The sequence below is a fragment of the Lutra lutra genome, chromosome 14 (assembly GCF_902655055.1).
Source record: "Lutra lutra chromosome 14, mLutLut1.2, whole genome shotgun sequence".
In the NCBI taxonomy this organism is placed as follows: Eukaryota; Metazoa; Chordata; class Mammalia; order Carnivora; family Mustelidae; genus Lutra; species Lutra lutra.
The window spans coordinates 56,096,246-56,218,141 of record NC_062291.1 but is presented as its reverse complement, the minus strand read 5'-3'; the positions used below and the strand labels follow the sequence as shown (position 1 = coordinate 56,218,141).

At 45.5% G+C, this 121,896-nt stretch overlaps 2 protein-coding genes, 1 long non-coding RNA gene and 1 pseudogene across 5 annotated transcripts; 3 read left to right on the top strand and 1 right to left on the bottom strand.

Annotated features, from left to right (window-relative positions):
• Nucleotides 1-9,755: 9,755 nt before the first annotated feature.
• Nucleotides 9,756-56,743, top strand: PDLIM1 (PDZ and LIM domain 1). 2 transcript variants are annotated; one of them, XM_047702498.1, is made up of 7 exons: nt 9,762-9,964; nt 27,322-27,473; nt 29,572-29,656; nt 34,155-34,354; nt 48,747-48,898; nt 55,718-55,835; nt 56,245-56,743. In XM_047702498.1, the coding sequence occupies exons 1-7, from the start codon at nt 9,869-9,871 to the stop codon at nt 56,429-56,431; spliced, it is 990 nt and encodes a 329-aa protein (XP_047558454.1). In that variant the 5' UTR covers nt 9,762-9,868; the 3' UTR covers nt 56,432-56,743. The 2 variants fall into 2 exon arrangements, with proteins under 2 accessions (XP_047558455.1, XP_047558454.1); XM_047702499.1 differs by lacking the exons at nt 55,718-55,835; nt 56,245-56,743 and adding an exon at nt 49,710-53,346 and having other exon boundaries at nt 9,756-9,964.
• Nucleotides 11,977-13,095, bottom strand: LOC125084741 (uncharacterized). The gene is made up of 3 exons (XR_007122688.1): nt 13,003-13,095; nt 12,829-12,912; nt 11,977-12,276 (listed from the first exon to the last, which is right to left on the bottom strand). It is a non-coding gene; the product is annotated as an uncharacterized LOC125084741 (long non-coding RNA).
• Nucleotides 56,744-58,960: 2,217 nt separating the features above from the next.
• On the top strand, nt 58,961-70,094 carry LOC125084399 (succinate dehydrogenase cytochrome b560 subunit, mitochondrial-like; annotated as a pseudogene).
• Nucleotides 70,095-81,113: 11,019 nt separating this feature from the next.
• Nucleotides 81,114-108,919, top strand: LOC125085077 (cytochrome P450 2C21). 2 transcript variants are annotated; one of them, XM_047703224.1, is made up of 9 exons: nt 81,114-81,326; nt 84,169-84,331; nt 85,711-85,860; nt 89,186-89,346; nt 90,730-90,906; nt 91,772-91,913; nt 95,867-96,054; nt 99,955-100,096; nt 108,401-108,919. In XM_047703224.1, exons 1-9 carry the CDS (start codon nt 81,159-81,161, stop codon nt 108,580-108,582), a joined length of 1,473 nt encoding a protein of 490 aa, XP_047559180.1. In that variant the 5' UTR covers nt 81,114-81,158; the 3' UTR covers nt 108,583-108,919. The 2 variants fall into 2 exon arrangements, with proteins under 2 accessions (XP_047559180.1, XP_047559182.1); XM_047703226.1 differs by lacking the exon at nt 90,730-90,906.
• Nucleotides 108,920-121,896: the final 12,977 nt, after the last annotated feature.

The following is a 121,896-nucleotide window of genomic DNA, read 5'->3' as shown; positions in this document are numbered from 1 at the left end:
TGCTAGTTCCTCCGCCTGGAATGCACTTCCCCCAGAGAGCTGCATACTCACTCACCTGTTCGGGGCTTGGCTCAGATAGCTTTCCTGAAGAAGTCCTCCCTCATCACTTTTATTAACATTTGCAACACATGTTTACTTTTCTCCACAGAATGTAACACTATCTGTCACTCTATATGATTTCCTTTTAAAGAAAACATTTTATTTGGAGATCAGTTCAAGATCACAGAAAAGTTTGGGGCACCTGGGTGGCTCAGTGGGTTAAGCCGCTGCCTTTGGCTCAGGTCATGGTCTCGGGGTCCTGGGATCGAGCCCTGCATCCCCCGAATCCAGCTCTCTGCTCCGCGGGGAGTCTGCTCCCCCACCCCCACCGCCGCCTGCTACTCTGCCTACTTGTGATCTCTCTCTCTCTCTGTGTCAAATAAATAAAATCTTAAAAAAAATTTTTTTTAAATCACAAAAAAGCTCTAAGCATAAGGACAATACAAAGAACACCCATACATCCTTCACGCTGATTTACCTGTTGTTAATATTTTATCCCATTTGCACCCTTCCTCCCTTCACACACACACACAAGCACGCGTTCACACACACATAATTTTTCCTGAACCTTTTGAGAACAAGTTGCATACCTTTACCCCTAAAAGCTTCAGTGTGCGTTTCCTAAAGGTAGGCTATTCTGTTACATAACCGTAATCTACTTCTCCATCCGTGAATTGAACATTGATAAGCTCCCACCCACATTAATTTTTCTCCTCTAGTACAGGGGAGTGTCCTCCCAGATACACTGCATTGAGATGGTCTGACTCTTCATTCTCCTTTAATCTGGAATATTTCTATAAACTTTGCCTTCTATGACATTACCATTTTTGAAGAACATAGTCCCTCCCCCATCTCTTTAGATTTCAGAAGGGGTGGTCTGATGTTTCCTGGTGATTAGTCAGGTTACTCTTCTCTGGCCAACACGTTACATAAGCAATATTGTGTCCTTCTCAGGGTTCTATATTTCAGCCACACACAGGGTACTTTTGCTCCTCACCAGTGATGTTAATTTTGCCTTCTGGCAAGGTAGTTTTCGATTTTGCCACATATTGTTATTTTTTCCTTTGCATCTGATGAGCAATCTGTGGGAAGATACACCCAGGGCCACCTGGGTGGCTCAGTCCATTAAACGTTTGACACTTGGTTTCAGCTCAGATCATGATCTCAGGGTCGTGGGATCGAGCCCCGTGTTGGGCAACATGCTCAGTGCAGAATCTGCTTGCAAGACTCTCCCTCCTTCCCCCTCCCTCCCCCTCCGGCCCTTCCTCCCCTCCCATGCTTTCTCTTTCTCTCTCAAAGGAATACATAAATCTTAAAAAAAAAAAAGAAAAAAAAAATCATGCAAACATCCTGCTTCTCATCATACTCTCACTCTCGGATTTTGCCTTCAACAATGACTCGTGCCCAAATTAATCTTTACTACGATAGCTGCAAAATGATGATTTTCAAACTCTGGTACTCCTTCTACATTTACTAGTTGGGAATCAAAGTTCTACTGTAAGCAAGAACCTTTCCTTCCCCTTCCTTCCTTCCTTCCTGACTGCCTGCCTCTGTCCGTCTGTCTAATCTCTCTAGCTAGCCATCTGTTTACTCTGTGGACTTTTAGATTCTTATTTTTCCCAATAGGCTAGAATTCCTTATTATTTTAATAAGTCGCCCCAGATTTGGCCAAGGAGAGCCCTTTTCACAGGCTTCTGTGCCTGCCACTTCCTCAAGCCCTTTCTTACTTTTCTACATAACAAGCTATCCCAGGCTAATCTTGTAGCTCTCCTGCTATAGCTCTAGAACTTCTTTGAAAGTCTTGGATTCTTTTTGTGGTCTTTAGAAACCCAGATCAGGATACCAGGTGTACTCATCGCTCTGGAGTATCTTTGTTTGTGGGGGCTTTTGGCGGGAAAACATACGCATGCAAATACACAGACACATACAAATACTTACTTAAATACGTGCACACCTACCTAAACATACCTACACGAAGCATACCACATAGTTTACTTATTTTATTTGTCCCTTACACTAAACTGTAAGCTTCCCAAGGGAGAAAATCTGTGGCTGTTTGGTTTGCTGTTGATCTTCTAGCGCATAGAACAGTGTGGGAAGCGTTTGATAAATAGCTGTTGATGAAAGAGAAGAAAGAAGCCAAGAAAGAAAGAAAGAAAGAACGAAAGAAAGAAAGAAACCAAGCTATATGACTTGCCAAATCGTTACAGCTGACACATGGCAGAATCCTCTTTTCGTGGTGCTTCCAGGACCCAAAGTAGGAGCTAAACGTCCGGCTAGGAGAGCAGCTATTTTCATTTTCTCACCTTAATTTTTTCCTGAGCTCTTTTGCCTCCAGACCTCTGTAGGTTGTATCTGCCCTCCATGCACTCTGGGATTTATAACCTTAGGCAGTGAGCAGGTGAGAGGTGAAGGCAGAGGCTAGGTGGCCCAGTTTGGGAGTAGAAGACTTCTAGGTCACTGCACCCGGTAGTGACGGCTGGGAACTCTCCTCAGCCTGGAATGTGGCCTAACACAGGGAGTAGAGGGACAGAGGGTGACATTATCATTGCTTGCTGGCCCCCTGCTCTGTTCTTACACAGCACCACCCCTGAGACTGCCCAGGGAATGAACACATGGAAGTAGAAAGTCAGAGGTTATGGAAGAGAAGATGGACACATAGGGGGTTGTGGGGACCCAGCAGGGAGGAAGCCACCAACTAGGAGGCCTAGCGTCATGGAAACTGGCTCTACCACCCCGTCTGTCCTCAAATGCTATAAATAGTTAGTTTCAGTATCAGCCCCTGCCAGACCAGGCCACAGCACAGGCCAGCCCCGAGAGGAAATGGATTTGGGGGAGGATATCACACATGCAGAGAGAGAGAGAAAGAGAATGGTTGGAATGAGATGAGGCTGAGGAAATGCCTTTGCCTGTCCCCACTGCACATCACATCACATCACTGGCATTCAGAGCCCTCCCCACAGAATTTTCCAGCCTGCCTGTCATCCAGTAATGTCACTCCAGCAGACCATCTCCCGCCCCTCCTACTACGTCATCCCGTTGCTACCACTTGGTATGGCCTCTGTGCTTCCATATGTACTCATTTTTTTTTAACGATTTTGTTTATTTATTTGCTAGAGAGAGAGGAGGGAGAGAGCACAAGCAGGGGAAGTGGTAAGCAGAGGGAGAAGCAGGCTCCCTGCTGAGCAAGAAGCCTAATGCAGGACTCGATCCCAAGGCCCTGGGATCATGACCTGAGCAGAAGGCAGCTGCTTAACCGACTGAGCCACCCAGGGGTCCCTGTGCTCATACTTCTTTTTTTTTTTTTTAAGATTTTATTTATTTATTTGACAGACAGAGATCACAAGTAGGCAGAGAGGCAGGCAGAGAGAGAGAGAGGTGGAAGCAGGCTCCCTGCAGAGCAGAGAGCCCGATGTGGGGCTCAATCCCAGGACACTGGGATCATGACCTGAGCCGAAGGCAGAGGCTTTAACTGACTGAGCCACCCAGGCGTCCCTGTGCTCATACTTCTAAAGCTTGTTGCAGATTTCATTTCCTCCAAGGAGGAAGTCCAAAAACTCATTCCTGAGGGATCTGGTCTAGTTGAGCTTCTGGCACCCAGGCTATGGGTCTCCTTGCCAGTGAAGCAGGGAGATCTGTCCCTTGGAGGCTCCATGAATTCTGGGTCTGAGGGGTCTTTCTAGGATTCTAGGAACCTCTGGCTAACCTCGTGCCCCTCCCTCTTCCATTACAAAGCCCTGCAGACCCTACCACTCCTCAGCTTCCCCAGCCCAGACTCTGCCCTGTTACTTCATTTCTGAGTGACTTTAAAAAAAGTCTCTCTCTCTCTCTTTTTAAGATTTTGTTTATTTATTTGACAGAGATCACAAGTAGACAGAGAAAGGCAGGTAGAGAGAGAGGGGGAAGCAGGCTCCCCACTGAGCAGAGAGCCCGTTGTGGGGCTCCATCCCAGGACCCTGGGATCATGACTTGAGCCGAAGGCAGAGGCTTTAACCCACTGAGCCACCCAGGTGCCCCTTTAGGAAAGTCTTTTAACCTCTCTGGGCCTGTTGCAGTTTGGGTTCCCTGGTCCCAGGGACAGAATGCAGTGTGCAGGATATTTCTCAAGAAGGGCCCTTGGGTTCAGTATCTGTGCAAGGGAGTGGAGGCGAAACCGGGGTGAACAGGGTGTAGGAGCTGCCATATAGACCTGACAGGCTCAATCTATCCCACAGGGAGCTCTGGGGCCAAAATGATCCAACAGACCAGATCCAATGTTCCACCTCGGGCCAAAATGTCACTTCAAAATGACACAGGCGGCCTGCGGCTGGGCATGCCCTTGGACAAGGCTACTCTTCGCAGGGGACAAGTCCTTGAAGGGGCTGGAAGCCTAAGGCTGTCCAACTCTCGCAGCCGAAATGACAAGTCCTTCCCTGAAGGGGATCCAGGCGGTGGTTCATTGCTTCTGCTTCCTCCTGTAGTAACTGCATCGTGACATTTCACTGGGCTCTGGTCCTGATGAAATGCAACGATGTTTGTCAAGTTCTAGCACACACTCTGACTCACAGTCACAATGTAGTAATGAGGACAATGCTTATTGTCTGGGTGTTGGGCTAGGGTCCATTGGGTAACTCTGACTCAAGCCACCTTTCATCCTCTTTGTGGGAGGGGGCTGAGGGGTGGCTCCGGGGGAGCTAAAGACTCAAATTAAGACTTTTGACATTTCTCTAGATGAGGTTACCTGTAAAGCCACAGAAATACAATAACAGCAATGAAATATGTTTATCACACAACTTTAAATTCAGGTCCCATTAACAGATAAATTACGTTATTAATCCATTCATTATCTGGTGAACAACACTATTACAGGACATTGTCTTTTTGTCAACTTCTTCAATATAAACGGTTAATATGAATCCCCTATCTGTGATCCAGTTTTGGAATTTCCTCTTCTTTTAATATGCAGAGATGTTTGAGAAATGGTAGCGGTCCAGGCCTCTCTCTGCCTTTGGTAACTTTTGTGCTACCTCTCAAGCGAGCCAGGAGGCAGGTAGACAATGTAGCAGCTTATCTACCCTGCGCGGGGCCAACCTGGACCACAGCTCAGCACACCTGTCCACACCCTCACCAGCCCGCAGAGGGCTGCGCCGAGGGCCAATGCTTAGGTGTCCTTCTGGCCCCGGGCGCCACGGAGCATGCTCTGTGCAGAGCGGACTCCGAGAGGCGCCCAATCCCAAGCGGCCACTTCAGGATTTCCTTCGCGGCTGGAGCAGGAAGTGGGAGAAAAGCGAGGATTAGGAGCCCGTTTGCAGTCCGGTCCCTGGCACAGTCGCGGCCACCTCCCCTAGGCCGGTTCGGCTCTGTCCAGGAGCTCCGCGGGGACGAGCGGTGCGTGGGATCCTAGTAAAGGGCCCGCTGACCCGCGGAGCAGGGCTGGGGATTAAAAGGGACTGTACTGGTGGGACGGGGACAGATGCCTTTGTTTTTCAAGCCCGTGAACATGGGTTTCGGTTCTTTTTAAAGAAAAGAGAAGCAAGTCGCTGGGATGTGATTTGAATAGGGCGCCCAGGCAGTTGCGTCCCTGTTTGGGGACTTGGGGGCCCCAGTGTCCCTGCGCGTCTGGCCGGGGCGACATCAGAGCTTCGGCTCTCTCTTGCCCCAGGGCAGAGCCGGCCTCAGATCTCCGCGTAGGCGTGGTGTCTGGGAGTCGCCCACTCGCCTCTCGCCTCTCCTTTGGCAAGAAACAGCCCCGGGGGAGGGGTCAAGGCGGCAATCTCCAGGAAGGGGAGCCTTGCAGTCCCCTGGCCAAGTACAGAACTTGTCCTGGAGATTAAATAAGACCTATGTCAAGCCTAGCACAGTCCTAGACTCCCAGTCCTTTAAAAAAAAAACAAAAAACGGAGCTTTTCCAGGAAGCCCAGAGTCCCCAGATAGCGGCTCTCGAGGGTCCTAGTGGTGGCACCCTGGGTGGGGGTTGCTAGGTCCGCAGAAGCCAGCCCTGGGGGAACCCATCAGCAGTTGCCTTCTAACCTTTCCACATTGTGAAATGGAAAGCTGGGAAGGCCCACTGTCCCTCCTGATACCCTGGACCACTCTTTCCTACCCTCTTTGCTCCCATTTCTCCTGAATTCTCCTGCAACGCCCCCCCCCCCGCCCCCCACCACTCCCTCCCCATATTTGATGGAGGCTGTTTCGGTCAACAAACTTTTATGGATTACACAAATAATAATAACAACAAGGCAACTGAATTTCAGAGAGATTGCTTAAGGCGGTTCACCTAGGACTGGGCAGGAGTCTGAGGGTCTGAGGAAACTGGAGAGTACAGATAAATAAGTAATAGTGTTTAAGATAAGACAAGGTTGCTTGTGTTTGAGGTCAGAGCTGTCAGTCCGCCAGGGGGCCATTTTCTGAATACAAGCTATGTGCCCAGCTCAGAGCTCCTTCCGCGGGACAGGAAGAGAGATCAAAAAGATAGAAGATGAGGTCCCTAGCCCTCACAACAAAACTAGCATTTAGTCTCCATCTAAGGACTTCGATTTTTATTTTGAAAACTACATCATCATTAGAGGAAGTGATCTTTTAAACATTTCCCTAGTTCCATTCCCCAATACAAGTTAGTTTTTGTACTTTCTCTTAAGTTTTAACAACAGGTAGATGTGTGTTTTATTTTTTAAGATAACATTTACCAATAATTTTGTTTATACATCATAATATTGGGTTTACACAGAATTTTGCAGACTCTTTTACGTATTCTTTTTTTTTTTTTTAAGATTTTATTTATTTATTTGACAGACAGATATCACAAGTAGGCAGAGAGACAGGCAGAGAGAGAAGGGGATGCAGGCTCCCCGCGGAGCAGAGAGCCCGATGTGGGGCTTCATCCCAGGACCCTGGGATCATGACCTGAGCCTAAGGCAGAGGCTTTAACCCACTGAGCCACCCAGGCGCCCTTATTTTACGTATTTTGAAAGCACATTCCCCTGCCTGCTCCTAGTCTTCTCTGTTCTCATTTTCATGCTGTATACTATTCCCTCATGACCACACCATATTTAGCCACTTTTCTGTTATTGCTTGATTCCAGTTTTTTTGTCATTATAAATAATGTGCCTATAAATATCTTTGTACATATAGCTTTTTTCTTCTTTTAAGTTATGTTCTTGGAATCGGTGCCCAGAAAAGGGATGACTGGGTCAGAGGATTGACTGTTTTATAACTCCTGCTATGGAAAGCCAGACTGCAACTAAGAACATTTAACAGCTTAAATGAAGCAACCCAAGCCCTCTCAGAAGTACTAGTGCCCTATTATATAGAACAAGCCCTTATTGGCACCCACAATATACCATGTTCCTGCTAGCTGGACACTTGGGTATGGGGAGAGGCAGCCCCGCCCTTGGGGAGCACAGAAGCGGTGACTTTTTTTTTTTAAGATTTTATTTATTTATTTGACAGACAGAGATCACAAGTAGACAGAGAGGCAGGCAGAGAGAAAGGAGAAAGCAGGCTCCCCGTAGAGCAGAGAGCCCAATGTGGGGCTCGATCCCAGGACCCTGGGATCATGACCTGAGCCGAAGGCAGAGGTTTTAACCCACTGAGCCACCCAGGCGCCCCACCTGTTTTTTTTTTGTTTGTTTGTTTGTTTTAGTATTTTATTAATTTACTTGAGAGAGAGACAGTAAAAGAGAGCATGAGAGGGGAGAAGGTCAGAGGGAGAAGCAGACTCCTCTTGGATCTGGGAGCCCAATGTGGGACTCGATCCCAGGACTTCAGGATCATGACTGGAGCCGAAGGCAGTTGCTTAACCAACTGAGCCACCCAGGAGCCCAGAAGTGGTGACTTTTCAACCTTTTTCTTTCCTCCTAGGACACAAAATATTCCAAACTGTTCCACAACGAAGGGCAGACTCAGAATTGAGCGATTCCCCCAAATTCTGGAGGGACTCGGAACACTAACATGTTTTCTAATCAACAGAATCTAATCAAAAAGGACGTACTTTTGGCTTTGATGAAGCAGGTGGTTGGTTCCTGGCTGTACCCCCACTCCTTTTTCTCAGATTCAGGAATATTAGATGCAAGGGAGGGAGAGGCTTGTGTGGATAACATAAATCCACTTTGTTTTCTAAAAACGAGCAAACCCTTCCCAGACATATGCATTTGTGCTGTGACACAATTGGACAAGTAAGGTGATCCGTTTGTGTGTAAATCTGGGCAGAGCACTCCTCAGTCCCTGTGCCAGGATCACAAGGAGACAGAGCTCTGCTTTTAACAAATGCATTGAGCTTGTGCTCTGTGTCAAGCACTGTGTGGTGGCCCAGGTGCCAGTATGAGTGAGTGCCGAGAAATCTATGAAGAGCCTAGACCCCAGAGAGGGTGTGTGGGTATCAGTGTGGCCAATATATTTTGTTTGTTAGATACTAATGTGCCAGGCACTGTTCTAGGCACTGGGATACATACAGCAGTTATCAAAACAGTGAAATACTGCTGCCCTCACGGAACAGATGCTTAGGGGTGGGGATGGGACAAACAATGAGTAAAATATTAAGTATGTCACAGGGTGATAAATGCAGTGGAGAAAAATAATGTAGGGAAGGTGAGAGGGCAGTCTAGAGAGGTTTCAGATAGAGTGCTTAGAAATGGCCTCACTGGTATGATATCTAAACAAAGAGAAAGCCATGGATGGCTGGGAGAGGAGCATTCCAGACAGAGGCCCTACCTCGAGGCCCTGAGGCATGAGCCAGGAGTCAGGCCAGTATTGGATGGGGGGCAGTAGGAGGATATGAGGTCAGAGAGGGACTTGGGCCATTCTGTGGGTGGCCCAATAAGCATCATATGGACTTCAGCTTTACTCGGAGAGGAGTGGAGACCCAGGGGACAGCAGGGGACAGCCCAGGGGACTCGTCTGGTCTAGCATGGAGAATGCACTTAGGGGCCAGGATAGCAGGGAGCCCAGGTACAAGGCCGGTAGCAAACTGGGAACCCCAGGTTTTGTCCTCAACCCAGGGGTCTTTCCGTGCTCTTAGCTCTTGGCCCATCCCGGACTTGAGGTCTGATCTGTTGGAAAGGTGAGAACCTACCGCGAAGTCCATCCTAGAAGACAGGTTCGTAGAAAGTTTTTAAAGTCCCATTCCAACACCGTTTGAAGGTCTCGTTAGCATTACAAAAGTCCCAGTAGGAGCTTCTCCTGCGCGGGGAGCCCGGACAGGGGTACAGTTACATCACTGACCAGCTGTATGGCCTCGGGCAAGTCTTCTAACTAGGGCTGGCTCAGTTACTTCATCTGTAAAATGGGACTAAACGCCCTGACCGCTACATCGCATCAAATGAGATCATTCGAAAGCACCTTTTAAACATCATTATCTTTTACAAGCGGCAGCCGTGAAAATGCAGTTGACCTCAGAGGGCTGAGTTAGCAGGGCACTTCCAAACTCGTTTCCGAGAGCGCCGAGCCGTGCTTTGTCTACGCGGCGGAGTGCTGGAACCTGCTGGGCTCTCACCTAGCACCCACGACCCGGCTGGGAACGCCGGCGACCGGCGCGGGGGAAGGCGGCGGGCGGCAGACGGTGCACTGGGGCCGGGCTGCGGAGACCCCGGGCTCCTCCAGCTTCCGCCCCTGACCCGCCCCCTGTGCGGGCGCGCGGGGCGGGGAGAGGCCGCGGGCCGGCGGGAGGTCGGGCGGGGCAGGCGGGGCTGGCGGGGCGGCGCGGCCGGGGCGGAGCCGCCCCCGCCCCCGCGCGCTCCCTCCTCCCGCCAGCCCCAGGCTCCCCGGGCTCGCGCCGCGCGCTCTTTCTCCAACAGCGGCGGGGGAGCACAGCGCACCGCGTTCTGCTCTGTCTGTCCCTGCGGGTCGCTTCGCCATGACCACCCAGCAGATAGTCCTTCAGGGCCCGGGACCGTGGGGCTTCCGCCTCGTGGGGGGCAAGGACTTCGAGCAACCCCTGGCCATTTCCCGGGTAAGAGCGGTCGGGACGCGCAGGAGCGGGGCGCACCCGGGCTGGGGAGCGGCGTGCCAGGAGGCGATTTGGGGGGCCAGGGCCCCGCAGGCGCTGCGGGAGACGGCCGTTAGGGAGCCCGGGCCGGAACTGGAAGGGCTGGGCGCATCCAGGTGCGCCTTGCGCCGAGCGATCCCCGTGCGTTTCGGGCCTGCAGCCTCTTCCCCGCCGCGGCGCTCCGGGGCGAGGTGAGCGGGCGGCGGCCAGGCGCGCACTCCCGGTGTCCGCGCGCGAAAGAGGGAGCAGTTTTCGCACGTTCGCTACAGAAGCGCGGCCCGGCGCGTGGACCGCTTTGTCACCCCGCGAGGGCGTGAGGGTCCCCGCAGGTCTCGCACGCTGGCAGGCATCACTTCCCGGTTCTTCACGAGTCTCCGAGGGGCATAAAGTAGTTTTGGAAGCAGCTGGAAAGACCTGGAAGAGGGGTGGAGTCGGTGGCAAGTTTCCCCGGTGCAGGTGTGATGAATTGCCCAAACAACTAGTTTTCCATTCTTTGGACTTAATCCACGGTCAGGTCTCCCCTCCTTCATACGTTTCGGAGAAAAGGGCTGATTTTTTAAACGAATAAGGCCAAATGATCCCTCTTGGACATTCCTCTTCTCCTGCGGAAGGTGACCACGGCATATTTCTGCCTGGCGTTCCCAGATTATCAACCGAACAGCCGCCTTTCCCCAAGGATACTGGGTGGGGAGGGGTTCCTACTTTGCGAGGCAGCCGTGGAGGGGGGTGGCGGGGAGAGTGTTGCTTGAAAACTTTTTGGACGGGTCTCCTTTCTTTGGGAAGGCCCAGGTTCAATCGGAGACTACCAGGCCGGTTGCCCCCAACTAAAGCAGACACCCCAGGGAGACTCAGACTCAGGGTTTGGAGGCCCAGGCTTTGGTCATCTCGTCTAGACTAACTGTAATGTCCCCGTGGGAGTTGCCTTATTCACTGCCTGCACCTAGAAGGCGGCCAATAAATATTTTCCAACTTAATGAAAAGGGGGAGCACAAAGCATTCTCTGGGGTCCACGCCCTGCCTAGAGGCCTGGTGTTCCATTTTGGGGGCCATCTGCTTGCTGAAGCTGACCCTAAACTTGCCTCCTCAGCCATCTGAACATCTCTTTGTTCTTAGTGAGGAGGAGGGAGAGAGAAGGGGACCATCCCTGTGGCATTTTGTTTTGTTTTTGTGTTTTTTACTGAAATCCCCACCTCCAGGAACTGAAGGAATATGGTGGGAGGTGCGGGAGGCAAAGTACTGGGAGCCTCTGCGTGGCTTCTCGGCTAGCCACAGTCCTAGCCACATTTCCTTCCAGGTGGGTCTAGCCCAGTGGGGAGGTCTTCTCTGATCATCCCATCAAAGCAAAGGGGGCGGTGTCTCAGTTCGTGGGCCCTGTTCCCTGTTTCTTCCACCTGCTGTCCTGAGGGGACTTCTTGGATTCTTCCGCAGGTACATGCTGTCTTCCTACTTACCCGCCGAATTCCTCAAGTGTAGGTACTGTGCCTTCCCCAGGCCTGGCACACAGCTGAACCTGGCCGTCCCCAGTAAATGTTTGCAGGCTTATTAATAAATGCTTGTCTAGGGAAGGCACATTTAGACTCCCTTACCTCATAGTCCATTTGTCCTTGCTCTTTGTGTCTATAATTAACCTGTCAGCCCTTTCCACTTCTGAATTTATATATGACACGAAACCCTTTTTTAAAGAAGTGGAAGATATATGGCCGATCTGTTAAAAGGGCAGTTACCGCCCATCATTTTAACTGCTTTAAAAAGTCAGTGCAAGTGGCACTGTGCAGGAATGACAATGTAGCGTGGAACCCACAAGACTACATTCACTGGTTTGTACCTTAAATATATTTCTTCATTGCACTATGAGCGATATAATGTTTAATGAGCATGTACTGTGCAATGCTGTAGGGTCCCAGATATGAGAGGACAGACCTCTGTTTTCAAGGTGCTCATGGTCTAGGGAGAGAAGCTAATCTTTATAATGCCCTTGGCAGTTGCTTTTATTGAAAAGTGAAAGTGACTCAGAGTTGGTGACATTCTCGTGTTCAGGGTGGTTCACTTGTTTCTTCTCATTTCTATGTGGAAAGAACGTGTCACCTCATGGGGTTGGGAAAATGGTCATTAAGGGGCCTGCGGGGGTCGTCAAGATCTGATGGGGGTCTGGTTTCTGCTTCTGACTTGAGCTGGTACCTGGGGGTGAGCTTTCTGCTGTCTGAGGCTTCCTCCTCTGTCTCTGCCATGGGGATAACCCCAGGCACAGGTGGAGAGTTAAGGAACATCAGAGTGCTCTGGAAACAGTGAACAGGAGTGGGGAGGTATGAGCAGTGACAGACATACACACCCTCCGGTTGGTAAGTGTGCTACATTTATCAGTTTGGGCAGATACACTTTACTAGTATGGTTTTATATATGTAGACTATGAGTCTCCACACCAAAGCAAACATAAAAGTTACAGGAGGAGAGGAGTGCCTTTCGTTTAATTTAATTTCGTTTAATTAATGTTTGCTTTCTCTTGCGTTAATTATTCTGATATTGGCTCTATTCTTTCTTTAAACTGCTAAAGCTCCCAAGTCTAACTATAGTCTTGTGTACTTGAAATTGTTTCTTTTTCTTTTTTGAAATAAGAGAGTCAAAAAATATAGATGCAAAGCAAATAATTATAAATACCTGTACAGTGCCCCCAGCCAGGTCAAGAACTAGAACACTACCAGCACCCCAGTAATAAATAGAATAAGCACACCAGACGTAACCCAGTCCTGACTTACGATGAGCAACTCCCTGTTTTTCTTTATAGTTTTACTCCCTAAATGTGCATCCTGAACACCATGGCTTCATCTTACCTGTTTCCGGGCAGAATCCTACAGATCCTGTGTTGTGTGTGTGAGAAGAGCTGCTTTCACGCCTCATTGTTCTCGTGTGTGCTACTGTGATAAAATTTCAATCCAGGTTTTCAGCTTTAAATGGACATAAACCAACTTTCTTCCTTTTCCCAGTTTCTCACTTAAGGCCCCTACCTCGGACTCCCTGGTGATCTAACCACACGCATTTGCCTCTGTCCCCTGAGATTTTGTTCTCTGTCACTTCTTGCTCCAAAGCTACAGTTGTCCATCTCCTTGCGGTTGTTTCCCTGCCCCGCCATATCAATGTCTTATTTCCTCTAGTTGCTTTCAAGGGAAGCCTTCAGAGAATCCACACCCAGGCCAAAATTGCTGCTCAATTTATGTTGACTGTTTTTCTCTCCCAGCAACTGACAAAAGACAGGAAGGGGTGGGGCCAGAGATAAGGGGGTGCTCTTGCTGGGAGGAGCTGTCATTTGCCTCTTGAGTAAGCCTTTGCCAAGAGCAGTGTGGTTTTATGGGGAATGCTGTACCCTTTGCTTGGGCATCCTAAGGGAAGCTTAATAATGGATACCTTGTCGCCAGAGGGCCTTTTCTGATTTTGAAGAGCGTTATTTTCAGACTGAAGTAGATTTATGTCCTATCCTAAAGGTGGAAAGAGCAGGGGTGCGTGTCAGATTGTGAAAGGCAAATGTCCATAAAGCCTCATTCCGCATTAATAGCCCTTGCCCTGCTCTCCCTCACCTGGGAAATATTAGCTGCTCCAGCTGATCGTGGTTGATCTACAGCAAAAGGAGGAAGAGGGTCCATCAAAGGGAATAGCACTTAAGTGCTTCCAGTCTTTTTTTTTTTTTTTTTTTTTTTTTTGAAGTCCTCTCTACGCCCAGTGTGGGTGCTCCTGGAACAGCACATGAGTGAATGGTTGAGCCTACTGGCCTGAAATCCACCAGGCTGTGTGGGGACCTCTGACCAGATATTCCCCCCCAACCAGCCTCCTAAATGCCAGGGTTGGTCTTGGAGGAGGAGAGGGGAGAAGAATGTCTTTCAGGGATTGTTGCAAGGCAGATGACCAAGAGGAGATTATCACCTAACTGCCAAGGTCACACTCTCCTCAGCTGATCAGGACCCGGAAAAGCAGCGGACAGTCACTCATGCCGGGAGCAGGCTGGGGACTGGCTTCCAAGCTGTGCCTGTTCCCCACGCCATCCCCTTGCTCTCTGGAGAGGAAAGCCTGTATTCTTTGCCTTTTACAGAGAAGCTCCAGTGCCTGTAGGTTAGGTAATTTGTTTGAATTTACATAGTTTTTCATGGACTGAACCACTTCCTTTTAAAGGAAAGGGTAGAAATTGGGTAAAAACGAGGAAACGTGGCTAGGGCAGAAAATTAATTTTTTAAAGGATGATTGGACTTCAGTGTGTGTCCATGGAAATCCTGGGGAAGCTGCTAGAATATCTGTGGGGTGCCTGGTAAGGGGTCCAGGGCGGGGACTCAAGCTGAGCTCTGCTCCAGTCCCCAGCACCACAGTGGGGGAGCCCTGGGCAAGGTGCACACCTTCTCTAGGGGCCGCTTTTCTGTAAAGATAAAATAATAAACAATCAGACCCACTGGTCTTGTACCCTTTGAATATGAGAGCCTACTCTCTGTTGTAAAAAGTGTTCCAGCATTGGACATAAGGCATTGGTTGTACCTTCAACTGTGAGTTGATTAAGAAAATGTATTCTGAATTCAAAAATGTTTTTAGATGAATTTGTGTTATGTTATTCATCTATGAATATCTGTGTTGAGATGACTTCTGTTAATCATAGGAGCCTCAGTTTACACTGGAAAGATTGTGCGAGATATATTTATTTGACCAGCTTGCAATAATGACCACAGTTAAAATGTATATAGGACATTTTAAATGCCAGGCACTGTTCTGTGTGCTTAATATATTCCCACAGTCATCCTTACACGTATCTTGTGAGGCAGATCTAATTAAGACACCCATTTTGCAGTTGAGGAAACTGAGGATGGAAGTGTTCAGTACTTGGCCTGCTTCTTACAAGTGATGGAGCTAGAATTTGACCCTCCTGGCTTCAAAGCCCGTGACCTTGATCTCTTTTTCAAAATAACTACTTTAATAGCAGCTGACATTTCTTGAACGCTCACTCTGGGCTCCATGTGCTCTTGCCTTGTCTTCTGTGCTCCCCAAAACCCATGACACAGATACACAGGACACTCAGTCAGTAAATTGCAGAGCTGGGATTAGAAGTGAGACAGCCTGGATCCCAGGCCAGCTTTAACCACTCTCTTCTGCCTCTTAATCACCCATGATTGTCAGTATTTTATTGGTGGTGATCATGGCACACAGCTCACCTCCGAGAAGTGCTAATGGTAGTACAGGGATGATAGGATGGGTAGGGGGGACCCTCTTGGGTTCCTCACCCCGGAGCCCGCTGAGCCCGCTGTACCCGTGAGCGTTGGCTGTGGGGGCCCTCCAGCTGCTTTGTGGCTTCCGCCCGAGAGCTCCTGGAGCTCAGAGCATCCCAGGGAGCAGCTCCTCCCCTCCCTATTCCCCTGCAAAGCCAGAAGGCCCCGCCTGTGAAAATTGACAGTCCTGCTGTGGGATTCCATGCCCCCCCCCCCCCCCCCCCAGGACAGTGGAGAGCAGAAGTGCAGAGGATTTGGTGGGTTAGAGAGAAGCCTGCCAGTTTGGGTCGGAGGGAATTTGGGGGCAGTTTTTGGATCAAACGAAGATGACTAGGGATAGACGGATGCAACTTACCTAGCCGGTGATGGGCCTGGAAAGTGGCAGCCAAGTCAAGGCCAAAATGAAATGGACCCATGAACTCGGAAAGGAAAAGGAGGTAATTTCCATGTGGCACTTAACACCCTGTGTGATTGTTGACCCTTCCGTTAGACTTAGCTCGGGTCAACTACAATGCTCATCCGTAACTGAGGCCTGCCGTGCCCTTTCATGATGTAGGACACTGCTTTCTTGCCGCAGACATTAAAATGATTTCCCAAAGGAGCACGGGTTCTTGACCAAGGACTCAGGACCCGATTTTTATGGCTATGACTACTCATCTGTCACGTGAGACAATAAGGACATAGGTATGACCTATGGAAGATAAAGATGTCTGAAAGGCATACACGTGGACCAAATTCAGATGGTACCTCAGTGATTTATACCCATTTCTTTTTAAAACAAATTATAAAAAATACTCATGGTTCTAAAGCTGAACGTACCCATATCCTACGACCAACAATTCCGCTAGTTAAATACGCCACGGAAATATGTCCGTATGGGCACCCAAAGGCATGTCAAGAGTTTCCAGAGCCGCACTATTCACAGTAGCCCCAAACTTAGATGATTTCTGTGTGTAACAACAATAGAATGCATAAATGGATGGCAGGGTAGGTACAGGCTACAGGACAGCAACAGGAATTGCAGCTGTGCACAACAACACGAATGAGACGAACGCACACTGTGTTGAGAGAAAGAAGCCGGATGTAAAAAGGTAAATACAGTGGGATTCCAGTTGTATAAAATTAATCAGGCAAAATTAACCCATGTGTTAGAGGTCAGGGTCAGAGCTTCGTGAAGGGAAGGAGGCAGAAGGGGCCTTTGGAAGCTCAGTTGTGTTTCTTCATCGAGTGCTGGGTTCGTGGGTGTTCTCCCTGTGTGAGGATCTGGCCCGCTGTGGATTTAGATCTTGTGCAGTTTTCTGTGTGCGTGTTGTACTTCAATTAAGACTTTCCATAAAAACTCTCACGCATGTTACAAAAAAATCAAATAACAGAAACGTGGAAGGCGTAAGGCAAGAAGTTCCCCAGTCCTCCTTCTCAGAGGTCAACACTGCCAACAGTTTGAAACTTTTTAGACTTTTTTCCATTCATGTAACTTTTTTTAAAAGATTTTTTAAAAGATTTATTTATTTATTTGACAGACAGAGGCTTAACCCACTGAGCCACCCGGGCACCCCTGTAACATTTCTAATACTGAAGTACCATATCATAGTAACTTACATGTCACGTAGACGTCATCGTTTTGTACTTTTTGCCTCTTTTGTACTGCAGCAAATCAAGAGTTAAACATCGAGGAGTGCCTGGGTGCCTCAGTCGTTAAGCAGCTGCCTTCGGGTCAGGTCATGATCCCAGGGTCCTGGGATCGAGCCCTGCATAGGGCAGGGCTCCCTGCTGGACGGGAAGCCTGCTTCTCCCTCTCCCTTCTGCCCTGGCTTGTGTTCCCTCTCTCAATGTCTCTCTCTCCCTGTCAAACAAACAAATAAAAAATATCAAATCTTGAGGAAAAAAAAAAGCAGCTTAGGAAAAAAAGACGTCTTGATGTCCCGCAGTCTCAGAATCCGCCCGCTCTGGGTTCCCACTTGGTCTTGTCCATTCCTTAGCCCAGTGTCAGCACCCTCACTTGTAGGGTGGGGATAATGGTGCTTGTCTTCAAAGGTTGTGGGGAGGATTAGGAGGATGTACAGAGAGAGCCTAGTGCTACAGCCACCACCTGGAAGGCATCAGGTTGTGGTGGGGCCGTTAAAAAAAATCCCGGTGGTGATCTGTGCATTGAGTGCCGATTACAGGTCAGACACTGTTCTAAATTCTTGACACTCCTGATGTCACTCACTCTTCCCCGCAACCTAATGAGGTTAATGCTGTCATCAATTTCATTTGATAAGTGAACTGAGGTATAGAGAGCAACTCGGCCAAGGTTACATGTTTAGTCAATGGTTAGGCTTTGAGTTATAGGTGGTAATTATTGAAGTGATTTAAAAACACACAGCAGAGGGTGGGGGTTGTGCCCAGCTGGCTTAGTCAGTAAAGCCTGTGACTCTTCATCTTCGGGTTGTGAGTTTGAGCCCCATGCTGGGTGCAGGGATTCCTTAAAAATCTTAAAAAAATAAAAAATTAAAAAAAAAACAACACATGGGGTTCCTAAGGGCTTGTTTGAGAGATTCAGTGATTTCTTTTTTTTTTTTTTTAAGATTTTATTTATTTGACAGAGATCACAAGCAGGCAGAGAGGTAGGCAGAGAGAGAGGAGGAAGCAGGCTCCCTGCTGAGCAGAGAACCCGATGTGGGGCTCAATCCGAAGACCCTGAGATCATGACCGAAGGCAAGGGCTTAACCCACTGAGCCACCCAGGCACCCCAATTCAGTGATTTCTTGACAAATGAGGGTTTTGTTTTTTTTTAATTCACTTTTAACTATATTCCTACCTAAGAAGTGATGTGTGGTCTTTCACACTAGGAGAGCTGTCCCTTGGAACTGCCATCCCTTAGTGTGAGTAGCTTCCTTTTACACTGAGTGGGAAGCAAAGCTGGATTAGGTCACTGCTGTTATAGAGGAACCAAGAACATTTTGAAACCTTCTTGGCGATTTTCAGGCGAACCTGTATAAGCTCATATAGTTGCTGTGGCTATATAATGTAGCTTCAAAAAACAAATTGAGTCAGAAATCTGACTCAAGAGACTTCAAATTCCACATCTAAATGGCATACTGCAGGGGTAGGTGCTGCTCTGTTGCCCAGCTCAGAATCTTCTAAATTTATACTCTTACTTTGATACAGCCATTAAATCAATGGAGGTTGACCCTGAAGACACATGGCATTGAGATTGAACTTGAATTCCAACTTACCTTATACCAGCCTTGTTTTATATAAATGCTGAATTAGATCATTATTTATGCTATCTCTCCTACTTGTAAGAAGAACTTAAGGCGATTTACCACATATATTTACAGTATTTCAACACAAAAACACACATAATAAGATTTTTTTAAAATTGGAACATAGTAAAGGAAAGAGATGTGCCAGGACCTTTAAATCAGGTGGTTTCTGTAAATGCACACCACGTTGAGTTGTAAGGGGTCTGGCCACGGCAAAATAGCACCATGGTGAGTGATTTAACATCTGGAATGAAATTACTTTTACAGTATGCAATTTGCATGTCATCTACAAAGATATTGACCAACATAATAGGTGCCACACATATATGTACACTTTTTTTTTCACTCTGTTTCAGTAAGAGATAGAGAAATACTATTCTAATGGATGTTCTTTCAAGGGCCTTCTGTATCTCTTAATAGAAATGTAAGCCCTTGAGGTTGTTTCTGGAGGAGCTAAGATTTTAGACTCTAAGTATTTTTGCTTACCTTATAACTTCATTCAGGGAGAGAGAGCTTCAGGGGAAGGAGTAGTCAACCTTCTTGATGTTTCCACACCTGGTGAGCATCAGCATTTTCTGGGAAGCTTTACAAAATTATAGATTCCTGGGATCTGTGTAGAACCTCTTCAGCAGGTCTGAGGTGGAGTGTGGAGATCTATTTATATATATATATTTTTAAAGATTTTATTTATTTATTTGACAGAAATCACAAGTAAGCAGAGAGGCAGGCAGAGAGAGAGGAGGAAGCAGGCTCCCCGCTGAGCAGAAAGCCCGATGTGGGGCTCGAACCCAGGACCTGGGATCATGACCTGAGCCGAAGGCAGCGGCTTAACCCACTGAGCCACCCAGGCGCCCCAGATCTATTTATATTTTTAAAAACCCCAGGGGAGGGCGCCTGGGTGGCCCAGTTGTTAAGCGTTTGCCTTCTCAGGTAATGATCCCGGGTCCTGGGATCAGCCCAGCGTTGGACTCCCTGCTCAGCAGGAAGCCTGCTTCTTCCTCTCCCACTGGCCTTGCTTATATTCCCTCTCTTGCTGTCTCTCTCTTTCTGTGTCAAATAAATAAATAAAAATCTTTAAAAAACTAAAACAAAAAGCCCAGGGGGATCTGATGACTGACCTGCTTGGGAACAGTTGCCTCATCCTTGCAAATATCAGAGTTCTCCTGAGTTACTGGTGATCTGGGTCCATTTCTGGCCTGAAGCATGGATGCCAGTTCCAAGGGGGCAAGGTTAACAGTGTTCTCTGGACGTTCAGGAAATTGCCCTGTATTCCTGTCCACAGGTAACAGCACCTTCTGAATACAGACAGTTTTCCCCTTAGGGGAAAAAAGGCTCTGCACTGCGTCAAAACTGTTAAACTGTTGGACAGATATTTGGTGAAAATTCCCTCTCTGTCAAAAGGGTTATAATTCAGGTTTTTTTTTTTTTTAAATTTAATTTATTTATTTGACAGAGAGATATAGTGAGAGAGGGAACACAAGCAGCGGGAGTGGGAGAGGGAGAAGCAGCCTTCCCGCTGAGCAGGGAGCCCATCATGGGGCTTGATCCCAGGACCGTGGGATGATGACCCTGGGATAATGACAGACACTTAACGACTGAGCCACACAGGCGCTCCGAGCTGTGCATTTTCTGATGATCGATGGCGACTGGTAGGGCAACGTTCCTGTGTCCAGGGCCCTTGAGCACAGTGGGGGCTGTGCCAAATGGAGAGAGAGCTGATGTCTTATTTAAGAGGGTGGGGATCCTCAGCCTGTGCTGATTGTTTAGGTCCAGAATTGCTGGATTTTTCACAAGAAGCTGCGAATGTAAGCGTTCGTGTGAAATTTACCAGCATGTAAATATTGGCAAGTTTTCCATCGTTTGTCACAGTACAGTCTTTTTTTTTTTTAAGATTTTATTTATTTATTTGACAGAGAGAGATCACAAGTAGGTAGAGAGAGAGAGAGAAGCAGGCTCCATACTGAGCAGAGAGCCCGATGTGGGGCTCAATCCCAGGACCCCGAGATCATGACCTGAGCCGAAAGCAGAGGCTTAACCCACTGAGCCACCCAGGTGCCCCTCAAAGTATAGTCTTTTTATTTTTATTTATTTATTTATTTATTTATTTATTTATTTATTTATTTTTTAAGATTTTATTTATTTATTTGACAGAGAGATCACAAGCAGGCAGAGAGGCAGGCAGAGAGAGAGGAGGAAGCAGGCTCCCCGCTGAGCAGAGAGCCCGATGCGGGGCTCGATCCCAGGACTCTGAGATCATGACCCGAGCCGAAGGCAGCGGCTTAACCCACTGAGCCACCCAGGCGCCCCTATTTATTTATTTTTAAAGATTTTATTTATCTGACAGAGACACAGTGAGAGAGGGAACACAAGCAGAGTGGGAGAAGGAGAAGCAGGCTTCCTACGGAGCAGGGAGCCCAATGTGGGCTTCGATCCCAGGACTCTGTGATCATGACCTGAGCCAAAGGGAAACACTTAACAGCTGAGCCACCGAGGCGCCCCAAAGTACAGTCTTTTTAGAAAACAACAGGTTCTTACTGCAGAGTCTGTGTGTACACCTCCAGCCTCATCCCCTTTCTCTCCCTGTACTTCCCGGGTTTCATCCATGCCCGTCCACGTGCCATTCCTATAACTTGGCATGCTCTTTCCCACCTCCTGTAGTGCCCTTACATAGTTTTAAGCAACACCTCCTCTTGGGAGTCTTCCCTGATTCCATCTTTAGGCTCCCATTGCCTCTTGCTTCCTGGCTAGTACCAGCACTCACCAGCTGTGGTATATGCCTGTCTCCCCCAGGGGACCGTTGAGTGCCTCCGTGGTGGGCACCATCCTTTCCAGGCCTGTATCCCAGTGCCTTGCGTGGTTCCCAGAATCTGTAAACAGTAGCTCATATTTCTAGAGGTTGACAGTGTGCTCTGAGTGAACCATTTCTTGTAATCCTTGTAACAGCCTTCTGATGTCAGGACTGTTTTCCCTCCTGGTTCCTAGGTGAGAAGAGGGAAAGTGTCCTGCCCAAGCAGGTCACTTAGGTCACAGGAGGCAGAGACAGGACTCGAACCCCGACCATCTGACACTTCAGAAGCCACATCATAATCAAGGAGCCGCACTCTCTTTCAGGATGCACTTAAGGAATGACTGATGAATGAATGAAGGAGAAAGAGAAAATGGGAACAGAGGAGGGAGAAAATAGAAACCTATGGTCTTCACAGAGGAGCCAGTGGGCAGGCCGTATGCTCGGTTCTAACAGCCATATTTAGTTATTTAGCTGTAAATTGAAGAAAATGGGAGAGCTGCATCATCGTCCTGTTCTGCACCATTTAGAAGTGAAATCAAACCCCACAGAAACCTTCTTGTGCTCTCAGGAGTCTGGCAGCAAGGCTGTAAAGCTGCATTAGGACCTTGCAGGATAGGGTGGTTTTACCGGCTGGCCTCAGAGCAAAGTGTGTGCCCTGGGAGGGCCGGAGGGCGAGAGAGACGTGCGTGAATGGTGCAGAAAATGGCAGGTTGTTCATTACTGGAGATCGCTGCACCTAACTCCGTTTGTTCTCATGTAGCAAGAGCTGTGTTGTGTGGTCTCTGGGGAAGAAAGCCGGAAGTGGGTTTTTGAGGTTGTCCATTGAGCTAATGGATTGTTTCTTTGGAGGAGCGTACAGGATTTCTTTTTCATATATTGAAGCTGACTCCGTTATGAGCTGGTTCTAATGGAATTTGATGATCGGGAGGAAATGAGCAGAGACAGTGCAGGATACTGGGTTACGTGGATGGGCTCTGGAGCCCACCAGCTGTGTGGCCTCCTGCAAATGGTTTTGACCCCTGCTCCTTCACTCCCTCATCTGTAACGATGCATGTCATCTCTTGCATTGCACGAGGATGGGTAAGGAAGCCTTGCCAAATACTTACACTGTGCCGGCCCTTTAGAGGAGCTTAATACTGGTGGCTGTGATTACGAAGATGATTATGGCGAACAGTGTGTCGTGGGGATTGGAGGCCCCGTTCAGGATGGGGACGAACCTGTGTTGGAGAAACAGGGGTCTTCTCCCTGAGGCCCCTTCCAGGGCCGTTTTCTGATCTGGGTTTTTTTTTAACAGGGTGGGGTTGCGGCCTTGCCCAGTGCAGAGCAGTTGAGATGATTGTCCTGTGGGGGTAGACAGCCACTCAGCAGGTGGCAGGGCTGGTGATAAGAGTTCCTTGGGCTGAAGGCCACAGTGGAGGAGCCCCCGGGGGTTGCCTTAGATCTGGATTTCTCTTTGGCTCTCGAAGTTAGGTTGGGAGCATCTGCTTGTGGCCTCTTGGTAACCAGCAAGGAAATGGGATTTGGAATGAGCGGGTATGGTTTCAAGTTCAGCCTCAAGCCTTTAGCTGTGAGAACTTGAATCAGTCACAGCTTCTCTGAATCTCAGTTTCCTTATCTGTGAAATTACCGTGTATGTTGGTGGTGAGGTCGTCAAATGGGAGATGGTATGGGAAAGGGCTTTAGTCTTATTTAAATTCTCCCCACTCCCCCCCCCCCAAAAAAGTATATGCCTCAGAGAATGTGAACTTTATCTGTTTCTGTGTGATTCTATCTGAGTCCCAGCTGACCGTATTGTCTTGTACCCTTCTGAGATTTCCTTAGGCTTCCCATCTGTTTGGCTTTAAAAAAAACAAAACAAAAACAGACCAAAAAATGGGATGGCCAGGCCTCGGTTACTTAGGCTTGGGACTCTTAAGGCTGGTTCTAGCTTGTCCAGGACATGCCAGGATGTGCTTAACAGAAATGCCTCTCCCACAAGACAGTTTGAACCAATGCTGGAAATTCCAGAGTTCTTAGCAGCAGAGCATATGAGAGGAGAAGAAACTTCTGTTTCTATTTTCTCAAGCTTTTCCCTCCACACTCCACCCTTGTCTCATCATTTTAGTTTTGTGGGTGGTCATGTTCCAGGGTAGTGATGTTAGAAATGATCATTTGATTCCTTTTGAAATCGTCATTTCTGAACGGGTATAAGGAAGCAACGTGATTATGTATTTCACAATGCTAGATATTTCAGACTCGGTCATTCGTTGGACAAATATTTACTGAGTACCTACTATGTGCCCGGCACTGGGGATACCACAGTGCAAAGGGCAGACAAAATCCTGCCCTCTCACACCTTCCTGTTTAGTGGGCTCTCAGAAAATAAATAAGCCCACAAAATAGATTCATAGACCTAATGTGACAAGTGTCATGAGGAAGAACAGTGTGTTAAAAGGAAGGCAGGGGTCTGCCTTAGATTGGCGGTCAGGGAAGGCCTCTCTGCGAGTGGTCATTTAAGTGTGACCTGAAGGAAGAGACAGAGTTAATCAGTAGAAGTTACAGGAGGTGCTAAGGCCCTGTGGTAGGAAAGAACCAAGGAAGGCCCTGGAGCTAGAGCTCAGCTGGGTGTGGGGTTAGGGGAGGGAGGGTGGTGGCCTGACAAGGGTGTGGGAGGAAACACAGTCTTTCTGGGCCTTGTTAGTGATTTTGGAGTTTAAGGGGACTCTTTAAGGCTATTAGATTTCACACTAATAGCTTTAACACTGTTAGATTTCGTGATAGATCGGTTCCATCAGGCTGCCCTCTCCGGAGATAGAATTTGCCAACGGAATTATTGCCAATCCCAAATAGAGTAATGCTTAGGGTCTTTTTTTTTTTTTTCTTTTTTCTTTTCTTTTCTTTCTTTCTTTTTTTTAAAAAGTAAAGCTCTATACCAAACACAGGGCTTGAACTCATGACTCCGAGATCAGGAGTTGCATGGCTACCAACTGACCTAGCCAGGAACCCCACTTAGGACCTTATGTATGTATGTATGTATGTATGTATGTATTTATTTATATTTTTATTTTCTAAAGACTTATTTGTTTGAGAGAGAACGAGAGAGGAAGAAGGCACAGAGGGAGAGAGAGGCAGAGGGAGAAGCAGACTTCTCGCTGAGCAGGGAGTCTGATGTCGCACTTGATCCCAGCACCCTGAGATCATGACCTGAGCCGAAAGCAGATACTTAATGACTGAGCCATCCAGGCACCCCTACTTAGGACCATTTTTAAAACAAGGGCTGTATATGGTTCTTTAGAAAAAAATGAAATATACATGAAGTCCTACCAGATCAGTCTTCTGTGGGAAAGGCACAGAAGATGGATTTGTTTTCAGTGCATGTATAGGTTCACCCAGGGACTGACTCTGCCCTGCGAACTGAGAGGAGAACAGCCTGCCCTTGCCTGGATAAAGGGTCTTTTCCCAGTGGCTGGATGAGAAGAAGCTCTGGGCCTTGGATCAGGGCTCTTGCTTTTTATTTATTCATTTATTGTGTGTGTGTGTGCATGCGTGTGTATTTTTTTTTAAAGATTTTATTTATTTATTTGACAGACAGAGATCACGAGTAGGCAGATAGGGCATGCAGAGAGAGAGAGGGGAAGCAGGCCCCCTGCTGAGCAGAGAGCCCGATGTGGGGCTCGATCCCAGGACCTTAAGATCATGACCTGAGCCGAAGGCAGAGGCTTAACCCACTGAGCCACCCAGGCGCCCCGTGTGTGTGTATTTTAAGATTTTATTTATTTATTTGACAGAGAGCACAAGTGGGGGAGCAGCAGAGGGAGAGAGAGAAGCAGGCTTCCCACTGAGCAGGGAGTCTGATGCCAGGCTCGATCCCAGGACCCTGGCATCATGACCTGAGCTGAAGGCAGCCGCTTAACCAACTGAGCCACTCAGGCGCCCCTTTGAAGATTTTAAGTAATCTCTACACCCTATTTGGGGCTCGAACTCACAACCCTGAGACCATAACCCCAAGATCAGGAGTCGTGTGCTGCACCAGCTGAGCCAGCCAGGCGCCCCACGGGCTTTTGCAAAGACAGATCTCTGGTAAACAAATGATGGGAAAGCCAGAAAGGAAGGTTAAGAGGTCAGGATCTCTGCACTGGCTTCCACTTCCTGCTACATTCCAGAAGAGTTTTGCCTGATAAAGTCCTAGCACGTCTGAGCCAGAAGGGACCCAAAGGATCAAGCCATCCACTGCTTGCTTTATGGGGTCACGGAGGTGATGAGGGGATGGACCATGACAGCAGCCTCACACCAGCCGTCTCAGAAGGGGCCAGACACCGGGGATACCACAGTGCAAAGGGCAGACAGATTTTCAGATTGGTGAGGGCTGATTAGAAAGCGTGGCTGCTGAAAACGGCATGAGATATGGAGGCTGAGGGCATAAACCTTGTGTTCTATCTAGCCTGGTGCCTCAAGGGGCTTCTGACCCCTGGTTCAGCTTTGCGGAGACCCCAGATGTTCACAGGTCTCCCCCAGTTGGTTCCAGGGGACAGGGATCAGGACCCTGTGAGCACTGGGAGTCTGTGTCACCACCATTCTGCTCCTGTGGGGGCGGGGGGGGGGGGGCTTGCAGTCCCATCAGGGAAGGTCTTTGAATATCAAAGTCATGGACCAACACTGGGACAATAGTAGTGTTTTTGGTATCACTTGGTTTAGAAAATACCTAGTAGCAAAAAATTACTGTGTAGTTATTACAGCTACGGAATGCGTTTGTGCTTTATTCATTGCAACAGCCTCTGTCGTTCGCTTGAAAAATAGCTGAATGTCTGCGTATGGAGCATGGTATTTTTCCTGTGTACCTGTAACGCCCAGCAGGCAGGTGGATTTGACAGCCCACTGCGGTAATTGACTGGCTTTCCCCAAGCATTGGTGGCTCATAAATTCGGAACCGCTAATTCAGAAGATTCGACCTGCAGGAAACAAGCCGCCTAAAGGGGATGATCCTAACCATAGTCAACTTCCCCAGGTGGGAGGAGATGGACCCATGTGAGCCACACTACTGTACTGTAAAATAATCTTTACTGCCTTTTTTTTTTTTTTTTTTTAAAGTAGGCACTATGCCCAGTGTGGAGCCCAACACGGGGCTTGAACTCACGACCCTGACGTCATGACCCGAGCTGAAATCAGGAGTCAGATGCTCTGCTGACTGAGCCACCCAAGTGCCCCTTTATTCCTTTTTTTAATTACAAGATTAATTCAAGATCATTGTAAAAAACAGAAACATTATGGAAATGTATAATTGTGAACAGTTTTATGTGCAGTGTTCCAATTTTTTTCTGTGCTTAAATAATAAGATTTTTATAGAAATAGGCTATTGCTGTATGTAATGTTCTCCATGTGTGTGTGTTTTTAATGTACTTGGTAATTTATTTTAAGGAAGCAATAAGGTTCTGTGGGAAGAACATTGGGTCTGGCTTCAGGGTTGGGTTCTGGCTCTGTAAATATCCTAGTTGGATTGCTGGTAATGTAGTGATACACCAGTTGGGGGATCCCAGGTAAACCACAGATCTTCTTCAGCCTCAGTGTCCTGGTCTCTAAAATAGGGACTGACTGATATGTGTCCTTTCTTAGAAGGTTGTTGTAAGGACCCAATGACATGGTGTATAGGAAAGGACTCTGTGTGACCCATAATGTGTTATGGAGATAGTAAGGATTGTTATTATTGACACTTATGATTTCCGCTCTTTTGGGACGCCTGGGTGGCTCAGTTGGTTAAGCAGCTGCCTTTGGCTCAGGTCATGATCCCAGCGTCCTGGGATCGAGTCCCACATCGGGCTCCTTGCTCATCAGGGAGCCCGCTTCTCCCTCTGCCTCTGCCTCCCATTCTGTCTGCCTGTGCTTGCTCTCTCTCCCTCTCTCTCTGACAAATAAATAAAATCTTTAAAAAAAAAAAAAAAGAAACTTATGATTTCCGCTCTTTTTCCTCTTCAGATGCTCTGGTCCACATCAGTGACTACTTCCCCCAGTGGTAACTTACTCAGTGGCTTCCTTGGAGACAAAGGATAACTGACCTACTCTTCCTTTTTTTCCCAGGTCACTCCCGGAAGCAAGGCTGCGATAGCTAACTTATGCATCGGAGATGTGATCACAGCCATCGATGGGGAAAATACCAGCAGCATGACACACTTGGAAGCTCAGAACAAAATCAAGGGCTGCACAGACAACATGACTCTCACAGTCACCAGGTAAGGCCCACGGAAACGCTCAGTCCTCGACGGGAGGCAGCGTGTGAGCAGGTTGGCCTTGCCAGCCTCTGACGCCTCGAGCCCCAGCTCCACGCCATGTGCGCTGCGGACAGGCCCAGGCTGGCAGGTCTATAGGACTAGGATTTCCCCAGGTTGTTCCTTTTTCTCTCGAATTTTCCTGGTGCTGCTTAGAGTGTGGGCGTCTTTCTCTAGGAGCTCCACATTTTCACTTGCTCCAACATGACCAACCAAAACTTTGAGGAAGTAAAATCAGTGAAGTATTGTCAGGTAAAATGAAATGAAGGTTTCTTCCTGGAAACCACTGACAATGTATGAGGCTGCCACTCGTGCCACACCACCGCAAGTAGGGGGTAGGCCCCAGGAGGGCAAAGTAGCACCTTACAAGAATGCTGCATATGAGCTTAAGTGCACTACAGGAAGGGAGACCTCATGTTCTCCAAGGTTGCCGTGTGAGGAGAGGGCACTGGGAGCTGTAACTGGGGTAGAATTCCCATCCTGCTTCCGTTTAGTCTTGGGAGGGGCAGTACAAGGACATGATTTTAGGAGAGCTTTGGTTTAACTTTTACAAGCTCCCTCCTTCCTGTTGGATCAAGTTCACATTCTTCAGGGCACCTGGATGGCTCATCAGTTAAGTGACTGCCTTCAGCTCAGGTCATGATCCCAGGGTCCTGGGATGGAGCCCCGCATTGGGCTCTCTGCTCAGTGGGGAGTCTGCTTCTCCCTCTCCCTCTGCTGTTCCCTCTGCTTGTGCTCTCTGTCTCTCTGTCAAATAAATAAAATCCTTTTTAAAAAAGTTCACATTCTTCATTCTGATCTTCTGCTAACCTGCTGCTTAATGCCTTAACTTTAGCTTTCACTGCTCGTCATCATGAACTCTTTGTTCCAGTTCTTACCTATGAACTAGGTTTATTACTTTTATTACTTTGTGCCATAGGACTGGTGGGAGGGCCAAGTGTGGGGCAGGAGTTCCAAATATTGTGTATACTTCAGAGCCCTGGCCTCATAGGAGGTGCACCTTTGTTTTCAATTTTTTTCAAGTAGACTCTACACCAACATGGGACTTGAACTCATGACCCTGAGATCAAGAGTCAACATGCTCTACCTACTGAGCCAGCCAGGCACCCCACACCGTCTTTTTCTATCCCCTCAAAAGCACATTTGTCCCTCATTCTCATCTCCATTTCTATCTCAGTCCAAACCTTTTCTTTTTTTTTTTTTTATTTATATTTTTTATTTATTTATTTGACACAGAGAGAGAGATCACAAGTAAGCAGAGAGGCAGGCGGGGGTGGGGGGGGGGTAGCAGGCTCCCTGCTGAGCAGAGAGCCTGATGCAGGGCTCCATTCCAGGACTCTGAGATCACGACCTGAGCAGAAGGTAGAGGTTTAACCCACTGAGCCACCCAGGTGCCCCTGTCCAGATCTTTTCAAAGACATTCATTCATTCATTTATTCTTTCTTTTTTTTAATTCATTTGCTAGTGAGCTCAACAGGTGTGTCCTGTGTCTATCTGTCCCTGTGCTTAGCTCTCTGACCATGCAGGATTGGCATAAACATTCTCTCGCTCTTGGAGAGGAAAAAAATTACACTAATGGAAGTAGGGACTAGACTGAGGTTGTTTCTGTATGATCAGTGCAGAGAAATCCTCTGCATCCTCAAGAAGGGAGGCAGCCCTTTTATTTGGGCCAACTGTGCTTCACAAATTATAATTTGCTTACCTGGCCTGGCTCAGGAACACTGGGAGCGGGAGAGGAGAAGCTCGGTCTGTCCTGACCGAGGTGGTCCAGCACGAGGCTTCTCGGGAGCGTGGAGTGGGGGGGGAGGCTGGCGTGCCGGGGACTGTGACACAGTAGTGAGAAAGGATGAGGCTGGAAGAGTTCTGAGCCTCATGGGAAGCCCCTCGGGGGCGGAGTGTGGTCACCATCAGACAAAGCATCATCAGATTGGCAAACAGAGGGGAAGGCAGGTGGCAGAGCCCTTGTTCAGAGGCCAGAAGTCAGGCAAGAAGGGGCATTTTCTGGATTTTAGCATATATTATTTAGCAAAAATGAAACAATAGTTTTGTCCATCTGTTGTAGATCGGAACAAAAGATCTGGTCCCCCCTGGTGACCGAGGAAGGGAAACGTCATCCATACAAGATGAATTTAGCCTCTGAACCCCAAGTAAGTACTCTTTCACCATGGCCGCTGCTGCTCCTGCCTTCTCTGCCTTCAACACGGCTTCACACACCCCCGTTTCTCTGGCCCTGGAGGCCTGGGCCGAGGCCAGGAGAGCCCGCCACTGACACCAAGGGGACCTGGCTCCTGTTCGCTTCTTCCCGTAAGACAGTTCCCGGAGGACAGAGCTGGAAAGCCCCAGGACAGGGACACGGAGCGGGGGGGAGCATAGGAAGTGATCCAGGAAGCGGGAGGACGCCTTCCTGCGCAGAATAGGATGATGGTTAGGACCATGGTGACATCCAGGAGCTGGCTCAGCTCACCACGCATTTCAGATCCTCGCCAGTCAAACTGGGGAGAGAACAGGTGTTAGGTCATGAGACCTGGAGCCGAGAGGCGAGAGTGTGCTGGTTACCCCGCCTCCCCTCCCCAGACCCCACTCTCTGGTCTCCATGAGCCTTCTGGTGGGACTCCCTCATCTCTGTAGAAGGGAGGCTTCTGGTGAGACCCTCAAGTCACAAAATAAAGTGGCAGTGCAGACTGAGAACGTGCCGGGCAGTCAGTGTACAGTCTGCCAGCCAAACAGTGTCTGAGGACAGTAGACTCTTTGAAGACCCCGTATTTGTAAACAAGTCCCTTGGTAGTTAGATTAAAAGTGATTTTCTTTCTTCCTTCCTTAATTTCCTCTCCTAAGTTATCGACCATGAATGGGTGCTCTTTTGAAATAAGGGGAGGGGCGCCTGGGTGGCTCAGTGGGTTAAAGCCTCTGCCTTCGGCTCGGGTCGTGCTCCCAGGGTCCTGGGATCGAGCCCCACGTCGGGCTCTCTGCTCTGCAGGAAGCCTGCTTCCTCCCCCCTCTCTCTCTGCCTGCCTCTCTGCCTACTTGTGATGTCTCTCTCTCTCTCTGTCAAATAAATAAAATCTTAAAAAAAAAATGAAATAAGGGGAAAAAACTTTAGCCTGTTTAGAACACTTTTGTGAAATTCCTTGTGCATGGCCTGCTCCTTTTTACAAAGTATGTGTCTTGGATACATTAATGAATTATTATTAATAAGTTAATAAATGGGCCTGAGTTAGTGGGCCACACAACTCTTGTCGGGGTTATGAGTTCGAGCCCCATGTGGGGTATAGAGGTTACTTAAAAATTTAAAAAATCTGGGGCACCTGGGTGGCTCAGTGGGTTAAGCCCCTGCCTTCAGCTCAGGTCATGATCTCAGGGTCCTGGGATCAAGTCCCACATCGGGCTCTCTGCTCTGCAGGGAGCCTGCTTCCTCCTCTCTCTCTCTCTGCTTGCCTCTCTGCCCACTTATGATCTCTCTCTGTCAAATAAATAAAATCTTTAAAAAAAAAAAAAAAGAATCTGCTTTGCTGGAACTTCTTATTAAAAAAAAATTTTTTTTTAATCTTTAAAAAAAAGTTAATTGATAATGGCTTTTGAAAACTTCTCTTAGACTGGTTTGTGATTGTTATATATTTAACCCCAACTGAGGATTTGAACTTCAACTTTTTTTCTAAATTTGGGACATGACTGACTTCTTATGGTGAATCAAGATAAAATAAAAAGGTAACACGTAGCTAGCTATACTTTATACATGAGAGAAATTTCTGTGAAAATGAACTTATAAAAAAAAGAAAAAAAAAACACTCATGAAGTGTGTTGTGTGGGTAAATTGAGTGGTTGTTTACAAGTCATATTTTCTCAAAGGTATCCATGAGAATTTCTGAGATACAGTCCCATAACATTTTTTCATTAACAGAATAAAAATCATACTCAGAAATCCTAAGAGTTGCATTACGGACCATTTTGCATCTGGCATTTCAAAACAGGCATGAACATGTTATTCTGTAGAGCTCCTGTAGGGAAAGCTGGTCTAGAATGGCACTCAGTCTGTAAACCAGCGGTTGTGCAAACCAATTCCATTTTTTCATTATTTTTTAAAAGTTTATTTATTTATTTATTTTTTTAAGTAAGCTCTACACCCAGCATGGGGCTCAAACTCCTAACCCCGAGATCAAGAGTCACAGGCTCTTCCAACTAAGCCGACCAAGTGCCCCATGCAAACTAATTTTAAACATGCCATCGTTAACTCCAACTTCCTGAGAAATTCTTAGCTACTTTGCTGAATTTACTATAAAAGTTAAGTTTCAATGTGTTAAGCTTTCATATATTTTACAATACCTAAGGAGTGATTTTGTTTTGATTTGGTCTCCCTAAAATCTTACTTTCACACAAAGTAATACTTAACGTTTCACTTACATGTTTTTCTGTCTTGAGTTTTCATTATAAACCTATAATCCGGTCCCTCTGTTAATATTTTGAAGGTAGTTCTCTTCTTTAAAAAAAGAATTTAAAAAATTTTTTACGAATATTTTAACATCCGACTTGAGTACATTTTTCTTTTGATTCCAGTAATTTTTTGCTCCTATGGAAAAACTTCCCATTCTCCTTTTTCCAAAACCTTCCACTTCCAGTCATTCTAAAATAAAGGAATGAGTAAGAGCAGAGTTCATCTATAATTAAAAGATCTGTTAGTTCATGTAATGCCAACCACCACCCCAGCTTATCTGAGGTCAGAGTAGTTACACACCTAGTTTATATTTCCTCATTATTGAGTTTCCTTGGAGACTGATAAATACAAAGCCCAAACAATTACATCATCCCTTCCAAAAGGCAGGCCCTGAATTAACCGCCTGACTTCTGGAAAGACCAGTATTCACATGGGGTTAGAGATATTCCTTTTATGTACAAAACAGATTTTCTATAAAGAGAAAAATCAGAATTTCCAACTGGAATAATTTTCTCTTGACTTCCATTCTCACTGGAACTGTGTTTCTGGGGAGGGAGAAGGGGCGGGACACTGGTTGGATGACTGTTTGCCTGTCACTGTGGTTGCCACACTCACATGTCACACCAGGTCCGTGTGAGAGAAGGCTCTGTCGACTCCAATGTAAAGATGAGAAGTGGGCTCTGAGACCTCCAACCAGCCCAGGGCCAAATAGGAAGTGACGGGAAAATTGAGCCAAGACAGAAAACTAGGAATCTTCCTTGGTTCTTGGTATCCTGTGTTGCTCTGAGGAATTGCTGAGGAGAGGGCAGGCTGCACCAAAGTCCCAGGCCACCACCACCGATTTGCAGATGCCCCGTTGCGAGTGACTGTGTAGTGTTCCTCCCGGGAGTTATTTTCTTAACTGATGGTACTTCCTCTTTTTGGGGCGTGATCTCTGTGTACTTTGCTTTTGTCCAATGTGGACGAAGTAGACTCACTGTAATTTCTACTTTAAAACCTCACCGGTTCCAGCTTGTTAAAAAGGAAGCCTGTCTGAATAGTGAAAAAGAAATCTCAGTCATAAAAATATTTCCTTGACTTTTATTTAGATCAGTACATGGTGAATGAAGCTGTTACTTTTCATTGTCATGTTTTCTAAGAAAACGTGAAAGACTTGAAGTTTGGGTGAGAAAGAACGGGGCGGGGGTTGGGGAGGAAGAACAAGAAGTTCCCCCAAAAGAACTCTTACGGGGCCAGTTGTTCTGGGCCTGGGTATGAAGAAAGAGGCCAGGGTTCAGGAAAGTCCTGTGTTGGGGAACACAGAAAATAGGGTGCAGGTCGAGTGTAGTCGCTGCAGAGTCTGTGCTGTTGGCCGGGTCCAGAATGTGCAGAAAGCACCTTTCTAATTGTGTTGTCGGAAGAAGCCATGATTTTTAAGAACAGGAATGTTCCTTTAAAAAGTGTCAGGCTGGTGGGCGTGGAGGTGAGGGTGTGTTTGTAAAGTAGCTCTGAGCTGTTGGCCCTGTAGGAATTATCCAGGCTCCCAGCTGGGCTGCTGCGCAGGGAGGGGGTGACTGCGCAGGGGGCGCTGTCTCACGTTACAGAAGGAGGGACTCCTGGGCACGCCCCTCTAGCAGGTAGCTCCCAGCCTTCCATTTGGTGAGCCTTGGCCTCCTGCAAGAAAACTGCAGATCCCCTGCTCCCTTTACCCCTTCCTGCCTGAGCGCTGGGCCACCCTGGCCTCCTCAGCAGTGCTTCGCCCGGTGGCCCCACAGCTTCTTATCTTGCTGGTGTAACCCCCTGGATCCTAGGGAATCTGTCTCCACCTTTTATCATCTCCTGCTGCACACAGACCCAGTGACTTGTATTCTTCTCCTCCTTGTACCCTAATCCCTCTGGAATGTGCCCTGCAAGGGCGTATCAGCCCCAGCTTGGATCTTGGTGGTCCAAGGCATGTAGGGGTGTTGTGCCCAGGGGCGCCCAGCAGCAGATCAGGCCTGTCTGGGCCTCAGGGAAGAACGAGAATGCATTGCTGGCGTGCGAAGGCGCACCCTTGCCCATCTTAAGGCTTCCCTGCTCATTGCCTGTTTGTCTAGTGGGCGTGTCAGGGCCCTTCCAATGAAGGTTGATGTGGACCCAGGGCCCCTGGAGCTTCCTTTCTGGAGCTCAGCCTGCACTGCCCCTCGAGCAGTGTGCACTGAGCACCCCCTGATTTCTGCTCTGAACTCTGCCGACAGGAGGTGCTGCACATAGGGAGTGCCCACAACCGGAGTGCCATGCCCTTCACTGCCTCACCGGCCTCCAGCTCTGCCCCCAGGGTCATCACAAACCAGTACAACAACCCGGCTGGCCTCTATTCCTCTGAAAACATAACCAACTTCAACAACGCCTTGGAGTCCAAGACAGCAGCCGGCGGGCAGGAGACCAACGGCAGAGCGTAAGTAGCCTTTGCATTCCCCCTACAGGCCAGTCCTGGAAAAGGCCCTTCCCAGCAGGACCAGGTTCATGGTCCACAGCAGGTGGAGGGGGCTGGAGGAGGCTCCAGAGAAAAGCATTCGATTCGAGAGAGAAAAATGTCTACCCCAGCACCGTGCTTTCTGCCTTCATTTTCCTTATCTCCAGAAAGGGGCAAATACCATCTTCCTTGTAGGGTTGTTGTGTAGGTAGGCCCCTAAGAAGTAATGTGTAAAATGCCTAGAACTCCGCCTGGCACAAACGAATCAGTTATTCCCTGAGACCTATTTCCTTCTTTCCTGGATTTCTCTGGTCATCCTCATCTTTTCAGTGGTCACCTTCCTTCTCTGGCAGCCCTACAGATTTCTGAGGCATTCTTTCGGATAGTTTGGGGCTCTTCCTGGTGTTCACCATCTGACCTGAGCAAGGGACGTGGACTTCATGATGAGTTTTTGTGAATGAGTGTTTGCTGTTCTTCCCCCAGAGTGGGAACAATAGAAGAGAAGTTTGTGAGGAGATGAATGTGTGTCTGTCGGAACAGGTTCTGACTGGGGGCAGAGGCGGGGTGAGGGTGCTGCAGGTGGACAGGGTAGAGAGGCCTAAGGAAGCATCTTTCTCACGGTTAGGGAGGCCTGTCCCCTCCTGTCACCAGCCATTTGGCCACAGTTGCCTCTAAGTCTTTATCCGAAGTATTGTCTGGCTTCCTAGCAGAGGCGGCCTAGTGTCTGCTCTGTCCCAGATTTTTTGTTGGTTGGTTTTTTTTTTAAGTAGGCTTTGCGCCCAGCATGGAGCCCAACGCAGGGCTTGAACTCACAACCCTGAGTCCAGACCTGAGCTGAGATCGAATGCTTAACCGACTGAGCCACCCGGGCGCCCCATTCCAGACTCTTCAAAGATGAATCCAGAAACACTGGGACTTACACAGCCCACAGCAAAGGAACTGGGTTTGAGAAAGGAGAATAGGAGGTGGGACCAGTTCCCTGGGATGAAAAGATGAGGGACTAGGTCATGCGTTGCCCCCTCACATGCCCAAAGGTGGGTGGGAAGATCACGACAGAGCTCAGAGTGCAGACAAGGGGGAGCGGAGTGGCCTGTGGGCAGCTGCACAGCCACAGGCCCAGAGTGGCTCCCACAGCCCTGCTAATTCATTAATTTCGGTTGGTTAATTTCATTGACATGGAAACCAGAAAGCCTTTTTTAAAAACCTGAAACCTGGTTTTTAAACATGGGTGAGAGTCACATTGGTTGGACAATACCGCGTGGTCCGAATCTTGTCTGATCTCTGAGCATCTTTCCGCTTGGAATCCTCAGTGCTTGTGTTCGCGCCGAAGCCTGTTTGCTGTTCAGTTTCTTACTTGAACAAGAACCGCGCCAGCTCTTCCAGTGAATAAATTGCACACCCGTTGCTTCAGATGCAGGTTGGGAGAGGTTAAGGCACAGGAGGTTCCAAACAACATAAATGCGTGTAAAGTGCTGTCCCTCCCAAGGGTTCATTCACCAGACCACGCAGATAGCTGTCGCCCTCTCCCTGGGAAAGGGAGATGGACGTTCCTGGACACCCACTGTATGCAGGTCCCTGGGCCCAGCTGAAAGGCTCCACAATTTCCTTTAAGTTCCTTAGAGTCTAGAAGGAGAGACGTTTTGCTGAGTGACTTTGGCTTTGTTACAAGATGTTCAAGGTCACTGATATTTATTGTAGTAACCGAGACAAGGTGACTACTCATGCTGCTGCTTCCCCAGATTATGATTCCTGCAGGGGCTGAGTGACTTGGAGTGATGATAGCCTTCCAGGTGACTGCGGGGGCTTGTGGGGGAATCTGAGAAGGCATGTCATGTTGGGCCCCCTGGGCTTTCCATCGACAGCCCCATGGGGAGCCGAGCGGCCGAACGCCAAGGGCCATGATCCCTGTTCTTTGCTTCTTTCGTGATGGGGGAGGCTGAGAACATGACCCTCTTTTACTGTCCCCGAGTGGAATGTTCCATGATCTGAATTTAATAACCCAGGAAATGACACATCCTTGATTGAAAGAACTTCTATGCATTGGGAGAAATCTGTGCTGGGGGAGTATTTTTAGTCTGGCTTTGGTGGTTTTTCCTTCATTAGTGTCTTCTTTCTTTTCTTATGCTCCCCACCTGCTCCCCTCTTCCTGAAACAGTTAAGTCTGAAACTGTTGGGACATGTGCAAGCCTTTCCTCCAGCCCCTGTCCCCTCCTGTCGCAGACCTTCTGGCTGCAGCCGCACTGAGTCTTCCCGCTGTCAGGGCCCTCCTTCCAGATTTTCTCAGCACAGGGGGCCGTGCTTCGACCTCACCCCAGACTCTGAGGATAAATCCAGAAACCGCAGGAATACCAGCAGCCCATGGCAGAGGCAGGGCCCAAAAGGGCTGTGCTGCCCGTCGTGAGGGTCTGCTTCCCGGCCTGCTTCAGAGAGGCTGCTTGTGCGTTCTCGGCAGAGACAGACTCGCCTGTGTGGCCGGCAGCCACGGGTAGCTACCTTGCTCAGTCAGCAGAAGGCCCCAAGCTCTCACTCACCCCCATTGTTAAGTCTGTAACATTCACTGAGGTTTGAGAATTGGCTCACTTCATACTTTGCGTCTGAGGTCATCACCGATTCCCCGGGGCTCCCTCTTGAGTTTCTTTGTCCCAGACACTTCAAAGCAGCCCAGTGTGTGTGTGCGTGGCTCCCTGTCTCATTGGGCATCCCAGGGCCATGTCCCCATGTGACCAGAATACAGACAGCATTGCTGTTTCCAGATTAAACTGGGATGGCAGGCAAGAGGGCACCATCTGCCACCTGGCCTCCCGGGACACACACACAGCTGAGTGGGACAGCCTTTGGGGCAGTTTCACTTAACACTCATGTATTGAGTCCCTGTTGTGTACCACGTGGGTGGAGGAAATGTTGCCCTGTTCAGCTGAAAGCTTTCCCCTGTGCTCTGACCTCTTTCAGCCAACTTGAAGGGCTCTGGTCATTTTCTGGTGATTCAGGGCCTGGGTTTCCTTGTAGATGTGATGCCGCTCTATACTTGCCGAAAGGTACACGTCTCGTGGCTAGAGGGCCCGTGAATCCCAGGTAGGCCTCTTATGTCGGGCAGACCATGGAACTTCTGTGAGACTCAGCCTCCCCATCTCCAAGGTGCACGTAAGGCTTTCCGCCTCCCCAGCAGGTTATTTAGAGAACGCGGTGACGGTGACGTGTGCGGACCACACCTGGCACAGGTGCTCAGTGAATGCCAGTTGTCAGTGATTTCACCTCTGAGTACTGGGGGCTCCAGAAGGGCAGAAGCATGTGGATAAGTGTTCTGGAGAAGATGTTGCTATGACTCCCAGTAGACTGCTTTCTTTCTAGCATCGTAGCTCAAGTCCAGCCAGCCAGTCCAGTCCGTCCCCTTTCTGATGGAGTGGCTGGGTTCCCTTACCTGACACAGCAGTCCAAAGACACTGGATGGGACGCCTGGGTGGCTCAGTCGGTTGGGCATCTGCCTTCAGCTCAGGTCATGATCCCAGGGTCCTGGGATTGAGTCCTGCATCAGACTCCCAGCTCAGCGGGGAGCCTGCTTCTCTCTCTGCCTCTGCCCGCCCCCACTCATGTTCTTTCTTGCTTGCTCTACTTTCTCTCTCAGATAAATAAATAATCTTAAAACAACAACAAAAACAAAGACACTGGCTTTGCAGCTTGTGTTCTCAGGCAATCCTTGCCCTCCCCCGTATACTCACAAGGTATATTTCTAAGCAGGTGCAGTGGAAATAAAGGGATGCATTGTTCTCTATTCAAATGATGTCAGAGCGATTGTATTAACCTTGACTCATTGGGGGCTGGATCAGAAGAAAATCTCCATCATGGCGGTGGCTCTTTACCCCCTGGCTAAACTTGCCTGCGGCTCCCAGAAAACTGGCTCTAGAGTCTGGGCGTTCCTCCCTCCTCTCCTGATGGCCATAATTATTCCTCTGGTTTCTTATTACAAGTCCAACATCTAGGCCTTTGAAGACTAAAACTCGGAGCCTTCTGGCTAGGCTCCCTTTCCCAAAAGGATTATCTAGGGTTTCTCAGAACAGCATGTTTTGGTGAACGACAGGGTAACCAAGTTGAGGCACCTCAGACATGAAGAGTTTTTCTGAGTCAGCTGCCTGCTTTAGCCTCACTGACAGAACCACCAAGTACTAAAATCTCTGCATTTTTCCAGTTGGCACTTAACCCTCCCTTGTGTGGAGAAAGATTTCTTAAGCTTAATTAAACTCTTTATTTTAAAGTAAATGTAGATTCACATGCAGTCAGAGGAAATAATGGAGAGAGGTCCCCTATACCCTTTACCCAGTTCCCGTCAGTGGTACCACCTTGAAAACTATAGCACAGTATCAAAAAGACAATGTTGCCATTGGTGTGGCCAAGACAGACAAGATTTCCATCCCTACAAGGGTAGCCACACCCACTTACCCTGCCACCCCACCCCCCGCTGTGCCCCTCTTAACCCCCTGCAGCCACTAATCTGCAGCCACTAATCTGCTATCCATTTTTTTTTTAAGATTTAATTTATTTATTTGACAGATCACAAGTAGGCAGAGAGGCAGGCAGAGAGAGAGGGGGAAGCAGGCTCCCTGCTGAGCAGAGAGCCCAATGCGGGCTCCATCCCAGGACCCTGGGATCATGACCTGAGCCCTGAGCCTGATGGCAGAGGCTTTAACCCACTGAGCCACCCAGGTGCCCCTGCTATCCATTTCTATACTTCTGTTATTTCAAGAATGTTCTATTAATGGAATCATACAAGAGGCAGTTTTCTAGAATTGGCTTTTTTTACTCAGCATAATTCACTGGAAATCTGTTCGATGTATTCAGGTCGTCTTATGTACCAGTAGTTCCCTTTTTTCCTGTTCTAAGGATTTTTTTTTTTCACTGTGGTAAAAAATATTTAATGTAAAATAGACCATCTTAATCATTTTTATTTATTTATTTATTTATTTATTTATTTATTAAAAGATTTTATTTATTTATTTGACAGAGAGATCACAAGCAGGCAGAGAGGCAGGCAGAGAGAGAGGAGGAAGCAGGCTCCCCGCTGAGCAGAGAGCCCGATGCGGGGCTCGATCCCATGACCCTGAGATCATGACCTGAGCCGAAGGCAGTGGCTTAACCCACTGAGCCACCCAGGCGCCCCTATCATTTTTAAGTGTATAGGACTGGTAACTATATGCGGGTCATTGTGCAACAGATCTCTAGGACTTTTTTCATCTTGTGAAACTGAAATTCTGTGTACACTGAATAGCTCCCTTTCCCCCTCCCGCTCTGGACAGAGGGAGAGGGAGAGAGAGTCTTAAGCAGGCTCCATACCCAGGGAGGAGCCAGACATGGGCTCGATCCTACAACCCTGAGATCATGACCTGAGCTGAAACCAAGGGTCTGATTCTTAACTGACTGAGCCACCCAGGTGCCCCTCGCACTCGGTTTCTCAGAGTGACTACTTGAGGAACCTCACATAAGTAGAATCATGTGGTACTTGTCATATTGTGACTGGTTTATTTCATGCAGCATAATGTCATCAAGGTTCATCCATGTTGCAGCATGTGACAAGATTTTTTTTTAAGGCTCAGCTATCCTCCATCTTCTAGTACCACATTTGCTTTATCCATTCATCTGTCAGCAGACGTTCAGACCGCTCCCACCCCTCTGCGATTGTGACTAATGTTACAGTGAACATGAGCGTGCAGATATATTTTTGAGGTCCTGATTTTTTTTTTTTAAGATTTTTATTATTATTTTTTTAAATTTATTTGACAGGCAGAGATCACAAGTAGGCAGAGAGGCAGGCAGAGAGAGAGGAAGGGAAGCAGGCTCCCTGCTGAGCAGAGAGCCTGATGCGGGGCCTGATCCCAGGACCCTGGGATCATGACCTGAGCCGAAGGCAGAGGCTTTAACCCACTGAGCCACCCAGGCGCCCCGAGATCCCGATTTTAATTCTTGTGGCTAGATACCCCAAAATGAGATTGCTGGATCATATAGTAATTTTATTTTTTATCTTTTGAGGAATGTTCATAGCGTTTTCTGTAATGCTGTGCTATTTTACATTCCCACCAACAGTGTATCCTGCAGCGTGTGGAACCCTACACGGGGCTCAATTCCACAACCCTGAGATCATGACCGAGCAGAAATCAAGAGTCAGACGCCCAAACAACTGAGCCACGCAGGTGCCCTGGTGTCAGTTCTGCTTTCATTGTTTGGTGGAATTCTCCAATGAAGCCATCTGGTCCTGGGTTTTTTGTTGTAGGAAGACTTGATTACTGAGTCTATTTTGTCACTTATTATAGGTCTGTTCAGATTTTTTCCTTTCATGATTTCATTTTGGTAGGTTGGATGTTTCTAGGAATTTATCTATTTCTTCTAGGTTATCCAGTTTGTGCATATTGTTCATAATAATCTCTTTTGACCCTTTTTCTTTCTGTCAGAGCCACTGTAATGTCTCTTCTTTCATTTCTGTTTTTTATTATTTGGGTCTTCCCTTTTTCTGAGTCTAGCTAAAAGTTTGTCAGTTTTGTTGATCTTTTTAAAAACAGCACACTCATAGTTTTGATGATGGTTTTCTGTTGTTTTTCTCTTCTCTGTTTTGTTTGATTCTGCTCTAACCTTTATTATTTTCTTCCTTTTGCCAGCTTTGGGTTTACTTCTTCTTTTTCTTGTCCCTTGAGATGTAAAGTTTGCTTACTTGTGAGATTTTGCTTCTTTTTTAATGAGGTGTTTGCTGCTACAAAGTCCCCTCTTAGCTTTTGCCACATCCTGTAAATTTTAGTATGTTGTTTTTTTAATTTTTATTTGTCCCAAAATATTTTCTAATTTCCCTTGTGATTTTTTTCTTTGTCCCATTGGTTGTTCAGGAGAGTATTGTTTAAGTTCCATTTTTTTTTTTTTTTAAATTTTCCAGTTTTCCTTCTGCTGTTGAGTTCTTCATTCCATTAGTGTCAGAAAAGATACTTGATGATTGCAGTCTTCCTAAATTTAAGATTGTTTTGTGGTCCAACATGATGTATCTTGGAGAATATCCCCTGTGCACTTGAGAAGAATGTGTATTCTCCTGTTGTTGGGTGTAGTGTTCTGTATGTCTGTTGGGTCCAGTTGGTCTGCATGTGGTTCAATACCCGTGCTTCCTTATTGATCTTCTGTCTAGTTATTCTTTCCTGATTTGTCTTTATTCCGTGGTGTGGATGTACCACAGTTTGTTTAACCATTCACCCATTGAAGGACATCTGGGTTGTGTCTTGTTTACAGCTCTTACAAATCAAGCTGCTGTAAACATTGATGAACAGGTATTTGTGCAACCATAAATTTTTATCTCTTTGGGATAAATGCCCAGGTACTTAGTTACATGTTTAAATTTATGAAACTGCAAAACTGTTCTGCAGACTGTACCATTTTACATTCCTCCCCACGGTGTGTGAATAATCAAGATTTTCCACATCCTTTCTGGCATTTGGTGCCGTCACTATTTTTTATTTGCGCCATTCTCATAGATGTAATATCGTATGGTGGTTTTAATTTGCACTTCCCTCGTGGGTGAAGATGGCAAACATCTTTTCATGTGCTTCTTTCCATCAGCATCTCCTCTAGTCCTTTCCTGGAGATCCGGTCTCAGATCCCCCAGCTTCTCAGCCTCCGCTGCTTTTCCAGAAGCTGCCACGCTCCAGGGCAGAGGGACTGTACACCCGACGGGACCACAGCGCAAACGTCAGATGCTGGCGCACTGTCCCCGCGCAGAGGGATGGGTTTGTGCACAGCGCGGCGTCCTCTGTGGGTAACAGAGCTCTGGGCCACCCAGCCCGCCGGGCCGCCTCCCGGGTCTAAGGACGCAGGCAGTGGCTCCCGACAAGTGTGAGCGCTCTGTCTGCAGGGCTGAAGCCACTTCTCCAAGTGCCAGTGAAGTGTGCCAGTGACATTTCCTCGCTCACCGCCCACCCACCCACCCACATGTCATTTGTTCCCATTCCCTTTTTAAAAAAAAAACAGGTATACGGGCAGTCATAGCCGGGGATTCTCCCCAGGTTATCTCTCCCTCTCCTGCTCCTCCTCTCTCTTTCCTGGTCAGCCTCCTGGGGCGCTTGGGGTACTGACTCCCCCACTGGAAGCGGCGTCAGCCATGTGGATGAAAGCTCCAAGAGTAAAAACGCTTTGCTGCTGCCAGGGAAGGTCAAGATGGACGCGGAGAGACTCATCAGCAGGTCACTCGTGCTGGCTGCCTGGGGGGAAGGGAAGCCAGCCACCAACCCTGTCCATGGCTGCTGGCTGGTCCCTGCCTTTATCTCCTTCCCTGCCCTGCCCCCCACAGGGGCCTGGGGGAGCCTCCCGTCCCCCAGGCAGGAGATGGGCCCCCTTGAGGAGTGGTCTTCCCAAAGGTAGGAGCAGAGTCCGGTTTCCCTGCTCTGGCTCTGAGACACCTGCGGCTGCTCAGGGCTGCTCCTGACTGCTGGACAGGAGTGAGAGGTCTGCCTACCCCCATGACCTCCACTGCCACCACTGGAGGAGAGTGATGGCCTTGTTATGGCTGAGCGGTAGTCAGGGGCCTCACTTCCCACCAGGCTTTTTTTGTCCCAAGCTGAGACTTGGGCTTCTGACTGGGCCTCCTTCTGTGATGCTACCCCGGAGTGTCCTCTTGGTGCCTCGTCACAGCCTGGTGAGGGCGGAAGGCTGGACTTCCCACCGGGAAGTCTTTTCTTCTGGCATTTGCGGGCAGGAAAAACGTTCTTGCTTCCCAGTGCTGTGTCAGGCTGGCTCCCCTCGCTCGGTGATTGGGTGGAGAGGAAGCAGATCCTCGGGGCTTTTGTCTGTACTCACTGCCCTTCTGGGTCGTTGCCTCTTCAGCAACTCGTCTGGGATCTGTGAGGCCAAAAGAAAACTCCAGGAACTCACCACAGTGTTCTCCCTCGAGCCCCAATTCCCCGCTCTGGTGTGCCTCCTGCTTCCTTCCCAGTCTCATGTTCCTTGTATATGTGATGTCCAGGGATTTTAGTTACACTTAGTGGGTGGAATAGGAAGAAATATGGCTACTTCATCTTCTTTTTTTTCCCCCTAATTTTTAATTTTTAAAATTTTTTTAAAAAGATTTTATTTATTTGCTAGAGAGCATGCACAAGCAGGGTAAAGGGCAGAGGGAGAGGGAGAAGCAGTCTCCCCACTGAGCAGGGAGCCTAATGCTGGGCTCTATCCCAGGACCCTAGGATCATGACCTAAGCCGAAGGCAGATGCTTAAGTGACTGAGCCATCCAGGTGCCCTGAGTTTTTTTTTTTTAAGATTTTACTTGGGGCGCCTGGGTGGCTCAGTGGGTTAAGCCACTGCCTTCGGCTCAGGTCATGATCTCAGGGTCCTGGGATCGAGTCCCACATCGGGCTCTCTGCTCAGTAGGGAGCCTGCTTCCCCCTCTCTCTCTGCCTGCCTCTCTGTCTACTTGTGATCTCTGTCTGTCAAATAAATAAATAAAATCTTTAAAAAAAAAAAAAAAAAGATTTTACTTATTTGACAGAGAGAGCCTGCACAAGCATGAGCTGGTGGAGGGGCAGAGGGAGCGGGAAAAACAGACCCCGATGAGCAGGGAGCCCATCGCGGGACTCGATCTCAGGAACTTGGGATCATGACCTGAGCTGAAGGCAGACACCTAACTGACTGAGCCACCCAGGCGCCCTTGGGAGAAAGATTTTTGTGAAGAGAATATCTTCCGCCTGCCTGGATGCTTCTTATAATTCAAGTACTGCCTTTTTTTGTCCCAGACTTTGTCCTAAAACAGGCAGTTTAAGGGAGGAACCAAAGTTGACTCACTATGTGGGAAGACATGCCATTAAGGTTGTATCAGCTGTGAGGACTTTTTCTGGCGGCCTCCTTGTTTTTGTTGGGTTCTGTATACGGATTATCAGGTTGCTACACAGGTGCTGGCTCAAGTTTAAAAAAAAAAAAAAGTTGAAGACCCCCTTATGTCCCCACTCTAGCCACCTCATTATTTCGATGGAATAGACTTTCATTCCAGGGCTGCTGTGTTGATCCATGGCCCAGAGTCAGGAGTCTGCTGTTCTCTGTCCTTTCTGACCCGACCTTCACCTCAGCTGCTCTTTTGGCTGGAACAGTCCTGGGGGGATCACAGGGACAGCAGGCTCAGCCTCTGGAATCTTGCTCTGTGAGACAAGCTGACTGGAAATTTCTTCTCATTCCAAGGACCACTGACATCCTTGAACATCTGGCTCTCACAGGCGGGTGGGGAGGTGGGTGGTGGGTGGTGGCGGCAGGCCCTGGGGCCTGGGCCTAAAAGAGAGGGAGAAAATATGAAACATTTAAGTAACATGTTAACAAAACAGGAAACATTTCAGCACCAAGTGTGACTCCCAGACAATCAGCACTAAGTGTGACTCCCGAGACAATTAAGAACTAGGAAACAAAGAATGTAAAGTCTAGATAGCCCAAAGGAATTTTTTTTTTTTAAGGAGTTGAGTTTGATTAAAAGCTTGTATTTTGTTACTAAATGGTAAAGACTGGGTTCAGAAGAATGTGGTAACTTTCAGTACCCCCCCTCCCTACTTTTTTCCCTGGTGACTCAGTCATGTCCATTGTATTTTTGAAACCTTATCACTATAGAATTCTTAATTCCGTAGTTACTATAAATGAAAAATGAGAATGCTTTTTTTTTTTTTGCTCCATTTATTATGCACATTTTTGTCCTAGAATTACTTTTGTAACATATTCAGGATATTATTATTATTTTTTTAATAAGATATTGATTTTTTTTTTTTTAAATTCCAGTATAGTTAAGTGTCTTCTTAATTCCCATCACCTGTTTCCCCCATCCTCTCACCACCCCTGCCACCCTGGTCCCCCCTGCCCCACCTCCCTCTGGTAACCATCAGTTTGTTCTCTCTATAGTTAAGAGTTTTGGGTTTATCTTTTTTATTCTTTGCTGATGATACTCTTTTTGAATTAGATGTATCAGTCCTTGAAATAAGGAATGAATATTGAATGTGTTTTATAAGTTGTCAAGTGAGAGAACAATGTAATCATTATTTGAGAATAAACAGTAAATCGTTTTCCTTTTTTTTTTTTTTTTTAAGATTTTATTTATTTATTTGTCATAGAGAAGTGAGAGCGAGCACAGGCAGACAGAGTGGCAGGCAGAGGCAGAGGGATAAGCAGGCTCCCTGCCAAGCAAGGAGCCCGAGGTGGGACTCGATCCCAGGACGCTGGGATCATGACCTGAGCCGAAGGCAGCTGCTTAACCAACTGAGCCACCCAGGCGTCCCCGTTTTCCTTTTTTTTAATCATAGAAATACTTTACAAGACTATGTGTTGGAAGAGTATGTGATGACCTTGGGGTTTGAGCTTTGTCATTTTTAGCGTTCCCTTGGTGGCCGCCAGACATAACAACATATACCAAAGAAGGGGAAGAATTCTACCAAGAACATTCCATGGTCTGATCTTGATTTTAAAATAGTTCTGAGTGTAATAAGAAAAAAGATTTATCAGAAATAATGTAATGTATTTACATAGGGCAAGCTCAGAACTCAAGACTCACAGAGAGTCAGGTGTACAACTCTGCAGGGCTGAACAGGTGAGCCAAGAGGAAGAAGTGGCCCTTGGGGAAGACCACTCCTCAAGGGGCCCCATCTGGCTGGGGGATGGGAGGCTCCCCCAGGCCCCTGTGGGGGGCAGGGAGAGAGACAAAGGCAGGGACCAGCCAGCAGCCATGGACAGGGTTGGTGGCTGGCTTCCCTTCCCCCCAGGCAGCCAGCACGAGTGACCTGCTGATGAGTCTCTCCGCGTCCATCTTGACCTTCCCTGGCAGCAGCAAAGCGTTTTTACTCTTGGAGCTTTCATCCACATGGCTGACGCCGCTTCCAGTGGGGGAGTCAGTACCCCAAGCGCCCCAGGAGGCTGACCAGGAAAGAGAGAGGAGGAGCAGGAGAGGGAGAGATAACCTGGGGAGAATCCCCGGCTATGACTGCCCGTATACCTGTTTTTTTTTTAAAAAGGGAATGGGAACAAATGACATGTGGGTGGGTGGGTGGGCGGTGAGCGAGGAAATGTCACTGGCACACTTCACTGGCACTTGGAGAAGTGGCTTCAGCCCTGCAGACAGAGCGCTCACACTTGTCGGGAGCCACTGCCTGCGTCCTTAGACCCGGGAGGCGGCCCGGCGGGCTGGGTGGCCCAGAGCTCTGTTACCCACAGAGGACGCCGCGCTGTGCACAAACCCATCCCTCTGCGCGGGGACAGTGCGCCAGCATCTGACGTTTGCGCTGTGGTCCCGTCGGGTGTACAGTCCCTCTGCCCTGGAGCGTGGCAGCTTCTGGAAAAGCAGCGGAGGCTGAGAAGCTGGGGGATCTGAGACCGGATCTCCAGGAAAGGACTAGAGGAGATGCTGATGGAAAGAAGCACATGAAAAGATGTTTGCCATCTTCACCCACGAGGGAAGTGCAAATTAAAACCACCATACGATATTACATCTATGAGAATGGCGCAAATAAAAAATAGTGACGGCACCAAATGCCAGAAAGGATGTGGAAAATCTTGATTATTCACACACCGTGGGGAGGAATGTAAAATGGTACAGTCTGCAGAACAGTTTTGCAGTTTCATAAATTTAAACATGTAACTAAGTACCTGGGCATTTATCCCAAAGAGATAAAAATTTATGGTTGCACAAATACCTGTTCATAAACGTTTACAGCAACTTGATTTATAAGAGCTGAAAAGCACTGGAGACTGAGAACCTGGGGGGCTCTGGGCCTGGGAGACCGAGCTGCCGTTTCCTTGGCACACCCCTGGGAGGTCCTGTTGCCTTCTAGGGCCCCCTGTGACCCCATAGGAGCAGGGAGAGCGTGTCGCACATTGATCTCTTCGGCAGTTTCCTTTCACCCCCCTCATTTCTGCTGAGCCCAGACCCTGTACCAGGCTCTGGGAATGTGCTGTTGAACAAGACAGACCAAGACTCTGTCCTCCTGGGGCTCACTGTCTAGGGGGAGAGGGACAGTGAGAAAACAGACAGATGGACGTAGAGTCCATGGGATGAGGGTAAGACACAATAGGGCCGGGGGCGCCTCTCTAAGGAGGGACATCTGAGCAGAGATGGAGAGGAAGGGGGGAATGGGAGTGTGGCCCCCGTGGGGCGATCTGGAGAGAGATCCCTTCAGGCACTGGGAACAGAAAGTGCAGAGGCTCTGAGGCTGCTGTGTTCTGGAGACAGCACGGAGGCCGGTGTGACGAGAGCCTAGTGAGAGCAGAGGCTGGCCGGCCATGTGTTTGGAGAGGGAGGCAGAGCTGCATTCTTCAGGGCCTTTCTATGTTTTGTCACGAATATTTACTCCAAAGGAGATGAACTTGATTAAACTAGTATTTTGTTATTAAAACTGTAAATATTTGGTTGATGTCAGATGAGAACACTTGGAGCCACGTCCCAACACCGTGTGATTCTTGTGTTTAGTAGGTCACTGTGGCCTCTGTTTGGAAATGAGACTGTCCTGGGGTTGCAGGGACAAACGACAAAGGTGGCCCGTTGTGTGGTCAGCCGTGGTGAGCTGGACACATGGTCGGGGGAGGGGTGGTGCTGAAAAAGAGGGTGCAGGACAGACCTTACAAACAGAGCTGACTGGAGTCTCCTTCCATTTTACCCCTTCCCAGACCAGGCAGCAGAGGCTCCTGGAAAATGGGCCTTGGGGGAACACGGCCCCAGCTCAGCCTGTCCTCTCCTGTCCCATCCTGGGGGACTGAGCTCAGGTCTCAGCGCCCCCTTTGCCTCTGATGGTGCGTTACCATCTCCATGTGAGCTGGGCAAGGCAGAGACGGCCATCCGACTGGTCAGTGAGGAGCCCAGGGCCTTTGGCCCTGGGGGCTGCGAGAGGTTCTTGAGACAGACCCTCGCTGATACCACTTGGAAAGACGTCGATAGCGTCAGGAGGAAGAACGCTGCTTTCTGCCCCGTGAGAAGTGTGCGTGCAGCCCGTCCCAAGGGGGACCCAGCCGAGCCTTTAGTGGTCAGGTTGTGGTTAACATCTCTCCTCTTCTAAATTGTTTTTTGACATAATATTGTTTATGTAATTAAGGAAGAAGCACAGCATTCCCATTCCATGGGATTAGGCCAAAAAGTAATCACATTACTGAAACTGTTTGGGGAAGTAGCCTCTTCCTGCATTGAAGTAGCAGCCAGCCCCGACAACAGCGCCTCGTAACCCCGGCTGGAGGCCCGCGGCTGAGTTCAGAGCGGGCTCCGACCAGCAGGGTCGTTCCTAGCCACCCCCTGATTCAGGGGTGTCTTTACTTGGAAGGGGGTGCCTGTGAATTTTTTTTTTTTTTTTTTTTTTTTTTTTTTGCCTCCTAACTTTTGACGTGTCCTAATGAATTTCCAAACATTCTTTACAGCTTAGACCATTCTCAGCTTCCAAGCGGACTCGTCATCGACAAAGAATCTGAAGTTTACAAGATGCTTCAAGAGAAACAGGAGTTAAATGAGCCCCCCAAGCAGTCCACTTCGTTCCTGGTTTTGCAGGAAATCCTAGAGTCTGAGGAGAAAGGTAATCTACCCTGCGAGCCGGTGTGCAGTCGGAGGCTCTTGGGCAGGGCCTGGGTCGGGGTCGGTTGTGGCTGAAACAAAGGTGAGTACAGCCCTGAGCAGGCGGAAGCAGCCGTGGGAAGCCGGGTTTTGAAACCACTGAGAGCTCAGAGACAGAGGATGAGTGAGCTCCCAGCCACACCTGCCCAGCTGTTTCCTGTCACGTGGCTTTAGGCTGCAGGCATCAGGGTGAGCTTGACTCTTGTGGGATTCTTTTTGTCCCCTGTTTATCTCTTGGCCGTTTGTTTGGCTTGAACCCACATCCCATGCTTCTGTGGTGGCTGATGTGTGTGACTGGGTGAAGGTCACGGGCCGGGACAAGCAGAAGGAAAAGGCATCAACAGCACAGAGAAGGTGGGTGCCGGGCAGTGCGTTTGTTCTTCCTCTTGGGTAGATGGACTCCGAAGAGCCGGCGAACACCCAGTTTGGCCACATTCTCCCCGGGTGACTTTCTGGGCTCAGTCGGGGGTCAAAATCCTCTTCTCTAAGCTCGGTGTGAGGATCCGGTGTCCTGCACGGCACAAGCACCCCACACTGTGTGCGGCTACGGGAGGTGCTTCACGCCTGTGATTTTGTTTACGAACATTACCGAGAGGCACAAAGCCGGCCTCAACTTGCCCAGGGTGTGAGCTCTGAGTCCTGAGGCACCCAGGGACCACCCGTGGGGCTCTGCATTGTGGACGGCACCCCATACTCGGCTCTGTGGCCTTCCTCAAGGCACAGGGTTTCACCGAAGGCCTGTGTTCCCTTGTTCTTTCCTCCTTTCCCTGAAGTGCCCTCCTGTGAAGAGAGAGCTGGCGATGCAGACCGTGAAGCCTGTTTCACCTGCACCGAGGGAGGGAGCGAGTTGCTTGCTTGGGACCACCAGCGAGGGCCACAGCAGAGCGCCCTCTGCAAGAGTAACCACCCTCCCCCAGGCCCCCAGCTCCAGGTTGGGCTTCCTGGGAGTTCTTCCTGAGCTGAGAGTTCCCTCCTGACGGAACCCAGACCCAGGCTTCTTAGAGAAATTGGCAGTTTATGAGCACAGGAAGTTATGGGAAAAGTTCTCCTTTTATGCTAAAAGGATATTGTTCTACCAGCAGTTTCCCCCTTTGCTTGTTGTACCTGTGCATTTTGGAAGGAATGAGTCATATGCTGTATGAAGTTCCGGTATTAGGGCCAACTGACAAGTGATTTGGGGATCAACCCTAGAGAATGACCGTTTTATCAAAACCTGTGAGAAACCACAACTTACTCTACTCTGAGTAAATGGGTGCAAAACCCTTCAACTAAGGAGAAAAGTCAGTCCATTCTGTCCCAACCTAGGACATAGATATTGCAACTCATCTAGTCAAATGCCCTCATGTTATAGAGAAGGACCTAAAGCCTAGGCTCACTGAGGTAGCCATTCCGTGCTCATCAAGATCTGAACTCCTTCCATCTTGTGCTCCATCTACCAAGCCTGTGGCTTCCATTCGCAAGATTACCTGATGGCTCTAGTTGGCAGCTGGTGCTCCAGCCATCACAACCATCTTCAAGCCCCAGGAAGGAAGAAGGGCTGAATAGGGACTGCTCTATTCAGATAAGCCAGCTTTTTCTTTCCCAGAAGTCGCACAATAGCATTTCATTTAATTTGACCAGAATTTAGTCACATGGCCACATCCAGTTGAGAATTAGAGTTCTTTCCTCCCTGGGATGAATATCTTCTTGCCCAAAAGAAAATAAAAATTTTGCTAAAAAGAAGAAGGGAGATAACAGATCTTTATAATCTCTCCCATTATCTCTTAAAATGTAGCTATAGTAAATTCTCATGGAATGAAACTGCATAAATTCCAGTCCATACATCCACTGTGTGCAGAAGGCTCTTGGGGGAAGGAGCTCAAATCCCTGTTTTCATTTGAGATGAAATGGTTAAAGCTCAGGGCAGTGTCTGGTACATAGGAAAGCACTCAGTGAGGGCTACTGTCATTTGAGAAAGCCTCAGGTTCATAAAGCAGCCCGGCCCTTGCAGCATTGGCATCCAGGATCTGCCTGTGACCTCCCTGGAGACCACAGGCAGGTTGCCCATCTCTCTGAGCCCTAGTTTCCACACATGTCCAGGGAGGCTAATAATGGCTACTTCACAGATGGCTGGTTTTTTGTTGTTGTTTTGCTTTTAAGATGTTATTTATTTGAGAGAGAGAAAGTGCAAGAACAGGCAGGGGAGGGGCAATGGAGAAGGAGAAGCAGACTAGCCACTGACTAGGGAGCCCGATGCAGGACTTGATCCCAGGACTCTGGGATCATGACCTGAGTCGAAGGCAGACGCTTAACCCACTGAGCCACGCAGGCGCCCTTCACAGATGGTTTAAAGCATCAGGGGAAACGGTGCACATAAAGTACCAGGCCCACCATCAGTGAGGCCCCACATGCGAGGCTTGGCTGCAGCAGGGTTTGGTGATAAACTCCAAAAGATTCAATGTGGATCTCCTCCTTTGGGGTGAAATTCAGCCTCAGGACTAGGAGAAAGGGTCCTAGATTTCTCAAACTTCATCTTGCTCTGGATCAAATTCCAAATTTGCAGGAAACAAGGAGGCTTTTTATTTTTAATTTTTTTTTTAAAGATTTTATTTATTTATTTGACAGAGAGAGATCACAAGTAGCAGAGAGGCAGGGAGAGAGAGAAAGAGGGAAGCAGGCTCCCTGATGAGCAGAGAGCCGGATGCGGGACTCGATCCTAGGACCCTGAGATCATGACCTGAGCCGAAAGCAGCAGCTCAACCCACTGAGCCACCCAGGCACCCTTTATTTTTAATTTTTAAATTATGGTGAGCTATAGCTAACATGAAATTTACTGTCTTAACCATATTTAAGTGCTCAGTTTGGAGGCATCAGCTATGGCCATACCATTGTGCACCTGTGAGCACCACCCATCCACAGAACTCTGTCTTGCAGAACTGCAGCTCTGTACCCATTCATCGCTAGCTCCTTGAAGCCCCCTCCCCCAGCCCGTGGAAGCCACCAATCTGCTTTCTGTTTCCATGAATGTGACTGCTGCAAGCACTTCCTGGGAGGGGAATCATACAGCGTGTGTCTTTTGTGACTGGCTTGTTTCACTGAGCGTAATGTCCTGAGGGTGCATCCATATTGCGGCAGGTGTCAGCATCTCTTTCCTTTTTAAGGCTGAATGTTGTACAGTGTGTCTATAGCCCATCTTGTTTATCATCCATCTGGCCATTTAAGGGGGATTTTAATGAGAGGAGACTCGGAAGGAGGCATCGAGGACTGAGAAAACACAGTGGGTGCTGGGGGCTCTGAGGTGAGAAAGCCGGGGACTTGCTCAGGAAGTATCAGGGTGTCCAGGGTTGCAGGAGAATCCCCACGTGGTCTGGAGTCAGATCACAGGGGACCACCAGGTGCTTAAGGACCATGAATTTGGTTCTTTTAGTAATGCGGAGCCCTGGAAGGTTGTTGAGCAGTAAAGTGGGTAGAAAAATAGCTGTGCTTTACTGAACCCATTTTCACTTGTTTCCCCAGAAAGCTCTGACATACAAGTTTCACTAGAAAAAGAGAAAATTGGAAATGTTTATAGCTTCCCAGAGTCTAAAGGGAGCTAATGTTTTTTACTGTAGGCTTGTTGAGAAGGGCAGAATGATATTTCTTTGGGTTTGCAGTGTTGGCTCTAAGTGAGAGGAGAAAATGGGGCCAGCAGGTGGCGCTGCAGGGCTGGACACTGTGCCTGCTTGGTCCTGCGCACAGGGGCCACTTCCCATGCTGTGCCGTTTCTCTCTCTCTCTCTCTCTCTCTCCTTTTTGTAAAATCATGTCTATGCTTAGCCTGGGGTTTGAACTCATGACATTGAGATCAACAGTCTCAACTCTACTGACTGAGCCAACTAGATGACCCTGCCCCTGGCCCAGTTTCATCCAGTCCCTTCTCTTTACTTGGAGAAGGGATGTGGATTCTCCTACCAAGTGCGGCTCTCATATTCCTCCTTCCTTCTCTCCTGCCCTCTTGCCAGCGCAACCCATTCCTGGTAAATTTTCTGCTGGTCAAATGAATTATGTGAAGAACAGCCCCATCACCTGAGACCACAGCCTCCTCCCGCTGGTTCCCCCCGGGGCAGCCGGTTTCCCTTCCCAGCCGTCTGGGTAGTCTGGGTAGGCAGAGACACCACCAAGTCGCTGCATTTCCTTCTTTCTTGAGGCGGGCTGCCCGGATGGCTCCAGGAGCAGGAGCCCGCACATGAGGAGGGAGCCTGTTGGAGATGTTAGAGGTGTGAAGCTGGTCACCCAGCCCTTCTGAGATCTCAGGAGGGAGCCAGGATTAGGGTGACAGGAGGGAGGCATTTGCCTTGGGTACAGAATTTAAGAGGGCGCCCAAAAACTCAATAGTTAAAACAAAAATGACACTTCAGTGCTGTGTTTTTTAAAATTACAGTTAATGCAAAAAGAAAAAAAAAAGGCAATAATGAACAAAGTCGAGACTGGGGCCAAGGAGGGGAGGAAGGTTTGGGGAGGCAAAAAGGGACTTGGACTTGGGCTGACCAAAGCACCAAAGGCAGCTAACCAGGTGGCACCAAGCCTTCCCCTGAGCCTAATCATAGAGCTTCTGGCTGAAAACAGTGGAAACCTTGGAGCCTCCTAACATCTACCCCTCTCCTGTGCCGCTGGCTGGACATCTGTGTCCATCAGTTCCCTAGTGCAGGAGGGTCCCTGCCCTGACAGGGGAACCCTGAGAGACCACACTGTCCACACCCCATGGTAGGGCCTTTAAAACAGGCTGCTCTTAAATATTCCCTCTTGGTGTTCTCCATCAGGCACCCACATCTCCCCAGCTGGCTGTCCCCCGGTGTTCACCCACAGTGCGAGGCAGAGTGCACTTTTGTTCGCCTTCCGTGAGGGCTACGGGTCAGCCCGCTGTGGCAGGGCTGGGCCTGGCTCTGTGAGTCTCCCCCTGCCAGGAGCCCAGCACAGGGAGGTGCTACTCTCGGGGCCTGGCTGCTGAGGCAGAGGTTGGAGCTCCATGGGGACAGGACCAAACCACACAGGTGCACCTTATGCTTCTGCCAGAACGGGGCTCAAGTCCACTCCCATTCCATGGGCCAAAGCAAGTCACAGGGCCAAACCCAAAGTCCAGGGCCTGGGGTGTATGCTTCACCAAGACTAGGGTTTCTTAGCTTGGGTGGTGTAGACATAAGGAGCCAGAGAAGTCTGCGTGGTGGGGCTGTTCTGCACCTTTTAGGGCATTTAGCAGCATCCCTGGCCTCTACCCAGGGGAGGCCAGAAGCACTGCTCTCCAGTTGTGACAACCCACACTCTTCCCCTGGGGACAGAATCATCCCCAGTAGAGAATCACTGACCTACTGAGATGCATGGCCGGGGCGGGTGATGGGACACATAATTGTGGGCAAAACACACAGTCCACCATCCTAGCCAATTATAGATGCCCCTTACTTGGATTCATCTCAAGTTTTGGTTCAGAAGCACCAGTCAAGGTTATGGGGACCCATTTTCCAAACGGATGCGAGGACTAGGACCCTCATTTGTCAGCCCCAGAATTGCCCCGCCTGGCTGCAGTTATAGGATGACTCTCTTCGTCCCTTTACCTCACACGGGAAACTGTTCTCTTGCTTTTGGCCAGTGGTTCTCAGAGGGTGGTTCCTGGACCAGTCGCCTCAGCAGCACCTGAGAACTTACTAGAAATGCAACCTCACGGGCCCCACCCCAGGCCTGCTGAAGCAGAAACTCTGGGGGTGAGGCCCAGTGAGCTGCACTGGCGCCAGCCCCCCCACATCATTCTATGCACAGTAAAATCTGAGAGCAGCTGCATTAGTCTCACGAAGTGGGTTTTAACCGCGGACATAGAGTTGGATCTCCTGGGGCCCTAGCGTCTGGAGATGCTCCTTCAGCAGCTCTGGGGACGAGCCTGGTCTGTGGATTTTAGGGGCTCTCTCCTGGTGCCTGGCCCACTCTCCGCCACCTGTTCAGAACCGCTGGTGTAGAGACCTCCTTGGCTTCTTGGCCACAGCGTGCCGGGCAAAGGTAGAGCCCGTTAAGCCTTCGTTGGGGCATTTTGCCCTCCTTTCCGTGCATCTTTGGAGCCTCTGGTGTATGCTCAGCACCGTGCAAGGCTCTGTGGGATGTCGCAAAGCATCGAAAACAGGGTCCTGGTGCCGCGGGGCTTTGCAGTCCGGTCACACCTGACAACAAGACTGCCAGACGCTGATGGCTTGCTGCTACTGGGCACCCCTGGTAGAGGGCTTGGAAGCTGTGCTGAGCTGCGTGGCTGCTCACTGGATGCGTCACAGCCGACTGCAGGGAGGCAGCCTGCTCTGCTCTGGGGTAGGTGGGTTTTGTCGGGCTGCCTGGAGATGCTCTGCTGTAACAGCTTTGTACTTCTTGTGATGTGGGCTTCTTCTAGCATCCAAACACACTGTCTCTTAATGATCGGATACCGTCTTTGTTGCATCTGCAGAAGTCACTGTGAAGTGCCCATACCCGTATGTGTGTGCATCTAATCGGAATGAAATGTAATTTGTGTTTTGAGGGCTAACTAGGTGTCAGGTACTGTGGGAGGGCTCTGTGTGTACTTTTTAATCTTTTTTGTACTGTGGTGAAGGGGAAAATGCGCTTCTGTCATATGGAAAAGGAAGCTGAGGACCAGAGAGGTTAAGGAACTTTTCCAGAATCACACAGTGGAGTCTGGTTTGTTTCATTCCGGGAACTTGCTGGAACATACGTATAAGCGACTCTGCAAAAGCTAAATGAAACTTTGGCAACCCCACCCTTCCTGGCCAACCCAAGTGTTTTCCTCATTATAGGGGATCCCAGCAAACCCTCAGGTTTCAGAAGCGTCAAGGCTCCAGTCACCAAAGTGGCAGCGTCGATTGGAAATGCCCAGAAGTTGCCCATGTGTGACAAATGTGGCACCGGTATTGTGTGAGTATCTGCCTCTCCCTGGTGTCAGAGGCCCCACAGGTGGAATAAACCGTCCTGTAGAAAGTGCCAGATGGTGCCCATTTTGGGTGCGATGGGGAAGAACTCCTGCCTGGAAAATAGAGCAGAGAGACCACGTAGGCCTTTACGTCCAGAGCCAGGTGTGAAGGTTCTCCTTGGCCACAGAAACCGTAGGGTGTGACTAACGTCAAAGCAGAGAGAGGGCCGCCCTGTTGAAGAGGGAGGGCTTCACGAGTAATGTGTGAGGAGCCCAGGAATGAGCGGCAGCTTTATGAGGCTCTGATCTGCCCTTTGATGGGCCTCGTGGAAGGACCCCCCCATGGAACTTGTCCAAGGACCCCAGCCGTGGAACTTGTCACTAATGGAGCCCTTTCCTGCCTCTCTCCTGTAGCGGCGTGTTTGTGAAGCTGCGAGACCGCCACCGTCACCCTGAGTGTTACGTGTGCACTGACTGTGGCACCAACCTGAAACAGAAGGGCCACTTCTTCGTGGAGGACCAAATCTACTGTGAAAAGCACGCCCGGGAGCGGGTCACACCCCCTGAGGGTTATGACGTGGTCACTGTGTTCCCCAAGTGACCCGGCAGGTCTCCTCCTCTCCGTGCTCTGGCCCTCTCCTCTCCTGAAGGTTCTCGCTGACTCTGGTTTTATCCCTGCTCATTAAACACCACGTCTCCCCGCCTCTGCTAACTGACTCACTGGCTGCACGACGCCCGCTTTTACATTAACGGAGGATTGTTTTGTTCCGTGTCCCCTTGCCAGCGTCCCTGGGTCTTCTCTTTACCTCAGTTCATCTCTGCTGCAGTTGGACATCAGCCACATTGGAACCAAACCGAATTGAATATGTCTGACACTGAGTTCATGTCTACTCAATAAATTTATAGACTCTAAGGCAGTGTGGTGTCTCTCATTCCACTATGCGTCCTTGTTCCTGGCTCAAGCCAGATGAGAGTTCTGATCTCATCTCGTTGTCTTTTGGGTTCCCCACTTCTTTGAGATTGGCAGGTCTTCTCCTCCAGGGGTGAGAGGATTGACATCTGAATGGACCATAGTCTCACCTTTCTTTGAAGCTTTCTCCAGATTCTGTTTCTCCAATGCTAATAAAAGATCAACCTCGTTATTTTTTTTTTTAAGATTTTATTTATTTATTTGACAGGAGAGCGTGCAAGTAAGCACAGTGGCAGGCAGAGGGGGAAAGAGAGAAGCAGGCTCCCTGCTGAGCAGGGAGCCCGATGCAGGGCTTGATCCCAGGACCCTGGAATCATGACTTGAGCCAAAGGCAGAGGCTTAACCAACTGAGCCACCCAGGGATCCCAACCTCATTATTGTTGTAATAAAATGATGTCTTCTTTTCTCTCTGGCTGTTCCGGGACTTACCTGAGGAGGTGAATGGTTCCCAAATAAGAGATGGAATGCTTTACCAGTTGGCCTTGGAATATTCCCTGATGGGTCCCTTTCCAGGCTGTTTGCCACCACTGCAGCCACTCTGCTCTGTGAAGGGAAGCAAACTCAGGATGGGTATCACCTAGGTGTGAAACTTAGATACTTCTTGGTAGTCCCTTATGGAATTTTGACAGCAAATAGACAAGTTCTGGGACATGGTTTTCCTGAGAAAACCAATTTGTGAACCATGACAGAAACTTTGGATTTTTTTTTTTTCTCTCTCAAATGGAATTTATTTGGAGGGTTTTTTCCATGGGGATGTACCCTAAACTGATTTTTATTCCATGTCAGAAACTTAGCATCATGGGCAAGAGTGGACACAGACCAGGTAGGACTACCGCACTGGTCCAGGTAAGAAACGGAGAGACTGGCACAGGGTGGTAGAGGTGGGACTGGGGAGAAGTCACTGGATTTGAGGTAGATTTTCAACATAGAAGAGACATGAGACCAGTGGTTAGGGACCTGCAGGGATATGGCTCTGGGTCATACCATCAGGGAAGCCTCAGCTGCACAGAGGTGCTGGGTGAGGGTGAGGGAAATCCAGAGTGTGTGGTGGAGACTGGAGATGATGAGCCTGAGTTCCCGATCAGGTGCCGGGGCTGTGGTTTATCTCTGTGACCCTCCTCAGCTTCCCACAGGAAGAGCCGGCCCACCAGGATCTGGGTGGGGCTGCCTTCAGAAATCGCATGAAGATTCCCCCAAAGTTAACACCTGCTTCGTCACTTAGATACCCCTTCACAGCCCAAGGACTTGGCCCCTGAGCTGCTGGGAGAGTTGCCAGTGGAGGGCCCCATTCGTCAAGCCTATTCCAGAGCGTCTCAGGGGAAGAGAGCTGCCGCCTTGCCGCTTTCCCAGGTGGTCCGGTGCCTGGGGATACAGGCCTATCTGGACCTGCCCCCTGCCCCAGCCCTGGACAGCTTTGTAGGGGTCAGCTGAGGCCTCCATTAAAGCTGTCTGGCTCATAGCCAACTCTCCCTACCCCCCTCCTGCCCAATTCTGCTTTACTCACTCCCTGACCTTTATTTACAGTCCCAAGGGCGCCTGTCCTGAACTTCCCCCTCACTAGCCCCAGGTCACTGTTTGCTTCCTGGGAAAACCAATTTGTGAACCGTGACAGAAACTTTGGATTTTTCTTTTCTCTCTGAGATGGAATTTATTTGGAGGGTTTTTTTCCATGGGGACGTACCCTAAACTGACAAACCCATTCAAATGACTGATTTTTATTCCATGTCAGAAACTTAGCATCATGGGCAAGAGTGGACACAGACCAGGTAGGACTACCGCACTGGTCCAGGTAAGAAACGGAGAGGCTGGCACAGGGTGGTAGAGGTGGGACTGGGGAGAAGTCACTGGATTTGAGGTAGATTTTTAACATAGAGCAGATTGACTTGGCCTGCCTTCCTTCTTATCTCCTCCTTGACCAGACAACAAAGAGCTGCTCCCCCAATAATGGGCCCCTAGAGCAGGAGACCTCTTAGCTCTGCCAGCCCTGTTTTTATCAGCTGGGAGCTCAGAATGGCAGGAGAAAGTGTGGCAGGTGTGGTCTGGTGTCCCCAGTCCCTTGGGCATGAGCTGAATGTTGGCTCCCTCACCTGCCCGCCTCGTCTACCTCCAAGAGCCCTGCCCTCAAGGAAAGAGTAGCATCTAGAAAGTACATCCGGTGTAATGGTGCCTTACGTCGATGGCACTTTACAGATTACAAAACGCATTTGCATTTATTGTATTGCTGGACATGTGAGCATCACAAACCCTACTAACAGGTGATTTCATAGGTGGGTTGGAACCAAGGACTCGGTGTGAATGAGAATTAGAGGGTATAGGGTCATGAACGAGCACGTGCTGGAATTTACAGGGAGCACTGGTGTCTGCCTTGGAAGAAGGCCTGTGGCCAAGGCCTGAGAGCATGAGGGGATCTGTTTTGTGGTTAGGTTGTGGCTGACTGCCCTCCTCCCTCTAAACACTCTCTTGATGCCATGTCATTGAATCAATTTGAAAAGAATTAAAGTGTCTCTGTCCAATGGGATTAAGCCAACTAGGAGTTGGCTTCCTGTTGTAATTGGTGGTACAGATAGGCAAAGGCCAAGGGCAGTAGAGAGCCTGAAGCACACCAAACCCCCAGCAAAATGAATCCGGTCTGTGGGACTTATGACTGAGGAGATGCCATGGTATGTTTGTGCCCCAGCGTGTTGGGCACATTGGAGTCCTGTTTTTCCTGCTCTCCCCACTATACCTGTCTCTCCCCACTATACCTGTCTGCCATGGGAGAGTCCTTCCTCCTGAGAGGGCTCTGAATGCCTGGGGACTCTGATGGGGAGAGACTGGCCTCACCCAGACTTCTACGCCCCTGGGCTCATCCCACTGGGAAAGGGATGGAGGTTTTTTCCCAGGACAGCCAGTTCCCCACACCTAACTGTGAGAACTTAGCCAAGTCACTTATCTGTCCTGACATAGGGACCCTGTGTTGTCATTTGTGTCCTCTGTCCTCTTGATCAGTCTTCCTTCTGGCTTCTATTTGACTTATGTAGTCATCTTTATTATTTTCCTTCTTTCTCTTTGCCTTGGTGGGTTAGTTTGCTCTTTCTCTAGCTGTTTTGAGCTGGACATTTAGATCATTGGTTTGAGACTTTTTTCTTTTTTTTTTTTAATTTTAATTTTAATTTTATTTGTCAGAACGCACAAGCAGGCAGAGGGGCAGGCAGAGAGAGAGAAATGGAGCACACAAGCAGGGGGAGTGGCAGAGGGAGAGGGAGAAGCAGGCTCCCTGCTGAGCAAGGACACTGATGTGGGACTTGATCCCAGGACCCTGGGATCATGACCTGAGCCGAAGGCAGCTGCTTTAACTGACTGAGCCACCCAATTGTCCCATTTTTTTCTTTTCTAATACAAGTGTTTATGGTATATATTTTTCTTTAAGCACTCCTCTGGCCACATGCCACGAATTTGTTATGCCGTGTTTTCATTTTCATTCATTTCAAAATAGCTTTCCAGATTCTCCTGATTTCTTCTCTGACCCCTGGAATATTAGTATCTAATATTTAGTATCTAAATATTTGGTGGTTTTCCAGCTATCTTTCTGTTACTAATATCTAGTTCAGTTGCACTGTGAATTGGAATTAAATCCCTTTGTAGCCTATGGGGCATCCGGGTGGCTCAGTGGGCTAAGCCTCTGCCTTCGGCTCAGGTCATGATCCCAGGGTGCTGGGATCAAGCCCCACATTGGGCTCTCTGCTCAGCAGGGAGCTTGCTTCCCCCTCTCTCTCTGCCTGACTCTCTGCCTACTTGTGATCTCTGTCAAATAAATAAATAAAATCTTAAAAAAAAATAAATCCTTTTGTAGCCTAGATCATGGTCTGTACTGGTAAATGTTTTATATGTACTTGAAGAGGATATGTATTCTCCTATTTAGGGTGGAGGGTTTTATACACTAAATTAATCGGGTCAAGTTGGTTGATAGGCTCAAGTCTTCTGTTTTCCTACTGATTTTCTGTCTGCTTGTCCAATCATGTACTGAGAGTGGTCACTTGAAATCCTTGGCTATAATCATGAATTTGTCTTGTTCTTTCAGTTCTGTCAGTTTTGTTTTATATCTTCTAACACTCTCTTTTAGGTGTGTGTACATTTAAGATTCTTTTGTAACGAGGTTAACTCTTTTGTGATTATGAAATGAACATCTTTATTTCTGGTAGTAGTCCCTGTTCTGAAATCTACTTTGATATTAAAATAGCCATCCCAGCTTTCTTTGATCAGTGTTTGCATATTACATCTTTTTAATTTTTCTGTGTCTTTATATTTGGAATTGGTTTTCTGTAGAAAACATTTGTTTGATTGAGTCTTGCCTTTTCATTCATCCTGATAATCTCTACTTTTTGGTTTCGACCATTTTTATTTCATTTAATTTTTTATGTCATTTGGGTAAATGTCTCTCATCTCGCTGCTGATTTTCTTGGAGTCATTTTTGTTGTTTTCTTGCTAAGCCTGCATCCTAGGGGTACCTGGGTGGCTCAGTGAGTTGAGTGCCTGCCCTCAGCTTGGGTCATGATCTCAGGGTCCTGGGATCGAGCCCATGTGGGGAGCCTGCTTCTCCCTCTTCCTCTGCCAGTCCCCCTGCTTGTGCATTACATCTATCTATCTCTCAAATAAATAAATAAAATCTTAAAGAAAATAACCTGCATCCTTTTGGGTCAACTGTTTATTTTTCATGGGTCCGTATGATCTCAATTATTTATTAGCTCTTTTTTTTCTGTTGTTTTTTAGTGGTTTATAACTTACATTTTCAACTTAATGTAGTCCATGTTCAAGTAATATTGTACTATATCAAGCATGATCTAGAAACTTTATGGTAGCATATTTCCATTTCCTGCCTCCCATCTTTTGTATTGCTGTCATATATTTTATTTCTACCTATGTTTAAACCCAATAGTAGTCTTTAAATGAGATTTAAAAACTAGTCTATGATATTGTAAACAATTTTATGTAGATAATTCCCAGACGTGGCCCTTTCCAGTGGTCTTCATTCCTTCCTACAGATCCATGCTTCCGTCTGAGATCATTTTCCTTCGGCACGAACACTTTATTTTAGTAGTAATCAGTGTGTGTGCTGTGATGCATTTACTTCACTTTGGAATGTCTGAAAATCTTTTTATGTAGCCACTTGTATTGAGCCATATTTTCAATATATAATTTTATGTAGTCTTAAAAAATCAATTGCGGGGGCGCCTGGGTGGCTCAGTGGGTTAAAGCCTCTGCCTTCAACTCAGGTCATGATCCCAGGGTCCTGGGATTGAGCCCCACGTTGGGCTCTCTGGGCAGCGGGGAGCCTGCTTCCCCTTCTCTCTCTCTCTGCCTGCCTCTCTGCCTACTTGTGATCTCTGTCTGTCAAATAAATAAAAAATCTTTAAAAAAAATAAAAAAAAATCAATTGCGAATTGATTATAAACACCAAAGTGATATATGAATGTAAGGAATGATCGCTGTCTCTAACTATAGTCAGGTTTTCCCCCCATCTCTTTCTGAGTTCAGTATAGAGAATTATTTTACATGTGTGGTAGAAGTTTCACCTCCAATGTAAGGACCATGTAATATTTATGATCCCAAAGCCTCGTGCAGGATTGGCAAAGGTATAGGTGTGCTTAGTGAGTTTGTTGTTGTTTTTTTAATTGTATAGATGAGGTTTCCTCCGTTAAGCTTACCATATTCCCCCCTTTCCTACCCATTCTATCTAGAAAAGCCCTAACATGTTATTTAACAGTACTGCTGACTTTTTTTTTTTAAAGATTTTATTTATTTGACAGAGATAGAAGGATCACAAGTAGGCAGAGAAGCAGGCTTCCTGCTGAGCAAAGAGCCGATGTGGGACTCGATCCCAGGACCCTGAGATTGTGACCTGAGTGGAAGGCAGAGACTTAACCCACTCTGCCACCCAGGTGCCCTGTCAGTACAGCTGATTTAAATAATTTTGTTTTAGAGAGAGTAAGGGAATACCAAGAATTCACAAACACTAACAATTGCTGGAACTTCTCTGACTCTCTCTAGTCAAAATGGAGCAGGACAAATGGGAATCGGCTTACGAGGTGCATCATTTTGTTCCTTCTGGTGGCACTGAGGTGAGTGGGCAAACGCTACTAGAGAAGCACTTGCAGCAGCAGGGACGGCTACACTAAGCATCACGGGGTCTTTCAGTTTTGTAGCAAGTGATAAAACGTGGTCCCTGTTCGGTAAGTGGGGAAGGGGTAACTGAAGAATGGCAGAATATACATAATCTTCCATATTGGATGAAATCATTGTCATTTTTAAAGAGCAGCACATACAAAATACAATGCTTTAAAGTGAAGCTGTAGTTGATTGAAATAGGGGATCATTACTGTACTTAAAAGAAGTGGTGGCAGAGGGGTGTCTGGGTGGTGCAGTTGGTTACGCGTCAGACTCTTGGTTTCGGCTCAGGTCATGATCTCAGGGTCATGAGATCGAGCCCCACGTGAGGCTCTGTGTGCAGCTCGGGATTCTTTTTCCTTCACCCTCTGCCCCTTTTACCCCCCCAAAATAAATCTTTAAAAAGGGGGGGCGATGGCATACACAAGCCATGAAGGATGGGGAAGGGAATTTCAGATGGGGTGAAGACATGCCCAGCTCTGCACAAGTAGATTGGCAAAGAGATTGGGGAGACTGAGCAGAGGGCTTTAAATGGTTTAGTAAAATTAGGCTTTAGGGGCACCTGGGTGGTTCAATCAGTTAAGTGTCAGCCTTCTACTCAGGTCATAATCCCAAGGTCCTGGGATCGAGCAGCCCCGAGTCGGGCTCCCTGACTCTTCCTTTCCTCCCTGTTCGTGCTCTCTCTCTCTCTCTCTCTGTCTCTCTCTCTCCAATAAATAAATACAATCTTTTAAAAAATGAAGTTGGGCTTTGGACTGATATGGAATTGGAGTTTGGTATTTATGGAGTGCTCTGTGTACTGAGTTAAAAATTTTTAATTTGATTAAATGGAAATTTGAGAAAGAACAAGGATGTGATTGCAGGTGGTATTTGAGGGAAATTATATGGGAGTTTCCTGAAGTGTTTGGGAATACAGTGAGGTGGTGGTTCCCTGCTGGAGAGCTCTGATTTCTAGACCTAGCCTCTGAGAGTCTGGATAATCATTACAGCTATGGAAATGCAGAGAAGTTTGATGATAGAGGAATCAAAATTTCATGAAGATTTTCTCCTTTTCTGTGATCTCATGAATCTAGGAATATAATCAGTTGGGCAGGTCCAAAGAAGCCAAAGGAGACAAAAAAAAAAAAACAACAACCCAGAAACAAAAAGAAACAAAACCAACAACAACATTAAAAAGAAGGAATAGATCAGATTTAGTTAGGAATGTGGATACCTGGGCAGGCTTTGGATGGGTTAAGAGGATTTGTTGGTGTATCCTAACTGAAGAGAGCAGTTTAGAAGGAAAGAGATGATGGTGGGAAAATTTTCAGTAATGGGGGACGCCTGGGTGGCTCAGTTGGTTAAGCCGCTGCCTTCGGCTCAGGTCATGATCCCAGCGTCCTGGGATCGAGTCCCACATCGGGCTCCTTGTTCTATGGGGAGCCTGCTTCTCCCTCTGCCTCTGCCTGCCACTCTGTCTGCCTGTGCTCGCTCTCTCTCTCTCTGACAAATAAATAAAATCTTTAAAAAAAAAAAATTTCAGTAATGGGACATGTTCTGAGAAGTTAAACAGAAGTGGGAAAAAATTTGGGTGACAAATTTAAATGGTGGTTGGGTCAAGTGGAAAAATTGCATGGGTAGGGAATAAAGACATAAGGACATAAGTGTGGATGTAACATTTCCACTGAAAGGGAAGAGGGAAGATTCTAGAACATTTGGAAGAGTGGTACTCCCAGAGGACAAAGGACATTTCTTCCTCTGAAATTACAATTGCTTAACCAACTACAGTCTATAACACCGGGTGGAATGGAGAAATTGGTTAGTGGGCAGGACTTAGGACTCTAAATGGGTAAGTCCAGAAGATCAGACAGAGTGACATTCAAATAATTTTCTGTGGAATTTGGTCTGAACCACTAGTTTCATGTGGTCTGGACAAGGCTCAGTGATTTGTGGTGAAGCGTGTGGTTTAGGGAGCTGTAGGAAGAAGCAAATTCCGTCCAGTATCTGCCCTTTTTTCTACCCCTAATGAATGATTCTTAACCTTTTGGAGGCCATAGTTCTTTCTAGGAAGAATTCACTTGTATTCACCACTTGCTTTTTTGTAGACATTTTGATGGGTGTCATGGATGCTATAAAGCCTCTTCATTACTTCCAGGATAAAGAGGGCTCCGGGTCCTCTGGTATCTGAGTTACTAGTAGCTATTCTCCCAATACTATATTTAAATATAACTTCATTGTTCTAGGAAACATTATTTTATTTTGAGTCTAGCATAATTTTGAGAGGGCAGGCATTAGAACCACTGAATCTCCCGATGCACTTACACAGATGGATATATCCAGGGGGAGCTTGTACCATTGTTTCTCTATATTGGGCCACATGTCGGGCAATTATTTTGTCAAATAATTGCATCTACAGACAGCTAGGTGGTTCAGTCAGTTAAGCAGCTGCCTTCAGGAGTGCCTGGTGGCTCAGTGGGTTAAAACCTCTGCCTTCAGCTCAGGTCATGGGATCAAGCCCTGCATCGGGCTCTCTGCTCAGCAGGGAGCCTGCTTCCTCCTCTCTCTCTGCCTGCTTCTCGGCCTACTTATGATCTCTCTCTGTCAAATAAATAAATAAAATCTTAAAAAAAAAAAAAAAAAAGCATCTGCCTTCAGTCATGATCCCAGGGTCCGGGGATTGAGCCCTGCATTGGGCTCCCTGCTCAGCGGGGAGCCTGCTTCTCCCTCTTGCTTGTCCCCCTGCAAGTCCCCCTGCTTGTGTGCATGCCCTCCCTCTCTCTTTCTTTCAAATAAATAAAATCTTAAAAATGTCTTAAAAACGCAAATAATGGCATCTGTAGTCACACCTAGGGAGTGCTAAATGCTGAAAACCTTACCTATGACAACACGTTAATGATTATATCTGACTTGTCTGGTGCTGAGATAGAAATAAGGGACCCCATCCTGAAATACAGACTCACTCTTCTGTCAAAATATCCTAAGACTACAGACTTGGTAAAAAAAAAAAAGGGGGGGGTAGATTTTAGAACAGATGAGAATAGAATTAATAGAAGTCGGAAAGCCATGGATGGTCCTCGTCTTGATTTTTTTTCTTAAAAAATTTACATGATTATTTAAATTGATGTACGCATGGCTGTCTCCTGTATAAATTGTCTGGCAGGACTGAAGAGAGGAAATAACACCAAGGGGAGAATGTTAGGGAAAACTGGAGGGGCGGAGCAGACAGGAAATGTGATCATTCTCTGAATGATGTGCAGAATCCCAGCTTCACGGCAGTGTTTGAGGCACAGCTGGCATGAGTGTCATAGGTGGACATTTTTTCTTAAGAGGTGGCCACTTTGTTGATCAGTGTGCATTTTTTCAGAATTCATTCTTCATAGTGAAAATGTCCAGAGTAGTGTTCCAGTGTTGGAAGTGGGAAAATGGATACTCTACTTTCTATTACTGAAGAGTGATTTCTATTACTGAATAAGTTCTGGAATTTTGTGTGAAATGGTATCAGATGATTTTCAGTCTGAGAAACATTCTACAAAGTTAGCTTCAGGAGAAGGGACTTGCTATGAGTTACAAAAGATGTAGCTAAAGGAAACTTATTATCCAAGAAAGCTATATCCAGAAAAGTAGTGAGTAAGTAGTGAGTACAGAATGGGAATATCTGAGTCAATATTTTTATTCAAAACAAAAAATTTCTAAGCCAGCTCTATACTCAGTGTGGGACTTGAACTCACAACCCCAAGACCAAGAGGCTCAATGCTCTACCAACCAGGCATCCCCCTGTGAGTCAATTTTTTTTTTAAGTGGGCTGTATGCCCAGTACAGAGCCCAATGTGGGGCTTGAACTCATGACTCTGAGATCAAGACTTCAGCTGAGATCACCAGTCAGACACTTAACCAACTGCAGCACCTAGACACCCTATCTGAGTCAATATTTTAATAGTACACAAGTAAATTCTTTATAAATTTCATCTTTGAGGGAATACTGGTCACGTAAGACAGGTTGATATATATATCTGTATCTGCTCCTTCTGAAACTACACTAAAATGACTCTAAAGGACTTGAAAAACAAGTACCAATTTTCAAAGAAAGGCCTTGGAAGGATTAGCCAATAAAAGATGTCACTCTAGTGGCACCTGCTGGCTCAGTCTGTGGCTTATGCGACTTTTGATCTTGCGGTCATGAGTTTAAGCCCCATGCTGGACACAGAGCTCACTTAGAAATTTTCTTAAAATAAAAATATTGACTCAGATACTGATCTTGATCTCGGGTTTGTGAGTTCCAGCCCCAAGTTGGGCATAGAGATTACTTAAAAATAATTGAAAAATCTTTAAAAAAAAAAAGTCAGTAGCCAGGTAACAGAAAGACTATAGGATTTTTTCCTAAAGAAACCAAATATCCCCAGAGAAGAAACTTCCATATACTGATATCTAAGTGGAAAGGATCTACAAATCTCATGCACAATGAAAGAAAAATTATCTCGGGGCGCCTAGATGGCTGACTTGGTTAAGAAACTGCCTTTGAGGGGCACCTGGGTGGCTCAGTGGGTTAAAGCCTCTGCCTTCCGCTCAAGTTATGATCCCAGGGTCCTGGGATCGAGCCCTGCATCAGGCTCTCTGCTCAGTGGGGAGCCTGCTTCCTCCCCTCTCTCTCTCTGCCTGCCTCTCCCTGGAAGAACCCTCCCTGGAAGCCAACAGACCGTGCAGCTGTACCTTTGTAAAATTCAGGGAGAATAATGATCAAACTAAATGAGATGCTTTTGATCATAAGTGTTAGCACGGTATACTTCCTGATGTGCACCTCAATTTTGGAATTACTAGGATAACTTGGAGACTGTTTCACATCAGTTCACGTAGACCTACCTCAGTTGGAGGCAGCATAGTGTGGTGGTTTAGAGCTCAGACCCTGGAGCCGGTCTGTCAGTTCAAATCCTGACTCTGGGGCTCACTGACCGTGTGATATTGGGCATATCAGTTAGTCTCTGGAATCCCATGTTTTCATCTGCTAAGGGTAATGAATTGTTAGAGTATTTACTTCACTGGGAGTTTATGTGTCCAGAGTAAATCAGTATGTCAGCCTAAAGTCAACTGATTGTCAACGTTAGCCACATCTCCAAAAACACCTTTACAGGGACGCCTGGGTGGCTCAGTGGGTTAAGCCACTGCCTTCGGCTCAGGTCATGATCCCAGGGTCCTGGGATCGAGTCCCGCATCGGGCTCCTTGCTCAGCGGGGAGCCTGCCTCTCTCTCTGCCTCTGCCTACCTCTCTGCCTGCTTGTGTGCTTTCTCTCTCTCTCTTTCTGACAAATAAATAAAATCTTTAAAAAAAACTACCTTTACAGCAACATTTAGATTAGTATTTGATTAAAGAACGGGTGCTGTAGCTTAGCCAAGTTGGTACATAATATTAACCATCACAGTTCACAGTCCACCCCTTATAAACTTGGCACCCATACACATTCCCTTAAATCATACTTAATCTCCAAATAAATAACACAGTTATACTTCTGTTTCACATGATACAACTATCCTGAGTATTAAAAAACACAAATTAACCCTTTAGCCGAAAGAAGATGTCAAATCCTTGGGTGATGTTTACTCTTCTCATTGATATCCTATAACAAAGATCACAAATACTCACTCATAACAAAATGTAGTTGTTCATGATAAATACAGCCCTTGTTTCTACAGCTGGTCGTTTGATTGTGGCAAATTTCTTTCCTTCTCCCTCCCTCCCTCCCTTCTTGCTTCCTTCCTTCCCTCCTTCCTGGGTTGTGGTTAGAACACTTAATATGAGATCTTTCCCGTAAAAATTTTAAGTGCACAATACAGTCTTGTTAACTGTAGGCACAATGTTGTACAGCACATCTCTAGAACTTTTCATCCTACACGACTGAAACTTCACTGAATAGCAACCCCGTTTCCTCTTCCCCCAAGCCTCTGGCAAAGACCATCCTACTCTCTGTGTCTGTCGGTGTGCTCTCCCAGGGCTAAACACTCTCCTAGCAGGTGCGTGCACTGCAGTGAAGGTCGGTGATGAGGGTTTGGCCAGGGGGATGTAGGTGTACGTGGTGGTGTAGTCTGGTGAAAAGACAGGTCCTGATCTGGGCTCACAAGCAGAGCAGCTTGTCAGCATGTGCCCGCATGGCTTCATGTTTTGCCAAGGGACAAGGAGGGGGAGCGTTCTAAGGATTGCAAAAGGACAAACTTTTCTGAACTCCCCTTTTTTATTTACCCACTGAATTTGTTGGTTCAGTCACTATTTAAACAAACTGTTTAGTGACCTAGTGAGTTAGCAAGGTACATCATATTTCTCAATAGATGTTTGTAGAATGTGATTTAGTTGGAATATTATCCCATGTAGAGTACTTAAGTTATACAGTTTTTGACCCTTGAACAACGCAAGGGTAAGTGGGAGCCGACCCGTGTCATCAAAAATCCACATATATCTTGACTATGAGAGTAAGACACAGCACTCAGAATTCTGACAGCTCACTTCTTTCTATATTATGTTACTTATTTTGTTGAAAACATCTAGAATTTTAGCCTCTCCCCTTTTAAATGAGAAATAACTTAATCTCCTTAAGCTTTACTACCACATTATCAATTATTTAGACTCAAAAAGTTCTACTTCCATCCAGGCCAGAACCCAGGTTGGCTGCATTCTTGTCGAGATATGTTGGCCATTTCTTAATCCTTGGCTCTGTGTCAGAAATGCTCTCCCTTTGGGAACCACAGCCAAAGAAGAGATGGACAGATTCAGGAAGAAGAACACTGTTTAAACCATCCTCTGTCTTCCCATATCACTATCTACACTGTGGCTCTTCCCACAGTGTTGTCTGCTTGCCACCATGGTATTGCTGTGGGCTTGGGTGCAGGGGTTTCTTTTTGGCTTGTCAGCCCTGTTGATCCCTGGGAACTTTGAGTCTCATTTGGAAGGTGTAAAGTTCCTATATCTGTGGCCATCACTGATCTACACAGCCAAGTTTGCACTCGTCTTCGTCTCATCTGGAATGGAATTTGACACTTAATGTGGGATCTAGGGAAAGGCCTCAAGATTCCCCAGCTGTACCAGTCTGGAGCGGCTGTCCTGGTTCTTACTGTGTTGTTCTCTGTAGGGCTGGCGGCCATGTGAAGAGCTGAAGTTCCTAGCATTGTCTTCCTACAAATGATTTGCTGACCTATCTGCCCATTTGTTACTCTCTTCTCCAGCCAGGGCAGCGTTCTCCTGACTTTTTAAGACCTTTTGGGTTTGCACATCCCCTCGGAGCTCAGTAGCAGTAGAATGCCTTATTGAACCATAGCAACAGAAAAAGGTCCAGTTTCCCATTTGTTTCTAAAGATGGAATTGACTCAGAAGTTCCCTTTTCCTGCCCCCAGCTTGCAGCTTACTCAGAGCCTAGGAGCCTTCGTTCTCTCTCCATATTGGGGCTTCATTTGTGCTGTCGGCTTTTGGCTCCTTATTTCTGAGGCCGTCGAAACTGCCAGCTCTGTGGCCTCTGCTATGGGGGCTGGAGTAGGGCTTTCAGTCCCACAGCCTGGGTTTGCTAGCTTAAAGGGGACAGTTCCATTCACTGATCAGAGCCCAGGGCCTTCAGCACCCACACAGTATGACTGAAAGAAGAGAGATTAGGGTAGTGGGGAATTAGTTTGTTCTAGCTAGTTTTGGGGTGCTTTGGGGAGAAAATACATAGCTCTTATTGCAAAAAGAATATTCAGAAAATTATCACTGAACCCATTTATTAATAGTTACTGCATTACTGGAAAAACAAGCCTCTTTTCCTTTTTATTTTTTTTTTATTTTATTTTTTATTTTATTTTTTTAAAGATATTTATTTGACACAGAGAGAGATCACAAATAGGCAGAGAGGTGGGTAGAGAGAGGGAAGCAGGCTCCCTGCTGAACAGAGAGCCGATGCGGGGCACGATCCCAGGACTCTCAGATCATGATCTGAGCCAAAGACAGAGGCTTAACCCACTGAGCCACCCAGGCGCCCCGTCTCTTTTCCTTTTTTTAAAATTTATTTTTTATTTTTATTTTTTTAATTTAAATTCAGTTAATTAACATATAGTGTATTATTAGTTTTGGATGTAGAGGTAGGTGATTCATCAGTCTTATATAATAGTCAGTTCTCATTGCATCAAGTGCCCTCTTCAATGTCCATCACTCAGTTACCCCCATCATCCCACCCACCCCCCTCCAGCAATCCTCAGTTTGTTTCCTATGATTAAGAGTCTCTTATGATTTGTCTCCCTCTCTGATTTTGTCTTATTTTATTTTTTCTCTCTTCCCCTATGATCCTCTGTTTTTTTCTTAAATTTCACATATAAGTAAGATCATATGATAATTGTCTTTCTCTTATTTCTGTTAATTTAATACCTTCCAGTTCCATCCCTGTTGTTCCAAATAGCAAGATTTCATTTTTTTGATAACTGAGTAGTATTCCATTGTATGTGTATATACATACCACATCTTCTTTATCCATTCATCTGTCAATGGACATCTGGGCTTTTTCCATAGTTGGCTATTGTGGACATTGTTACTATCAACATTAGGGTGCATTTACCCCTTTGGATCACTACATTTGTATCTTTGGGGTAAATACCTGGTAGTACAATTACTGGGTGATAGGGTAGCTCTATCTTCAACTTCTTGAGGAAACCCATACTGTTTTCTAGAGTGGCTGCCACAGCTGCATTCCCACCAACAGTGTAGGAGGGTTTTCCTTTCTCCACATCCTCACCAACATCTGTCATTTCCTGACTTGTTAATTTTAGCTATCCTGACTGGTGTGAGGTAGTATCTCACGGTGGCTTAGATTTGTATTTCCCTGATGCTGAGGGATATTGAGCATTTCTTCATGTGCCTGTTGGCCATTTGGTTGTCTTCTTTGGGGATATGTCTGTTCATGTCTTTTGCCCATTTCTTGATTGGATTATTTGTTCTTTGGGTGTTGAGTTTGATAAGTTCTTTATAGATTTTGGATACTAACCCTTTATCTCATAATGTCATTTGCAAGTATTTTCTCCTATTCAGTATGTCGGTTATCTTTTTATTTTGTCAGCTGTTTCCTTTGTGCAAAAGCCTTTCAGTCCCAGCAGTTCACTTTTACCTTTGTTTCCCTTGCCTTTGGAAATGTGTCTGGTAAGAAGTTGCCGGGCTGAGGTTATAGAGCTTGCTGGCTATGTTCTCCTCTAGGATTCTGATGGATTCCTGTTTCACATTGAGGTCTTTAATCCATTTTGGGCCCATTTCTTTGTGATGATGTAAGGAAAATGGTCCAGTTTCATTTTTCTGCATGTGGCTGTCTAAATTTCCCAACTCCATTTGTTGAAGAGACTGTTCTTTTTTCCATTGGACATTCTTTTCTACTTTGTCAAAGATTAGTTGACCATTGAGTTGAGGGTCCATTTCTAGATTCTCTGTTCTGTTCCATTGATCTCTTTGTCTGGTTTTGTGCTGGTACCATACTGTCTTGATGATTCCAGATTTGTAGTAGAGCTTCAGTTCCAGAATTGTGATGCTCCCTGCTTTGCTTTTCTTTTTCAACATTACTTTCACTGTTCAGTCTTTTCTGGTCCCATACAAATTTTAGAATTGTTTATTCTACCTCTGTGAAAAATGCTGGTGTTATTTTGATAGGGCCTGCATTGAATGTGTAGATTGCTTTGGGTAGTATAGACATTTTAATAATATTTGTTCTTCCAATCCAGGAGCATGGAATTTTTTTCCATTTCTTTGTGTCATCCTCAATTTCTTTCATAAATGTTCCCTAGTTTTCAGTGTACAGTTGTTTTGCCTAGGTTTATTCCTAGGTATCTTATGATTCTTGGTGCAATTATAATGGAATTGATTCCTTAATTTCTCTTTCTGCTGCTTCATTATTGGTGTATAGAAATGCAACAGATTTCTGTATGTTGATTTTATATCCTATGACTACTGAATTCATGTATCAGTTCTAGCAATTTTTGGTGGAGTCTTTTGGGTTTTCTACATAGAGTACCATGTCATCTGCAAAGAGTCAATGTTTGACTTCTTCCTTGCCAATTTGTTTGCCTTTTATTTCTTTTTATTGTCAGATTGCTGAGGCTAGGACTTCGAGCACTATGTCGAACAACAGCGATGAGAGTGGACATCCCTGTCATGTTCCTGACTTTAGGGAGAAAACTGTCAGTTTTTCCCCATTAAGGATGATATTAGGGTCTTCTATATATGGCCTATATAATGTTGAGGTATGTTCCTTCTATCCCTACATTCCTAAGGGTTTTTATCAAGAAAGAATGCTGTATTTTGTCAAATGCTCTTTCTGCATCTATTGAGAAGAACATATGGTTCTTATCCTTTCTTTTATTAATGTGTTGTATCACATTGATTGATTTGTGAATATTGAACCACCCCTGCAGCTGCAGCCCAAGAAAAAAATCACACTCAATCATGGTGAAAATCCTTTTAATGTACTGTTGGATTCCATTAGCTCAGTATCTTGTTGAGAATTTTTGCAGCCATGTTTATCAGAGCTATTGGTCTGTAATTCTCCTTTTTAGTGAGGTCTTTGGTTTTGGATTCAAGGTAATGGTGGCCTCATAGAATGAGTTTGGAAGTTTTCCTTCCATTTCTGTTTTTTTTTTAGAACAGCTTCAGAAGAGTAGGTATTAATTCTTTTTTTTAAATGTTAGGTTAGTCACCATACAGTACGTCATTAATTTTTTATGTAGTTTCCAAGATTCATTGTTTGCATATAACCCCTAGTGCTCCATACAATATGTGCCCTCCTTAATACCCATCACCAGGCTCACCCATCCTTCCCACCCCCTCCCCTCTAAAACCCTCTGTTTGTTTCTCAGAATCCACAGTCTCTCAAGGTTCATCTCCCCCTCCAATTCCCCCCCTTCATTTTTCCCTTCCCTCTCTGAATGTCCTCCATGCTATTCCTTATGTTCCACAAGTAAGTGAAGCTATATAATAATTGACTTTCACTGCTTGACTTATTTCACTCAGCATAATCTCCTCCAGTTGTATCAATTCTTCTTTAAATGTTTGGTAGAAGGGCACCTCTACCAAACTGAGGTAATTGACTGAGGTACCAACTGAGGGGCACCTCAGTCGTTAAGTGTCTGCCTTTGGCTCAAGTCATGATCCCAGGGTCCTGGGATCGAGCCCTGCAATGGGTTCCCTGCTTAGCAGGAATCCTGCTTCTCCCTCTCCTACTCCCCTTGCTTGTGTTCCCTCTCTCACTGTGTCTCTCTTTGTCAAATCAACAAAGTCTTAAACAAAAAAAAGACTTAAATGGTTGGTAGAATTCCCCCTGGAAAGCCATCTAGCCCTGAACTCTTATTTGTTGGAGAGATAGAGTTTTTTTTTTTAATTTTTTTAAAAGTTTATTTATTTTAGAGAGAGCAAGCAAGCAGGAGGAGAGTCAGAGGGAGAGAGAATCCTGAAGCAGGCTCCTTGCTGAGCTTGGAGTCTGACTCAGGGATCGATCCCAGGCCTCTGAGATCATGACCTGGCCACAACCAAGTGTCAGCTGCTCAACCAGCTGAGCCACCCAGGTGCCCCTTTTGGGGAGATTTTTTTTTTTTAAAGATTTTATTTATTTATTTGACAGAGAGAGATCACAAGTAGGCAGAGAGGCAGGCAGAGAGAGAGAGAGGAGGAAGCAGGCTCCCTGCTAAGCAGAGATCCCAATTTGGGGCTCGATCCTAGGACCCTGGGATCATAACCTGAGCCAAAGGCAGAGGCTTTAACTCACTGAGCCACCCAGGTGCCCCTTTTTGGGAGATTTTTGAAACTCATTCAATTTCTTTGCTAGTTATGGATCTGTTCAAATTTTCTATTTCTTCCTGTTTCAGTTTTAATAGCATGTACGTTTCTAGGAATTTGTCCATTTCTTCCAGCTTGCCCATTTGGTTGGCATATAATTTCTCATAATATTCTCCTATAATTGTTTGTATTTCTTTGGTGTTGGTTGTGTTCTCTCCTCTTTCATTCATGATTTTATATATATATTTATATATATATATATTTATATATCCTTTCTCTTTTTTTTGATAAGTTTGGCAGGGGTTTATCAATTTTGTTATATCTTCAAGGAACTAATTCCTAGTTTCATTGATCTACTCTACTGTTTTTTATAAATTTCTTTATCGATTACTTCTGCTCTAATCGTAATTACTTCCTTTATTCTGCTGGTTTTAGGCTTTATTTATTGTTCTTTTTCCAGCTTCTTTAGGTGTAAAATGAGGGTGTCCATTTGAGACTTTCCTTGTTTCTCAAGGAAGGCCTGAACTGCCATATACTTCGCTCTGATAACTGCCTTTTCTGATTCCCAAAGGTCTTAGACTGTTGTGTTTTCATTTTCATTTGCTTCCATGTAGTTCTTTATTTCTTCTTTAATTTCCTGGTTAACCCATTCATTCTTTAGTAGGATGTTCTTTTTTTTTTTTTTTTAAGATTTTATTTATTCATCTGAAAGACAGAGCGTGCACAAGCAGGGTGGAAAGGTAGAAGGAGAAGCAGACTCACTGCTGAGCAGGGAGCCAGATGTGGAATTCCATCCCAGGACCCAGAGATCATGACCTGAGCCGAATGCAGTTGCTTAACCAGGCACCCCTAGTAAGATGCCACCCAGGTACCCCTAGTGAGATGTCCTTTAACTTCCACATATTTGTAGTCTTGCCAGATTCTTTCTTGTGGTTGACTTCAAGTTTCTTAGGGTTGTGGTCCAGAAATATGCTTGGTACGATCTCAGTCTTTTTGCACTGGTTGAGGCCTGATTTGTGACCCATTGTGTCACAAATGTTCCATGTGTACTCAAAAAGAATGTGTATTCTGCTGCTTTAGGATAAAATGCTCTGAATATATCGGGTAAGTCCACCTGGTCCAGCGTGTCATTCAAAGCCTTTGTTTTCTTGTTGATCCTTCTGCTTAGATGATCTGTCCTTTGCTGTGAGTGGGGTGTTAAATTCCCCTACTATTATTGTATTGTTATCCATGAGTTTAAGTTTGTTATTAATTGATTTATATATTTGGTTGCTATCAAGTTGGGGACATAAATATTTACAATTGTTAGATCTTCTTGCTGCATAGATATAGTACCCATCTCTTATTATAGTCTTTGGTTTAAAATCTAGTTTGTGGGGGAGATGGAGTAATTGGGTGATGGGCATTAACAAGGGCACTGATGTAAGGAGCGGTGGGTGTTACATACCACTGATGAATCTCTAAATTCTACCCCTGAAACTAATAATACACTATATGTTAACTAAATTTAATTTAAGTTTTAAAAAATCCAGTTTCTCTGATATAAGGATGACTACTCCCACTTTCTTTTGATGTCCATTAGCATGATAGATGGTTTTCCAGCTCCTCACTTTCAATCTGGAGGTCTTTGGGTCTAAAATGAGTCTCTCATAAGCAGCATATCGATGAGTCTTAGGTTTTGTTTTGTTTTGTTTTGTTATCCATTTTGATATTCTGTGTCTTTTGATTGGAGCATTGAGTCAATTTACAGAGTAATTATTGATTGGTATGAATTTAGTGCCATTGTATCAACCTGTAAAACCAATGTTCCTGTAGATTATCTCTGTTCTTTTCTAGTCTTTGTTGCTTTTGGTCTCTCTTTCCCACTGAAACGGTCCCCTGTAATATTTCTTGGAGGACTGGTTTAGTGTTCATGAACTCTTTTAGTTTTTGCTTGTCTTGGAAACTCTTTATCTGTCCTATTCTGAGTAATAGTCTTGCTGGATAGAAAAAAAAATACACACACATACACACATATATGTATATATACATATGTGTATTTATATATACATGTATATATGCATGCATAAAGCCTTTTAATGTTGTAGTATTGTTACAGGAAATTAAGTGATGGGTACAGTCATAGGAATTGCATCTGTGTTCCAATCATCCTAGCCCCAAGTTCAGAACTCCACTAGAAACATTATAAAGGACGTGATTTTCATTGACTTTACACAATGCAGCAAATGTAGGTTCAATTCTGCTTTAAAAAGGGAAAGTGGGATAAAAGTGAAGCAATTGTAGAAAAGAAGATTCTAACATGGATAGAGTAAAAATTTAAAAGACAACCCACCCACCTTCCTCAAATGTACAAGTACAAAGGGACCTATGAAAGTCAGGAAATAAGTTGCCCGATGACAACTTTAAAGAACTCCTCATTTTAACCTCATAGGCAGTATCTCCAGAGCCAGTCCCTCATGGAAACTTGAGGCAATTTTCTTGCTCTTGTTTTTTTTAATTAGTAACATAATTAATGTTAATAATCAATTATGGGTACAGGTACAGGTCTGTGATTCATTAGTCTTACACAATACACAGCGCTCACCACAGCACATACCCTCCCCAGTGTCCATCACCCAGCCACCCCATCCCTCCTTGCCACCCTCTACTCCGGGAAACTGAGGTTTGTTTCCTATAATTAAGAGTCTCTTATGGTTTGTCTCTGTCTCTGGTTTCATCTTGTTTCATTCTTTTCCTCTTTTCCCTATGATCCTCTGCCTTTTTTCTAAGATTCCATGTATGAGTAAGATCATATGATAATTGCCTTTCTCTGATTGATTTATTTTACTTAGCTAATACCCTCTAGTTCCATCCATGTTGTTGAAAATGGCAAGATTTCAATTTTTAAAAAAGATTTTCTTTATTTATATGACACAGAGAGAGATCACAAGTAGGCAGAGAGGCAGGCAGAGAGAGAGAGGAGGAGGCAGACTCCCTGCTGAGCAGAGAGCCCGATGTGGGGCTCTATCCCAGGACCCTGAGATCATGACCTGAGCTGAAGGCAGAGGCTTTAACCCACTGAGCCACCCAGGTGCCCCAAGATTTCAATTTCTGATGGCTGCATAATACTCGTGTGTGTGTGTGTGTGTGTGTGTACACACACACACCACGACTTCTTTGGATAAAATGTTCTTGACTGCATATTTTTCTCATTTAGCACATTGAAGATATCATGCCACTTTTTTCTGACCTTCCAGGTTTCTGTGGATAGATCTGCTGCTAACCTCATGTGTCTACCCTTGTAGGTTAAGGTAACCTACTCTTGTAGGTTAAAGCTAGGAACTTTTTGTCCCTAGCTACTTTCAGAATTCTCTTTATCTTTGTATATTGCAAGTTTCACTATATGTCTCGATGTTGACCTGTTTTCTTTTAAGATTTTTTTTTTGAGAGAGACAGCATAAGCTGGGGGAGGGGAGGAAGAGGAGCAGTGAGAGGGAGAAGCAAACTCCCTTGCTGAGCAGGGAGCCCAATGTGGTGCTCCAACCCAGGACCCCAAGATCATGACTGAGGCAAAGGCAGAGGGTTAACTGACTGAGCCACCTGGCACCTCTGTGTTGACCTGTTTTTGTTGAATTTGAGAGGTGTTCTCTGTGGCTCTTGGACTGGAATGCCTGCTTTCTTTCCCAGATTGAGGAAGTTCTCAGCTATAATTTGTTCAAATAAACCTTTTGCCTCTTATCCCACTTTTCCTCTGGGATTCCTATTATGTGGATATTATTGCACTCTGTGGAATCCCTAAGTCCCTATGTCTATATTGTGATCATAGTTTTTGTTTCCTCTTCTTTTCAGCTTCATTATTTCCCATAATTTTATCTTCTATTTCACCTATTTGATACTCTGGTTCTTCCATCCTCATTGTGATTATATCCAGTCAGTTTTGCACCTCAGTCATAGCACTTTTTATCTCAGCCTGACTAGTTTTTAGGTCTTTGATCTCTACAGCCAGGGTTTCTCTGGCATCTTCTATGCATCTTTCAAGCCCAGCCAGTATTCTTATGATTATTGTTCTAAATTCTTGTTCAGATATATTGCTTATATCTGGTTTTTGTTTTTTATGTTTTGTTTTTTGTTTTTGTTTTTGTTTTGCTTATATCTGTTTTGAGTGAACCCCTGGCTGAGATTTTTTCCTTGAACTTTCTTTTGGGGAGAATTCCTCTCTCTTGTCATCATGTCTAAGTTTCTGTCTTTTCTGAATTATGGAAATTTATGTTTCCTGCTCCTGAGAGTAATACTATATTAAGAAAGTGTCATACACTGTCCAGGGCCTGGAGTTTCAGGAAGTCTTTCTGGTGTATGCTGTGCAGTCTGCTGTCATGTTTTGGATGCACTTTCACAAAGGTCAGTCCTCTAAAGAATTCCTCCTTGCTTGCACTGGCGAGTGTTTGGATCTTTAACTACGTGAGCTTTGATTTGTTTGTTAAGATAAGTCTTGCAGGGGTGCCTGGGTGGCTCAGTGGGTTAAAGCCTCTGCCTTTGGCTCAGGTCATGATCCCAGGGTCCTGGGATTGAGCCCTGCATCGGGCTCTCTGCTCAGCGGGGAGCCTGCTTCCTCTTCTCTCTCTCTCTGCCTGCCTCTCTGCCTACTTGTGATCTCTGTCAAAAATAATAATAATAATAAGCCTTGCATCTGTCACATTCTCTCCTTCCAACTGTGCAGATTATTTTCTTTAGCCTCCGATCAATTTCCAGTTGTTCCAAATGATTTGATGTTGGTACCTCGTGTTTGAGGGAAATGAGGCAAGCTTAGGCTCCCCTTATTGCTCCACCACATTAACACCTCTCTGAAGGCCCAGTTTTTATATCTCTGATGTTAAATTTATTTTAACATTTTTTTTCTGTTTCCTTGATGTTAGCTTCTTCAGGGTTAGTGTTCTGATTTTGAAATGTAATGTTTGTTATGCCTTGTTGGAGTTCCTCAAATATCTTTTCCATTTTTTAATTTAAATTCAGTTAATTAACATGTAATGTATTATTGGTTTCAGAGGTAGAGGTCAGTGATTCATCAGTCTTATGTAACATGCAGTGCTCATTCTATCTATCACCAGTTACCCTATTCCCCCACCTCCCTCCCGTTCAGCAACCCTCAGTTTGTTTCCTATGATTAAGAGTCTCTTATGGTTTGTCTCCCTCTCTGATTTCATCTTTTTTTTTTCTTCCCCCCCCCCTCTGATCCTCTGTTTATTTTTTAAATCCCACATATGAGTGAGATCATATGATAATTGTTTAACTTATTTCGCTTAGCATAATACCCTCTAGTTCCATCTATGTCATTGCAAGTGGCAAGATTTCAATTTTTTGATGACTGAGTAGTATTCTATTGTGATACTGAGTAATATCTATAGTATTATATATATATAATCCATATCTTCTTTATCCATTCATCTATCGATGGACATCTGGGCTTTTCCCATAGTTTGGCTATTTTGGACATTGCTCCTATAAACACTGGGGTGCATGTGCCCTTTCAGATCACTACATTTGTATCTTTTGGGTAAATACCTGGTAGTACTGTTATTGGGTCATAGGGTAGCTCTATATTCAACTTTCTGAGGAACCTCCATACTGTTTTTCAAAGTGGCTGCCCCAGCCGCATTCCCACCAACAGTGTAAGAGGATTCCCCCTCAAATATCTTTGAGTCTTGACGTTTTGTTTGTATCTGAGTTCATAGACACTTTGAAATATTCGTAGTATTGAATGCTAGAGTATATTTCTTCACCAAATTGAGAACAAGCAATATAGACTCCGATTCTAGGACCCTCACTGGAAAAGGATGTGTGGGGGGAAGGATAGGTGACATGCAGCCAAGGGACTTCCCACTGTTTGAGTAATTTCTTCCCTTGATTTGATAGATTCTGTCCCCTATCTACTGTTTGTTGATCCTGTATCCCCCTTGGCAGTTAAGTGTGTCAGAACTCCTGACATATGGGCAAGGCTCTGTCAAGAGAGTTGAGATATCTCTCCTCTTCTCTGGGAGATACTAGCTCTCTATAGCCTTCATTTTTACCCTGCCTCCTCCTTTCTGTCTCTTAATTCTGGCCTTTTCCTGGATTTTCTGGAAAAAGACACTGGGAGAGTGCTTCTTTCTTCTGCTCACAGAATGGTAAATTTTGACATGAGATAATTCTTTAATCAATTGTCAAGATCATGAATTCCATGTCTTTGAAAATCAGATAGCTTTCAATTTTACTGTTAAAATATGACAGTCCCAACTAAAAAAATAACACTTCTCCAGACCATTGACACTGAAAACCTAGATATTTATCAATACTAAGGTGACTGATTTTCTTTTCATCTTTACCAGTGGGTCAAAGTCCACTGAGGATAAAACACATATTTACCCAAAAGTTCAAAACAGTGCATGTTTGATGATTAGCTTGCACTTAGTATTTATAAAGTCATTGGATACCAAGCTTTCAACTTCATTTATACAAAACACATCAATGGATCTCTTCATACTTCTGGTGATATGTCTTTCTTGTTTGATTCCTTTCTTTCTGTGGAATTGCAACCATGCCAGAGGGAAGCTGCCGCCTGGCCCGACTCCTCTCCCAATCATTGGAAATATTCTACAGATAAATACTAAGAATGTCAGCAAATCTCTAAGGAAGGCAAGTATGATTACTTTTCTTCCAGTTGTTTGCACTTACAGCCCTATAACTAAATAAAATGTCCCAGACACCATGTTTTAAGGAGATGGTTTGAACAGGACATGTCAGTTGGATACCCAGATATGATTGTAAGTGGTATATAGCTGGAAAGCTTCCAGAAGGGATTGAGAGCCATGAGATTATCGCTGAAATTGCCAAAGAAGGAATTCCCTGTCCATTTTGTGACCAGGTCTCCTTTTTAGTAATTATTCTTTGGTAAACTCTAATGGCAGTGAAATTGCTTTCAGTTAAAAAAAAAATTCTAAAGATTTACACAGTCACACTAGAAGTTTCCTAAGAGCACACATTGATTTAAGTCTAGGAAATAATTCAAGTCTCCAAAATTTTCAGCTTCTATTGTATTTGCTCAATGAGTGAGTGAGTAACTACTTTATTCTTGGCTATTTATATAGCAACAGCTCTCTAAATCTTGAAGGAATTGTCTGAAATCTGTCTTCCCTAAGATAGCTAGTGACCAGAACACACCCTCTAGAAGCTTCTTTCTGTGTTTTGGGCTGTGGATTCAAAGGCATTATGTTAGCACCCCAGTTCGTCCACTTGTAAGTAAACTCACAGCATTGGGCAAATTTTAAAAATCTCCCTGAGCCTTAGTTTCCATTTCTTTAAAATGTGAATAATAATTGTATTTTTCACATGGTCCTTGAGTATATCATATACTGAACAATTTACTGAATGTCTACTTTGTATTAGGCACTCCATTAGATGCTGGGGATTTTCAATGATGAATGAAAAAAAGAAGACTCTAGCATTATGGAATTTATAGTCTAGACGGAAGGCATGTATTTGTAAAGTAATCATGCAAGTGAGTGTGTGATTACAAACCACGTAAAAGGGACACAGTAGCAAGAGGCCATGCATTTTGGAGGAGGAGGGATGGGAGGAACAGTTAGCAAAGGGTTCTCTGGGGAAGTGAACCTGGAGCTGAGATCTAAAGAATGACCAAGCACTCACCAGAAAAAATACAGATGTAAGTTTGTTCTAGACTGCTTCAATCTGGACGAGAATTACTTGTTGGTGTCTCTGAAGTAGGACCAGTTTGCTTATAGACCAGAGAGTAAATAAAAACATGGTGTGGGATGAGATTGGAGAAGTAAGTAGGGGCCAGAGCATGTGGGTCTTTCAAGGCTTTTAAGAATATTAGTTTTGGGGGCGCCTGGGTGGCTTGGTGGGTTGAGTCTCTGCCTTTGGCTCAGGTCATGATCTCGGAGTCCTGGGATCGGGCCCCACGTCGGGCTCTCTGCTCGGCGGGGAGCCTGTTTGCCCCTCCCCCCCCCGCCTGCCTTTCTGCCTACTGTGATCTCTCTCCCTCTGTCAAATAAATAAATAAAACATTTAAAAAAAAAGAATATTAGTTTTTAGAGCTTCCTGGGTAGCTCAGTTGTTTAAGCATCTGACTCTCAGTCTCAGCTCAGGTCTTGATCTCAGGTTGTGAGTTCAAGCCCTGTCTTGGGCACCATGGAGGCTACTTTAAAAAAATAATTAAATAATTAAATAAACACACACACACACACACACACACACACACACACACACACACACACACATATAATCTTTAGCCCAAGAGCCATGCGATGCCATTAATGTGCCTAAACAGGACTCTCATGTTAGCATTTGCCCTGTGAAAAGATCACTCTGGTTGTTTAATGGAGAATGACTTGTAAGGCAACAGGAGGACTCACATTTTGGGTAAGTTGAAAGAGTGTAGGTCCTACATCATTTAGGATACCAAATAAGTTGCCATGACAGAAAGATCTCAATAACACAGTGACTTAAAGAAGACAGGAGCTTATTTCTATCTTACAGAATGCTATAGAGGCTGCCTGTCCTCCTTGAGGTGATCCAGAGAACCAGGTTTTCTTAGTCTTGTAGTTTAGCATCCTGGCACCTAGGCTATTGTTCACATGTGCACGGACACAGTGGGGCTATCTCCATGCTGTCGTTTCAGTCCATGGGTAGGGGGAGGGATGGAGGGCAAGCATTTATCATTTACCAGTACCATTTACCAGTAGTGTAGGATTTGCACACATCATTTCTGTTAATAGCAGTTCGTGCAGACTTTGTCACATGGCCACACAGGGAAGTGGGGAAATGTCGGTGATTACCTCATCAGGTGTTTTTTTTTTTAAATATTTTATTTATCTGTTTGACAGACAGAGATCACAAGTAGGCAGCGGGGGGTTGGGAATCAGGCTCCCACTGAACAGAGAGCCCGATGTGGGGCTCGATCCCAGGACCCCAGGATCGTGACCTGAGCCAAAGGCAGAGGCTTTAACCTAGTGAGCCACCCAGGCGCCCCTACATCATCAGGTTCTTATGTACTATTAAAATCTAGTACTCTGTGTGCTAAAAAGATGTGGGAGGTGGATAATGAAGGATGATTATGAGTCTACACAGGGGACAAGAGCAGGAACTCCCCTTAAACAGGACAAGAACCCACCATTGTAACTATAGGAAGGAAGAGAAATTTGTTGCAATTACAGGTGTGGCAGGCAAAAGTTAATAAAATAATATGAATAAAATCCATAATATAGCCCGTCACATAAGAGGAGCTGAATAAAGATGAACTGTGGATGAGGATCATAATAGTAGCAATGTTACTAATAATAGAATGATAATTACCACTAATGTGATTTATTTAATTACTAGTTCTACAAGTTGAAAGCTTTTATAATGGTTGAGTGCATATTAAAATATCTCTTCGGTAAGATTAAAACTATTTCTCTCACTTGTCCACATTCCTAGTTTCAAAATTCTACTACTCTTGCACCTGTTCCTTTCCCAGCTAGCAGAGAGTTACGGCCCTGTGTTCACTCTGTATTTTGGCATGAAGCCCACGGTGGTGGTATATGGACATGAAGCGGTGAAGGAAGCCCTGATTGATCGGAGTGAGGAGTTTTCTGGCAGAGGCGGTTTCCCAGTGGTGGACTACATCACCCGGGGATTAGGTGTGCGTCAATTTGGGGAATGTTTGTGGGTTTGTAAGTTGTAAAGACTCCAAACAGGCCAAGGGATTGAGAAATTGTAAGTATTTAGAGAAATTTATGAAAACAGCCAAATTCCAACATTTTTCTATAAAGGATCATTAATCCATATTGTAGATAATGAAGGGGACACACGATGTCTCCATAAAATACTAGAGGCACTAGAGGCAGTGGAAGCAAATCATCTCACTGTCAACGTTCCATGAATTTGTGTCCACTTTAAATTATGGCCAGTTAAGATAATGTTCATTTCAGTTAAGATAGTAAGAGACTAGGAGAAATAAGGAGGGACAAAAATGACTCAGTTATCCTAGTCAGCAAACATTTTGCTTTCTGGCCTGAGTCATGGTTGCCAAGAGACTATTTTAAGAAAGTTCCATAGTGTGCATGGAGCCAACATAGGTTTGAAATATTTCTAGCCTTGCCTTCAATCATTTATTCTTCTTTAAAAAAAAAAAGCATAAGAAATATTTGAATACAATGAGATACAAGGCATAAAGCACAAATGTGCTCTGAGATGATTACAGGAAAACGCACGGTGAGTATATATGGATTGCAAGTGATCTTAGAAAAAGCTTTTTAAACTAAAGTAGTTGAACTGTCTTCCATTTGTTCTGGAGTTGGCCCTAGGGTCTCCAGTCCTCTGGTGGGTCACTGGGTTTCTGCAAAAAGAGATAAGGCCTGAATGGGCCACTTCCTCCTCTACCTTGTTCTTTAAAATCTCTATGGACAAATTTCCTATGAAAATTACTTTCTCCTGATCTTGTCATGGCTCCAGGAGTCTGATTGAACTTCCTTGGTGTTAAGACCATGTTTCATGGAAAAGAGTTAACAAACAGAGGGCAAATGTGAAAATGAGGAGGAAGAGCTTATCATGAACTTCTTTCCAGTGCACGAGTGCTCTCTCCTTCTCTTGAGAAGCAACTCGTTTCGTTGCCTCTCCCACAATTCATTTATAATGTGCAAAAACCAGCCCTGAAATGTCATCTACGACATGGACGCACCATGATCTATTACCTGTGTGAGCACAGAGCAAGCATTTTGCCTCATTGACCATCAGTAAAATGGGGACAAAACCCTTGGTTCACAGAATTATTCCGAGGTTTGAAGGAGCTAACAGATGTAGAAGAGTTGAGTAATACATCAAACCAGAGTCCTGACAGACACTAGGTTAAGAGGAGGTGGGCACAGCAGGGCTCATTGGAAAGTTCTGTTGCTGACACCACCCTATTCACATCCCTGCCTAAGTGTGATTATCCTTTTCTGAGATACTGACTCTCAGCTAGAATTCATGGTGATGGACTTCATTCTTTTCTCTCTCTTTTTCTCTCTTTTTCTGATAGGAATTGTTTTCAGCAGTGGAGAAACATGGAAGCAAACCCGGCGTTTTTCCCTCATGATTTTGCGGAATATGGGCATGGGAAAGAAGACTATTGAAGACAGAATTCAAGAGGAAGCCTTGTGTCTGGTGGAAGCATTAAAAAAAACCAACGGTGTGTATTTCTTTATGTAACGAGCAGTACTCGTTTGGGGAGACTCTGTGCTATTTCAGATAGGCGACAGAGAGATCTGATGCCTGCAGCACAACAAAAGTTGCTTTTTTGCTCACGTAACAGTAGTAAGAGGGGAAGTGGTTGGCGTAACAGCTGTTTCAGGCACTAGGGTGATAGGAACCCTGATATCTTTCTTCAACACCTGGCTTCCTGGGTCACCCAGATTTCTTTCTGTTTGCATGGTAGCAAAAGGAGCAAAGAACAATCAAAACAGCAAATTGGGTTTTCAGTAGGCCAGGTATGGCAACGGCACACCAAACTTCTTTCACATTCCATGGGCTCTACCACGGGACCGCACCCACTCTAAGAGGCACTGGGAAATGTGGGTGTCTGTGTGCATAGGAAAATGGGGAGAAATGGATTTTGGTAATGAACTAGTAGTTTTGGCCATAATATCTTGAAAAATGAAGTAATTTCCAATGTATGTCACGTCATTATGCTGGCATTTTTGTATACGTGTGTATGCCATGCAGGACTGGCAGGGGAGGTGGAAGAGAAAGGGGGTGGGCAGGACACTTGTCAGGAAAGGAGTAAGATCAGGGTCATAAGATATATGTGGTTTCCTGAACCTCAGTATTTCAATATTTTCCAAATAAATAATGCTGTTTTCTGTATGGTGAGCTGCCATCGTGTTTCATATATATGTATATATACATACATATGTATTTTTTAGAGAGAGAGAATGGTGGGGAGAGGCAGAGAGAGAGAGAGAGAGTCTTAAGCAGGCTCCACCCTCAGCATGGAGCCTGATGCGGGGCTTGATCCAACGACCCTGAGATCATGACCTGAGCTGAAATCAAGAGTCAGATGCTAAACTGACTGAGCCACCCAGGCGCCCCTGCCATTGTGGGTTGGTTTTTTGTTTGTTTGTTTTTGTTTTTTTGGTTTTTTTTAAGATTTTATTTATTTACTTGACAGAGATCAAAAGTAGGCAGAAAGGCAGGCAGAGGGGGGGGGGGGTGGAGCAGACTCCCTGCCGAGCAGAGAGCCCGATGTGGGGCTCTATCCCAGGACCCTGAGACCATGACCTGAGCAGAAGGCAGAGGCTTTAACCCACCGAGCCACCCAGGCGCCCCAATGTTTTTTAACTCAAGTTATGTATTGTCCAGATAGTTTGTCCCTTCGCTTTTTTTTTTTTTGCTGCTATTAATATAAAAAATGCAATTATTACAAATACTTGCATGATTTTTGTTTCTTCCTCAGAATAAGTTGTGACAATCTAGTGACAGCGAATATCACTTAGACTTTTGATGTGTATTACTGAGGAGTGGTTGGGAGACCTGGCAGAAGGGATATAAACATACATATTTTTGTAAACTTTCAATTTAATATACTAAATATTTCACGTTTAATTTATGTTTATTAAGAGCATTATAATAGATTACTATAGTATTCCACTATTTGGATGCTCGTGACCTACAGCCACCCCGATTCTGCCCGATCCTGCCAAGCTATGGGGCCCTCGACTCTTGGGTAACCCATCTCACCACTGGGTAACTCTGACTATTGGAAGGTTCTTTCGTATGTTGAGCAGAACATCTTTCCTCAAAAATTCCACTTTTTGATCCCAGCTACGTTTGTTTTTTTTTCCCTTTTGGAGCTACAGTGTTGTAACAGTCACCTCACAGAGACAAGATGTATCTCCCACCCCAAATCTGGTTTAGATGTTTTATTTTGTTTTTATTCTTGTGTTATCTTCTTTTTTAAAATTATTTTTTATTATGTCATGTTAGTCACTGCATAGTACATCAGTTTTTGATGTAGTGATCCATGATTTATTATTTGTCGAGACTGATTATACCATACATACCCCATTTGGATGTAAAAAGTTTGATTCACAAAATGAGGCTTTCTGTAGAGTGCAGGGCAGCTCCTAAGCAGATGAAGAAACAGCTTGAGAAGGAGGCCTGGGTGTCTCAGTTGGGTGGCTAAGCTTCTGTCTTCAGCTCAAGTCATGATCCCAGGATCCTGGGATGGAGCCCGGTGTCAAACTCCCTGCTCAGCGAGGAGCCTGCTTGTACCTCTCTGCCCCTTATCCTGCTCGTGCTGTCTTTCTCTCACTCTGCTCTATCAAATAAACAAATAAAATCTTAAAAAAAAACAACTTGAGAGAGCAGGGAAAGGGCACTGGCTTGATGACTCTGTGGTGGTTAAGGGATGGGGTAGAGAATGAGTTCCTGTGTGTGGGTCAGTGCTTGTAGAGTTTAAATGTCCTGCTTCCAAAGGAAGGACCCTTGAGGTTTTTTATCAGCTTGTCCAGTTGTGAATAGAAGAAGAAGAGGTGAGGTTCAAAAGTTGTCAGCAGCCAAACGTCAAAGCATGGAGTCATGTTCTATATTATATATAGGGAGCCTGGTTCCAATACGATAATGTATTTTTTCAAAGATCCAAATGGCACTCCAGTTTCTCTCATGATTGTTCTCTTCTACAAGAAGAGTACACACAGCTTTTTTCAACTATGTTTTATTTTATTTTATTTTATTTTTATTTTTATTTTTTTTTAAGATTTTTATTTATTTATTTATTTGACAGAGAGAGAGAACAAGTAGATGGAGAGGCAGGCAGAGAGAGAGAGAGAGGGAAGCAGGCTTCTTGCTGAGCAGAGAGCCCGATGTAGGACTCGATCCCAGAACCCTGAGATCATGACCTGAGCCGAAGGCAGCGGCTTAACCCACTGAGCCACCCAGGCGCCCCTCAACTATGTTTTATAAAATAACAGTTTCAAGTCTCTCCAGTCTCCTGATCTTCTGAGGCTGCTTAGCTTCCTGCAGGCGTCGTGAAGAAATAGTCACATTGAGAGCTGAACTTTTATACCCTTCAAGGTATTTTTTAAAAATTTTTACTTATTTTAATTTTTTTTCAGTGTTCCAGAATTCATTGTTTATGGACCACACCCAGTGCTCCATGCAATCCGTGCCCTCCACCTTTCAAGATAGTTTTAAGTGACCTCCTTCTTGTGAATTATGTTGTGGCTCTTATTTGAAGAATAATGTAAATAGAACACTTAGAGAAATTAAAAAATGGACTGGATTAGACAGCTTTGTTTGGGGAACAATACATTTTTGGCACACTGGGTTTACCATGAAGATGAAATACCCAGGGAATCCCTATATTTAAAAGAACCCCAGCAGTCAACCCTTCTCTGTCATTTAAAAAAAAAATTTAAATTTTTATTTATTTTTAAAATTTCTTTCTAGTGTTCCAGACCGTCAGCTTCAGATTTATATGAAAATTGTGCTCTAGCTTTTAACTTCTATTGTTTTAGGATCTCCCTGTGATCCTACTTCCCTTCTGGGCTGTGCTCCCTGCAATGTCATCTGCTCCATTATTTTCCAGAATCGTTTTGAGTATGGCGATAAAACATTGTTAACCTTGATAGAGTATTTTCACAAAAACCTCCTAATTTCAAGCACCCTCTGGATACAGGTAAATGGGAAAATAAGTTTTTTAAATGGGAAATAAGTTTTTAGCTAACCTATTGCTCATGCTTACCTCACCCCTTTGTCCGGTTTGCAAATGGATAAAGTCATGTTTATCAAACTATCATTTGAAACCAATTAGTTATCAAATCAATTTAGTGTGGTGAAATGAAATTTACAACATGAAATGGAGTGGGGCGCCCGAGTGGCTTATACTCAAAACATCCGACTGGTGATTTCAGCTCAGGTCATGATCCCAGGTGCGTGGGCTCAAGTCCCTTATCAGGCTCGGTGCTCAGCAGGGAGTTTGCTTGAGATTTTCTCTTTCTCTCTCCCCCTCCCCACTATGCTCACTCCCTCTCTCTCTCTAAAATAAATATTTAAAAATTATTTTAAGAACCTTGAAATGTAGTAGAGAAATGTAGGACAGTGTATCAGTTATAGCAAGGTATGTTTCTGAGAAACCATTTTATATCCATAGATGAAGAGGGTGATGATGTAAAATGTATTTTTCACTATGGTACAGTGTCAGAACACATTAGTATCCTACAATGTATGATCATTAAGAGCTACAAGTATGTGTGGACCATGAGGTCATGATGTGTGCCACCTGGAAAGGAGACTAGAGAACAAGGAGTCTGTCATTTTTTGGAACAGGAAACTGTCACCCAGAGATATTAAGCATATTTTTCAAAGACAAGGAATTCCTAGCCAAGACAAAGAATGAGCTAGACTTATAATCTAGATTTCTGTAGCTTTGTATCTCTAGATACAATCTATGGGCCCGAAAATCGCTTGAGTGCCTACCAAGAGCATTAAATCATGAGGTACTCTCTAAAGTTGAGTCTGTAAACTCTAGGACTGGCTTTGGGCAGATGAAGAAAGGCAATGTGCACATTCCTGAGGGTATAAAATCCCTAAATAACCTAAGTAATTTGGGCATTTCTTTAATCTTTCTAATGTAGTCTCTTCATTACAAAAAAAGGGTAGGAGCCCTGTAAACTTTTTAGGTAACTCTGTAGAAATATGTGTTGGTAAACTGGAATGAACACTACGTTCTAGCCCTTTTTATAGACTGATGTCTTACAATGGCTGACCTTTCTGAACCTCAGTGTTCTCCTTCGGGAAAAGATGGTGTGCTCCTGGATTCCTCCATAGGGTTATGGCTAGGAAATCATTTAGGTGGTTTTGAAATTGCTTTGTGGCTGGTGCATACTGTAACTTCAGATATCTTCTCAGTTCCCTCTCCTTCAAATCCAAGTGTATTCTGTTGTAGGAAGCATGTCTTACTCACCTTTATCTACTCAGCATACAACTAAGTGTCTGGTACCTAACATGGGCCCGTACAACTTTGCTGAGTGAATTAATGATTGATTCTTTCCTCTTTCAGCTCTACAATGCTTTTCCTCTTTTAATACATTACCTTCCAGGAAGTCATCATGTGTTATTTAAAAACATTGCTAAACAATTTGAGTTTATTAAGGAAAAAATAAAAGAACACCAAGAATCCCTGGACTTCAGTAACCCTCGGGACTTTATTGACTACTTCCTGATCAAAATAGAAAAGGTATAATCTGACCCTTTATCTTTGTGGGTGGTGTGATTCCCACTGAAACTGGGATATTAAAACAAATGACCCTTCCTAAAGATGTATTAATTGCCTGTCTAACCTCTTGTTTGTGCAAACCACATTGGGTATCTTGAGATATTTCTCAATCCCCAGTGAAAATGACTTTACAGGTTTTACATTTATAGTGTTAAAGCTGGTTCCTTATTTGGGGACATTTTGAAATGTACACTCACACACATTCATCATTAATGATACACAACATATCATCCTTCATCAGAAAAGTCCAGCAATGGGAAGATGTAACAAATGAAGGAACACAGGAATAGACAGGAATCTACAAAGGCTTATCTTTGGAAAGGCACTAGGAAGTCTTCACAGATGACTTCACAGAAGAAATTCTACTTAGATGAACAGAGACAACAATGAGAATGAGAAATGCCATGATCACAAGGGTGGAATTTTCAGATAGTTGATCTTGATTGTAATTGAGGCACTGTCATGGGTGTAATGACTGAAGGGTTGGGAATAGTGATGCATTTTGGGGGGGGGTGTTTCTGAAGGGTTGAATAAAAATATTAGACATTATACAATAGACAATAGATGCTAGAATTGACAGTAGCAGTGAGGACCTGATAAAAATTATATTTCAAAGAAACGGTAGAGCCACTGATCGACATAGGGGATGAGAAAGTGAAGAATCAGAAAGGTTCATAACTCTGGTTATATTTTAATTGTTGGACGGAACCCTAACAACTATCTAACTCGGCCTTCAGCCGTAGCACTCACACCAAATAACAATGTCATATTGAGTTACCTCTGAGTCTCTTTTATTTATCAAGTAATTGTAACACCTCATTTCTAGGAAAAACACAATAAACAGTCTGAATTTACCATGGACAACCTGATCATTACCATATGGGATGTGTTTGGTGCAGGAACAGAGACAACAAGCACCACCCTGAGATATGGACTCCTGATGCTGCTGAAGTACCCGGAGGTCACAGGTATGGTCACAGGTGTTGGGCGGGGTGCAATTCCAGGTAGAAATTGGAAGGTGACACTGACAACTATCCCACTCTTTACATGCCCAGACAATGCACAGAAAAAAATTTCCTTTATTTGTACATCTTCCTGTCATTGGATAAATTAAATTCAAAGTAGTTTATAGCACAAAAAGATAATGAAACATTTAAACAGCAGCAGAGATTTGAGGAGCAGAGCTCACTGCTTGCCCTATGATGGAATGTCCCTAATTTGCATTGGGACAGATGCAATAAGTAGGGTTGTCGTAGGATCTTGAAGAACCGGCCTTCTGCTTTCTCTAGAAGGCTATCACTTGATATGTATTCCACATCCAGATAAATGCATTTTTGTCAGAAGATATTTCTATTCAAGTGCATTTTCAGTGTGAGGATTGACTCAGTGAAAATGACAGTCTGTCTTCATCAAAGAGAAATAAAATAAATAAATAAATATTAAAGGTAAATAAAACTATTATAAACTATTATAAAACTATTATAAAAACTAAATAAAAAAGGTTACATACAAATACATTCTTTTCAAATATACCCATTTAGACAAAGAAATTCTTCCTCACAAATACAGTTTCTCTTGCAAATGCAACCTTCCCACTTTTCTTCTTCTTCTTTTTTGAGTGCTCATAAAAGGATTATTTCCTTCACTACTGAATCATGTTCTGTGCTTTGGCACACTGAGACACTTTTTAAATTTTTTTTTTAAAATTTCTTTTCAGTGTACCAGAATTCGTTGTTTATGCACCACACCCAGTGCTCCCTGCAATACGTGCCCTCCATAATATCCACCACCAGGCTCACCCAACTTCCCACCCCCCGCCCCTCCAAAACCCTCAGATTGTTTTTCAGAGTCCATAGTCTCTCAGGGTTCACCTCCCCTTCCAATTTCACTCAACTCCCTTCTCCTCTCCATCTCCCATGTCTTCCATGTTATTCCTTATGCTCCACAAATAAGCAAAACCATATGATAATTGACTCTCTCTGCTTGACTTATTTGACTCAGCATAATCTCTTCCAGTCCCGTCCATGCTGATAAAAAAAAGTTGGGTATTCATCCTTTCTGATGGAGGCATAATACTCCATAGTATATATGGACCACATCTTCCTTATCCATTCGTCCGTTGAAGGGCATCTTGGTTCTTTCCACAGTTTGGCAACTGTGGCCATTGCTGCTATGAACATTGGGGTACAGATGGCCCTTCTTTTCACTACATCTGTATCTTTGGGGTAAATACCCAGTAGTGCAATTGCAGGGTCATAGGGAAGCGACACTTTAAAAAAAAAAATTATTTGGCAGAGAGAGAGAGATCACAAATAGGCAGAGAGGCAGGCAGAGAGAGAGGGGGAAGCAGAGACCCTTTTAATACAATTAAATCTCAGGAAGCTTATCTCTGTGATGTCAGCACTAGATCATTCTCCTCTGTTTCAAGTCCTCCTGCCCTCCCAGTCCAAGTAAGAAGTACTTCCCAAATGGTGCAAGCTAGAAGCACAGCTTTGAGATCCCTTTGCTGTCACACATTATGGGATCTAATGGCACTGTGTTTCCTTCACTTGACACAGACTCTTTCAGCCAAATAACTTCCCTCTTATTAGATCTATATTGATTATGACTCCAGATACCATATGACATTTTCCTCCAGACCTGTAAATCTGTGTACATGCAAAAATCCTTTTGGTGTCCTCGTTCCCCAATGCTTCCATGTTAATTTTTTCTTGCATCATATCCATTTATATATTGTTTTTCTTCCCATTTTCGTTCCTTTCTGGGGCATTCTCTAAGCATTCTGATTATTTAAGGAAGTTCCTAACCACTTTGCATAATCACTGTCTTCTAGATAAAAATCCAGCTTCTCAACTTGAAAAGGTGAAGTTTAAAACTTCTCTAAAATTCCCAAGTCTTCCTGATAGCTATCAAACCACAGATTATCACACGCTCCCTTAACAAAGACACATTCTTCAGGTAGTAGATCAACACCATTTGACCAAAGTAGCAACATGGTACAGGAGAAAATGTGTTATAGACTAACTACAGTGGCTTCAGATCCCGACTTTATAGTAAGTAGCTGTGTGACCTCAGACTCATGACAAACTCTTTGTGTATCTTGCTTGGTCCCTCATCTGTTTAGGAGAGATGATGCTTCCTAACGATCACAGGAGCTTTCCCTCATGGGAGAAGGTTAATAAATGTTTATTTTAACTAATGAACAGTCCTACTAAAACTGCATATTATTAATGTCATAATTTTACAAATAAAGGAAAAATATAATTCGCTAACCCAAATTACTTTCAGTGATCTTATTCAGTTGCTAAGATTGTGGGTTTGAGAATAAGAAAGACCATGAGAGACTGTGGACTCTGAGAAACAAACTGAGGGTTTTAGAGGGGAGGGGGTTAGGGGGTAGGTGAGTCTGGTGGTGGGTATTAAGGAGGGCACGGATTGCATGGAGCCCTGGGTGTTGTACATAAACAATGAATCTTGGAACACTGCATCAAAAGCAAATGATGTATTTTAGGGGTGCCTGGGTAGCTCAGTGGGTTAAGCCTCTGCCTTCGGCTCAGGTCATGATCTCAGGGTCCTGGGATGGAGCTCCGCATCGGGCTCCCTGCTCCCTGCCTCCTTCCTTCCCATCCCCTGCCTGCCTCTCTGCCTACTTGTGATCTCTCTCTGTGTGTGTCAAATAAAATATTAAAAAAAAAACAACAAATGATACATTTTATGGTGACTAACATAACACAATTTAAAAAATGGAAAAAAAAAGACCACCTAACACCTGGGTGTCTTTAAGAAATACATTTACTTTTATGGACCTCTTATTTTTAAGGCACATAAAATAATACCCAACATGTAGAATTTTTTGAGGAATTATAAAGTAATGTAATACATTGTACAACATGCCTGTCATGTTTTGCATCCTAAAGAAATGTTAACTTCTGGGTCCTGTGTGCTGAGTCCAACATCTTATTCAGTTCTATCTATCTATTTATTTATTTGACACAGAGAGAGATCACAAGTAGGCAGAGAGGCAGGAAGAGAGAGAGGAGGAAGCAGGCAGAGAGCCTGATGCGGGGCTTGATCCCAGGACACTGAGACCATGACCTGAGCCGAAGGCGGAGGGTTAACCCACTGAGCCACCCAGGCGCCCCTCAGTTGTTCTATTTATTAAGCATTTATTGCCCTGCGTAGTTTTAGCCTCTTGGAATTTACATTTTTTTTAAAGATTTTATTTGAGAGAGCGCAAACGATAGAGAGAGAGAACATGAGGGGGATGAGGGGCAGAAGGAGAAGCAGGCTTTCTGTGGAGGAGGATCCTGATGTGCGGTTCAATCTCTGGACTCTGCGATCATCACTTAACAGACTAAGCCACCCCGGCACCTGGAACTTACACATTTAAAACAAAAACGGGCCTACACAAAGTGGTCAAACAGCATGGTCTATAGTGAGCTTTTAAGACCCCAGATCCCTGAGTTTATCAAACAAAGCACACAAAATAGAGAATCAGAGTTGAATCTCATAGTACTATTATGTTTTCTATGTACATATCTTAACGTCTCTAATGAGATTCCAATTTGACTAGGAAACAAATTTCTGCCGCTCAAGAAAGTAGCCATATGTGATTTTCCCCTCTCCCAGTCTCCTTCCACAATGTAGCCATGATAAGGATCACATCAAGGGGCACCTGGGTGGCTCAGTCAGTTACACATCGATTCTTGGTTTCTGCTCAGGTTTTGATCTCCGGGTCATGAGACTGGGTCTCCCATCAGGCGCCACGCTCAACTTGGAGTCAGCTTTTGGTTCTCTCCTCCCTCTGTCCCTCCTCCCCAATCTCTCTTTAAAGTTAATAAAATCTTTCAACAACAACAAGGAAAAGGGTCAGATCAAATGACTTTTCCATTTCATATAAATTCTGATTCCTATCCTGCAGCTAAAGTCCAGGAAGAGATTCACCATGTGGTTGGCAGACACCGGAGCCCCTGCATGCAGGACAGGAGCCACATGCCCTACACAGACGCTGTGGTACACGAGATCCAGAGATATATTGATCTCGTCCCCAACAGTCTCCCACATGCAGTGACTCAGGACATTAAGTTCAGAGAATACTTTATTCCCAAGGTGAGAGAGATTTCATCTCTACTACTCCTTAAGAATTTTATTTTTTTAATTTTTAATTTTTTATTTACACATTTTTTTTTGTTTTGAGAGAGAGAGAAAGCAAGAGGGGAGGGGCAGAGGGAGAAGGACAGAGAATCTCAACCAGGCACTATGTCCAGCCCAATCCCATCCAGGAGTTCCCTCTCATGACCCTGAGATCATGACCTGAGTCCAAATCAAGAGTTGGAGGCGTAACTGACTGAGCCACCTATGTGCCCCTCCTTGAGAATCTTAGGTTATCAGGCATCACGAAAGCAGGATTATAGATTACCTAACCATCTATATGTATGACACAGTCAGAGACCAGACATCTTACCCTCTGACCACGTGCTCCTTTCTTTTTACTTTGTTGATGCAATTTTATAAATCATAGTGCTTGGACTCCCACGGGATTTTCTTCATAGTATTCATTGCCAAGACTGCTTTTTGCCCATGTTCTTCTAGGATTTTTGTGGTTTTAGGTCTTATGTTCAATTATTTAATTCATTTTGAGTTCATTTTTATGTCTCTTGTTAAGATAGGATTTAGTTTCTCCAACACCATTTATTGAAGAGATTGTCTTTTCTTGGTTGTATATCTTGGCACCTTTGTTAAAAATTAATTGGCCCCCTATGCATGGGTTTATTCCTGGGCCCTGTATTCTTTTCATTGATCTATGCATCTGTTTTTATACCAATATCATGCTGTTTTAATGACTGTAGCTTTGTCATACAGTTTGAAATGAGGAATTGTGATGCCTCCAGCTTTGTTCTTTCTCCAGATTGCTTTGGCTCTTTAGGACTTTTGTCATTATCCACAGATTTTAGGATTGTTTATTCCATTTCTGTGAAAATGCCATAGGAATGTTGATAAGGATTGCATTGAATCTATAGATGGCTTTGGCTGGTATAGATATTATAACAATATTAATTTTCCCAAACCATGGGCAAAGAATATCTTTCCATTTGATATGTGTCTTCTTCCATTTCTTTCATCAGTGTCATAGTTTTCACTGTACAGATCTTTCACCTCTTTGGTTAAATTTATTACTAGGTTTTTTATACCAATGTGAATGGGTTGGTTTTCTTAATTCCTTTAGAGTTCATTATTAGTTTCACATTAAAAATGTAACAGATATTTGTATATTCATTTTTTTTCTTTTTTTAAAATATTTTATTTATTTATTAGAGGGAGAGAGAGAGAGATCACAAGTAGGCAGAGAGGCAGGCAGGGCGGGGCAGAAGCAGGCTCCCCGCTGAGCAGAGAGCCCCATGTGGGGCTCGATCCCAGGACCCCGAGATCATGACCTGAGCCGAAGGCAGAGGCTTAACCCACTGAGCCACCCAGGCGCCCCTGTATATTCATTTTTATCCTGAATTAATTTATTCTAACAGTTTGAGTGGACTCTTTAGGGATTTTAAAAATTTACAATGTCATGTCATCTTCAAATAGTGACATTCTGCTTCCTTTCCTATTTGAGTGCCTTTTCTTTTTCTTGCCAAATGCTTGGACTAGGACTTCTAGTACTATGTTGAATAAAAGTGGTGAGAGTGGGCATCTTTCTTTTGTTTAGGATGTAGAGGAAAAGCTGAAGCTTTTCCCCATTGAGAATGATGTTAGTTGTGGACTTATCATAGATGGCCTTTATCATATATGGCCTTTATGATGTCAAGGTACATTCCCTCTATATGTACTTTGTTGAGCATTTTTATCATAAACTAATGTTGACTTTTGTCAGATGCTTTTTTCTGCATCTACTGAGATGATCATATGATTTTTAGCCTTCATTTTTTAATGTACATCACAATGATTTGTGGATGTTGAACCATCCTTGCATCCCTGGAATAAATCCGACTTGATTATGGGATATAATCCTTAATCCTTTTACTGTACCATACAATTCAGTTTGTGAAGATTTTTATTGACAATTTTTTATATCTTCATCAGAGATATTGACCTTTTTCTTTTCTTGTGGTATCCTTGGGTGGTTTTGGAATTAGAATTATGCTGCCCTCACAAAATGAATTTGGAAGTGTTCCCTTCTCTTCCATTTTTACTCAATCCCAGGATCTGGAGATCATGACCTGAGCTAAAAGCAGAGGCTTGGAGCACCTGGGTGGCTCAGTGGGTTAAAGCCTCTGCCTTCCGCTCAGGTCGTGATCTCAGGGTCCTGGGATTGAGCCCCACATCCGGCTCTCTGCTCAGCAGGGAGCCTGCTTCCTCCTGTCTCTCTCTGCCTGCCTCTCTGCCTGCTTGTGATTTCTGTCAAATAAATAAAATCTTTTTAAACAAAAAATAAATAAAGCAGAGGCTTAACTAACAGAGCCACCCATGCATCCCTTTATTGAGCATTTTACCCTGTGGTAATTAAGAGAGACCATGCATGAGCAGGAAAACTGGGCAAGGAGGGAGAGAGAAATTTTTTTACAGATTTTACTTATTTATGTATTTATTTATTTATTTAGAGCATACAACCAGGGGAAGGGGTAGGAAGAAAGGGAGAGAGAATCAAGCAGACTTCACACTGAGCATGGAGCCCGATGCAGGGCTTGATCTCACCACCCTGAGATCTTGACCTGAGCCAAAATCTAGAGTCAGAGGACCAACTGACTGAGTCACCCAGGTACCCCTAGCATGCAGTCATCTTCATGCAAAAGTATTTATTATCTCATTTTATGTTTGCGATGAACTAGTGCCAATGTATCCTTTACATTTTACTAGTAATGAAAATGAGTCATGGAAGTGTTACACAACTGGCCTATCATCACAGAGCTTAATTTAATAGAAAGATTCGATTGATTTTGAAAACTAAACTCCAAATCATCATGTTGTACTGCATCCATGAGTTTAGGAACACCGTATTCAAAACTAGAAATGCTCTCTCATTTCCACAAGAAATTGCAATAATTCAATTGAAACAGCACAACGAAGCGGGAATACTTATTCTCATCCTTAAAAAATTTTTTTAAGTAAGTTCTATACCCAGTGTGGGGCTTGAAACCATGATCCCAAGATCAAAAGTCACATGCTCTATTGATTGAGCCAGCCAGGCGCCCCTTAGTTTGTCATCTTGATGGGAAGGTGAAGGGTTTCAAGAATATAGCCACTCAAGTAGATCTTTGAAGACCTTATCCTGTGTTCCAAAGACAATGAGCTGGATTTTCAGGGGCATCAGCTCCTTTTAGAAAATACTGCAATTTGGGGTGCCTGGGTGGCTCACGAGGTTAAGCCTCTACCTTCGGTTCAGGTCATGGTCTCAGGGTCTGAGGATCGAGCCCCACATCGGGCTCTCTGCTCAGCAGGGAGTCTGCTTCCTGCCCCACCAAACTCCCCACCTGCCTCTCTACCTACTTGTGATCTCTGTCAAATAAATACATAAGATCTTAAAAAAAAAATACTGCAATTTATCTGTCAAGAACAATGCACTCCAGGGAGTTCCCTTAATTTTCTGAAAAAGCAAGTGCTAGTATCACGCTACAAACTAAAGAGAATGACTTGGACGTCAGTTAGCAATGCCTTGGACTGACATTAAAGGATTTAAAACCTGTTAGGGTAGGTCATTTGTTTGTTCTGAAATAAGGAGTAAATACGGTTTTTTTTTAAGATTTTATTTATTTATTTGACAGAGATCACAAGTAGGCAGAAAGGCAAGCAGAAAGAGAAGGGGAAGCAGGCTCCCCACTGAGCAGAGAGCCCGACACAGGGCTCTATCCCAGGACCCCGGGATCATGACCCGAACTGAAGGCAGAGGCTTAACCCACTGAGCCACCCAGGCGCCCCAATACGTTCTTTTTATACCTCTCTCCTCATCTATAAAACAAAAGGATTTCAAGCTCCATGACTTTCATTATAATCCAGTTTATCTGTTTTCCTTCACATCAGGGCACAACCATATTAACATCTCTGACTTCCGTCCTGCACGATGACAAAGAGTTTCCCAACCCAGATCACTTTGATCCTGGCCACTTCCTGGATGAAAGTGGCAACTTTAAGAAGAGTGACTACTTCGTGCCCTTCTCCGCAGGCAAGCAAGCTTCATTGTTATCTCTACATCAGGGGTCAGGGAGATGAGGAAGGGCTCTGCATGGACACTACTCTGGGCTGAACAGATTGTCATTTGTATGAGGCCAGGGGCATCACTCCCAAAGCCCAGGTTGTTTCTCATTGGATTGGAGGCTTCCCTTGCCAAGACTGGCCCCAGAACCTACTACTGAGAGTCCTAAGAAGGGGTAGGGAGTAAAGTAGATAGAGAGAGGGTAAGGGAAATTTGAGTATCTCCCTTCACTTTGTCAGGGTCCTGGGAAGAAACAGGTGACACACTCAACAAGTCGTTCCAGAATGACTAAATCTAGATCATATTTGAATTTTCTAGTCTGTTTGGGGATTAGTGATTAGTTAGTAAGCTTGTGGCTAATTTGTGAGTATTTAATGATGAGACTGTTTTTCAGAGATGTGGGCAGGATTAAGGTATGATAGACCAGCATCGGCTGGAAGACGTTCCCATCGTAGATCAGAAGGGACGAGGGAAGAAGGGCATTACTGGAAGTCCAGTAGAACTTGAGGAAAGAAAGAGTGGATGCTTCAACAGGAGGTGTGTCTGTAGCAGAGGCGTACAGCCACTGTCTAAACTGCAGCCCGGCAGGAGGGAATAGATCTTCTGACCTTGTCAGTAGCTAATGCTCTGAATTTATTCAGAACCCAGAAGGGAACTAACTTCTTGCTTTATGTAGTCCACAGAAATCAGCTTCCTGAGCACAGAGTAGACATAAAAGACAAACCCAAAATGGAGCTGGAAGGAGGGAGAAATGGAGAATATTTAGCACATTCTAAAGGAGAAATGGGGGCGGGGGGAAAGGGAGGGTAAAGGGCCTTTCCTGCAGAAGTAATTGAAACAGAGGCAAAAATGGGAGATTTGTTTCCGACTGAATATAGAAGAAACATAAATATCAAGCAACCCTTGCTATTGTGGTCTCAAGATGATGGACCATGCCCAGAGAGGATCTCAAAGCAGGATACCTACTGAACTACTCCTTATCTTTCTTCCTCTGTGTTGGGCCCATTACTGCATAATGAGACTCCTTGAGATTTCTGTTCAAGTCACAGGGCTTGCCGACCTGCTTTGCCTTGACACTGTGGGTATCATTACAAGATCTGAGGCCTTACCTTAGGAGCTTATGTTCCAGAATGTGAGACAGATGATTAAGTAAAATTTCATCTGAAATGTGCTGTTTTTGAAGCATTAGCGAGTGTTGTCACAAAGAGATAAAGAAGTGAGTTATATACTCCGAGCACATCAAAGAAGTTTACATAGAAGAAATGACATCTGAGGTGGCTCTAGAAGGATGTGGGAAGTATCAACAGGCAGAGCAGAGAGGAAGCCTATTTCAGTTGCAGGAATGACTGGACTCTAGGTCACATTTGAAATTGCCAGTATGTCAGGGGATGAGGGATTAGTTAGTAGGTTTGTGGCCAATTTGTAATATTTCTTTTTTTTCCTGACCCCTTAGTTCAGGATGACATATATACCTTGTTTGCCTGACTCTCTTTGGAATTTCTAGGTCTGTGTGAATTACTCCATACGTAGGAAATGAAATTTGATTTCCTTCTGTTAATTTGTCTGGTGTCAGTCTGATCCTTAGACCAGCCACAGGGACCTTGAAGGGGACAGGAAATTCTTGCTCCCCGACAAGGTGTGTCAGCTGGACACTGCTCGCCCCACACATTGCTGTAGCTGAGAGATCCTTGGGACATCTGACAGCTGGCACAAGGTAAGATTTCCTACCACGTCGGGCTCTCAGAATCTCTGTCCACAGGGTCTGATGGAGTGGGAACGGCAACAGTCCTTTTTCTCTCTAAATTTACATTAGCAAGAGAGAACTCTTGTGCAACTAGTTCCTTGGGCTAAGTGACTCTTGGTACATTTGGTAGGGTCTTTTTTGCCAACATTTCTCTTTCCTCCCAGAGAGGATCTTTGTTTTCCTTTGTGTCCTTTATGTCGTTTGTCATACAAACTTTGCTCAAGGTTAATGGGCACATGAGGGGTGTTGCTTAACGACATCTTGGAAGCCGGAGCTGCAGAACTGGCAGACACCGGTAGAACACTTAAAAGCTGTTAGAACTAGGACGCCTGGCCAAGTAGAATGGGGTTCCAAGTCTCTGTCTGGCCACGCCAGCTCTCAAGTGTGTTAGTCGTTGAGAGGTCCGGCCCATAGGAACCGTTGTCACGGCAGCCTCCGTTTCTTGTTGGTTCCAGGAAGTCCCATTCCATGAGTGCCTTCCCAGCATCCCAGATCAGCAGGTCTGTGACCGGAGGCCTCTCACTTTTTGCAGTGAACTGTTACTAGTTACTAGTGTTACTAGTGTTACTAGTGTTCTTTAGACTGGCAAATTGAGGAATAGCTTTGCCACTTAGAAACACGTGTTTTTTCACAGTACACTCTTTCAGTAAGGCACAAACCAGGTTTACTAACTGACCCAAACTTACCTTTAGTTTCTCTGTAAATAAGACAAAAGGAGAGAAACCTGTATTCGGTACTAAATGTTTCATTGTTTTATCTTATCTGGAAATGTCTAGATATTCAGTGAATTTAGCTTAACATTTAACTTAGCAAAATTTTTAAAAATCCAGGTTACCAAAGATTTTGGGAGCTCTTTAAAAGTTTCCCCACATATGATCTCACAGTCATGGGATCGAGCCCCTTGTTGGGCTCCAACCTCAGGGGGGGTTTGCTTCAGATTCTCTCTCCCCACTTGCATTTTCGCTCACTCTAAAATAATAAAATCTTTAAAAAAACAAAAATTATAAAAGTTCACCTACATACCTTTTTATCTTATTTACATTTATTTCATTTATGTATTCTGAATAGTTTAGTCTACCTACAAAATTTTATGAGGCATTAGACAAAGTAAGCCATCATTTTAATGTTTTTTTCTATCAAAGTTTGTAAGAGATAGCATGAATTTATGTGACTTCCAGTAAACACAGGCAGAATACAAGTTTTATATTTAATCCTGATAACTCCAAGGATTTTATTTATTTATTCATGAAGGAGAGAGAGGCCAAGGAAGAAGCAGATTCCCCAAGGAGCAGGGAGCCCAGTGTGGGACTCAGTCCCAGAATCAGGATCATGACCTGAGCCGAAGGCAGACGGTTAACGTTAACCATCTGAGCCATCCAGGAGCCCTAATCCTGATAACTCTGAAGAAATGGCTATTTTAGTTAAACCAAGAACTTTAAATTAGCTTTAATACTGAGCATCTTCCCTGATCACATAAATTTGAAAAACATTTAGGTTAGTTTCTATCTTTCTGAGTTTTATAAAAGTCTTTTTAAATTTTATTGAAGATTTATTTATTTATTTGAGAAAGAGAATGAATACGGGTAAGGGGCCAAGGCAAGGGGAGAAGCAGACTCCCCCAGCTGAGCAGGGAGCCCAACTTGGGGCTCAATCCCAGGACTCTGGGATCATGATCTGAGCTGAAAGCAGATGCTTAACTGACTGAGCCATCCAGGTGCCCCTCTTCTGAGTATTAGAAAGCCCAATCCTGGGGTGCCTGGGTGGCTCAGTGGGTTAAAGCCTCTGCCTTCAGCTCAGGTCATGATCCCAGGGGCCTGGGATCGAGTCCCGCATCAGGCTCTCTGCTTGGCAGGGAGCCTGCTTCCCCCTCTCTCTCTGCCTGCCTCTCTGCCTACTTGTGATCTCTGTCAAATAAATAAATAAAATCTTAAAAAAAAAAAAAAAAAAAGAAAGCCCAATCCTTAGGAGTGCTTGCCTTCAACTAAATGGTGCTCTTTTATAAATTAATTTTGGCAATACCAGCTGGAAGTAGAGAAAATACCTCACATTTGCAATATGGGATACGTACACACAAACAAGATAAAAAATATTCTTACAGCTTTTGTTTTTACTAATATTTGTGGACAGGACGGTATAGCCTCAATTTTCAAATGCTTCCCTCTTTTTCTTTTTTTAATAAAAAAATTCTCCCTGAAGTGTGTGTTTAAAGAATGGTTCTTATATCCTAGAGATGATAGGATAGAAAATTTATTTCACAAAGTCACAGAGAAAGCTCCAAGTTTCTTCCAAGTCTGGACATAAGAAGGATTTAAGCAGCTTGTGCTCTGAAAAGGACTTTTCCCACACCACTCCCCCTTTTTTATTTTTTTTGGGTGACTGTGGGCTATGTTCAAAGATATTAGATTTATAAATTCAGGGGGCATCTGAGTGGTTCAGTCAGTGTCCAGCTCTTCATGTTGGCCCATGTCATGACCTGAGAGTTGTGAGGTTGAGCTCTGCACTGGGAGTGGAACCTACTTAAGATTCTCTCTCCCTCTCTCCCTCTGCTCCTGCCCTCCCCCCACTCTCTTAAAAAAAGAGAAAGATTTATAATTTCAAGGGATGGAGAAATAATGTTAAAAAAAATTTTATTTCTAGAGTTTCAGGGTACTTGCTATTTAAAATTTATCTTTTTTTTTTTTTTTTAAGTACTGGACAGTCATGTTCCAAATCCTGATCTTTTATAGTATCTACAAATATTCTGAGAGGAATAGGCAAAGTTTGGGGATTTGTAGACAGGTGGGCTTAGACTTGCTTCTGGGGCTGGATTTCTGGTTTTGTAGAGCTTTGGAAGGCAAAGACAATCATTTAGAAACAGTTCCCCCAAAGAACTGGATTATAGCGTGAACATCAAGGGACTGGACCACCTTTTTAACTAAACTTGCTTTTATATTTTTATAAAATATAGATTTTTAATTAGAATGGGAAAAAAAAGATTCATGACTTTGTAAAGTCTGTATAAAGCATTTTAACAAAGGCCTTCTATCTGGGTACACAATTTAATCTGGGCTCTGTTAGCCCCCGAATATTGGCCTTTCCCTGATCATTTATAGGTGGGCCTGGGAGAAATTTGGGTCATGTTTCCTCTCTGAAGGGGGGTTGTGACTAGTGATTAATCTTTTAAATTTCTCTCTGAATTTGGTAGAATGCTTTGAAAGTAGAGGTTAAAGGGGCTTTGTAATTTAAAAGGTCTGCTGCTGTCCAGGAGACACACGTTCTTTTTTTTTTTTCCAGTTAATTTTTACTTTATTAAAAGTTACATTTTAAAGAATAAGATTGGATTTCTATTTAAACTATCTGAAATTATTTAACAATTTTAGGAGGTATAATCAAAATTGGCAAATACTGTTCATATATACTCTGAGACACACATTCTATTGCAGTGTGGGCCTAGGATACACCAGCCAACTGCCATGCCTGAAGCTGGCAGGGCCTGATTACAAAGCCCTGGAAGGTAGGAGCAAAGTGAGCCTTACTGCTTTTGTTAAATTCACTTCCTGGCATTCAGCCTTTACATGAACAACCTGTATACTTTGAACCTAGAGATGAGACTACAGTGCTCTATGTAAATCCTAAAAGGAAAGGAAAGCTAAAATGGGCAGATGAGGCTGGATTTTAGGGGAAATTTATGTTGGATGTAGACATTTATTTCTAATTTCTGATCTTTCATCTTGTCAAGGGAGTCCCTGAGGGTGGCATTAGGCTAGGACATTTGAGAGCCACTCTCTATTAAGAACGTTTTCCTTGGGGCGCCTGGGTGGCTCAGTGGGTTAAAGCCTCTGCCTTCTGCTCAGGTCATGATCCCAGGGTCCTGGGATGGAGCCCCCAATCGGGCTCTCTGCTCAGCAGGGAGCCTGATTCCCTTCCTTTCTCTTCCTACCTCTCTGCCTCCTTTTGATCTCTCTCTCTCTCTCTCTCTGTCAAATAAATAAATGAAATCTTAAAAAAAAAAAAAAGAACATTTTCCTTTGGGGCACCTGGGTGGCTGAGTCGGTTAAGTGTCTGCCTTCAGTTCAGGTCATGATCTCAGGATCCTGGGACTGAGCCCCATGTTGGGTTCCCTTTTCAGTGGGGAGTCTGCTTCTCCCTCCCACACTCCCTCTACCCCTCCTGATCCAGATCCTGCTGTCTCTCTCTCAAATAAGTAAAATCTTTTTTTTTAAACAAAGTTTTCTTCTTTTTACATTTATTAGCCAGCTTAAAGGATACATCATCAGACCACTGATGAGTAGGATCTGTTATGAGCAACTCTAATTAATAAGCCTTTTAATGCCTTAGGCATCCAGAGAGAGGGCACAGATGATGCAGCCCTCATGATCCAAAAGTTGACTCCCATAGTTAGTCTAAGAAAGCAGAAGGCCTTCATTGCTGGTCTTCAGTGAAATCGTGAGATGCTTCTCATCCTAGACTCAATCATCTGTGACCCCGGGCATGTGCTCCTGTAATGGCACTTTCCAGCACTAACAAACAAAGTTTGAGAATAGCAAGGTTCCTATGGGCTGGGACTTCTCATGACACACACCCTTGAGAGTTGGTATGGTCAGAGAGAGAGAGAGACTCAGATCCCCAGTCTTTTAGACTGGCCTCCAAAGTGCACCCTGGTAAATGCATCCTCCGGATGGTAGATACCAAAAAGAATATTCTCACTGGTCACAAAGCCAAGCTCCTGGGACAGAGAACAAGAAAAAAGGGAAAGCCTTACCTGGTTATCTTCTGGCTAAACATTGGATCTCTTGGAAACACACAAACACCTAAGAGAGATGTGCCACAGGCAGATGTTGGCCATTGTACATTTTCCATAGTGTACCTCATTGCACAGAAGTTTTCTTGAGGTTGACCTCAAGTGGTGACCAAATGTCAGTCTCACCTGTTCTGTGACCACCTTATCACAGGAGCCTTCTTGAGGTGGCGAGCGCTCTCACAGCTTTTCAGTGTTCCACCTGAAGCTTTGGTTTCCAGGATACCCCTTAGCAACAGCCTTTAACCTACAGCAAAGTTTATCTAAACAAGTGCCAGTCTGATGAGAACCATGAACTCACCAGTCTCTGGGACTGGCTCAAACAGCAGACCTATAGGGCCTATGCCTGTTTTCTGTGTGATGGTAATTCCTTTTTATGATAAATGATACAAAGGCACAAAGGAGGGATGCCTGCGTGGCTCAGTTGGTTAAGCCTCTGCCTTCGGCTCAGGTCATGATCCTGGGGTCCTGGGATTGGGTCCCGCATTGGGCTCCCTGCTCAGCTGGGAGTCTGCTTTTCCCTCTGCCTGCTGCTCCCCTGCTTGAGTGCTCTCTCTCTGTCTCTCTCTCTCTCTTCTCTCGACCTGACAAATAAAATCTTTAAAAAGATTAATCAACAGGGGCGCCTGGGTGGCTCAGTGGGTTAAAGCCTCTGCCTTCAGCTCAGGTCATGATCCCGGAGTCCTGGGATCGAGCCCCGCATCGGGCTATCTGCTCAGCAGGGAGCCTGCTTCCCTTCCTCTCTCTCTGCCTGCCTCTCTGCCTACTTGTGATCTCTCTCTCCGTCAAATAAACAAAAACAACAACAACAACAACAAAAATTAATCAACAAAGATGAAAGACCTCTGGTTCATCGTTTCCCCCCAAGAAAGTTCCCTACCAAAATTACCTAGAGTTGCTAAACATAAGGAAGTAGTTCCACAAGCATTTTCTCCTGCTAATCTAAATGTAGAAAGAAAGAAGAAGGACTCACCATTCTTGCTCCATCAGACTCCTCAGATTCCAGGAGACAGACATGGTCGGAAATCTTACCTTCTGCTGGCTGTCTGTCAGACGTCCCAAGGATCTCCAGCTGCAGCCCGGTCTGTGGCAGGCAGTGTCCAGGGTGTTAAAGCTGCTGCCAACCAGGCCAGCTGTCCAGGATGAGGAATTTTCCTCCACCTTTCAAGATACTTCCTAGCCGGACTAAAAATCAAATTGACAAAAGACAGAGAAAGAGGAAAAAGTCAAACTTAGTTTCACAGGTATGGGCAATCCACAAACATACGAAATTCCAAAGACAGGCAACATGGGCTGTGGTCCACATCCTGAGCTAAGGAGTGGGGCAGTGGTCTGAGGATTCACAGGGGGAGTCAGACCATTAGCAGGAAGGTGAGAGGTTGCCCTGTTATGTCGCTAAGTTTCATAATTAAAGAACAGTCTGCTAAATGCTCTCTTCCTGGTGCAGGCAGGCAGTTGAAGGAGAGGTAGGGAGATTTTCCTGAATCTGCTGGGGTTTGATTGCTTTTAATTCAAAATAATCTTTACACCAATGTGGCCCATCTTGGGGCAAGCTGCCCTTGCCCCTACGCACGCATACAAAAATGTGTACCGAGAAAGTGAAGGAAACCACATTTCTGTGTAGATACAAGAAGCCATGGGTTAATTAGTCTATGAATATATTTCTCTTCTCAATCCATATGTATTTAAGCTCCCCTGTGTGCTAACTCAGAAACAGAATTAAAGGAATCTTGAATTTATGTGTCGTTTTTAGGAAAGAGAGCTTGTATTGGAGAAGGCCTGGCCCGCATGGAGCTCTTTTTACTACTGACCAACATTTTACAGCATTTCACCTTGAAACCTCTGGTTGATCCAAAGGACATTGACACCACCCCCATTGTCAGTGGGTTGGGCAGTGTACCGCCCTTCTTTAAGCTCTGTTTCGTCCCAGTCTGAAGAAAGGCCAGGCTGCCAGATTGCAAAGCCACACTCTGGCCTCACTTGAATATGCCAGATGCTTTCTGTCCTGTGTGTTAGCCACTGTCCACCTCTCCTTTCACATCAGGGAGGGCATTCCTGACCCTGTCTCTTCTCATTGTCTTCATCCTTTAAGATTCAGTTCAAATTTGCCTGCATGAAACAAAACTCAGTCTTAGCTTCCAATTAAATTCTTTGTGTAACCAGTCCTGAGATCTTATGCTGTATCTCATCTGCAGTCTGTACCATGGTAAGATACCTTATTCATATCATATTTTCTTCTATTAAAAATTATCCCACAAGTTAAAAAAATTTTATATATGATATTCTCTCATTTCTTACCCCTATGTCTTGATAGTTTGGCATGTGTAATTTTGGTTTTTTTCTCCAGTGGTTATTAAAACATAAATGTGTGTGGTACATGTTTGTGTAGGGATGTACATGTAAGTATGTACATGCAGTGAGAAAACAGGGGATGGTAATTCAGCCAGAGGCAATAACATGAGATAAAAATGAATTTGTTGGTCTCTCCAAGGATGCCCTTCCTGTTTTCCCTTACTGGTTAAACACACAGTTGGAGACATATACATACACAGACATAGACAAAGAAGGCAAAGAAGAGGGAAAGATAATATGTATATATGGTTTTATTCAAATACAGAAATATGTGTTTTATGTATATGTGTTGTGTGTATAAATAATATACCTATAATATATACCTATGATTTATGGTGACATTTATGTAATAACATTATAGATATAATAACATTATAGATATTTTTACAAGTAGTATAAATATAATGCCCTGTTGCATGGCTACAATAATTCTAAAAATCATCTCCTTAATTAAGGATAGATAATTTTGAGCTTTTGTTAGTATAACAATCCTACTATATGCATATATCTTTCATTATTCTTCAGGAATAGATGTGACGTAGCCACATATATGTGCACTTTTATTTTTCATAGATACTAAAGCACAGCACACAAAAAATTATGTATCTGTTTACTTTTCTATCATGAATGTAATAAAAAGATTTTTTGACCAAACCCTTGTGTTTACTGACGATTGAATTCTTCAGTAGATTCAGTAATTTTTGACTAATAATTCTTAGGTTTTCAAGTAGGAAATCATGTCATCTGTAAACATTTCATTGCAATGACTAGAACTTTCCAGAAATAACATCTATACCTATGTCCGTCTCTCTTTGTGATTTATCACACACGCATACACACCGGTACATGTATATTTGTCACTATGGGAAGGTGATGAAAGCAGCAAGGATGTGGGGGGACAATTCCAGGGCTTGGGAAATCCATATTGGGAAGCTGATGTGTGATTTTACCCTTGAGGGGATTGCTGGTTTGAACTCCGGTGCTGAGAGGCTGAAAGGCTAACTATAAAATGTCATTTAGAAACCTTAGAATATGAAAACAATTTTTATAAATACTCTGAGCAAGAGGAATGGAAATGAGTTCAGAGCTGGCCAAGTAGAAACACAAAGTAAACACCTCAACTTGACTTGAAGCCTGAAGGTCTTGATGAAGATCACCCAAGGATCAAGGATAACCCTGAAGCTGAACGGACTGATTATAGGAAACAATCAGTAATAATCAAAAAATGCAATAAACACAAGTCCAGGACCAGCTGGCATCACTGGTGAATTCCACTAAACATTCAAGGAAGAGTTAATACCTAGTCTCAAACTATTGCAAAAAATAGGGGTGCCTGGCTGGCTCAGTTAATAAAACATGCAACCATTGATCTTGGGGTTGTGAGTTCAAGCCCCACATTCAGTGTAGAATTTACTTTAAAACACACAGGGGCGCCTGGGTGGCTCAGTGGGTTAAAGCCTCTGCCTTCGGCTTGGGTCATGATCCCAGGGTCCTGGGATCGAGCCCCGCATCGGGCTCTCTGCTCGGTGGGGAGCCTGCTTCTACCTCTCTCTCTATCTGCCTGCCTCTCTGCCTACTTGTGATCTCTGCCTGTCGGAAAAATGAATAAAATCTTAAACACACACACACACACACGTAACTAAAAACTTGAAAAAAAGCTATTCCAAAAAATAGAAGGACTACTCCCAGATTCAATCTATGAGGCCAATATTACCCTGTTTCCAAACCCAAAGACACTACAAAAAAACACAAAAACTAACAGGCCAATACCCCTGCTGAACATAGATATAAGAATCCTCAACAAAATGCCACCAAACTACATTCAGTAATACCTTAAAAAGATCATTCACCACCATCAACTGGGAAATATTCTTCAGAGGCAAGGACAATGTCGGGAAGTCAATCAACACGATACATCACATTCACAAAATGAAGGATAAGAATATTACATGATCATCTCAATAAATTCAGAAAAAGTGACAAAATTCAAAATCCACCCGTGAGAAAAGCTCTCAACAAATTGGACTTAGAGGAAACATACCTCAACATAACAAAGGCCATATATGACAAACCCACAGCTAACATCACCCTTGATGGTGAAAAATTTAGAGCTTTACTGCTAAGATCAGGAAAGAGACCAGCATGCACACTCTCACTACTTTTATTCAGTATAGTACTAGAAGTTCTAGTCAGAGCAGTCAGATAAAAAAAAAAATGGAAAAGACACCCAAATTACTAAGGAAGAAGTAAAACTGTCACTTTTTGCCAATGACATGATGCCATACATAGAAAACACTAAAGCATCCTCTGTATAAATTCAACTCCCCCCAAAACTTAACTATTAAAGCCTCCTGTTCATGAGAAGTCTTACTGATGACATAAAGAGTTTATTAACACATATTTTGAATGTTTTATGTATTAGGTACTGTATTCTGACAATAATCTAAAGAAAAGGAAATATTAAGAAAATCACAAGGAAGATACAATACATTGACAGTAAAGTATTTATCAAAATATAAGTGGACCTGCACCTTTAAAACATATCTTGGTCAAGGGACAACTGGACAACTGTGTATACAACAGGGTATTATTCACCCATAAAAAAGTAAATCCGGGGCGCCTGGGTGGCTCAGTGGGTTAAGCCGCTGCCTTCGGCTCAGGTCATGATCTCAGAGTCCTGGGATCGAGCCCCGCATCGGGCTCTCTGCTCAGCGGGGAGCCTGCTTCCTCCTCTCTCTCTGCCTGCCTCTCTGCCTGCTTGTGATCTCTCTGTCAAATAAATAAATAAAATCTTAAAAAAAAAAAAAAAAGTAAATCCAGGGACGCCTGGGTGGCTCAGTTGGTTAAGCAGCTGCCTTCGGCTCAGGTCATGATCCCAGCGTCCTGGGATCGAGTCCCACATCGGGCTCCTTGCTCATCAGGGAGCCTGCTTCTCCCTCTGCCTCTGCCTGCCATTCTGTCTGCCTGTGCTTGCTCTCTCTCCCTCTCTCTCTCTCTGACAAATAAATAAACAAAATCTTTAAAAAAAAAAAAAAAGTAAATCCATCCATTTGCAACAACATGGTTGAACCCTCTACGCACCATGAAAAATGAAAAAAATCAGAGAAAGACAAATACTGTATGATCTCATTCACATGCTTCTGTCCACAGAGGCCTGACCTCCCGGGCCCTAATGGTCAGGGACTCCTGAGCCATATAGGAGGAATCCTCCTGCCAGCCAGAAGGAAAACGTGCCATTTGGAGCTTCACAGAGGATTCAGAGCAGGAGAAATCTGCTATGCCCACCTGAGGTCACATCCACTTGAGGCGGCCCCTCTGGACACAAACCCAGAGCCTAACGTTCAGCCTGACCAAAGCCCTCAACTAAGCTCCCTGGGGTGCTCACCTCCCCAATGGCAGATCAGGTCTGCCATGCCCCTAGGTCCTAACCCTAACCCTAACCCTAGATTTGGTTTTAAGGCTTCTCTCCCCAGAGGCCTGGCCACCAGGCTTTACTGGTTGGGGAACCCTGAGCCATACCAGTGGACTCCCCTTGCCAGCCACAAGGAAACCGTGCCATTGGGAGCTCCACAAAACACTCAGAGCAGGAGAAACCTGCCATGGCCACCTGAGACCACCCACAAAGGAGGCAGCTCCCCTGGACACAAACCCAGAGACTGACAGCAGATCCACGCTTTCAACTCAGCCCCCCTGGGGCAATCGCCTCAGCTCCAATATATCGGGCCTGTGATTCCCCTAGGCCCTAACCCTAACCCTAGGTTGGTTTTTCAGGCTTCTCTCCCAAGGCCTGGCCCCCAGGCCCTACTGGTCCAGGACCCATGACCCATACCAGAGGATTCTGCCTGCAAGCCACAGGAGACCATGCTGTGGGAGCTCCACAAAACTCCCAGAGCAGGAGAAATCTGCCAAGCCCATCTGAGACTACCCACACCTGTCCCGACCCCACTGGACACAAACCCAGAGACTGACAGTCGACTGAACCCATGCCCTCAAGTCTGGCCCATGGTGCGCTCACCTCAGCGCTGGTATATTGAGCTTAGCAGGCCCCTAGGCCCAAACCCTAACCCTATGTTGGGTTTTCAGGCTTCTGTCCCCAGTGGCCTGGCCCCCAGGCTCAAAGGGTCATGAACCCCTGAGCCATACCAGTGGACTCCACCTAAGACCACAAGGGAACCATGCCATTGGGAGCTTGGCAAATACTCAGAGCAGGAGAAACCTGCCATACCTACCTGAGGCAACCCTGACTTGAGGTGGCCTCTGGACACAAACCCGGAGACTGACACTCACTGGACAGACGCCCTCAACTCAGCCCACCAGGTGCTAGCCTTGGTGCTGATAGATTGGACCTGCTATGCCCCTAGGCCTTAACCCCAACTAACTTGAGGTTGGGTTTTGAGGCTTCTGTTCTCCGAAGACTGGCCCCCAGGCCCTCCCTGTTGGGGACCCCTGACCCATACCAGAGGACTCCGCCTGTGATCCACAAGGAAACCATGCTATTTGGAGCTCCACAACACATGCAGAGCAGGAGAAATCTGCCATGCTGACCTGAGGCCACCCCCACAGGAGGCAGCCCCCTTGACACAAACCCAGAGACTGACATTTAGCTGGACCCACAGCCTCAAGTCAGCCCCCTGGGGCACTCATCTAGGTGCCGGCAGATTGGGCCTGCCATGCCTCTAGGCCCTAACCCTAACCCTTGGTTGGGTGTTTAGGCTTCTGTCCCCTGAGGCCGGACCACCAGGCCCTACCTGTTGGTGACCCCTGAGCCATACCACAGGACTCCGCCTGTCAGCCATAAGGAAACTGTGCCATTGGAAACTCTGCAAAACACTCAAAGCAGTAGAAAAATGCCATGACCACCTGAGGCCACCCAAAAGGAGGTGGCTCCCCTGGACACAAATCCAGAGAATGACACTCAGCTGGACCCATGCCTTCAACTCAGCCCCATGGGGCAATCACCTCAGCTCTGGTATATTGGGCCTTGATTCCCCTAGGCCGTAACTCTAACCCTAGGTTGGTTTTTCAGGCTTCTCTCCTGAGGCCTGGCCCCCAGGCCCTACTGGTCCAGGACCAATGACCCATACCAGAGGACTCTGCCTGTGAGCCACAGGAAACCATGCTATGGGAGCTCCACAAACTCCCAGAGCAGGAGAAATCTGCCAAGCTCACCTGAAACCACCCACACCTATCCCGACCCCACTGGATACAAACCCAGAAACTGATAGACCACTGGACCCACACCCTCAACTCAGCCCCCCACGGCGCTCACCTCAGCGTTGGTAGGTCAGGCCCGCCACTTCCTCATTCCCTAACATTAACCCTAGGTTGGGTTTTCAGACTTCAGTCCCCCAAGGACTGGCCCCTAGGCACTACTGTTCCCAGACCCCTGACCCATACCAGAATACTCCACCTGTGAGCCACAAGGAAACCATGTTATTGGGAGCTCTGCAAAACTCTCAGAGTAGGAGAAATCTGCCATGCCCACCTGAGAACACCCACACCTGACCTGACCCCAGTGGACACAAACCCAGAAACTGACAGTCAACTTGACCCACACCCTCAACTCAGCTCCCCAGTGCACTCTCCTCGGCACCAGTAGATTGGGGCTGTAATGCCCATAGGCCTTAACCCTAACCCTAGGTGAGTTTTCAGGCTTGTTTCACCAAAGGCCTGGACCCCAGCACCTACAGGTCAAAGAACCGTGAGCCATACCAGAAGACTACGCCTGCAGCCACGAGGAAACCAAGTCATGTGGAGCCCCACAAAACACTCAGATCAAGAGAATCTGTCATGCCCGCCTGAGGCCACCCCATAAAAAGTGGCCCCCTTGGATACAAACCTGAAGACTAACCCTCAGCCTGACCAATACCCTAAACTGAGCCCCTTGGGGCATTCACCTCTGCACCAGAGATCGGCCTGCCATACCCCTAGGCTCTAAACCTAACCTTAGGTTGGGTTTTTAGGCTTCTGTCCCCTGAAGCCAGACCACTAGGCTCTACCCATTGGCAACTCAAGAGCCATATCAGAGGACTCCACCTACCAGTCACAGGGAAACTGTGCCATTGGGAGCTCCGCAAAACACTCAGAGCAGCAGAAAATTCCCATGCCCACCTGAGGCCACCCCCAATTGATGCAGCCTCCCTGGACACAAACCCAGAGACTGACCCTCAGCTGGACCCAAGCCCTCAACTGAGCCCCCAATGAGTTTCCAATGGCATGATTTCCTTGTGGATAAAAGCAGATTCCTCTGGTATTTTTCAGGGGTCGGCGATCAGTAGGGCCTGGTAGCCCAGCCTCAGGGGACTGAAGCCTGAACCCAACCTAGGGTTAGGGTTAGGGCCTAGGGCCATGGCAGTCCTGATCTACTGGAGCCAAACTGAGTGCCCCTCAAATCAGGGCCCTAGGGGCTCACCTTGGTGCCAGTAGATCAGGCCTGCCATTTCCCTACACCCTAACCCTAGTCGGAGGTTGTTTTTAGGCATCTCTACCCTGAAACTTGGCCCACAGGCCCTACCAATCCAGAGCCCTGACCCATGCCAGAGGACTCCACCCGTGAGCCACAAGGAGTCTGTGTTATTGGGAGTTCTGCAAAACTCGCAGAGCAGGAGAAATCTGCCATGCCCACCTGACCTGACCCTGTTGGACATAAACCTGGAGAGTGACACTCAGCCAGACCCACTACCTCAACTAAGCGCCCCCCTCACCCCACTCCTCCCCAGTGCGCTCACCTCAGCGCCAGTACAGCGTGTCTACAATGCCCTTAGGTCTAACCCTAATCCTAAATTGGGTTCTCAGGCTTGTTTCACCAGAGGCCTGGCCCCAGGCCCTACAGGTTGGGGAATTATGAGCCATTACAGAAGACTCCGCCTGCCAGCCATGAGGAAACAGCCACTTGGTGCCCCTCGAAATACTCAGAGCAGGAGAAATCTGCCGTGGCCACCCGAGGCCACCCCCCCACCATATGAGACGGCCCCTTGGACACAAACCCAGAGACTGACACTCAGATGCATGCCATCAACTCAGCCCCTCAGGGCACTCACCTCACCACTGGTAGATCGGGCCTGCCATGCCCCTAAGTCCTAACCCTAGGATGGGTTTTCAGGATTCTGTCCCCCAAGGCCTGGCCCCCATGCCCTACTGGCGCAGGACCCCTGACCCATACCAGAGGAGTCTGCCAGCGAGCCTCAAGGAATCTCTCTGATTAGGGTATCTGCCATGCTCTCAGAGCAGGAGAAATCAGTCCAGACCTCCTGAGGACACACACAAAGGAGGCAGTCCCCCTGGACACAAACCTGGAAACTGACACTCAGCCAGACCCACGCCCTTGACTGAGTTCCCTGGTGCTCTCGCCTCAGCATGGGTATATCAGGGCTACAATGCCCCTAGGCCCTACCCCAGAATGTCAGCATCCCTGCCCTCTACTCAGCCCCCTGGAGAGCCCACCTCAGCACTGGCAGGTCAAGCCTGCCATGGCCCTAGGCCCTATCCCTAAACCTAGGTTGGGTTTTCAGGCTTCTGTCCCCAGAGACAGAAGACAGAAGAAGACAGAAGACCTGGTCCACAAGCCCTCCAGTTTTGGGACCTTTGAGCCACAACCGAGGACTCTGCCTGCCCCCCAGGAGGAAACCATGCCATTTGGAGTTGAGCAAAACCTTCAGAGTGGGAGAAACATGCCCCCTGAGGCCAGCCCAACCTTTGGCGAACCCCCACCCCGGGCCACAAACCAAGAGACGGATGCACCGCCTGACCCCCACCCTCAACACAGCCCCCCGGGGGGTCCTCCTCAGTGCTGGCAGATCAGGCTTGGATGCCCCTAGGCCCTAATCATAACCCCAGGTTGGGTTTGCAGGCTTCTGTCCCCAGAAACCTGGCCCCAACGTCCTCCATACTGGAGATCCCTGAGCCACACCCCAGGACTCTGCCTGCCACCCAGGAGGAAACCGTGCCATTTGGAGCTGTGTAAAACCCTCAGAGCAGGAGAACCCTGCATGCCCCCCTGAGGCCAACTCCAGCTTCGGTGGCCCCCTGGACACAAAGCCACAGCCTGACAGTCAGCCTGACCAACGCCTTCAACACAGCCCCCCAGGAAGCTCACCTCAGAGGGTCACTCCCGGGAATCACGAGGGCATGGCCTGTGGTCCTGGGTGTTGCAACAAGAACCTAGCGAGAAAGTGCTCCAACCCCATATGCACAAGTGGCCCAAACTGATGCACAATGCCAGCCAACTCTTACAAGCTTTCTGCCAAATCAATAACGATTTGGGCAACATCATTATTTTATCTGCCCCAATTTGGGCAAAATCATTATTTGGGCAAAAATCATTATTGATTTGGGCAGAAAGCTCATGTGAATTGGGAAGAAACCCCTGGAAAACTTGCTTCTGGTGGCAGAGGCCCTCGGGGGAACTGCCTGGGCCTGGCCCGATGTCCTGAGAGTTCACGGCGCGAACCTCGCGAGAACGTGCTCCAAAGTCCAGGCACAGGTGTGGTCCAAATCACCACAGAAGGCTGGCAACCCCCGTCCTCTACTCAGCCCCCCGTGGAGCCCATCTCGGCGCTGGCAGATCTGGCTTGCCATGCCCCTAGGCCCTAACTCTAGCCCTAGGTTGGGTTTTCGGGCTTCCATGCCCAGAAGCCTGGAGCCCCAGAGCTCTGGTTGGGGACCCCTGAGACATACCACAGGACTCTGACTGCCTCCCAGAAGGAAACTGTGCCATTTGGAACTCCACAAGGGATTCAGACCTGGAGAAATCTGCATGCTGACCTGAGGCCACCCCCACTTCCTCAGGCCCCCTGGATATAATCTCAGATCCTGAAACACAGCCTAACCCATGCCCTCAACTCAGCACCCATGGTGCTCCCATCAGCACCTGCAAAACAGGCCTGCCATGCCCACAGGCCTTAATCTTAACCCTAGGTTTGGTTTTCTGGCTTCAGTCCCCTGAGACCTGACCCCCACACCCTTCAGATTGGGGACACCTGAGCCATCCCTCAAGACTCTGCCTTCCATCCAGAAGGAAACCATCCCATTTGGAACTCTGCAAAGGATTCAGAGCAAGAGACATCTGCATGCCCACCCGTGGCCACCCCCACCTTCAGTGGGCCCCTTGATCCTCAGCCTGACCCACACCATCAACTCTGCCCCTTTGGGAGCTTCCCTCAGAGGCAGCAGATCAGGTCCCAATGTCCCGAGGGCTACCCTGTAACCATAGTTTGGGTTTCCTAGCTTCTGTGCCCAAGGCCGGGCACCCAAGCCCTCTTCATCTGTAACATTTCCAAAAAATAGAACTGGAAGGAAAATTTCCAAACCTTTGTATATGGCCAGCATAATGTTGATCCCAAAAAAAGACAAAGACCCCACCCAAACAGAGAACTATGGACCATTATCCCTAATGAATATGGATGCAAAAATTCTCACCAACATACTAGCCAATAGGACCAAAGAGGACATTAAAAGGATGATTCACCACAACCAAATCAAATTTATTCCTGGGCTGCAAGGGTGGTTTGACAACTGCAAATCAATCCATGGAATCCACTACCTTAATAGAAGAAAGAACAAACACCATAGTATCATCTCAATAGATGCAGAAAAAGCATTTGACAAATTAAAGCATCCTTTCTTGAGCAAAACTCTTCACTGTGGAGGAATAGAGGGTACATACCTCCACATCATAAAGGCCATCTATGAGAAACTGACAGAGAATATCATTCCCAGTGGGGAAAAACTGAGAGCTTTTCCCTTCAGGTCAGGCACACAACAGGGATGCCCATTCTCATCACTATTGTTCAATATAGTACTAGAATTCTTAGCCTCAGCCATCAGACAACAAAAAGAAATACAAGATATCCGAATCTGCAAAGAAGAAGTCAAATTCTCACCCTTTGCAGACAATAGAATACTTCCTGTGGAAAATCCAAAATACTCCACCCCAAAATTGCTAGAACTCATCCAGGAATTCTGGAAAGTGGCAGGATATAAAATCAACATACAGAAATCAGTTGCGTTTGTCTACAGCAACAATGCGACAGAAAAAAGAGAAATTAAGGAGTACATTCCATGTATAATTGCACCCAAAACCATAAGATAGTTAGGATTCCATCTAACCAAATAGGCAAAGAATCTGTCCTTAGAAAACTATAGAGTAGTCATGAAAGAAGTGGAGGAAGACACAAGGAAATGGAAAAATGTTCCCTGCTCATGGATTGGAAGAACAAATATTGTGAAAATGTCTATGTTACCTAGAACCATCCACAGATTCAATGCACTCCCTATCAAAATACCATCCATGGCTTTCACATAACTGGAATAAATAATCCCCAAATTTGTTTGGAAGGAGAAAAGACCCCGAATAGCCAAAGGGATGTTGAAAAAGAAAACCAAAGCTGGTGGGAACCCAATTGCAGACTTCAAACTCTATGACAAAGCTGTAATCATCAAGACAGTATAGTACTTTCACAAAAACAGACCCATAGATCAATAGAACTGAATAGAAAAACCAGAAATGGACCCTCAACTCTAGGGTCAACTAATCTTCCTCAAAGCAGGAAAGAATATCCAATGGGGAAAAAAGTCTCTTCAACAAATGGTGCTGGGAACATGGGACAGTCACATGAAGAAGAATAAAACTGGACCATTTCTTTATACCATAGACAAAAAATAGACTCAAAATGGATGAAAGACCTCAGTGTGGGACAGGAATCCATCCAAATCCTTGAGGAGAATAGAGGCAGCAACCTCTTTGATCTCAGACAGAGCAACTTCTTGCTAGACATGTCTTCAAAGGTGAGGGAAACAAAGGCAAAAATGAGCTGTTGGGATTTCATCAAGATAGAAAGCTTTTGCACAGAAAAGGAAACAGTCAACAAAACCAAAAGACAATGAACAGAATGAGAGAAGATATTTTCAAATGACATATCAGATAAAGGGCTAGTATCCAAAATCTAGAAAGAACCTACCAAACTCAACACCCACAGAACAAACAATTCAATCAAGAAATAGGCCAAAGACATGAACAGACATTTCTCCAAAGAAGACATCCAAATGGCCAAGAGACACATAAAAAAGTGCTCAACATCCCTCGACATTAGGGAAATACAAATCAAAACCATAATGAGATACCACCTTACACCAGTCAGAATGGCTAAAATGAACGAGTCAGGAAATGACAGGTGTTGATGAGAATGTGGAGAACGGGGAACTCTTTTATACTGTTGGTGGGCATGCAAGCTGGTGAAACCACCCTGGAAAACAGTGTGCAGGTTCCTCAAGAAGTTGAAAATAGAACTACCCTACAACCCTGGCACTGCAGTACTAGGTATTTATCCCAAAGATACAAATGGAATGATATGAAGGGGCACCATACCCCAATGTCTATAACAGCAAGGCCCACAAGAGCTAAAGTATACGAAGAGCCCAGACTTCCATTGACAGATGAATGGATAGGACAATGAATTCAATATGACGCAGCCATCCAAAAATGAAATCTTGCCATTTGCAATGACATGGATGGAACGAGAGGACATCATGCTAAGCCAAATAAGTCAATCAGAGAAGGATAATTATTACTGTCCTCCTCTGATTAACTTATTTCATGGATGATATGCAGAATTTAAGAAACAAGACAGAGGATCATAGGGAAAGAGAGGGAAAAAAGGAAGCAAGATGAAACCAGAGAGGGAGACAAAGGGTAAGAGACACTTAAATTCAAGAAACAAACTGAGGGTTTCCAAAGGGGAGGGGAGTTGGGGAATGGGGTGCCTGGGTGATGGGCAAGGGGAGGGTATGTGCTGAGGTGAGCACTGTGTGTTGTGTAAAACAGAAGGATCACAAATGTACTCCTGAAACAAATAGCACATTATATGATCATAATAAAAAAGAAGTGAAAGAAAAACATTTAGGATACAAATGTAAACTAAGTAAAAATAAATTAAAAAATAATCTCACTGATAAGAAAGCAAGCAAGCAAGAAAGAAAACAAGTGACTAAGCGATCTGGAGTCACCACACTTCAATTTCAAGCTAGATGACAAAGGAAGGAAGGAAGGAAGGAAGAGAAAGAAAGGGAAAAGGAAAGGAAAGGAAAGGAAAAGAAAAGAAAAGGAGAAACCTCAGAATCTAACGCACACATGTGTGGTCTTAGCTTATGACACAGCAGCAGAATCACAGCAATGGGGAAAGGACTGTCTCTTCAGTGAACGGTACTGGGAAAACTGGACACTAGATGCAGAAGAATGGGAGTGGGTCACATTCTTACACCACACATAAAAATTATGAATGGATGAATGACTTGAACATAAGAACTGAATCCATAAACATCCAAGAAGGAAACACGGGTACTAAGTTTCTCGTTACTGGTTTTGGAGAACAGTCTTTTACATCAGACACTAAAAGCAAAGGCAACAAAAGCAAAAATAAACAAGTGGAAGGACATCAAAGTGAAGTTTCTGCATGACCAAAGAAACCATCAAACCTCTAAAAGACAACCTCCCCAATGAGAAAAAATATCTGCACATTGTACATGTGAGAAGAGGCTAATATCTAAAATACACAAAACACTCCAAGTCCGAATAAAAACTGGGGAGAATATGTAAATAGATACTTTCCAAAGATGGCATTCAGATGGCCAACAGACACAGAAAAAGTTGTTCAACATCACTAATTGTTGTCAGGGAAACAGAAGTCAAAACCGCCATCAGCTATCTCCTCACAATGGTTGGAACAGCAATCATCCCAGAGACAGACAATAGCTGTGGTCAAGGACGTGTAGACAAGGGGACCCTGTGCACTGTTGGTGGGAATGGAAATTGGTACAGTCACTGTGACAAATGCTATGGAGGTTCCAGAAAAAAATTAATGCAACTACCACAGGACCCAGTCACTGCTCTAGCAAGTATTC

Excerpts from the sequence above, each read along its gene's own strand:
- PDLIM1 (XM_047702498.1), top strand. The coding sequence starts at position 9,869 with ATGACCACCCAGCAGATAGTCCTTCAGGGCCCGGGACCGTGGGGCTTC. Across the intron at positions 48,899-55,717 it reads CCTAGAGTCTGAGGAGAAAG|GGGATCCCAGCAAACCCTCA; the intron begins GTAATCTACCCT and ends TCCTCATTATAG. Across the intron at positions 55,836-56,244 it reads AAATGTGGCACCGGTATTGT|CGGCGTGTTTGTGAAGCTGC; the intron begins GTGAGTATCTGC and ends TCTCTCCTGTAG.
- LOC125085077 (XM_047703224.1), top strand. The coding sequence starts at position 81,159 with ATGGATCTCTTCATACTTCTGGTGATATGTCTTTCTTGTTTGATTCCT. Across the intron at positions 81,327-84,168 it reads TCAGCAAATCTCTAAGGAAG|CTAGCAGAGAGTTACGGCCC; the intron begins GCAAGTATGATT and ends TTCCTTTCCCAG. Across the intron at positions 85,861-89,185 it reads AGCATTAAAAAAAACCAACG|GATCTCCCTGTGATCCTACT; the intron begins GTGTGTATTTCT and ends CTATTGTTTTAG.